Source organism: Chlorocebus sabaeus, chromosome 14, assembly GCF_047675955.1.
Source record: "Chlorocebus sabaeus isolate Y175 chromosome 14, mChlSab1.0.hap1, whole genome shotgun sequence".
NCBI classification, from domain to species: domain Eukaryota; kingdom Metazoa; phylum Chordata; class Mammalia; order Primates; family Cercopithecidae; genus Chlorocebus; species Chlorocebus sabaeus.
In genome coordinates this window covers 75,335,541-75,479,719 of record NC_132917.1, presented here as the reverse complement: position 1 = coordinate 75,479,719, position 144,179 = coordinate 75,335,541, and the positions used below count along the sequence as shown (strand labels likewise).

The 144,179-nt window shown below is 41.1% G+C and overlaps 1 protein-coding gene, 1 non-coding gene and 1 pseudogene across 10 annotated transcripts; 1 reads left to right on the top strand and 2 right to left on the bottom strand.

Annotated features, from left to right (window-relative positions):
* The first annotated feature begins 30,786 nt into the window (after positions 1-30,786).
* EVA1A (eva-1 homolog A, regulator of programmed cell death) lies at positions 30,787-98,838 on the top strand. Of its 9 annotated transcripts, none has more exons than XM_073023110.1 (5): positions 30,841-30,859; positions 31,197-31,436; positions 69,710-69,832; positions 73,923-74,072; positions 97,552-98,838. In XM_073023110.1, exons 4-5 carry the CDS (start codon positions 73,988-73,990, stop codon positions 97,923-97,925), a joined length of 459 nt encoding a protein of 152 aa, XP_072879211.1. In that variant the 5' UTR covers positions 30,841-30,859; positions 31,197-31,436; positions 69,710-69,832; positions 73,923-73,987; the 3' UTR covers positions 97,926-98,838. The 9 variants fall into 9 exon arrangements, with proteins under 9 accessions (XP_072879214.1, XP_007968285.3, XP_072879211.1 ...); XM_073023112.1 differs by lacking the exon at positions 30,841-30,859 and adding an exon at positions 38,495-38,700 and having other exon boundaries at positions 31,127-31,436; XM_073023111.1 differs by lacking the exon at positions 30,841-30,859 and adding an exon at positions 38,495-38,997 and having other exon boundaries at positions 31,127-31,436.
* Positions 98,839-101,444: 2,606 nt separating this feature from the next.
* Positions 101,445-101,580, bottom strand: LOC119627473 (small nucleolar RNA U109). The gene has a single exon (XR_005243662.1). It is a non-coding gene; the product is annotated as a small nucleolar RNA U109 (small nucleolar RNA).
* A 1,819-nt stretch (positions 101,581-103,399) lies between these two features.
* Positions 103,400-104,068, bottom strand: LOC103220009 (cytochrome c oxidase subunit 4 isoform 1, mitochondrial pseudogene; annotated as a pseudogene).
* Positions 104,069-144,179: the final 40,111 nt, after the last annotated feature.

Here is a 144,179-nt window from a genome sequence, read left to right as displayed (position 1 = left end):
CCCATCCTGGCTGGCTTATAAGCTGCATTGATCTATTGTGTCTGAATATAATTTGCATATTCATGTCTGAGTCAATTTTCAAGTTGCAACACTTCCATAGCTTTCATTCACTAATGATTCCTCTGGGAATAAAACTGTCCTTTAACAAACCTGGCTGTTAAGTGGAAACAAACAAGTCATAAATCACACAGAGCAGGTTTGGCTTGTGGCTTATGGCTCAGGGGCAGTATTTTTGTAAGTTGCTCATGCCCATGACAAATATGTGCCCTTGCAACGTCTCCTTGACGAGACCTTGCTGCATGGGGGTAGGGTAAATCCTGCTCATGGCTGTGGGCCTTGGCGAGCAGTACTTAATTTCTCCTTTGTCTTTTACTTACTGTGAGGGGGTCCAAGGTCTCTATTTTCTGATCCTGCCTATGAGAATGGGAAAAGATAAAAAATATTTACTCTATATCTTGGTCAATGTGTTATTTGATCCTGGGGTAATTTCTAGTGGGCTCCCCTTCTCCCTGATAATATATACAATACCTTGGAAAAACTTAGTTTACATGCCACAGGTGAGCCACACCAATTAAAAGAACTGGCATGTACTTTTATATCAACAAAGAATCTGAGCGACCCCAACTTCCATTGATCTTCTATTCAGGAATTTTCTCCTGTGAATGTTTATATCTATTTTCTCACATGGTTAGATAAGGCAAGCAAGACTGAATTTTTTTCAGGACTATACTTTCATCAGTGCTAACTTAAGGAATACTTCAATAACTTGAAGCAGAAAATAGAAGTTTATTTTATTTAATGTAGTCAGAGGAGGTTTACTTTGTTCTCAGATCCATGATTTCGGAAAATGAATATGCCCGAGAAACCTCATCCATCAGCCTACCAATGACTGAAAGAATTGTATATCTTTAATGGTGTGAAAAAACATCTGAACACATTAACCTTGAAATTATGAGGGAAAAGTAAAAAAGATCTCTAATTTTTTTCCGGCACAAAGACAGAATAGAAAGACCTCTAATTTATTGAAGGAAGTTAAGGTATTTAGATTCAAACTGGGTGTATTTTTCTTTATCAAACTGCCCTGAGTTCATTGGAAATACAGATTTGTAGAAATTGTAGATATTTCCTGGAAATGAAGCCACTGTAAAAGAGCATGCCAGAATTTTTTAAAACATGTATATGAATCATTCTTTAATTTTGTGTAGCTGCTTTTGGAATGGAAACCTCTGGATATTCAGAACTGCTGAACATTAACTTGAGCAGTGTGGATGTTTGCATTAGAAGTACTTTGTATGCACTCTACTATAAAAACACATGCACACATACGTTTATTGCAGCACTCTTCACAATAACAAAGGCTTGGAACCAACCCAAATGCCCATCAATGATAAACTGGATAAAGAAAATGTGGCACATATATGCCACGGAATACTATGCAGCCATAAAAAAGGATGAGTTCATGTCCTTTGCAGGTACATGGATGAAGTTGGAAACCTTCATTCTCAGCAAACTAACACAGGAACAGAAATCCAAACACTCCATGTTCTCACTCATAAGTGGGAGCTGAACAATGAGAACACGTGGACACAGGGAGGGGAACATCACACACTGGGGCCTGTTGGGGTGTAGGGAGCTAGGGGAGGGATAGCATTAGAAGAAATACTTAATGTAGATGACGGGTTGATGGGTGCAGCAAACCACCATGGCACGTGTATACCTATGTCACAAACCTGCACATTCTGCACATGTATCCCAGAACTTAAAGTGTGTATATATATATACTTTGTATGCACCAAGAGCATACACACACACACACACACACACACACACACACACACACACGTACTTTGTATGCACCGAGAGCTCACATGCCTGAAGTTTTGGGACAAGGATATAGATACTAGACTAAATTGTGAATATATTCCATAGTTTCGATAATGACTTGTTGATATCAGTTCTATAATTAACAACACCAAAGCTGAATTGAGACTGGTACCAGGCCTATGAATGTTTTGTAGAAGCAACATTTATTAAAATATGCTTTGATCTGCTTTGGTATTGGAGCTAACAAATTTATGTTTCTAGCTAGCACACAGACCTCAGTAAAACTTATGAACAGTACACATACACATATGGCCCATCACTGGAAAAACGAAATGCCCAACTGGATAGGGTATCTTTGAAAGGTTTCTGACTCATGGCTGATCTCTGCAGCCATATGAGGATTTCTAAATACCCAGGACCATTTGGAAGATGGGCACAGGTCCTGGTACCATTTGGCCATACCACCTTTTCCCTATCTAAATAAGATAATGCTCTTTCATCTGTGCATGAGGTTCTGTTTTCATCAGCATTCTCTAAGGAACCCTCATGGGGAGCGAATAACTGGTTCATTCAGGTAAAGCCTCTTCTGGATACAGTTGCAATCCTTGCATACTTTGTGTTCTGTTTTGCCTTTGACATTACAGCTCTCTGACTTGAATTTTCTCTGCTCTGTATTTGACCATTACATGAAGCATTTTTGGTGATGAGACATAAATCTTTATGCTGGATAAATGCCATCTGCCACTATATACTTTTCAGGTTGGATTATTGCCACGCTTCTTTTAGAATATTTGCCTGCCTGAGATATAATTTTGGTTTATTGTCCAAAGTCTGGAACAGATTCTAATCCTTCTCCCTCTGGTTTGTTTTCCATCTTTGTGTGTAGTACACTTATCTCTAGTTGAGATATCTTTGGCATCCTCCTCTATCTTGCCTCTTAAGTCATTGTGACTGCTTAGAAGCACCGAGAGTTTCTTTCCAGGACTAATAGATTTATCTGTATCCTATGTTCTTAAAAAAAATCATTCTGAGTTATTTTATGTTGTGCAATCTTAAGGCTTTCATTCTCAGCCTTTTAACGTTGTATAGTTAGTCAAAGTCTGGGGGAGAGAGGATAGGTTTTGACCTCTAACTATTTACATGATGAAACTAGCTCAAATACTTTTAAGGATTTTTTTTTTTTTTTGATTATCAAAGTAATATATGCTTGTTAGAGAAAACTAGAAAATACAGAAAAAGAAAAAAGAGAAAGAAACAAAATCCAGAGATAATACACATTATTTCTGAGTATCTTGTTTTCTTTTTCTTCCTTTCTTTCTTTCTTTTTTTTTTTTTTTTTTTTTTTTGAGGCGGAGTCTTACTCTGTGACCAGGTTGGAGTGCAGTGGTGCGATCTCAGCTCACTGCAACCTCCGCCTCCCGGGTTCAAGAGATTCTCGTGCCTCAGCCTCCTGCGAGCTGGGACTCCAGGCTCGTGCCACTAATTTTTGTATTTTTATTAGAGACGGGGTTTCACCATGTTGGCCAGGATGGTCTCCATCTCTTGACCTCATGATCCACCTAATCTTTTTTTTTTTCTATTCATTTAAGTAGTACAACAATTTGGGCTACATTCAGATTTGTATTCTGCTTTTAAATTTCATATTATATCATAATCATTTCCTCATGTTCATACCAACTTCATAAACATCTGTAATGGCTTTAAGACATTTAATCATAGAGATGTACCATGATATAACTACTCATATATTGTTGAACATTTTGCTTCCAAATTTTTACTAGTGTACATAATGATGTAACATCTTTGTATATATGGCTTTTTAAAATGTTTTAAAAATTAGTTTCCTAAGTTGGTGATTTGTTGACTAGAACTTGACTGGAAACTTCAGAAGTATCATCAACATAAAGTTCAAATATTTAAAAGATAAAAACAGAAAAATCTGAATAAATATATGACATAATCATGGCACATTTATCAAAACTAAGAAATTGACATTGGTACCATACACTGACTAAAGTAGAAACTTTTTTCAGATTTCCCAGTTTTTCCCTCATATCATTTTCTGCTCTTCTAGGATGCAATCCATTATACCATATTGCATTTAAGATTCAACTTTTACAGCCTGGTGACAAATAGTTTATTCAGAAAGGCTGCTGAGTTGTGCATTTTCTGTGTTTTTGCATAGCTAACAATGTCTTTCTCATACCTTATAAATGGCACCCATTTTGTGGGTGGATTCTTGAGTCACAATTTTCCCTCTGTGTTACGTTTTTAAATATTTTAACATCATAATCATGTTCCTTAAACCTTTATTTTTATTCAGTCTAATCATTCTGAGTCCCTTGGATTTTTTCTTTATGATTCAGTTCCTTATATAATCTGGCTCCTCCTGTGGCATTTGAAACCTTCACAAATCTGCTTGTGCCTGGTGGAACCTCACTGGTGGTTTGTTGCTGAGACCTGGATTCAACACTCTGGAAGTCTCACTAATACAGAGTACATGAGAATTCCCGCTACCTATTCAATACTTGACTTCCATCGTCAACACTTGGATTTTTGACACAACTCATGAGTATAGTACCTCCTTAGCAGCTGTATTTCTCTATTGACTCACACTGATGAGTGAAGAAACCTTAGACTTTACAATGGTTTGTGGCTCTCCAAAGCTCAGTCTTACTCAACAAAATCTTATTCCTTGGTATTTAATTTCTCTCAGGTAAAGAGTAAATTAAATTAAAATGTTCTCTTTAGGGGAAGTGATAATGAAAGTTATACAGTTACTGTCTTCCACAGAATACAGATTATCTCAGTCTGACAATATAATTCTATGGAGGTTTAAATGTTTATGTATCTTTATTATGAATTGATCTAAACCATCAATAAAAAATAAACATATTAAACAAAAGAGCACCTTGGTTATAAACAACTCGGCCACCCTTAAGACTGACATAGTGGTAGTGGCTTTGTATGATTATTCACAGACTGAAAGATTTCTCCTCACAAACAACAATATCATTCTGAGTATAAAAATGTGATATAATGAGAGATCTGCTAAGGCCTGCCTAATTTGAAAACTCACACACTTAACCACTTGGATAGTATCTCTCATTTACATTTCTATTTCCACATTCACTAATATGTTCTAGGCTCCATCTAATTGGCATATAATTACTGGGATTCACTTTTTCCTATTTGAAAATTTGGTTATTTTATCAATCTCTACTTTTTCTCAGGAATTACTGACTACTTCCTTAATCACATTCTGCAAGTTCCTTCAGCAAACTGGCATGGTATAGATTTGAGCCTGGACAATTAACTTCACTTAATTGATATCAGTTTACCACTGCCAGCACAATTATAGTTAGCACTTAGTATAGAAAGAATTTGGGAACCATCCAGATTAGGTAATTAAGTCCCTTGGGAGACTGAGCATTTACTGGAGAAATAAACCCCTCCTAACTAATCCTGACTCCGAGGGAATTCAGCCAGGTGGATGCATGCTCTAGTTTAGGAATTAGTATGGCTGCAAATTTTATGCACCACTGGGCTATTTCCTGTATGCAAACCTGGTCGGATTTTCCTAAATTTTGCCCATGGGTTGACCTAGACATGGTTAGCACGTGAGTTAGGAAGACTCTAAAGGAAGGAAGACTCTTAAGGAAAGAAGACTCCTTCAAGGCAGCTGATGAAGCGAGGGTGGCAGCATTTGACATTGCTCTTCTAGAGTGGAGGTGTTCTAACCAACTCAAGGCCACTAATTCCATCATGGCTGTTTTCTGAAACCCTGGGGCTTCTAGATGAGCTCAGCTTCAGTGTTTGGTGTTATTCTCTTTGACGCTTAGCACATCTCAGACATAAGAAAACATTAAAACATCTTTATGGTTTCATACATTTTGATAGAAAGGGAAATATCCCTTTGATTTCTTTCTTTTTTTTCTTTTTCTTTTTAATTTCTATTGGTACATATAAGATGTATATATTTAGGGGTAAGTGAGATATTTTAATACAAGTATACAATGCATAATAATCTCATCAGGATAAATGAGGTATCCATTACCTCAAGCATCTCTTTCTTTGTGTTACAAACATTCCAATTATACTCTTTTAGTTATTTTTAAATGTACAATACATTATTGTTGACTATAATCACCCTGTTGAGCTATCAAATACTAGATCTTGTCAATTCTATCTAACTATATTTTTGCACAGATTAACTATCCATACTTCCTCCCCAACCGCCACTACCTTTCCCAGCCTCTGATAACCATCATTATACTCTCTATCTCAAGGAGTTAAATTGTTTTCGTTTTTAGCTCCCGCAAAGGAGTGAGAACATGTGAAATTTGTCTTTCTGTTCCCAACTTATTTCACTTGATGTCCTCCCGTTCCATCCATGCGGTTGCAAATGACAAGATCTGATATTTATTATGGCTAATTAGCACACCATTGTGTATGCGTACCACATTTTCTTTATCTGTTCATCTGTTGATGGAGGTTTAGCTTGATTCCAAATCTTGGCTATTGCGAATAGTATTGCAATAACCATGGTAGTGCAGATATCTCTTTGATATAATAATTTTCTTTCTTTTGAGTATATACCTAGCAGCGGAATTGCTGAACCATATGGTAGTTCCATTTTTGAGGAATCTCCATAATGTTCTCCACAGTGGCTGTACCAATTACATTCCCACCAGCAGTGTATGAGTGTTCCTTCATCCACATTCTCAACAGCATTTGTTATTGCCAGTCTTTGCCATTGGCTTTTTGGATAAAAACCATTTTGACTGGGATGAAATGATATTTCATTGTAGTTTTGATTTGCATTCCTCTGATGATCAATGATGTTGAGCACATTTTCATATATCTGTTTGCCATGTGTATGTCTTCTTTTGAGAAATGTCTATTCAGATCTTTTGCCTATTTTTAATTGGATTATTAGACTTTTCTATAGAGTTGTTTAACTCCTTATATATTTTGGTTATTAAACACTTGTCAGACAGACAGTTTGCAAATATTTTCTCCCATGCTGTGCGTTACTTCTTCAATTTGTTGTTTTCTTTGCTGTGTGGAAGTGTTTAGACTTATGTGATCCCATTCGTTCATTTTTGATTTGCTTGCCTGTGCTTATGGGTTACTCAAGAAACCGTTGCCCAGACCAATGTCCTGGAGTATTGCCTCAGTGTTTTCTTTTAGCAGTTTTATTGTTTGAGCTCTTATATTTAAGTCTTTAATTCATTTTGATTTAATTTTTGCATATGACAAAATAGGAGTCTGGTTTTATTTTTCTGCATGGGATATCCAGTTTTCTAGCACCATTTATTGAAGTGATTATCTTTTCCCCAATGTATGTTCTTGAAACCTTTGTCAAAAATGACTTCACTGCAGACGTGTGGATTTATTTCTGAGTTTTCTGTCCTGATCCATTGGTCTATGTGTCTGTTTTTATGCCAGCACTATGCTGTTTCTGTTACATAGCTCTATAGCATTATTTGAAGTCTGGTAATGTGATTCCTTCAGTTTGTTCTTTTTGCTCAGGATGGCTTTGGCTATTCTGGGTCTTTCGTGGTTCCACATAAAAATTTTAGGATTACTTTTTCTATTTCTGGGAATAATGTGTTTGGCATTTTGATAGGGATTGCATTGAATCTGTAGATTGCTGTGAGTAGTATGGATATTTAAACAATATTGATTCTTCCAATCAATGCGTATTAATATATTTCCATTTTTTGTGTCCTCTTCTACTTCTTGTATCACCATTTCATAGTTTTCATTTTAGAACTATTTTACTTCTTTGGCTAAGTTTATTTCTAGGTATTTTATTTTATTTGCAGCTATTTTAAATGGGATTACTTTCTTGACTTATATTCAGATTGTTTGCTGTTGGCATATAGAAATGCGACTGATTTTTCTATGTTGATTTTGTATCCTGCAACTTTACTGAATTTTGTTTATCAGTTCTAATAGTTTTTTGGTGGAGTCTTCAGGTTTTTTCAAATATAAGATTGTATCATCTGTAAATAAGGATAATTTGGTTTCTTTCTTTTCAATTTGGATGCCCTTTATTTCTTTCTCTTGTCTGATTGCTCTAGCTAGGTCTTCCAGTATTATGTTGAATAACAGTGGTGAAAGTGGACATCTTGTCTTGTTCCAGGTCTTAGAGGAAAGGCTTTCAGTTTTTTCCCATTCAGTATGATACTAGCTATGGGTCTGTCATATACATCTTGTCTTGTATTGAGGTATGTTCTTTCTCTACCTATTTTTCGAGGGTTGGGTTTTTATCATAAAGGAATGTTGAATTTTATCAAATACCTTTTCAGCATCAATTGAAATGATCATATGATTTTTGTCCTTCATTCTGTTGATATGATGACGCTGATTGATTCACATATGTTGAACCTTCCTTGCATACCAGTGATAAATCCAACTTGATCATGATGAATGATCTTTTTAATGTGTTATTGAATTCAGTTTGTATTTTGTTAAGGATTTCTACATTCATGTTTATTAGGGATATTGGCCTGTATTTTTTTTTTTTATATGTCTTTGTCTGTTTTGATATCAGGGTAATGCTGGTCTTACAGAATGAGTTTGGAAGTATTCCCTCTTCCTCAGAATAGTTTGAGTCAAATTGATTAATTCTTTAAATGTTTAGTAAAATCCAGCTTTGAAATAATTGAATCCTAGGCTTTTCTTTGCTGGGAAACTTTTTATTATGGCTTGGATTTCATTACTTGCTATCAGTCTATTCAAGTTTTTGACTCCTTCACGGTTCAAGCTTGGTAGGTTGTATGTATCCAGGAATTTATCCATTTCTTCTAGGCTTTCCAATTTATTGGCATATAGTTGCGCATAATAGTCTTTAATGATCTTTTTAATTTCTGTGGTATCAGTTGTAATGTCTCCTTTTTCATCTCTGATTTTATTTATTTGGGTCTTCTTAGTCTGGTTAAAGGTTTGTTGATTTTGTTTATGTTTTGAAGAAACCAACTTTTTGTTTTGCTGCTCTTTTGTATTTTTTTATTTCAATTTCATTTATTTATGCTTTGATCTTTATTATTTCTTTTTATCTACTAATTTGGAGTTTGGTTTGCTCTTGCATTTCTACTTCTTTAGGATGCATCCATTATGTTGTTTGTTTGAAGTTTTTCTACTTTTTTTGATGTAGGTGATTATTGCTGTAAACTTTCTTCTTAGTACTGCTTTCATTGTATCACATAGGTTTTGTTATGTTGTGCTTCTGTTTTCATTTGTTTCAATAAATTTTTTAATTTCCTTCTTAATTTCTTCATTGACCCCCGGGTTATTCAGTAGCACATTGTATAATTTCCATGTGTTTATATAGTTTCCAAAATTCTTCTTGTGATTGATTTCTAATTTTATTTCATTATGGTCATATATGACTTCAATTTTTTGAATGTTTTAAGACTTGTTTTGTGGCCTAACATATGGACTGTCCTTGAGAATGATTCATGTGCTCAGGAGAAGAATGTGTTTTCTGTAGCCACTGGATGACATGTTCTGTAAATATCTGTTAAGTTCATTTGGTCTATAGTGCAGATAAAATCTGATGTTTCTTTGTTGATTTTCTGTCTAGATGATCCGTCCAGTGCTGAAACTAGGGTGTTGAAGTGTCCAACTATTAGTGTATTGGGGTGTGTGTCTCTCTTTAGCTCTAATAACATTTGTTTTATACATCTGCGTGGTCCAATGTTGAATGCGTATATATTTACAATTGTTCCTTTTTTTGCTAAATTGACCCCTTTATTATTATATAATGACCTTATTTGTCTCTTTTTATCACTTTTTTTTTCTTGAAACTTATTTTGTATGATGTAGGTATACCTATTCCTGCTTGTTTTGTTTCTATTTGCATAGAACGCCTTTTTCTGTTCCTTTATTTTCAGTCTACGTGTGTCTTTATCAGTGAAGTGTGTTTGTTGTAGACAACACATTGTTGGGTATTATTTTTATATCCTTTCAGTCACTCTATGATTTTTGATTGAAGAGTTTAGTCCATTTACATTCAATATGATTACTGATAAGTAGGGATTTACTCATGCCAGTTTATTATTTGTTTTTTTGTTTTTCTGTTGTCTTTTCTTTCCACCCATATTTCTTCCTTCCTGTCTTCCTTTTTGTGAAGGTGATTTTCTCTGGTGGTATGTTCTAATTTCTGCCTTTTAATTTTTTTGTGTATCTATTGTAGGTTTTTTGATTTCAGGTTATTACGGGGCTTGAAAATCACATTTTATAGCCCATTATTTTAAACTGATGACAATTTAACAAAGATTGAAAAACAAATTAAAAAGCAAAGAGAAAACTAATTTAAGAACTCTACACATTAACTTCATCCCCCCACTTTTAAATTTTTGTTTCTATTTGTATCTTATTATACTGTCTATGACTTGAAAAATTGTTGTAGCTATTATTTTTGATGTTAATCTTTTAGTCTTTCTACTCAAGATATGAGTAGTTTACACACCACAATTACAATGTTATAATATTTGGTGTTTGTCTGTGTACTTACTATTACCAGTGAGCGTTATACCTTCAGATGATTTCTTATTGCTCACTGATGTCATTTTCTTTCTGATTAAAGAACTCCCTTTAGCACTTCTTGCAGGACAGATCTGGTGCTGATGAAATCCCTTAGCTTTCATTTGTCTGAGGAAGTCTTTATTTCACCTTCATGTTTGAAAAATATTTTCTCTGGATATACTATTTTAGGATAAAAGTTTTTTTTTCCCCCTTCAGCACTTTAAATAGGTCATAACTCTGTCTCCTGGCCTGTAAAGTTTCCACTGAAAAGTCTACTGCCAGACTTATGGGAGCTCCACTGTATGCTGTTTGTTTCTTTTCTCTTGCTGATTTCAGAATCCTTTATTTATCCTTGACAGTTGGGAGTTTGATTATTAAGTGTCTTGAGGCAGTCTTATTTAGATTAAGTCTGTTAGGTGTTCTATAACCTTCTTATATTTGAATGCTGCTATTTTTCTCTAGGTTTGGAAAGTTGTTATCATCCCTTTGAATAAACTTTCTACCCCAATCTCTCTCTTTACCTCCTCTTTAAGACCAATAAGTCTTAGATTTGCCCCTTGGAGGCTATTTTCTAGACTTTGTAGGCATGCTTTAGTGTTTTTTTTTTTGTTGTTTTTCTTTTTTTTTTTTTGTTTTCTCTGATGGTGTATTTTCAATTAGTGTGTCTCCAAGCTGTCTAATTCTTTCCTCAATTTGATCAATTCTGTTGTTGAAAGACTTTGATGCATTCTTTTTTTTTTTTGACAGGGTCTCACTCTGTTGCCAGACTGGAGTGCAGTGGTGCAATTTCGGCTCACTGCAACCTCTGCCTCCTGGGTTGAAGCAATTCTCCTTCCTCAGCCTCCCGAGTTGCTGGGACTACAGATGCGTGCCACCATGCCTGGCTAACTTTTTGTATTTTTAGTAGAGACAGGGTTTCAACATGTTAGCCAGGATGGTCTCGATCTCCTGACCTCGTGATCCACCCGCCTCAGCCTCCCAAAGTGCTGGGATTACAGGTGTGAGCCACTGCACCTGGCCATGATGCACTCTTTAGTATATCAATTGAATTTTTCAGCTCTAGAATTTCTGCTTAACTTTTTTTTAAAAAAAATTTGTTTATTTGTTAAATTTATCTGATAGGATTATGCATTTCTTCTGTCTGTTATCTTGAATTTTATCGAGCTTGCTCAAAACAACAATTTTGAATCATCTGTCTGAAAAGTCACATAGTCACTTATCTCCGTCACTCTGGGATTGGTTACTGTTGCCTCACTGAGTTTGCTTGGTGAGGTCATGTTTTTCTGGATGATCTTGATGTTTGTGGATGTCACGAATGTCTGGGCATTCAAGAGTTAGGTATTTATTGTAGTTTTTAGTCTGGGCTTGTTTGTACCCTTCCTCTTTGTGAAGGCTTTCCAAGTATTCAAAGGGAATTGAGTGTTGTGATCTAAATCTTTGGTCACTGCAGCTATATCTGCATCGGGGAGCACCCCAAGTCCAGTAATGCTATGACTCTTGCAGATTCATAGGGGTACCATTTTGGTGGTCTTGGGTAAGATCTGTGAGAACTCCCTGGATTACCAGACAGAGACTCTTTTCTCTCCCAAATAGTCTTTGCCTCTATGATGAGCTGCCAGGAGCTTGGGGAGGTGTGACACAAGCACTCCTATAGCCACCACCACTGGGACTGTGCTAGGTCCTATCTGAAGCCATTACAACACTGGGTCTTGCCCAAGGCCTGTGGTGACAACTGCCTAGCTATCACTGATGTTCTCTTGAGGCCCAAGGGCTCTTCAGTCATAAGGTGGTAAATCCAGCCAAGCTTGTGTCTTCCTCTTCAAGGCAGTGAGATCCCCCCATCCCAGGGCAGGTCCAGAAATCCAAAAACCAGGCCTAGAGTTGGGAACCGTAGTAACCTACTCGGTTCTCTATTCTGCTGTGGCTGAGCTGATACCCAAGCCACAAGACAAAGTCCTTCCTACTCTTCCATATCATTTTCCCATGTAGGAGACATCTTTCTCTATGGTCACCAGTGTTCCAGGCCCACCATAAGTACTGCCACACTACTGCCAATGTTCACTCAAGTCCCAAGGGCTCTTCAGTCAGCTTATGGTAAATGCTGCCAGCCTGGGTTCTCCCCTCAGGGCAGGAGGCTCCTCTGTGGCTCAGGGTGGGTACAGAAATGGTATCCAGGAGCCAAGGTCTGCAACTGGGGACTCCAGGAGCATGCATGGTGCTCTACACCTTTGTGACTGCACTGGTGCCCAAGCTTCAAGAGAAAGTTCCCTTTACTCTTCCCTTAGCAGAAGGAGCCTCTCCCCTTAGCCACCACAGCCGAGAATGTTCTGGGACACTCCTGAAGCCAGCACATCTCTGAATCTTACCTATGGCCTGCAGTGAGTACTACCTACGTGCCACTGATGTTTATTAAAGGCCCAAGGGCTCTTTAGTCAGGAGTTAATGAGCCCTGTCAGGACTGGGTCCTTCCCTTCAAGGCAACAGTTTCCTTGGTGGCCAAGGGTGTGTCCAGAAATGTCCAGAAGCTTGGACTTGAATGAGGAACCTCAGGACTCTGCCTGATATCCTAGTCTACTGTGGCTGAGCTGGAATCCAAGTTGCAAGACAAAGTCCTCTTTACTATCCCCTCTCCTCTCCTCTAGTGGAAAGGAAGAGTCTCTCCTGGAGCTGTGAGATGTGCTTCTAGGGGTTGGGGGAGAGGTGACACAAGCACTCCCTTGGCTACTCAGGCTAGTGTCTGACTAGGTTGCATGCATCTCACATCCACTGGCTCTGGGCCCAGCACAGCCCAGCAATTATAGTCCCTGTGGCCTAGACTCCCTTTCAGGTTTATTTAGAACCCCAGAGTGCTTTAACCTGTGGTGCAGGACTGAGGCTCCAACTGCTGGAATGGACAACTTCCCTCTGGCTAGTCTTGGTCTAAGTGCTGCCTCCATGGCTTCTAGCTGAATTGTGGCCTATGTTGTTTTCTGCTGTGACAAGTCAGCACTGAGTTCCAATGCAAAGTCCCACAATCACTGCACTTTCCCTCCCCCAAGCACATAGATATTCTCTCTGCACCATGCAGCCACTGCTGGGGAATGGGGTTGGCAATTCAAGATTGTCTTTCCTGCCCTCTTCAGTGCCTCTCAGCTTACTATGATTTTAAAACTGGGTACCGTGATTGCTAGCCTGATTTTTGATTTTTACCAAGGTACTCTCTTGTGTGGATAGCTATTTCATTTGGTGTTCCTGTGGAGGGTGTGATCACTGGAGGATTCTATTTGGTCATCTTGTTCTGCCTCCCTCCCTGTGATTTTTTAATAGGAGAAAAATGTAAAATAATTACAAATAATAAAAATCAATATATTCAACTATCCTAGTTTGGGTTGCTATAACAAAATACCGTATACTGGGTGGCTTATAAAGAAAAGAAATCTATTTCTCACAGTTCTGGAGGCTGGGAAGGCCAAGATTATGGTGCCAGTAGATTCAGGCCTGGTGAACGCCCATTTTCTAGTTTTCACTGTGTCCTCACGTGGCAGAAGGGCCAAGGGAGCTCTCTGTGGTCTCTTTTTTCTTTTATTATTATTTTAATTAACATAATAATTGTACATATTTGTGAGATATGGTATGATATTTTAATACACAATATGTATTGATAAATCAGGGTAATTAACAAATCCATCACTTCAAATGTTTATTTCTTTGTATTGGGTAAATTCAAAATCCTCTCTTCTAACTCTCTGAATAGGAGTTACAATTGTGAATTATAATCACCCTATAGTGCTATACAACACTAAAACTTATTCTTTGTATCTAGCTGTGCTTTTGTTTCCATTAACTAACCTTTGGCTATCCTAGGGTTTCTCTTATAAGGATACTAATCCCACTCATGAAAGTTCTGCCCTCATTACCTAATCCACCTTCTAAGGTCCGTATCTCCCAATACTCTAACATTAGGGATTAGGTTTCAACATATGAATTCTGTGAAAACACAAACATTCAGACTATAACGTCAACTCCAAAAATAAATAAATGCTAGCATTTAATCATATTTGCTTATTTTTAAATAAAACATTGCAATAAAGTTGAATTCTCTTTTGCTCACCTCTCCAACTTCATTCACCTTCTACCTTCCCCAGTAGCAGCAGTATCATACATTTGTTATATAAAAGTATAAAAACATATAGTAGCCACAAAGAATATAAAATTATTGTTTTGTAAAATATACTTAAATGGTATGATATAGTACACAGTGTTAGGCAGCTTTTTCTACACAACATACTTTGTTGGAATTTATTTTCATTGCTCTATGCGAATTATAGTTCAGTCATCTGAATTGTCTTATGATAGTCTGTCATTGGTAATACAACAATACTATCTGCTTACTTATCTGGTTTCCTTCTGATGGACATTTGGGATGTTTCAAATATTTTGTGACTCTAAAAAGAGCTGAAATAAATACTACTCTGTCTTCTAGAGTACAGGTACAGGACTTTATCTGATGTGTTAACCTATAACTGAAATTACTGGATTGCCAAATCCTGGGTTCCAGTTATTATGGAACAGGTACCCAAGGTGACTGAACCAAATTATACTTCTATTTGCAGTGTTTGACAATTCTTGTTTGTTTTGTTTTTTATCCTGGCCAACAGGAATATGTCAGACTTTCAGCTTTTGTCCTATTGAGAAATTTTAAATGGAAGCTCAGTGTTGTTTTACATTTCATTTTCCTGTTACTTATATTTTTATACGCTAATCATCCATTTATGTTCTTTTGTGAACCTAAGGGACGCTTGCCCCTCTTTTTTTATTGCATTGCTTTTCTTTTTCTTATTTTGTAGACGCAAGTCTTACAGAATAAAAAGCAGAGTTTACTTAATTTTATTATTCCACTTTAGTAATTAAATATGTTGAAATTGTCTTCTATTGTGTCAATTTCTCTTTTTAAAAACACAAACTTTTAAAATAGTGGTCTTCTTGTACTGAACTTTTAGTGTTGATATAGTCAGATTAATTAAACCTTTACCATTTCTGCTTTTTTGTATCTTGTTTGTAAGTTCTTCTTTCCAAGGTCACATAGGTACAATTATTCTTGTAATAGTGTAAAGTGAAGATCTAATGGTATTTTCCAGCTATGGAAATTTCCATATGGAAATAAAGTTCTCCCAATTCCATTTATTAAACACTCTGTCTTTCCCCCAGTGATTTACACTGCCTCATCTACTTTATGCCAAAGACTTTTTTATACTTGGAGTTGTTTCTGGGTTTTTAATTTTGTTCCATTGAGTCACGTGTCTGTTGCTGGTCTGTTCCTGTCTTACTTGCTTACTGTCTTATTACTGTACTTCATAGTAAGCCTGTATCACTTGTAGGTAAAGTTCTTTTGTTTCTGTTCTTCTTTTTCAGAAATATCTTGGCTAGATCTTGGCTGTTTGATCTTCTATAAACAATTTAGAATCAATTTGCTCATTTCAATGAAAATGCCTATTGATGTTTTGGTCAGAATTGCATAGAATATATAAATTAATTTGATAATGATAGTGTGTCAAATAGCTTCCATGTCCTCCTTCAGATTCACACTTCTCTATCTTAATCTCTTTTCTAGAAGACTAAATTTTACTCAATAATTTTTCCGTACAGTTTCCTGATCTATAATGTGTGGATAATAAAAGTACTACTATAGAATTGATACCAGGAATTAATATGCCTAACACATAGTAAACACTACAAAATAGGCTATTAAATTAATGAACATAATATCCCAAAAGTTAAAAAGGACAGAATAATATCTTTTAAAAAGTACAAGGAATTGTGAAACAAAAACAATTTAGATATGAATCCTGGACATGAAAAATCCTGGCATAGAAAAAGAAAAAAAACAGAATCATCAATCTTGGAAATGTCAATATATCGTCTGAAATTTAAAATATAAATCAATACATGGGATAAAGTCTAGATTGGAAACTCTTTACAGATAATTGGTCAGCGGGGATATAGTATGTTAGGAATCACACAGAACTCTCTAGAGAGCTAAAAAGTTGTTTAAAAAGTGAATAAGGTGACATGGAAGGCAAGTAAAAGTTTTCAACACAAATTAAATAGGGAATTTAAAAGTACAAAATAAAAGAAATGACACATGGCAGAAAATTGATACTATAAGAAATCATAACAATATGTTAGAACTAAAGTAAAACATGAGCTTTATGAGTATAAGAACACATAGGGTGCTGGGCAGAATGAAATACACCCACAATCAGAAATATCAATTAGTTAATAGAACAAAAAGGGTAAAGAGAAATTCTTAAAAGTTAATAGAGATAAAGGAAAGAACAATTAAGCTAACAAAAGACATTTCATTAGTAACAACAGATGGTAGGAGATACAGAACAATATCTTCAAAGTTAAGAAAGAATATCACTGTCAACCTAGAATCTTATATCCAAATTATTTTACAAGAGGGGAAAAAATAAAGATATTTTCAGAAACATAAAAATTATTAGCATTTACCTTTTCAAACCCTTGAAGGAGTTACTAAAAGATGTACTTTAGCAAGAGGAGATGTAAATTCACAGGGAAGAAATGGGATGTACAACAAGGAGCAAAAATATCAGTAAAATATGTTGATAAGTCTAATAAAAAAATTTGGGGAGAGGGTTAAAAAGATGATGCTAATATAAGGAAGAGGTGGATTTCAGTGAGGAAATGATACACATAAGGCCTTTCTCTTTTTCAGACTAGGGATGGGTGACAATCACTTGGAATAAGGCCATAAGTATGCCATTTGAATAAGCCATAGCCCTAGCCGGTGGCCTTATCTTTTAGTAACCTTCTTTCCAGGACTGAGCTCCACTCTGATCATTTCTCAGGCACAGGGTGCTTTTAAATCCCATCACCCTTCAGGACTTGAACCACTTAAAGGGGTAGAATTCTAAGCATATCTCCCAAGTTTTGGATCTATAGCTTCATAGCTTCATCTCCTGTTCATTACTGTCTTGTTCATGGAAATGCTTTTTTCCATTTTCATATATACATTTATATATTTACAGTTTATTACTATTTTGGAGCAGAGGGAGAATTTCAAGCCAAAATGCATTGCACATACATGCTTCATTAGCTGGAAACTCCCCCAAGTCTGTGCTGGATTACCTGTGTTCAGCTTAGCATCACCACCACCTACTTCCATGGACTCCTTGCATCACCAATAAGAGGCCAGAAGTGACATTTCCTGGAATCTTTTGCTTCTTGTGATCATAAGTTGATGTCAGTCAATGGGAGGTATTTGTCTGAAAGGGGAAGGCAGAGGAGTGAGAAAGGCCACACTTCTATATGTAGAAAGCATATATAAGGTTCTTAGCAGCTCATTCAGGATACTCTCTTGTGAATGACCCTCTTAGGTGCTGTGGGAACCTGAGATAGCCCAGTGGTGCCCTCTAGAGAATCTCTCACTTCTGAGCTGCTGGCTGAGATAGATGGTAGGAGTGTCCTAAAATGTTCTAATATTTGAAACAGCTTTCAAATGATTGCTTCAGAATTTCTTATGTTGGTAATGCAGTCTGGGGTCATCCCAAGTGACATCTTTAACCTTTGTTCCTTAGCCCTACAGACACATATAAAAGCCTCAACTGTCCTGCTTTAAAGCCAAAGTACTTGGGATAGAGAAGTATGGTTGCCAGTCTCTAAGATGGCCCCTAATGATTGCTTTCTCCTTGTATTCACGATTTTGTGGAGTCCCCTCCCACACTGAATCAGAGATGACCCTAGATAATCCATAGAATAAGGTGGTAGGGTTGATGTGTAACTTCTGAGGTTACATTCTAAAAGGCACTGTGGCTTCTGCCTTTTGGAAAACTTGCTTGCGGGGAAGCCAGTTGTCAAGCCATGAAGACACTCAAATAACCCTCTGGAGAGGCCCACCTGATGAAGAACTGGGACCTCCCACAAACAACAGGCACCAACCTGCCAGCTGAAGATGTGAGCTGCCTTGGAGTGGACCCTCAATTCCAGGCAAGTCATCAGATGGCTTAAACCCCAGCCAACAACAGACTACAACTCCCTGAGAGACCCCAAGCTAAGAGCTTCCTAGTTGAGCCACTCCTAAATTCTGATCCATCAAAACCATGAGAGATAATAAGTGATCATTGTTACAAGCTACTGTTTTTGTTTTTGTGGGGGTGATTATACAGAAATAGGTAACTGATACAAGTGGCTTCTATTTTCCTAAATAAACTCATCATTTTTATTCAAATTGTCTTACATACCTATACAGTCACTGAACAACGAGAGTTAAAACTCTTGCCATTGTTTTGCATGGAATTATTTGACAAGCCCAGGCAGCTTGTGGTTTTTCAAACTGGTTGACAATTTGCAGCTGGAGAGTTGTTTGTATCTGTCAAGATTATCAGTATGCCCATTGCTTATTCACCTTGTAGAAACAAGATGGCAGATTTGAGAGTGTTCAGAATATAACTGCTTTGAATCTCATCTCTACTATTTTCTGGCTGTAAAATCTTGAGCAAATTTCCAAACCTTTCTAAATTTTAGTTTACTTGACTATTAAATATGAATAATAGTACCTACTTACTCGGTGTATAAGCAGGTTAAGTTTTAAAAGTTATAAAAGCTTACCTCATAGTGTCTGGCATTTAGTGATCATTTGCTAATAGTTTCTATGATTACAGTGATGAATTTAGACTATGGTGTTTGATGTTCAATGCTTCCCACAAGTCCTTTCCTGTGTCAGTTATCTAGTGTTGTATAATATACCACTGCCAAATTTGTATCTAAGAGCAGGTGACATTTTATTATCTCTCAAATTCCGTGGGTTTACTGGAATCAGTTGGGTGGTTCTTCTGCTCCAAATGGGACTTCAGTCATCTGGGGGATTGATCAGGTTGGAATATACAAGATGGGTCACTCACATGATTGTTCTTATTATTGTCGGTTGGCTGGGAGCTCAGCTGGGCTTTTGATTGAAGAGTCACACGTGGCTTTTCCATTTGGTTTGGGTTTTTCACAGCATGATGGCCAGATTCTAAGAGGCAGTGTCTACAGAGCAGAAGTAGCCAGAAACAGGAAGCAAAAGCTACTGATTCTCTCCAAGGCTAGGTCTGAAACTGGCACAGCACCATTCCTGCCACGTCCTATTTGTTAAGCAGCCACTGAATCTGCCCAGATTCAAGCAGAGACATAGACTCTATCTGTCAATGGGGAGAGTGATGGAGAATTTTTCATCATCTTTAACTCACCAGACTTCCCAATTTCCTTTCCAGATATCTCCCCAAAATCCCTTAAGGTGTACCTACTTAAGTCAAATAAGTCTATTGCCTTTTCCTAGCTGTTCCTTGCTGCTCTGTCCAGAGCAAGCCCAGCCCTCGCCACAAAGCTTTACTTAGCTATCTCAATTCTCTGGGGGATTCCTAAGACAGACTGTCAGGACTGGCCATTGATCAGTGTCTCATGTGCAGTTTTATGACATCACATTTGTCTGTTATTTGATACTTTTCAGGCTTGAATCTTCATTTCGAATGTCATTTCTTATTGAGTGGGTTTTATACTTGGCTTCCTGCATAAGCCTGCTATAAGTCTTTCCATGAATCAGTGCTTAGTAAGTGTTTTCTGATTTGAATGATGCTATGGGGAGGCAGTGGTGGAAGGGAATTGACATTTGAACACTCAGAGTCAAGCATGATCCTAAATGTTTACATCCATCATCTCATATATTCTTCATGACCATCCTGTAAGAGATGTATTATTATTCCCATGTGACAGATGAGAACACTGAGTACTTAACTTGTCATACTTAGTACAACTGGTAAGTGGGAGAACCAAAACTGAATGCAAGTCTATCTGATGGCATGGCTTTCATCTGTCATTGGCATTGCCCTGCCTGCAACTCCCTGGGAATAAAACTATCTGGGAAAAGAAGGGGAAACTATGTGAGTAACTAAGGACTGTGGTTTCTAGAGCACTTGAGCCATAAACTCCCCGTGGTGAGGGCATGCTCTTGTCAGCCTCACTGTGTGCAGGCATTTATTTTGCTTGGGACCAAAGCTAAACATTAACCCACTTGAGCTTTGCCTTTCCTTTCCCATTTTCAAACTCCCATGGCTCCCAGTGGCTTTAGTCAGGTATACCCTATCTATTATTATTCCCTTTTAAACTGCTTCTGGGCATGATGACTGCATGTTTGGAAACACCGTGGCATATTTGTGGTAATTAAACTTCACGCCGATGTCTGGATCCGGGGCTTCCACAGGCCTCAGGGCTCCAGCATTGCCTGGGAGCCCCTTCATACGCCTTCATTTAAGGAATCTCAAGTGAGTGCTTGTGGCTTCTTCTCCCCAGCCTCAGAGGGGAGAAAAATTGCTGGCCAGGCATTTCCAGAGGGCTTCAAGAGGATCAAAGACAGAAAAGCAAACACTGAGGGAAAATGTGCTATTTATTCTTGGAACAAAGTTACATTGGCAGCTTTCTCCTCTCCAGTAATACTTGTTTTCCTGAAAGGATTACACTCGCGTTCGCTTCCTCCCACAGGATTTAGCTGCCACTCAGCTCATGACCTGTAACTTCTATCTCCCGCCCCCTCCCAACCACGCTTTCAGTTTTCTCACAGGCTGGGCAAAAATTAAAGAGATTAAAATCATCCATGAGAAAAAGTGGGTTAGTGCAGCAGCTGCAAATACCCTGCGTCAGCAGCCCAAGTCAGCAGCTCAAATAAACTTGGCCATGTGAGTAGTGTTCCCGGGCCACAGACAGGGAATCCCAGGCATTTTAGGGCTTCCTCCTCAGGGAAGGAATGAGAAGGAGGATTAGGCCGAGTGGTGAGGGCTGCCAGGTAGAGGTGTCTTTCTTTGGGAGAGCAATTCCATTTGTGTTTTTCATGGCCATTTATGCTTTTAATTAAGTAATTAAAGAAATTCATGAGTAGTTATATGGCAGAGTAATTTATTGAGATATTTACCTGTGTCTTAGTTTCTTTACTGAGGGTACTCTTTGCCTCAAAAAGGTAGCAAGACCCCGTCATGCCCTTGTCTTTGAGAGCTGTTTCATTGCAGGGCTGAAAACAGATTTTCCAGTAGGAGACATCCCTATTTCTGTGTTTGTTTCAGCTCCCTATGCACCTTGAGGAGAATCGTGCTGCTCTGTGATGGGCAGGAGTGGGAGCTTTGTATTTCTGAAGGTGTGCACCCTGACTGGAGACTAAGGGAGTCTCTGAAAATGAGAGAAAGAATAGAGTCACTGGGGTGCCCTTGAAGTATGATCATCTGGACCTTGATTTCCAACAGCACCAACAATGAGGGCAGCTGAGGGGCTGAAGGTGTCACTGGGGTAGAAATAACTAAACATTAAGGTCTGTGACCTTGAGAACTTCTGTGAAAAGAATCCCCAAGGCCCAAGCCTTAGAAGAACTTGCCTCGGGGCTCCATGGTGTTTTGGAAAACAAGCCTGGATGTGGTGACTAGGTAGAGTCTCTTTGCATGCTCCGCGTCATGCACCTCTACCTGATTCTGGACTTCCATCTGACTCTGGGGAGGGGACATGCCCCAGTAAAAACTGAAATGAAGACTTTCTATGAAATGAACAGGAAGCTCAGGGCAAATTATATTAAATTAGAGAAGTAAAAGAAGCATGCATTTCTTGCCCACTAATCATGTGGTAGGTGCAGTGTGCAAACTTGAGACAGAGAGATGAACAAGAACCTATTGCCCTCACAGGACTCGGATCCGGGAGACGTAACAGGATGCAGAGCTCTACAGTGAAAATGTGTCACAGATGCCCAGGACCCAGGTGGGTTTGCTGCCTCTGTTTGGGGACAGACAAAGCTTCCCAGAATTGCTCACCTTTGTCCTCAGTCTTAAAAGATGAGCTGGAATTCCTTAGTGGAGGACGGGGGTGGAGTCAAGAACATTCTGTACAAAGGTACAGAAGTATGAAATAGCATAACCTGTTTGTGAAACTGCAAAAAGGTTGCCATGGCTGAAGCAGAAGATGGGTTGGTACTGAATGGTTGGGAGAGATATGTAGGGGCTGACCCTGAAGGATGTTGCATTCCATGCTAAGGAGACCTGATTTTATCTTGTAAGAGGTGGGCAACCCCTGAAGCATTTTAGTGAAGCAAACAGATGTGTCTGTTACCAAGCAAAGCCAGTTAAAGAAGGGCACAGAGGAGGAATGATCACAAAGGTAGGAGGGGATCTAGGAAATGGAGAAGCACAGAAGTGAAAGGAGGAGGGGGTGTGGCTACAGCGGCAAGTACTGCAGGGAGATGAGGAACATTAGCAGGAGGCAGCCGTGGGGAGCTTTAACAAGGGCAGTTTCAGTGGCGTGTTGGGGACAAAAACCAGACTACCATGAGCTGAGGATTGAAGGGGATTAAGAAAGTGAGGCGAGTGAATACCATTTGTTTAAGAAGTTTGGTTATGAAAAAAATTAAGTAAAGAAAAATATCTAGAAATAATTAAAAATTATTAAAATATTAAATTATAATTAAATAATTAAAAAGTCAAAAAACAATATATGTTGTCATGGATGTGATGAAAAGGGAACACTTTTACACTGCTGTTGGGAATGTAAATTCATACAACCACTATGGAAAACAGTATGGAGATTCCTTACAGTTCTAAAAGTAGAACTACCATTCGATCCAGCAGTCCCACTACTGGGTATCTACCCAAAGGAAAAGAAGTCATTATGTGAAAAAGACACATGCAATGCAGGTTTATAGCAGCGAAATTTGCAATTGCAAGCTATGGTCCCATATCTTTGCATATTTAAGTGCTCATCAACCGACCAGCGGATAAAGAAAATGTGGTGTATATACACCATGGAATACTACTCAGCCATTAAAAAGGAACAGAATAATGTCTTTTGCAGCAACTCGAATGGAGCTGGAGGCCATTATTCTAAGTGAAGTAACTCAGGAATGGAAAACCAAATATTGTATGCTCTCACTTATGAATGAGAGCCAAACTATGAGGATGCAAAGGCATAGAATGATATAATAAACTTTGGGGACTTGAAGGGGAAGGTCCGAAGGGAGGAGAGGGATAAAAGACTACACATTGAGTACAGTGTCTACTGCCCGGGTGACAGGTGCACTAACATCTCAGAAATCACCACTGAAGAATTTACCTATGTAATCAAAAATCACCTATAACCTCAAAATAATAAAATTAAATTAAAATTAAAAAAGAACAATATCTAGAAATGGGTCCAGAATCTTGAAGGTTTATTTAATAATTATTTATTATCTAATAATTATAATTTAATATTAATATTAAATATCATTTAATTATTAAATTTTACTTAATCATTTAATAAGTATTGGTAACAATGATTTATTATTGATTAATAATAATACATTATTAATGTAAACATGGGTGAGCTTCATGTATGTTCAAGGCAGAGGAAGGAGGCAGTGGGAAGATTAAAGAGAAGGAGAGAGGAAATAAGGATGAGGAGGAAAGGTCTGGCAAGCAGGGGCTTTGGCACAGAGAAAAGCCCCCTAGACCAAACTTCCCACCTGCCCAGGGAGTTTGAAGTCATAGGAAGCTCTGTTGCCCTGCATATCTCATTATAAGTAAATCTTATGCTTCTGGGAAGTATAGCAAGTCATTTAAAATAAATCAAGAGTATTGTATTGTTAATACATTAATCAAACCTGCTAATTTAACAGATTCCCAGTGTGGACTAAAAATGAAGCAAGTGAATCAACCTTTCATTTATTAGCTCTTCTTCTGTTAGGATCAAAATCTTAGATTCCTCATTTACACCTACAGTAGATCTCAAACTCCATCAGATGCGTTCAGACACAGGAGACTAACTGGTTGCTGGTCGCAGACACTGGTTTAAGCAATGGAAATCACTCCAATTTGGGCACTGGGGACATGAACACATTGCCATCCAGTTGGTTTGATTAGATCTAGCATACCTGTGCATAAGGATACAGTGTTCTAGAATTTGCAACCATGAAATCTATGAATCGAAGAATGGATTAAAAGCATGCACTATGGGGGGTTTCAGAAGTTTGGGATCCTCTCAATAATCTATTCTGGTTAGTGTACACTCTTCAGGGAGATTAAGAGCTTGGTATGATTTGTTGTCTGTCCTGTGTTTTGCCCATTTATCTTTCAAACCAAATTACTCTTAATTTCTCAAGTTGACACCTTTCACAGAGTTACAGAAAATAAGTCTTTGAGGAATTTGGAAGAGTTGCAGGCAGCCTTATAACGGAACCCTAACATAGAACTCAGTGTCCAGTTCAGGCATGCTATGAGGTTGAGCTATTTTAACTAAAAACTTATACTTTATTCCAAACTCTTATGTATCCTTTTTCTCTAAAAAATGTATAATTTTCTAGACATGCAGGATAATTTTTCAAACAGGTCATGAGATTAAAATGTAGGATATCTCAATTTTATAATGAAAGTCAATGGTATTTACAACATAAAAATAGACAGATTTATCTTATTTTAAAAATATTTATCTTATTGACAACTTTTTGGGGCCTATGTATATTGTGACTTGGGATCTAACTTGAATTTTCTTAAAGAACAACTATTAGCATTTTCTCTAGGCATGTTTCATAGTTCCATTGTCTCATTTTTTATAATTGAAATCTCTCCCATTTTTACAGTGGCTTCCTGTTGGTTAGAAAGACAGTGTTGTGTATGGATGATTTGTTTAAGTTCTGTTTATGCTTATTTAACCTTGTTCGCCAAGATGAAAAATGTAGAGGAGGTGTCAACCTGGGCATAAGAATTTCCCTATAGAAAATGGAAAAAAAAAAAAAATAAAGAAGCAAACTGTATACTAAGCTATGTTTATGGTTGAAACAGTGAATATGTTTTGATTAAAAATCTATCATTAATCAGAAGAAATGCTGTATTGGGCAGCAGCAACTGGCTAGAGAAATATTTTGATTTCTACTCTATTACACCAAGCGAGATAAAGTGTTTGATCCAAGAGTATTTAAATCTCTATTCTCCTGACTAGGGCCTGTGAGGAAATAATTCAACGAGATAAACCCCCACTCCACAATAGAACAGATAAAGAGGATACTTAATTGATGATTTTTACTCAATATTTCATCCTTTTCGGGCACATTACACATTTGAAAAGGTGATTTCAGAGAGAGAAGTGATTAGAGCATATGGAAACTTAGCTGTGTGGCTTATATTCCCTGGAGGTTTTAGTTCCATGAAAAGTTCTTTTGAACAACTGACTTGTGCTCCTGGCATCCTCTCATATTCCTTTGTACAGGTAAAACTTTGCTTTCTGAAAAAAAAGACAAGGCCTGGAGAACGTGGGTTTTTATAATTTGGTTGCCTATATCTGGAATCTAGGATTGCAGAGGGGGTGTAACTGTCAACATTGATTTATTTGGCAATTAAATGCATCCATTAGACCTTATAAAAAGTTGGCAAAAGGTTGTACTATAAATAAGGCATACTGCATTCTTTGACCTTTGGTGTCTAGGCGATGTTAGTAGCTAATACTATCAAACGACTTGTTTCATTTTAGCAGGCAGTCGTGGAATGAACGAATGAATGTAAATGCCACTTGGTTAATGACTATCCATGAACCTTAACAGAAGTCCCATTACTTTGCTAGGAAATGTAATAGCAAAAGTGAGACAACAGGAGAAAGAGAGAGATAGAGAGAGAGAAAAAGAAAGAGAGAAAGAGAAAGGTTGTCCTCATTTCCCCAAACTAACATTTTAAACAAGTGTATAGTTTCTTTTCAAGTTCACTTTTGTTAAGATGAATGGATAGGAAATGACCATAGGGCAAAGCATGAAAAAAAAATTTTCGGCCTCCTGATTTTCCTAAAGTGACATCATTAATGGTGACACATTGGTGTCCCTGTCTGCACATCCATTAGCCTCTCATCAGGCCATGAGGCAATTTCCTTTGTCTTTCATTATTCGCTTTACATGCCTGCCTTGCTCCATCACTCCTGGAGATCATTTACTACTTCTGGAATTAATAAGAGCTGGAAGTTTGAAGCCTTCTTGTAAATAGCAGTGCCATAGTGGAAGCAGGCAAGGATTCTGGTTTCAATCATTTGTACTTTCTTGGGACAAAACCAGATTTCCTACCTTGTGGGATAGGAAAATCCCCACATCCTACCACATGGGGATGATTTCACTCACTTATGGCAGAGAAGAGTCCAGGGATTTTTGTCCATTTGGCATTGTCTTAATACTCTGCACACAGCAGAGCAGTTTTGATGTTCTCCTTCTCCTGGTGACGTTTGAAGATCATTCATTTACTAGACTGAGCTCCTTACTGTTTGCAATTTGTCTCTGCATTTCCTACAGAAGTGGCTTTCAATGCTAATGGCACATTGTAATCATCTGGAAAGGTTTTTTAAAAAAGCCCGACTCCTAGAGATTCTGATTCAATTGGTCTGGTCTGGAGCCCAGCTTGTGATTTCAGAACATGCCCCAGGTGAGAGCTGAGTATATCGTGCAGCAAGGTTGCCTATGGTGTCTAGGACAGTTCTCTGTGCAGGGCAGGCAGTCTCCAGGAAATGACAGGTAAGCTGAACTGCATTGATAGACACATGGGTTACACAGTGCCAGATGATTTTGGGTGAAGACATATCTGGACATATTCTCACTGCAAGCATCTTGTGGTGCCTTTAGCAGCTCATCATTTTTGGGTAAACCATAGGAGTCTAAGGGTTTCACCTTCGCTCAACTGGTAACTCAGTTTGTTTTTGTTTTTGGCTGCCTTTGGGTGTTGTGCCTTTGTTCATCAGTAAAATGGGGGTAATCAAAGTCTGAGGTTGTATTTCTGTTTGAAGCAAAAACTAGTAAATATTTGCCACAATGAGCTTTGTGTAAAATCATCAAATTACTGCTATGCAAATGCAGATGGAGTTTTGGAACAGAAGCAAGAGGAATGTGGCTAGAGTCTTGTCTAACAGTAGCTGATGGATAGGGCTCAGTGGTGACATGGGTGGAATATGATCCTCCTATCAAATCTTGTCGTCACGACATTTGTGCCACTGAGGGAATGCCACAGCCTCCACTCACTGAGCGTTAAAACTATCACATCTTCTTTGTATTAGCTGAAGGGGCCCTGGCTTCTAGACTCTTTCCACGAACTGGATGTGCTGTTGGCCACAACACCAGGGTGGGGGGATTGTGGTTCCCTGCTCTGACCACCAGCACCGTGGGAGCCCTGTGCACTCTGCTGGCATTACCTGCCCACATCTGCAAAAGCTGCTCACACTGCGAGCCCCAGCTCTCAGCCTTGGGCCTGCAACCAGGCATGAAGTGGTTACTTGAGATCCTGAGCTGCAGATCCTAGTTTCCTGGGATGACCCCTTTTCTTCCTCTAATTCTTCATCTCTGGTTAGAACTGGAGCTGTACGCTGTGCTTGTGCGCATGGACTCCCTACTCCTCTGCCCTTCCTGTATCAGCCTGTGCACTCCAACCTCTCCTGTGTTCCCTGACCACCTCCACCCTGAAGGCCTATCCAGCAGACCCTATGAGACCAGGATAGGCAGCTTCAAAAGGTAGCCATTGAGAATCTGCCTTAGTCTAGCAGAGGTTTAATGCCCCTTTCTCACATCTGACCTAAAGTCTTAATTGATATTTGGCACTGTTCCATAAATATGTCTCCCTAGAAATGGAAAATAGCTATTTCTCTATTTTATAATAATTTTGCCATTAATGAAGCAATGGGCCCTCTCATCTTGGAATAAATCAACCCAGTGTTTTCAGTTTCTGTTAACAGTCTATGGGCTATCTCCCCTCATTGCCTCTCAGCCTAGAGTGTGAAGCCACACACAGTACCTTCAGAAAACAGCAACCAAAGACAATTTATTTTGTGGGTAGGAAAATGAGGCACAGAGAGTTTCAAAGACTTGTAACCATAACAAGTGAATGGGACTTGAAATGAAGATTCTCACCTTCATAGAATGGGGGTAGGCAGAGGTGGTGGACATGAACAACGATGCAATAGAATGTACACTTAAGAAACTTGGGCTACAGAGATGAACAGATCTTCATGTTGTTCCAGTTTTCTTATTTATAAAATAAGAGAACAAGAATACTTAGCCAATCAAGATGCTGTGCTGATTAAAAGAAATGTATGTGGAAAGGACTGGCATAGCGTTTGGTATCTAAGAGGTTCTCATTAAAAGCATACACACACACATGAACACACATGTGCATGCAAGCATGAAGTTAGTAGCTTTGAGGGGTTTCTTTCCAAGGTGCAGCCATAACCCATAGGTTCCCTGACATAGCTCCTGGTAGAATCTGCCTCTGCAGGATCCTTAAGTCGTTATTTATCTCAATGTTGGCCTTCATGCAGGGATGGATGTTCTGGAGAATGACCCGCAGGAACCCCAAGAGGGGCTCTCAGGCTAGCAATGGATGCACTTCTGTCCTGCTGCACAACCAGAGGCAGGAGATAATCTAGATGGCAGCTCTACTCTTTCCATACCTGTGATTCCTGAAATCTGTTGAAGTGTAGGGGGTTCAACAGTATCTGCTTCATTTTGATAAAATGAGGCAATGTTTATAAGTGAGACACAGCCCAGTGACTGGCACGTACTAAGTACCAACACATATTAGCAGTTCTTAGTAGTGGTAGTATTTTTAAATCCAAAGCTAGATTGGGTCAGAGTGCTTCCAGTTGTCCTTTCTCCAGCCTGGGGGGCAAATGAATAGGCTCAAGATTAGGGCCCATCTAAAGAAAGTCTATGCATTTGTCTTTGCATTTCCTACAGAAGTGGCTTTCAGTCCTAATGGCATGTACTAAGTACCAACACTTGGAGGTCTTGGAGGTCTGCTTTCAAATCTGGGCTCGTCCCAGCAGGGGCATCTGTGCCCTATTTATTTCTTTACTAATTAGTTCATTCAACATACATTTAGTGAGCACTGATTGTTTGTGTGCTCCTGTGCTCGGCACACAAACCTCTGATCTCTGGTATTCATACAGGGCTGTGCCCTTGGCTAACACACATAGTATTATATCAGGAAACCCCACTTCTCAACACAGCCTCTCCATATGCCTGCTAGAAAGCTGGAGAGTTAGGGGGAGCTCTGACGATGGCACCTTGCATGCCAGAGTGTGGAATTCGGAGTCAGGCAAGTGTGTATTGTTTTTACAGATAAGGAAACAGAGGTCGGAGAGGGGAGTACTTTGTCAAGTTCAGAGAGTAATTTAGTGCTGTCTGAGGCTACAACCTTGTTCCCTGATTAGTTTAGGAAACAAGGGCCCTTTCTATCAGACCACTTGCCTCTGCACTAGAGTGGGATAACCTGTCTTTACATTGTCATCTACAGATAGGCGTTGTTTTCCTTTCTGAACAGCAGCATTTCAAGGTAAAATGAAGTAGCTCTTGAGTAAGTCTAAAACAGTGGCTCTCATCTCTGGCTGTATGAGATCATCTTGAGAGAATTTGAAAAAAAACCGATGTGGGAGCTCCACCCCAGACAATTAAAGAAATATTTGTGAGGGTGGAGCTGGGGCCTCCTATTGGTTTTTAAAGCTCCCCAGGTGTTTCTAATATACACCCAGGGCTCCATAGTCTAATATACAGTCAGTCTAATATACAATATAATATACAGTCAGTGGTCTAGTGGGCAGTGCTTCCAAATTCTAATGCACATTTGAATCATCTAGGGATCTTGTTAAGCTGCAGATACTAATCCAGTGGTTCAAGTGCAGCCCAAGGGTCTTCATTTCCATCAAGCTTCCATGTGGTGTTAGTACTGCCAGTCTGTGGACCACACTTGGAGTAGCAGCTCCAGAAAGTACTCTGAGGTTCTAGTTATCCACTTGGTCACTGGCTACTCTAGCCAGAGACCTGGGAGTTATCGCTCTCCTTCATCCTCTCCTCATCTTCTCCCTTTCAAGCCCTTGGGTTTCAGATCTTATCAGTTCCATCCCACTGCTTCTAGCAGCTCCTCTCCTTTCCTAAGGGACTGGCACAACATCCCCCCTGCCTCCCGTTCCCCACCATCACTCACTGCCCTGGCCGTGTTCTTTGCTAGACCGCCTCCTGAGGGCTTTCTTATTCCGTCTGCCCTCTGTCCATGCTTTTATTCTGATTCTGTAGAAGACTCTCTCACTCCGTGACCCATCTCTTAAGAGACCACGGCATCCTGGGACCTACTCTCTCCCTGCAGTCACCCCCTATGACGATTGTCTAGGAACAGGGTGTCCCTCTGGTTGTTTCTGCGTTTCCATCGCGCAGTTCAGCGCCTATCATTCTCAATAAATACTTGTTGATTTTAACAAACAAGACCCTAACCCTGAAAGAGAAAGGCCAAACACAGGCCTCAGCTGCATTTCTTCCGATAAAAATGAACATTCCTTCGAGATTATGCATCAGGCTTTAACTTCCCACTCAGGAAAAAAAAAGAAAAAGTTGATCAAATTTAACAAAGTAAGTGGTTATTTCCTGTCTGAGTTCAGTGGCTGAATACAGGCTCAAAGCAGGCGACGGGACAGGAATGAGAGGATGGATGCTGGCAGGGGCTTGGAGGTCTGCTTTCAAATCTGGGCTCGTCCCAGCAGGAGGAAAGGCTGGAGGACCGGGGTAGGGTGGGGACTGACGATGGGGAACCTCCCCAGCCCTGCAGACAGTCGGCAGCGCGGGGAGGCAGGCGGGAGTTGGGAGCGTGAACTAACTTGGCGCGGAGGGAGGTGCCGCACGCTACAGCCGTTCAGGTTTCGCGTCTTGCGGGCGCCCACATGGGCCGCTGGCTTGCAGAAGGGGGCGGGGGAGAGGGAGGGCAGGTCCGGAGCCAAGCGGGTGGAGGAGGGGGGAGATCGAAGGAAATGAGACAACCTTTTCCTCCCACTGACTCGGGCTCCTCCAGCTTCTGCGGGGCTTGGCGCCGCCGCCCGTGAGCACCCAGGCCGGGACCCCACGTCCCCAGGCCAGCCCTGACCCCGGCGGCCCCTCCGGCAGGATTCCTTTCCGAGGTGCTGGTGCCGGCCGAAGCCCCGGGCAGCGCTTTGTCGCGTCCGCCCCTCGGTGATCAGCTCCGGGTCCCCCTGCTCGGCCCCACGCGCCCCGAGCGCAGTCCCCGGAAGTGCGCGCCGGGGCCCCAGCGAAGGTAAGCGGCGCCCAAGAGCGCACCCTGGGCTCTGGGGCGCCCGGCATCCCCAGCGGGCTCCGGCTTCTCCGGAGCGCCCTCTTTTCGGAAACACCCAGAGCACTTCTGACCTGAAGCCGCTGCTTTGTTCCTAAGCCCCTGCCCAGGTGTTGCAGGCTGGGTTCCACAAGGAACTCTGCTTCCCAGCGCTTTCCTTTTTGCCTCGTCTTCCTCCCACTTTCCTGTTTCTTCTCTCGCCCCACTGCTTCTTTCTGGATAGAACAACTCTCAGCTCCCTGCCTCTGCAGCCCAGCTTCGGAGAGCAGGTCGTTCCCAAATCTGGCGCTTCTCTCCTGCGCCTGTGGGAGCTGGGCTGAGCCTGACTGCCTTCGATCCCAAACCTGCGGGGGGTGGACCTGCAGAAAGTGCTGCACCGTGGACTATTTACCTGATTTGTTTCGGGGGCAGCCAACTCGCCACGCGCATTTGGCGACCCCCAGGACCCCGAAAGCGGAGTGAATTAGGGAGTGAAAGGCTGTTGGCGCCCCCTAAAGTCCCAGTGGGACGCTCTGCTGGTGGAGGGGGGCGCGCAGACAGTCCACGCCGCTCTATCTGGGGGGTCTGCGTGAGGGTCCCCACCCCTACTATTGAGGAGTAAGGGGAGATGTTGGCACGCAATACAGAGCGCGTTGGGGCACAGAGGAAATAAGGATGTCCTGGAAGGAGAGGAGTGCCAACCACATCGTGCTGGCTTGCCATGTTGCTTTTATTAACTGCCTGAGTTCTCATAACAAGCCTATGCATAGGGACTCTTACCTCTATTTTACAAACAGGCAAAATGAGATGGGGCCACACAGCTAGCTAGGAAAGGGCCCAGCCAGGATTTGGGTCCTAGCTGGTCTATACCACACACACACTTCAAGTCCAGCCCTACAGAAGATTCCTTTCTTCAGTCTGAGCAAGAACAGTCCCCCCAACCCCCCACCTCCTTGCTCATAGTACAAGGGACCAGATTTTTTTTCCGTTTTGCCCTAATACACCTTGATTCTATTCAAACCCAATCTACTTATTTAGTATCTACTGTCCTCTGAGTTCAGCGGCAAGCACTGAGGTTTCACCTTTGAACCTTATTAATTCATCCCCTTCTTGGCATCCGGTCTGTCACAAAATGTGTAATACTGTTCAGAAGGCTGGCTTGAATCTCCTTTCCATAAAGGCAGTCAAGCACAGTAGCTCAGAGCCCAGGCCCTGGAGTGAGACCACCAGCTTGAATCCTGGCTGGGGCCTTTCTATACCTTTCTATAGCTGGATTTCCTCATCTGTAAAGCAGGGATGCTAGGGCTTATTAAAGTAATGGTTTTCAACTGGAATTTTGATTTTACTTCCCAAGTGACATCTAGCAATGTCTGGAGACATATTTGGCTGTCATCATGTAAGTAGAAGAGGATCTCATTCATCTGGTGGGTAGAGGCCAGGGATGCTGCCAAATATCCTTTATTGCACAAGACATCTTCCCTCTCCCCCACTCTGCTTCCAGGGTTTAAGAATCATCTAGCCTAAAATGTTAACAGTGCTGAGGTTGAGAAGCCCAGGTTTAATGTGTCACTTCATGAAGAGTGCCATTATTTCCAGCTCTCATCCTTTTATCTGCTCTAGCTTGGCTGATTATACCAGTCTTTGTCCCTGTCTTTCCCTCCATTCCAGTGCCAGAATTCTGTTGCCAAATCCACAGCAGGTCATGCTGCTATATTGCCTTAATACCGTTGTTGGTTCCCCATTGCTAACAGAAGGGATGGGAATTGGGAATCTGCAGGTGTTTTACAAGCACTGAAGGTAATTCCTCTGCATCTTAAAGTTTGACAATCACTGTCTTTACAGAATAAAATGTAAACCCCGACCTTGTACACATGGCTCTTCACAATTGACCTCACCTTATGCCACTTCCTTTATGTTTCTGACATTCCCTCAACCCACTATTCTTTTGGTATTCTAGGTCCTGACTTTTTGGAATGCCCTTCTTCCTCCTTGGCTGGCAATCAGTCTTTGAGACTAGAAGTCAAGTTTCCTTTTGGGTGAAGCATCATTCTTCAGTTCCTACAGACAATTTTGTTGCTCTCTGCCCTGCCCCAGGTTGCGGGGAAGCCTCAGCCTCAGCGTCCCCTCTCCCCTCCCCTGTCCCGCCTTTTTTTTAAAAAAAAAAAAAATATATATATATATATATCTTGTAGTATTTTGTTTATCTCTCCCCTGGTCTTATGTACTTAGAATCTAACTCAGTACCATTCATGCTCATGATGATGGCTAAGCTTTCAGGCTTTGGAGTCAGGCTTCTTGAGTTCAAATCTCAGTTCTGCCACTTATTAACTCTGTTAAAAGTTAATTACTTGACCTTGGTCAGGTTGACTCAGTCTCGCAAAGCCTTCTTGGTGAGAAGAAATAGCATACCTTCTCTGCAGACTAGTATGACTAACTAATGGAATAATAATCATTCATCTTAACACTGAGTGCCTACCTAATTGCAGGACATGGTTCAAGTTTAGCATTTTATACGTTTTTACTCATTTAAACCCTGTAATGTCCTTTACAGTTACTACTGGTATTGCCCTATTTTCCAGACAAATAAACAGAGGCACAGAGAGGCTAAGCAGTTTGCCCAGAGTGATGGAGCGAATGAGTGGTAGGGCCAAGATTCACACAGACATCTGGATTTCAAAACACATACTCTTCACACTATGCAGGTAAAGGGCTTAGCCCAGTGCTTGGCGTATAGTAAGTGCTCAGTTAATGTGAGATAAGAGAGCCTAAGTCCACTGGGTTTTCCACCTGCATCATGCTTGTGATTTAAGACTATGCCATCATTTTTACAACTCTTGTTCCTTTCCTTGCCTCCTTGCTTTGCCCCAAGCCACAGAGGGGCAGGACATTGGGGTTACTTCCCAGCACCACTGATCTTTATGCTAAATTGAGCCTAAGTGTACATAGTCAGGGCTAGAAGAGCATTAACTTTTTTTGGGATGGGGGGATGGAGTCAACACACACCTGCCTGGAGGACAGAGGTGCACACTTGGGGTCAAAAACTCTGTGACCCCAGCTTTGTCCTTACCAAGCATGTGCCCTTTGCAGTGTGCACCTAGCATGTAAATATTGGTGAAACCAATTGATGAATGAGGGATGGATGAATAAATGCCACCAGCTCAATCTCCCACATTATACTTGATCAGATGCAAAGTACACCTTCTCTCCATGTATTGTAAGGCTCATTTATCTATTGAAGGTAAAACTGGCTAAGGGAATTTAATAACCCATATTATTAAATATTAAATTCTCTGTTGGAGAAGCAGATTTGGAGAAGTAGAAAACATTCACTGACCCTCTGGGTAAGCTGTGTTTTACACTGGATACTTGGTTACAACTGATCACTAAACTAACTTGGAATCTTTTATTGCTCTTAATGCAGCCTTGGCTTTTAAAGCCGAGCCCACTCCTTGCTAGTCCCTGGGCCACTTGCTCTGTGGGCTAGACTGCCTTACACAAAGACCTGCACATTTGTGTACTCTGGCTTCCTCCACAGCTGTCCTGCACAGCTGTAATCCCCCTGAGTTTGCTTGTTTTGGCAGGTCGTCTCCAAAACTTCAGTGGGATGAGGTCACCTGGCGCGTGTAAAGCCTTGTGGTTTTTTTAGGGGCCAGGGAAACACTCTAGTAAGTGCTGCTTTTGAAGGTTGAGTAGGGTGAGAACTTTCCTGTCCATTGACATCCAAGACTCTTCAGATCCCCACGGCGGGGTCCTCAAACCCTTGGCTGGTCCCTGGCCTGTTAGGAACAGGCCATTGCCTGAGCTCCACCTGCTGTCAGATCAGCAGCTGCATTAGATTCTCTAGGAGTGTGAACCCTATTGCAAACTGCATGTGTGAAGGATCTAGGTTGTGCACTCCTTATGAGAATCTAATGTTTGATGATCTGAGGTGGAACAGTTTCATCCTGAAACCATCTCCCCCTATCCGTGGAAAAATTGTCTTCTAGGAAACTGGTCCCTGGAACCAAAAAGGTTGGGAACCACTGCCCTATAGCACTGCCTTCCCCTTCCCACACCAGACTCATACTGTCTCCTGGCATCATCCCCTCTCCTAGGTCACTAGCTGACTGACCTGAGAAACAAATTTCTTTAGGATATGAATGACTTGAGTAAAAGTGCGACCCAAGATGTTTGGGCATCCCTTGTATTTATACTGAGGCTTTTATAGCTTGGCACGGAAGATAAACTAGCCCAGGGTAGAAATGTCAGGCTTGGTGCCAGGTCTTGAGGCCTCTGATGTCACATCTTGTTGGCTGCCACTTTGGGTAGCACCTCTTAACTGACCTGCGGCAGACTTTCTGATGAAGCTGGCCCCTGCTTTATGTGTCTAGTTCTAGGGAGATACACTTTCCCCTATTTACGCTGTATTCTCTGTGAAATGCACTGTGTTGTTTGACTCTGCGTGAAACTCTGTTTAGTGCTGTAAAGGGCATTTGGTGTCAGACTAGAGTGGTGGCAGAATCTTGAGGTATTAGTGTGGTCTTGGAATACATGTGCAATAAGTAGCTCTGTGCAGGTGCTAGAGACACAAAGATGAAAAAGATCTGGTTTGTACCATCAAGATTGCAGTCCATGACATATGTTGGTCATGTGAATAGATCATCAGAGTGTGTTATATAGAATAATTCTATATATTCTCTATATTCTCTGAGCAGAGAATTGGGAGCTCAAAGGAACCAGCACCATCTCTGCTAGAAGAGTCAGGAAAGGCATCAGAAAGAAGATGTTTGAGCTCGGCCTTAACATGTAAGCGGGAGCTTGGTGGGTTTGAAGGGACTGGTGATTAAAGAGCATTACAAATAGGAAACAGCATGTGTAAGAGTCAAGAAAGGGCCTGGAAGACATGTAGGCATATGGTGGGGGCTGGAGGGCAGAGATGGGCCTGGGGAAGTGACTTTGACATTTGACCAGTCCAGGAGTCTGTCTCTGTACTGTTTTGAGACAATGGAGTGAGCATTTAAAGCTCAGGTGTGCTGAGCTCTTTGAATAGTGGCTCTGCCTCCTCTTATCTCTGCTGGCCTTGTTTCGTCCTGGGGCAGTGGGACCAGAGCCCATGGGTCAGGGAGGGACACTGTCTCTAGTAAGCAAAGAAATCACATCAAAAATAAAGCTGAGCTGGGAGGTCGTGGATAGTTGTTTTGTTTTCTTTTCAAAGCCCTAGCTGATGAGCTATGTGAGTGGCCCCTCCAGAGTCTGGGTTTTACCTTTAGAGCATTCAAAAGTCTGTATGAATTGCTAAGCAATTGCTAAATTTCTCCAGACTTAGAAAGGGATGGGGAAACAGAGGGAAGGAAGGGGGGAGGCAGTGGGGACAGAGAGAGAGAGAGATTGAGTTTTGATGCTAAAGTTTGTTTCATATAAAATCCAACCTGGGATCCAGCAGATCAACAGCTATTAGGATTGACACATTTCCTGGGAATTGCATTCCCATTTGCAGTCTTTCTTTGAGCCCAAAGCCTTTTGCATGTGCTGATTGCATTGTACTCCCCACAGAGGACAAGTGCATATGCTTATTGATGAGACAATTGATATAGGTCCTTTTATAGGTCATCCCCAGGCTTTACTCATTTATTCACCACTTAGTGACCCCCTGGCACATAGGAGGCACTTAGTAAGTGATAGATGAGTGAATGAATACTCTAGCATGGAATTCCCATTCCTGGACCTCAAGATGCTCGTGGTCTGCAGGAAGAGATAGACAAGGAAACAGACAACACGTATGGTGGATTAGTGCCATGACAGAGAAGATGTAAGTACAGAAGAAGACTCACTCCAGCCAGTGATCAGGGATTAGAGACAGGGAGAAGAATGCTGTCTTCTAGGACCAGGGAAGTGGTCCCAGGAGTGGTTCCTAGAGATCAGTTATAACCTGGGGTGGGTGCCAGGCACTGTGCTAGGGACTTTAGCTGCCTTTATTGCATGGATCCTGACAAACACCCTCTGAGGTCTGTATTAGAGGAGGAATCAGGGTCACACCCACAACTAAAAGGCAGAGCCAGGATCAGGTCCAGGGCACCAAACTCTGAGCCCTTTATCCCGCTCCAGATAGTCTCCAGAGAGCTGTTATCATCAAAGATACTTTTAGAAAATCTGTTTTCGAAAAAGGAGGTGAAAGAGTATGGGCCACTGTGGTTGGGATAGGAATGGCCATTTCCTCCCCACTTTTCCCCCTTTCCTTCTCCCCAGCCTGGCATCTGAGGCTGTGCCTGGGGGAAGTGAGACGCTCTTTGTTCTGGGGTTCACAAACTCTCTTCCTCCTCTTGCCCTGTCTTTGATCACTAAGGCAGCCTGCACTTTGCCCTCCATGGTGAGAGGAGGGGGAAATGCTGCTTAGTAGAGAAGCAACCATAAACTTGCAAGGAAAAGAAGACTTTTTACAAAACACCTGCTGTAATTTAAGCCTCTCCCCTTTTGCCCTGCCCCCTCCTGCCCGTGTCATTCAGATGGGGCTGGCGGTAGCTGCAGGGAACAGACTTCAGGGGATCTTGTTTCTGCAAGGGGACTTCGATCAAAAGGGCTGCCTAAAGCTGTCTTTCTCTGGGCACCTCCACAAACATGCTCATCTTGTCAAGACAAGACAGGCCATGGCAGCCCATGGGAGGAGGCGGACAGGTCCTCTTACTGGAAGAAGGGTGCATTTCTTTCCTGAGTTCCCCCATCCTGAGTGCCACTTGGCCGAGCAACCTCTGACAGTGGCATCCTTCTTTGCTGCACCGAGATGTGGCTGTGAACCTGAGAGCAGGCAGAATGAGCACTGGAAGAGAGTCAGCAATGCCATTTACTTGCTGTGAGGCCTCGGTCCTTTAATCTCCTAGTGGGTCAGTCACACAGGGCAGGAATGGTTAGCCTGGACATTCGCCAGTGTTAGACCCTGCTGCATGTCAAACGCAGGGTGCACTGTAGGATCTCGTGGAACTTCAGAAGACAATGACTCAGACATTTAGTCTGAAAAAGACACACATGAAAGTAAAAGTGTCCCTTTGGGTGTGCTCATGTGTTCACAGAGACAGCTTGGTGACCTTGGTGTGTCTGCTCAGCTCAAGCTGCCAGCACTTACTGACACCCTCGTGTGCCAGGCACAGTTCCAGGCCTTGGAAGCAGAGATGAACAAGATACTTTTTGTGCCCAAGGAGCTCAGCAATCCAGTGTGGAGACAGACAAGGGAATCAGAGATAGTAATGCAATGTTTTGCTGTCCATCTCTCGTTACAGTAAGTTCTCTGGAAGCAGGACATATGTCTTGTTGATTCCCAAATCACCAGAGCCTACTGTAAACTCTGGCATATGGTAGATGCTCAGTCGATGAATGTTGTACTACCTTAAAGTGCCATCCTAGAGGCAATCACAGGGTGCTACACGCACCCACAGGAGGGACACCTAAACTCAGCTTGGAGAGCAGGTGAGTCCAAGACAAGATGCATCGAAGAGGCTGAGATGGAGCATCCAGACTGATGAGAGGAGAAGTGGAGCCTAGGCAGATGGGCCGGTGAGAAGTCCAGCATGTCCAGGTGAGCAGGCCAGGGCTGTTTCAAGAAGGGAAGGCAGATAAGCATGGCTGGGGACAAAGGAAGTCAGTCTGTGAAGGGGCAAGGTAACCACATCTGAATTTACTAGAGAATTGGAATTTTACTTTGAAGATAGTGGGGAGCTACTGCAGGATTTCACACGGAGGAGAGACTGGGTCAAAGTTTTGTTCTAATACTGTTCTGGCAATAGAGTAAATATTGGAGAATAATAATATGGGTGGCAAGAAGACCAGTTAGCATGTTATTGCAGTTTAGGGGATGAAAAGGCCTGGGATTTGGAGTCAGATACATCTCAGCCTTCTTCCCAGCCACACTCCCTGTAACTTGGGCTATTTAGCAAATGTCTCTGAGCCTCTGTCTTATCTGAAAACAGCAGACTCTACTTCCTCCCTTATGGGTGACATGCATAGTAGTCAGGGTTACACACAATGAAGTATGTGAAATGTCTACTACAGTGGTTTATTTGTAATTGGCATGTCATACTAGTGGCCAGTATTATTTTTAATATTATGTTTTAATATTGTGACTTACTACCATCTAGGTGAGAAATAATGAGGTCCTAATAAGACACTGGTAATTAGGGTGGAGAATTGGACAGACTTAAGAAAGCCTTTGGCAATAAAGTTGGCATGACTTGGTGACTGACTGAACGGGGGAGTAAGGGAGGAGCAGGAGTCTAGGATGATTCTGACATTTTGGCCTGGCAGCCAGTGGGAAGGATAGTGGGGCTATTCATTAGGAGAGAGAAGGGACGGGGAGGAGGGAGCAGCATTTATAGGAAGGATGATGAACTCAGTTTCAGATATGCTGAGTTTGAAGTATTATGATAGTCTGGGAGAGATGGCTAGTGGGCAGATGTTTTCTAGGTTTGACATTCAGGAGAAAAGTCTTCAAGATTTACAAGAAAGCTCACTTTTTTTTTTAAGAGACAGAGTCTCACTTTGTGACCAGGCCAGCATGCAGCAACACAATCATAGCTCACTGCAGTCTTGAACTTGAACCCGTGGGCTCAGGCAATCCTCCTGATTCAGCCTCCTGAGTAGCTGGTACTACAGTCATATGCCACCATGTCCAGCTAATTTGTAAAACTTTTTGTAAAGCAGGGTCTCACTATGTTGACCAGGCTGATTTTGAACTCCTGGCCTCAAGCGATCCTCCTGCCTCAGTCCCCCAAAGTGCCAGAATTACAGGTGTAAGCTACTGTGCCTGGCCCACAAGCAAACTTTAACCAAAGGTAGTGAAGTCATGGTGTGGATCAGTTGGTTACGGAGGGTTATGGAGTATGGGAAGAGGAATTATAATAGCTTATGTTTATTGAGTGTGTACTGTATGTTCTAAACACTTTATGTGTATTAATCCTCTCAACAACCATTGTTAGGAAGTACTACTATTAGTTTGCCTATATTACAGCTGAATAAACCTAGGCACAGAGATGGTAAATAATTTGCCCAAGGTCACATAGCTATAAGTCATGGACCTAAGATTTTAAGTCAGCTATCAGGATGCCAGACCTGTGCCAGATTGCTTCTGAGAATGGCAGCACTAGGGCACAACATTGACCTCAGGGAAGGAAGGAGAGGATCCAGTGAAGTCAACAGGGAAGGGGATGTGCAGAAAGGCAGGAGGAAATGGGAGACTGGGATGTGGAAGAGGAGAGTTTCCAGGAGAGGGGGATCAGCAGCTTCAAATGATATGGAAGAACAAGAGATCTGAAATGCCCATGGATTTGGAAATTCCGAAGCTATTGATGACTTGGTGAGGGGAGTCTAACAGATGAGGGGAGCTGATGAACAAATGTGAGGTGAGGAAGCAGACATACCAAACTTTAGCAATTATATTTAGAAGTTTGGCTATAAAAGTAACAAGAGAGAAAAGACAGCAGCTAGAGGTATTAGGTAAAGACAGTGTTTTAAAGATGGAAAAGACCAGCACTTTTTTTTTTTTTTGAGACAGACTCTTGCTCTGCCACCCAGGCTGGAGTGCAGTGGCACAATCTTGACTCATTGCAACCTCTGCCTCCTGGGTTCAAGTGATTCTCCTGCCTCAGCATCCCAAGTAGCTGGGATTACAGACACACGCTACTATGCCTGGCTAATATTTTGTATTTTTAGTAAAGACAGGGTTTCACCATGCTGGTCAGGCTGGTCTTGAACTCCTGACCTCGTGATCTGCGCACCTCGGCCTCCCAAAGTTCTGGGATAACCGGCGTGAGCCACCGCACCTGTATGACCTGCACATGTTATAGAGTGGCCACAAATGGACTATGCATGCTGGGAGAGGTGTCTCTATCTTCGCTTCTCTTTTCCACACAGATTTCTAATATTTCTCTTCATATTCTGGATGGCTTCCATGTTGATAGTTGGACATCATTATAGAAATTCTGGATAGGTGTTTCAGGTCTTCAGCTTTTATTAGGTGGAGCAGAGAAAATTTCTTTCACAATGCCCACTGGTGAGCATTAACAACTCACTTATTGTTAAGTCCAGACCATGTCAAATTCAGGTGCATTCAGTATATCATCCACTGAATTTGCCTCAACGTGTTCTCCAAGAGAGCATGATGTGCTGAAGCTCCACTTCAGGCATGGGGAATTGGCATCTGCTGTGTAGATACCTGGAGGTAAGGATGGCAGCAGCACCAAGGTTTCAGGAGGAAGGAAGAGGACCTAGAGCATAGTGGGGTTGTGGGGAGGAGACACCAGCTTTGGACTGGAGAAGAGACACCTGCTTCTCTGAGCAACGGGAAAGGTAGTTGGGGATGAAGACAAATATATAAGAGGAGACAGAGTTGTTTAGATCTTGTAGGAAATGAAAGGCCCGTTATGAGATTTACCGGAGTGACAACCCTCTGCTTGGAATGACCCTAGAGGATTTGACCACTGCCATTTAAGGTCTTAATAATGGAAAAATACGGGCATTTCCTATAAATTCTTTGTTACCAGGCTTAGAGGTTGCATCCCAGAGCCTCCCAGAAGCTATCCCAGAAGATATTTTTATCTAGAGGCAAAGACAATCTCTTGTTTTCATACCTAAGATTCTTTTGTTCAGACCAGAGGCAGATACCATAGAGGGTTAAAAGTCTGACTTAAACAAGAAATTCAGCTTTGCCTTGGTTCATGTTCATGGTGCTGACATCCCTGAGGCTCAAAGCTGGAATTAGGGTTTGGCTGCCAACTTCATATATTTGCCTTGGTTGAAATGGCATCTTTGCTCTTCTTGGAAACATCTCAGTGAAATGCACACACTTTCACAGAGGGCCTTTATGGAAAGGGCTCTCCCAAAGGGCACCATCCTGAATCCAAAAGGTCACACGGGAAATGGCCTTGGGATATTTTTCTTTCCCCACACAAAGCAGCAGCTCAGCTGAATTATTTGCTTGATCTTGAGCCTTCAGGTGTCAGGAAAAGTAAACAGTGCATCATTCAAGAGTCACATTTCCAGCTTGAACGTTCCCTGGAGGACAGCTTGAAGGTACTGGAGGACACTGTAGGAGGCAAGGAAGGCTCATACCTGCCAGACCCCTCCCCACTCTCCTCCCAGCCAGGTCTCTCACCTGGATGTGGGCATGTGCAGAGTCCCTTTGGCTGGGTGTGGGTGTGATGGACACACAGGGCACTCTCCTTAGGGACCTCCTTCTTCCCTTGGAGAGAAGAAGCTGCAGGTGTTCTGCCCCACTTTTCCTCAGTAGACAAGGAGTGGCGGAAGTGCTTCTCCAGGAAGGTGTAGCTGGGATGCTGTATGACTCCACACAAATGTGGTTCAGTGAAGTTACATAATCCCATACTTGGCTTTATTCCTATTCCACAGGGTCAGAATTTTCTGTCATGAAAAAGGCCTATGTACACATTCCACACTGATTCCCACAAATGAGTGCACAGGACTGTATACATGCGTCAGATATCTATATCTAAGCTATCAGTGGTGCTTCTGCCCATCCAATCTTCTGGATTGTGGCAGGGTACAAAAGGGTTTGGGAGGCAGTACCCTGTGTGCCCATAAAGCAACAGCTATGGTACCTTAGATTCTCTTTCACTTGTATTTGATTTATTAGTTAAAAAAATATGTACATATATTTATATATACATAGTTTGCGTTTAGCCAATCATCAGTTCATTTAATAATTTGAACAACTACGTGGCTGGCTTCAGGCTAGGTGATGGTAAAGTGATGGTGATTCTGTCAGTCTTAGTTCCTGCCTTCTCGGGGCTCACAGTTATTAGGGGTGGGCATTTAAGACATAAATAGATAAATAAAATACATGATGATTACAAACTGGTAACTGCTATCCTGGACCAGAACAGTGTGCTCCAGGAGGAAATGAGAGAGGCTTAGGTTGGGGGTGTCCAGCGAAGGAGAAAGATCTGTAGACCCATATTCACTCTCTACAACATGCTGTCTATTGAAGGGATGTCACAGCGTGCTAAGGGACCTCTAAGGAAGGAGTGCCTGACCCTTGAATAGGGCTGGAAGGCTTCAGAAGGAAGGGACATTTAAAAATAATCTTGAAGAATATGTGAAATTTTTTCATGCGGAAAGGGAGTAGAGATGTTACAGGTGGAAGCAACACGCAGTGTTTGGGGGGACTCTTAATCAGCAAGAGTGGGACATAGGGGAGTGGCAAGAAATGAGCCAGGAGGCCAGGCAGGGTGACTCATGCCTATAATCTCAGCACTGTGGGAGGTCGAGGCAGGCAGATAGCGTGAGCCCAGGAGTTCAACACCAGCCAGGCCAACATGGCAAAACCTCATCTCTACTAAAAATACAAAAAAATTAGCCAGGCATGGTGGTGTGAGCCTGTAATTCTAGCTGTTTGGGAGGCTGAAGTGGGGGAATTGCTTGAGCACAGGAAGTGGAGCTGGCGGTGAGCCAAGATGGTACCTCTGCATTGTAGCCTGAGCGACAGAATGAGACCCTGTCTCAAAAAATAAATAAAAGAGAAATGAGCTGGGAAGGACAGGCAAGGGCCAACTACTCAATGTAGGTTTTGTATAAGAAGCAAGTCACTGAAGGGAATGGCAAGTTACCAAGGGCCTGGCACACTTTTTCTGTAAAGGATCAGATAGTCGGTATTCTAAGCTTTGTGGACCTACAATGTGTCAGAGCTACTCAGCTCTGCCACTATAGTGCAAAAGCAGCCACAGACAATATGCAAATGAGTGTGGCTATGTGATAATAAAACTTTATAAACAAAAACACGCAGTGGGCTGGCTTTACCCATGAGCTGTAGTTTACCAGCCCCTGCTCTAGAGTGATAATTCTGGTGGGTGACTCTGTGAATGCTGCACTGGAGGATGGGGAGAGAATGGAGGTAGGGAGCCAGTTAGGAGCTATTGCTTTAATTCAGGGAACTTAAGGAAGGGACGATGGGGAGAAATGGTTTGTGGTGTGCTCCAAAGTAAAAATGACAGGACTGCAGACCAATTTGATGAGAACATGTCTAGTTGTTTCTTTTATGCTCAGTGGACTGATTCTTCCAGAGAAGGAAAAAAAAAATCTTGGGTATTCTGGGTGTGTGACTCAGAATCATGCGCACATCTGGGAGGTCACCTGCTGGTCACTAGACATCATGCTTGGTGCATTACATAGATTATCTCCTTGTTAAGCATAATTCTTAAGAATTCTTTATAATGTTAAGTTGTATTTCCTATTTCAAACTGAAGTTTGAAAATTGCAAGTCATTCGCCTAAAGCCATATAGCTGGTAAATGGAGCTAAGATTTAACCCAGGTCTGGTGTCAAAGCCTGTACCATTCCTGAGATGCAGAATCTTTTTCCCTCACCCAGTGGGTGGCAAGAAGCCCCATCCATGAGCCTGTGCAGCTCCCTTCTTTTCCCTCTGTTCCTTCTAAGACCCATCCAGTAAGGAGGACGAGTGAATGCACGTAGGGAAGACAAATACGAAAGTCGACTGCAAGTGTTAATCTGTTTTAACTGCCGACCTATATGCATTTCCTAGTGTTCCTATAATAAAATATCACAAAGTGGGTGGCTTAGAATAATAGAAATGTATCGTCTCATGATTCTGGAGGCCAGAAGGCCAAAATCAAGATGTCAGCAGGGCCATGCCCTCTCTGAAGGCTCTAGAGAAAGATCTGTCTGAGGCTTCTCCCATGGTTTCTGGTAGCCTTAAGTGTTTTTTTGCCTATTGATGGCTGTCTTCTGTGTCTTTTCACATCATCTTTGCTGTTTGTGTGTCTGTGATCAAATTTCCTTTTTGTAAGAACACCAGTTCTATTGGGTTGAGGCCTGCCTTAATGCCTTTGTCTTAATTTGATTAAATCTGTAAAGAACCTATTTCCAAATAAGGACACATTTTGAGGTGTTGGAAGTTAGGAGTTCCCCATATTTTTAGGGGGAAAGACACAATTCTACCCCTAACATAACCCTTTCCCAAGAAGAATTCAGGAGCTTCCTCTGACCAAGGTCCCTGAGTGGATCTCAATCCAGTTCCTTCTCCAAGGTATCTTCATCTGTGGTCAGTTTTTCCATCCACTTCCTGTATACACTGCTTGGCACATGAAGATTTTGTCTATATTTACATATACTTTTATTACTACATTTCAGATTTCCTTAGCCTGTGTATTTGACAGTGTTCTCTCATCTTCACTCACTGCATTTCCCCCCCCACCCAGCCTCCTCTTTCCCTACTTAGCACTTTGCTCATTCATTCATTAGTTCATATAACAATAAGTGCTAAGTTCCTGTTGCATTCTGGGGACTATGCTAAGCTCCAAGGACATAAAGGTGAAAAGATGAAAAACTAGTTCCTGCTCTTGGCCAATGCTTATGGGAGGCAACACAAGCAAATAGCGTGGAGAAATTGAATAGGGAAATGTGAGTGTAGCTTCCCAGCTTAGCATCCTCAGTGGCTCCCTACTGCTGCTAGGAGAGAGTCTGAGCTGCCTTGCAGAACACACCAGGCCTCCCATGACCTGGCCCCAGCCCCCTCAACAGTTTCCTCTCTCATTTTCCCTTCCTTTCACTTTGTGCCTCACTCATTTTCGTCCACTTGCTCTTCCCCAGCTATACAATTCTCTCTCTCAAATTGTGTCTTTCTCCAGGAATGCTCTTTGAGTTGAGAGGTGCTCCTCCTCCCCCATTCTCAGCTATTATCTGCTTGATTACCTCCTGCTTCTGCTTTGAGACTGACCTCTGGGGGTACCTCTTCCAGGAAGCTATGACCTCTTCCTCTGCCATCCTTGTAGCTCGTTGGGCTTCTCCTTGGTAACAACCTCTCCTCCCCCTAGGAGACACTGACTGAGGCTTATTCATGTTTGTAACTGCAGTGTCCAATCAAATGCCTGTATTAATAGGAGCTTCATCAATTAATGAGTGAATGAATGATTTCTGTGTCCTGTGCTTTGCTTCTGCCCTCCAGGCCGCACTTTCCCTTTAACCTCCTTCCCCAGAATCACATGTCTGGTCACCACTTTTTCTCTACCACAAGTCCAGAAACCTCACTGCTCAAGGCCTCCTTTCCATTGTGCTGACACCTCAGTTATGCTGGCCCTAATGATCAGTGGCTACACATGGCTCCCCACTGACCATCATCTCTTTGGTCTGCCCTGCTTCCCACAGAGAAGCCTTCTTATTTGCCTATAGGAAGATGGTTCTCATTGAGAAAGCAAAACTTCCTCTACGACCTTCTCTGTTTCTCCAGTCCCAAAGTTTCCCCTCTCCCAATTCCAGGAGCAAGGGACACACTATTTCTGCTTCATTGATTAATTCAAAAAGCATTTTTTTAAATTATTAAGCCTGTATCTGGAGTTGTGGTTGAATTACCCTCACCCTTTTCTACTTCTGCTCTTCTAACCAAAAAGATCTGTTTCTTACATCTTTTCCTGCTTCATATTTTGGGTTTTTCCTATATATTAAATGTTACAGTGATTTTTGGAAACTTTTCAGCGTTAAAACTCTTCAATGAAATCTTATGTGGAATATCAATGAGTATAACAGAGCAAACCAACATTTTGTTATTTATATTAGTTTGATAAATTTAGTTTTTAACATACAGTTAATGAAAACAATGAGAATGTTATGAAAATTTGAAATTGAGGTTTTGGGATGAACATTGCAGCCTCATGAGATTCTCACTATCAAGTACACCCCTGTATTTTATATTGGTTGTACAACATGCAACAACTAGATATTGGAAATTATAGCACTTTTAAACAGGATACCTTACAGATTCAGGCTATTCTGATTTCAATGATCTAGAAACATGAAACATATAGGAATTGGTTTTAATGTTGACTCACTAACACTATTTAACAATTGTTTAATTATAAGAGGTCTAATGCAAAGGAACAGATTCTTTCACTTAGATTCACCAATTTATATCTTTGGCAGAAAATTCTTCCCAAAATTGTGTCGTATCATCATGAGAAGTTAATTATGTTATTAATTTTTTTTTTCAGAAACTCCAGTGTTTGTTTCTCTGTAGTAATCACTTAAAGCCTTTAACACAGCAAAACATGTTTAATCTGGCATTTTGAGCTCAAACTTCAGTTGTCAGTTTCATCATTGACACTATCGGCCACAAGAGAAGCAGTAATAGAATGGCCCTGCATTGCTGTTGGTCTTGTTCAGATTTTTAAATGTCTGCCAATCAGTCTAAGATCAGTCTAAGATCAAAATAAGCATGCTACTGGTAATACTAATAATAATGCTACTGGCAATACTTACCATGGTACAACATGTTATGTGGTCACATATTACTGTATAGTTTAGTATTATGTCTTTATAAGAGCATACATTCCAAGGAAGTCCCTGAGTCCTTCCTGGCCTTTAATCGAGCATGGCGTTAGGGGGCCGGGGTGATGGTAGTATACTTGCTCATACAATTTTACAGCATCAGAATACTTCCATGGATCTGAACTGTTGAAAGATCTTTTTGGAACTACAGCTTTCCCAATTAATGACACATCTACATGTGTTCCAACATATTCATGGTTTTGGCAGAAGAACCTTTATTCTGAAGCGGGCATGAGTATATTATAGCCTGTGGCTCATGTGAACCACTGGGGTTCACATGATTGTTCACATTTGGTATCACACACTTGTCTATGTTTACCATTTTAAAAATATTTTTAAAATATAGTTTGAATCAAACATTTCTAGAACCCTTGAAATGAATAAGTTGACTGCCGTTGTATTAGAGTAAGGTGTAAGAAAATTGTGGTCTCAGGTGGGACCTTTATCAGGGCTGGCTTGGGAAGACCTCCCTGTTTTGATCAGGTAAACATCTGCTGAGGTCAGGACTTTCACCTCCAGGGAGCTCAGCAGTTTGTCTGTGCTGAATTAAATTGAACTGACGCAGGGTAAGTCCTATGTGGTTGTGGGACTAGTTCCCCTGGCGAGGAATGATTAGGAAGGTCTCAGGTAGAAGCCCCCACTTCCCTAAGAAGCCACACAGGTCCCACCCAGGGAGGCTGGCACACTTCCCACTCAGAACTTCTCTCCCCTCCAGCTCCTTGCGGGGTAGGGAAGGGGTGCTGCTCTGGGCTTCCAGGCTTCCAGGTCAAGGTTTTTGTTTTGTTTTGTTTTGTTTTGCCACTCACTTCCTGCTGACTTTCTCAGGGTCCCTGTGCTTGTTCTCTCGTTTTAATAATTGTAATGACCTTAGAAGTCACTTTTGGGACTGGGAAGCCAACACAGAAACAAATCAGATGACCAGGAATGCTCCTTGTTCCCATTTGTGTGTTCCTTGGTCAGGCCTTACTTCTGCGAGTTCTCCACATTTGTAGATGCCTCCAGTGTACTGGGCTCGGGAGGCCCACTGATTAGGAATAGAATGTTGGCAAGTGATTGCCTTTTAAAATACCCTGAATTAAGGATCCACAAGTCTGTCAGCATGGTCTTCCCTATTTGCAATTCTAGAGAAAAAGGCCATACATAATTCGGTCAGAATTATTCGGTCAGAATTATTCAAGTGCATGTATTGTGGTTGACCAACAGGGCTGAAATTCTTTTTATGCCCAATGTGGTGTGGATGTTGTGATTGACTTCCATTCTATACAGCCATTTCCTGCCAGTCTCTATGATTTTTTTTATTTTCCAGTGGACACTTGCAGGCTAGTGTTTCCTGTGGTTCCAGGGATGGGCACTTTCCTTTCACATTTGATATTTTTTCTCAGGACTGCCTCATCTAGCTTCATACTTCTGCAGATGACTCCCAAGCACTTTTAACTATTACCCTGAAATCACAATATGATTCCAACCTACCTTTCCAAAATTATCCCCCCAAACTTTGTTACATTTCCTATAAACCAGCCAAACTCAAAGTTCTTGGGTCTCCCTACGTCTTCTCCATGAAGGGTGAATCTGATGTAAGACCCTTATTTTCAAAGAGCTTATCACCCAATGGAAACATATGAAAAGCACATACTTTTACTCAATGCGAAAGAGTGGCACACAGGGTTGCAGGAGTCCAAAAGAGGGAGTGATTATGCATGTAGGAGAGGATCAGAGAATGTTCTTGCAGGTGGTGATGTGACATGAACTTTGAAGGGTGGGTAAGACTCGGAAATGCAGTGATGCAGGAAAACACATGCCAAGCAGAGCTAAACCCAGAAGTAGAACCAAGTGGGAAATGAACAGAGAAGAGAGTGGTTCTGTTTGCCTGATGTTGGGCTGTGATGGAAAGGTAGGTTGGTAAGAACTCGTGAAGCGCTTTGATTTACAGACTCACGTTTGAATTTCACTCTAGGCAGTGTGGATCCTTTGGCAATTTTGGAACAGATGAGTGGCATTGTTAGAACACTGTTTCCAAATGCTCAGCCTGGCACCATGTATTAGTCCGTTTTCACACTGTTGATAAAGACATACTAGAGACTGGGCAATTTACAAAAGGAAGAAGTTCATTGGACTTACAGTTCCATGTGGCTGGGGAGGCCTCACAGTCATGGCAGAAGGCAAGGAGGAGCAAGTCACATCTTACGTGGATGGCAGCAGGCAAAGAGTGGGCTTGTGCAGAGAAACTCCCATTTTTAAAATCATCAGATCTCGTGAGACCCATTCACTATTGCAAGAACAGCATGGGAAAGACCCACCCATGGGTCTTTCAATCATCTCCCACCGGGTCCCTCCCATAACACATGGGGATTATGGGAAATACAAGATGAGATTTGGGTAGGGACACAGAGCCGAATCATATCACACCACTATATGAGATGGAGTGGAGGGGGGAAGAAAGGAGAGAAATTTCTGAATTAAGGGAGTGACAGTGGGGATGGAGGGTTAGAAAGGATAGGAGGTAGGATTTTCAGGGCAAGGGAGAGGAAGGTTCCAGGATGATCCTCAGGTTTGAGCCTGTGTGACTGGAATCCTCAGGATACTATGAACACTGTACAGAAAAGAGGAGGCAGGTGAGCTGGGGGAATGAACTTGGAACATGTTGAACTGGAGCAATCTCTGGGAAGCGCAAGTGGAGATTCCTCCCCCAATAACCTCAGTGTTCTGGACTCCAGGTCAGCACAGTCTAGCTTCCTCCTCCACTCCTCCTAGCTAAGACCAGCCCACCTTGATGCCCAGACTTATCTTACTTGAGGCAGTAAATAACTCAGCAGGTCTCCCTGACCGCCGTGAGGGCATAGAGATTAGGGCATCAATTCTATGGACTGATCATGAGAACCTCCTTGCCCATCTCCGTCTCCTATGTCTTACCTCACAGGACTAGCTTTTGATTATCTCTGAAAATTAGTGGTCCCTTTCTGAGGTTCCAACTCGTATAGTCCCTCTTGGGATAGAAACCTCTCCCCCCAGGCTGGTGCTAGGGCCCTAATATTTATGAACAGAACCTAGAGTCTGAAAACCAGTCTTTAAAAATAACTTCTGAGTTTTCTATCTGTTCCATCAGCCAAGGGGACATTTTGTGGCTGCTAGTTGTTGACAGTTTTAAAACCCTGCAGGTTGGCTCAGCTCTACTGTATGCAAGGCCCAGTCCATCCCCATGCCTGTGTTGTCCTCAGGGAGGGGTCCTGGCCCTCTCTGCACTTCCAGATGCTACCTCACGTTCAACATCACACCATGCCAGTGACTCCCAGAAAGTATGAGATGTCCATCAGGTACACAACACACTCTGCATCTTGTACTCACTCGGGACCTTTGATGAAAGCATCTTGCATGCTGCTTCCCAGGTTTTGGACAGTCCTGTGGATTCTCACCTTTCTGTCCCTACCTTGGTTGTAGGAACCATGAATAGACACCCGCCTTTATGTTACACTGGAGTTCTCTGGACTGCAGGTGTTGGTGTCTTCTGTTTTTACTGCTAGCTGCATCTTGATTCTTACAGTGCCATCATCTGATTCCATGGGAGCTTCCTTTGTATTTATAGTTTGGGGACTGCAGAAATAAACCAAGGTTGGAGAGAGTCTTAGAGCATCCACAGCCTCCATGACTGACTTAGTTAAACATCTTCAATCACTTTCTTCTCATTCTGAAGACTTCACATAATTAAAACCATGCCCAGCCAAACGCTAAATAAATTTAGCACATGCTGCTTGAATTACTGTGCAAGCTTACCCCAGTGTGGCTTTCTCCGAGATTAATATTTCATGAAAACTATTCCTCTGGGTAGGCTGAAGCCAGCAGCTGTGGAAACTCAACATTTGCTTTATACAATGAAACTTTAGGACAGGCCTGCTTTTCACATTTCTCAGATGTGCTGCTCATTTGGAAAAAATAAGTACTCTTGGCAAAGTCTACATGGCATGAGCCCCAGCTTGTGCTTCCGTCTATTCAGATATGAAATGATGAGAAAATGTGGCTCTAAATGTCATCATGCGACATTGGCACTGAAAAATAATAATTGCCATTTCTTGAGCACCTATTACTCTGTGTCAGGTATCTTACAAGCCCTGCATCCTCACAAACACCCTGTGAGTGGGCCACACCTAGGTGTGTCTAGCTTCTGATTCCTGCTCTGCCCTTGATAGCAGGGGCTGACCTGGAAGGCTGCCTTCCCCAGGCTCCATATCTATGGCTTCCTGCTAAAGGAAAGTTGCTGAACCCTTGGAAGTTTGCAAGGTAGTGAAAAGAGGAAACCAGATAATTTCTTCCCTCTCTCCCGTCTTAAATCATCCTTGCCAGCAGTGTCTGCATCTCCTCTATGACTCCAGCTCCCACTATTTGTGTCCTCCATGGTTCCTGATTCTTCCTGGTGACCCTGGCTCCTGGGCTCTGGCAACATTGCCTCCTACCTTTATGCCTTCAATTATGCACTGCTTACTATTGCTAATATCTGATTTTTTTCATGACCCCATCCCAAGACCTTACTCCAACTAATTTTATCTTTTTAAAGTCAAACTTAATTTTTTTTATTTTTCATTTTTTAAAATTGTTTAATTTTTTACTTTTCACATTTTGCCTGATCCTTAGTAAGTATGCAAGGTTATATGAACTTAAGAAGATCTTTATACTCTTGACTGTTACCTATCGCAATAATCTTCAAATCTCAGCTTTTCTATCACCTATAACCTATATTTCTATCTTCACCACTGCCACCAATTCCCTGCATTAAATTCCTTCTGTTGGAAATACTGAAGCAGTGTCTATTTCTTTACTTAGATGCTGATTGATGGATTGAGGTGGGAATCATTAGCCTTGTTTTAAAGATGAGGAAATGGGAGGTCGGGGAGGTTAACTAACTTGTCTAGTCTTAAAAATAGGGCATGGTGGAGCTTAGGTTTAAACCCATGCTTGGTTAATCCTGAAGCTTGTGCATTTTCTTGTACGTCAGCCTGTGTTCTGTTTACTGGCAGCACACCAAGTTTAATTTCATGTGTATAATCCCTTCATATTCTGGAAAAAGAAAACTCTCATAATTTTCTTTAGGATTTCCCAAGATAAAACATTTTCTGTCCCTTTAGCTGTTCCTCATGAGAAAAAGGATATTTCCCCTAATATACTGGTTGAACTTTTAGATCAATATTTCTCAATATTTAATGGCAGATTATGATTCAGGAGGATGGTTATGCATTAAAATGTATTTTTAATTAGACTTTTTTTGGAGATAATTTTAAATTTATACATAGTCACAAGAAATAATGCAGAGCTCCCATGTTCCATTTAACTAGTTTCCCCAATGATGACATCATGCAAAACTGTAGTACAATATCACAACCATGATGTTGACATTGATAGAGTCAAGATACAGAACATTTGCATCATCACAAGGATTTCTCATGTTGCTATTTTTTAGCTACGATAACTTTCTTTCTCACCCCAGTCCTTAACCTCTGAAAACTACTAATTTATTCCCTATTTCTGTAATTTTGTCATTTCAAGAATATTGTATAAATGAAATCATACAATATGCAACCTTTTGGGATTGGGTTTTTAAATTCAGAATAATCCTCTGGAATTCATCCAGGTTGCCCTGTTTATCAACAGTTTGTTCTTTTTTTGTTGCTGAGTAGTATTACATGGTATAGAGGTACTACAGTTTGTTTAAACATTTACTCTTTGAGGGACATATGAATTGTTTCCAGTTTGGGGCTATTGCGAATACAGCTACTATAAATATTCATGTACCCAATCCCAAAAGGTTGCATATTGTGATCTCATTTCTACAACATGGCTGTCATTGACCAAAACTTCATTAATGTGATGCAGGACTGTATTTCATTCTTTAAGCAACAGTAAATGGTGTTATATTTTTTAACTTTATTGTTCACTCTTAGTATATGGAAATATAGTTGATTTTTTATAAGTTTGTGTTGCCTGCAACCTTGCTGAACTCACTAGTTTTATTTTATTTTAAATTTTTTTGTGGGGGATTGAGTCTCGCTCTGTCACCCAGGCTGGAGTGCAGTGGTGCGATCTTGGCTCCCAGTGGTGTGATCTTGGCTCCCAGTGGTGCAACCTCCACCTCCCAGGTTCAAGTAGTTCTCCTGTCTCAGCCTCCAGAGGAACTGGGACTACAGGCACATGCCACCATGCCCAACTAACTTTCACATTTTTAGTAGAGACAGGGGTTCACCATATTGGTCAGGCTGGTCTCGAACTCCTGACCTTAGGTGATCCACCTGCCTCAGTCTCCTGAAGTGCTGGGATTACAGGTGTGAGCCACCATGCCCCACTGAACTCACTAGTTTTAAGAGGTGTATTAGTCTGTTTTGCAGAAGGAACATCTGAGGCTAGGTAATATAAAGAAAAGATGTTTATTTGGCTCATCATTCTGCAGACTGTACAAGCATAGCATCAGCATCTGCTTGGCTTCTAGTGAGGCCTCAGGAAGCTTTTACTCATAGCAGAAGACTAAGGGACAGCAGTCATGTTATATCATAAGAAGGAGCAAGAGAGATGCTAGGCTATTTTCAACAGTCAGCTCTTGCATAAACTAATAGAATGAGAACTCACTCATTACCACAAGGGCAACACCAAGCCATTCATGAGGGATCCATCTCCATGATCCAAACACTTCCCACTAGGTCCCACCTGTAACATTGGAGAACACATTTTAACATGACATTTGGAAGGAAAAATGTCCAGGTCATACCTGGAGGTTTTTTGGGTAGATTCCTTGGGATCTCTATAGACAGCCATATCACTTGCAAATGGGGACAGTTTTATTTATTTCTTTCTCATCTGTGTGTCTTTTAGTTCCTTTTATTGCCTCAATGTAATGGTTAGAACTTACAGTGCTATGTTGATTTAAGAGTGGGGAGGGTGGGCATCTTTACCTAATTTCTGATCTTGATGAGTAAACATTGAGTATCTCATCATGAAGTATAATGTTAGCTATAGGTCTTTTGTAGATGCTCTTTATCAAGTTGAGGCAATTCTCCTCTATTCATAGTTTTCTGAGAATTTTTTAAAAATCATGAATGGGTGTTGAATTTTTGAAATACTTTTCTGCATCAAGTAACGTGACTTTTCTTCTTTAGCCTATTACTAATGGCAGATTACATCAATTGATTTTTGAATAAGCCTTGCATTTTTGAAATAAGCCCCATATAGTCATGTCATAAAAAGTCACTACAAAAAAATCCTTTTTATACGTTGCTGAATTCTATTTGCTAATATTGTGCTAAGGATTTTTTTATTGTATCTATGTTCCTGATGGTTTTGAGTTTTCTTTTTTTGCACTATCTTTATCTGGAGTTGGTATCTCTGTAATGCTAGCTTCATGAAATGCATTGGGAAGTATCCCCCTCTTCTCTGATTTTCTGGAAGAGATTGTGTAGAAGTCGTGTTAATTCTTCTTTAAACATTTGTTAGAATTTTCTAGTGAAACCATCTAGGCCTGAAGTTTTTTTGGGGGGGGTATAAGTTTTAAAATTACGAATTCAATTCTTTAATAGCTGTGGGGCTATTCAAATTATCTCTGTCATATTGGATGAGTTGTGGTACTTTGTGTTTTTCAAGGAACTGGTTCATTTTGTCTGAATTGTCAAACTTAAATGTGTAGGAGTTGTTCCTAGTATTTCTTTACTATTTTGTTATCTGCAGGGTCTGTTAGTGATATCTACTGTTTTGTTTTTGACATTGGTAATTTGTAACTTCTTTCTTTTTTGGTCAGTCTTGCTAAAGGTTTGTCGATTTTATAGATTTTTTTTTTTCAAAGACCCTCTGGTAATTTTCTTTGTTCTAAAGTCTGTTTCATAAACTTAATACACATCAATTTAGACTCGTTTTCTTTTGGTTAATGGTTGCGTAATATAAGATTTTGATCCCTTTTCTTTAAACCTGACAATATTGTTTTTGTGTTTTGTTTTATTTTGGGGGGGGGCGTTTTTTTTTTTGCTTTGTTTTGTTTTTAAGACAGGGTCTTGCTCTGTTGCTAGGCTAGAGTGCAGTGGCATGCTCTCAGCTCATTGCAACCTCTGCCACCTGGGCTCAAGCCATCCTCCCTGCTCAGCCTCCTGAGTAGCTGGGACTACAGATGTGCATTACCATGCCTGGCTAATTTTTGTATTTTTTGTAGAGACAGGGTTTCGCCATGTTGCCCAGGCTGGTCTCTAACTCCTGGGCTCAAGCAATCTGCCCGCCTTGGCTATAAAAACCATGTCCCAACTATACACTGTAAGAAACTGACTTCATATATAACAATACTGGCAGTGGCTGGGTGTGGTGCCAGTAATCCTAGCACTGAGAAAATAATCAAAGAAAGGTTTTTCATAATTTCTTATAGTGTATAGTTGGGACATCGTTTTAAAAAACATTTTATTTCAATAGCTTTAGAGGTACAAGTATCTTTTGGTTACATGGATGAATCATACAGTGGTAAAGTCTAGGATTTTAGTGTATCCATCACCTGAATAGTGTGTGTTGTACCCAATGGTAGGTTTTCATCTCTCACTCCCTCTACCCTTCCCCATCCTGAGTCTCCACTGTCTATTATACCACTGTATGCCTTTGTGTACCCATAGCTTAGTTCCTACTTGTAAGTGAGAACACATGGTATTTGGTTTTCCATTCTTGAGTTATTTCACTTAGAATAATGGCCTCCAGTTCTATCCAAGTTACTGCAAAAGACATTATTTTATTCTTTTTATGGCATTCAACTGATGAATGAATTACATACCCACCACACTTTATTTATTCATTGGTTGATGGTACTTAGGTTGATTCCATATCTTGCAATTGTGAATTGTGCTGCAGTAAACATATGTGTGCAAGTGTCTTTTTATATAATGATCTCTTTTCCTCCGGGTAGATACCCAGTAGTGGGATTGCTTCATCAAATGGTAGATCTACTTTTAGTTATTTGAGAAAACTCCATATGGTTTTCCATAGAGGTTGTTCTAATTTACCCTCCCATCAGCAGTGTATAAACAAGTTTCCTTTTTTTTTTTTTTTTTTTTTTTTTTTGCCATATCTATGCCATCTATTGCTTCTTGACTTTTTAATAATGGCCATTCCAGTGAGGATAAGTGATATCTCATTGTGAGTTTAATTTGCATTTCTCTGATGACAAGTGATGTTGAGCATTTTTTCATATATTTGTTGGCCATTTGTATATCCTCTTTTGAGAAATTTCTATTTATATCATTTGCCCACTTTGTAATGGGATTTTTTTTCTTGCTGATTTGTTTGACTTGGAGATTCTGGACTGATCTTTGACAAGGCACACAAAAATATAAACTAGGGAAAGAATACCCTATTCAGTGGATGGTGCTGGGAAAATTGGATAGTCACATGTAAAAGAATTACACTAGATCCCTATCTCTCACCATATACAAAAATTAAGTCAAGATGGATTAAAGACTTAAATATAGTATCTGAAACCATAAGAATGCTAGAAGAAAACCTAGGAAAACTCTTTCAGACATTGACTGAGGCAAAGAATCTGTGACTAAGACCCCCAAAGCAGATGCAACAGAAACAAAAGAAATAAATGGGACCCAATTAAACTAAAAAGCTTCCGCAGAGCAAAAGAAGTATTAACAGAGTAACAAACAACCTACAGAATGAGAGAAAATATTTGCAAACTATGCATCCGACAAAGGGTCATTTTTAAAATCCACTTTGCCAATAGCTATCTTTAATTGGTGTGTTCAGATTATTTACACTTAATGTCAGTATTGAGATGTTAGGGCTGACGTCTGCCATTTTGTCTTTTGTCTTCTGTTTTTTGTTTGTTTCTCTGTTTTCTTTTTTTTAGTTACTTGAACATTGTTTTAGAATCCCATTTTGATTTGTTTGTAGTATTTTTAAAAATATTTCTTCATACAGTTTTTCTAGTGGTTGTTATATATATGTGTGTGTGTGTATATATATATATGGCTATTTACCGTCTGCTGGTGCCATTTCACCAGTTTGAGTGAAACATAAAAACCTTACCCTGCTTTGCTTCCCTTTGCCCTACTCCAAAGTGTGTCTTAAATATTTCCTTTACATACATTAATTTTTCATTTTAACTTAATTTTATTTTATTTTTGAGACAAGGTCTCTCTCTGCTGCCCAAACTGGAGTGCAGTGGCACAATCATAGCTCACTGCAGGCTCGATTCCTGGGCTTAAGCAATCACTGTCTCGGAGTAGCTGAGACTGTAGGCATTTGCTACCATGCCCTGCTAAGTATTTTTTTAAATTATTGGGAGGCCGAGGCGGGCGGATCACGAGGTCAGGAGATGGAGACCATCGTGGCTAGCACGGTGAAACCCCGTCTCTGCTAAAAATACAAAAATATTAGCCGGGCGTGGTGGCGGGCGCCTATAGTCCCAGCTACTCAGAAGGCTGAGGCAGGAGAATGGCGTGAACCCGGGAGGCGGAGCTTGCAGTGAGCCGAGATCGCTCCACTGCACTCAAGCCTGGGCAACAGAGTGAGACTCCCGTCTCAAAAATAAATAAAATAAAATAAAATAATAATAATAATTTTTTTAGAGATTGGGGTCTCATCATGTTGCCCAGGCTGGTCGAAATTCCTGGTATCAAGTGACCCTCCTGCCTCTGCCTCCCGAATCGCTGCGATTACAGGTGTGAGTAACTGTGCCTGGCCGCCTTTACATACATTCAGAACCACATCAGAAAGTGTCAACATTTTTGCTTCAACTGTTAAATGCAATTTAGAAAACTCATGAGGAAAAAGAAAGCCTACTGTATTTACCTATATTTGTGCTTTCTTCTTGATATTTCATGATATCTTTAAAAAATTCTTTCTGTTTAGAGGACTTTAGTAATTCTTTTTGGGTAGGTCTGCTGGTGACAAATTCTCTTAGTTTTCCTTCATTGGAGAATGTCTGGTTTCCCCTACATCTTGAAGGGGAGTTTTGCTGGGTATTGACTCTGGATTCACAGTTCATTTCTTTCAGCCCCTGAAATATATATTGTGCTACTTACTGCCTTTTGACTTCCATGGTTTCCAATGAGAAACCCTCTGTGTTCTGAATTGTTTTTTCCCTGTAGCTAAGACGTCATTTTTCTCAGGCAGCTTTTAATTTTTTTTTTTTTTTTTTTTGTCTTTGGTTTTCTTTTCTTCTTCCTCTTCCTCTTCCTCTTCCTCTCCTTCTCCTTCTCCTTCTCCTTCTCCTTCTCCTTCTTCTCCTTCTCCTTCTCCTTCTTCTTCTTCTTCTCAGGGTCTCACTTTGTGTCACTCAGGCTATAGTGCAGTGGGGCAATCTCGGTTTACTGCAGTCTCGACCTCTGAGGCTCAAGTGATCCTCCCACATCAGCCTCCTGAGTAGCTGGGACCCACAGGTGCATGCCACCATACCCAGCTAATTTTTGTATTTTTAGTAAAGATGGGGTTTTGCCATATTACGTAGGCTGGTCTGAAACACCTGAGCTCAAGTAACCTGCCCACCCTGGCTTCCCAAAGTGCTGGGATTATACGCTTGAGCCACCACACCCAGCCTCTTTAGTCTTTAGTTTTCAAAAGTTAAATTACAGTGTGTCTTCACATGGATTTCTTTGGATTTATTCCATTTGAGATTTGCTCAGCTTTTTGAATCTATAAGTTTATGTTTCTTGACAAATTTGGTTTTTTAAAAGTCATTATTTCTTTGATTACTTTCTCAGTTCCTCTTCATCCTTTTTTCATTCTGGAGCTCCAATGACACAAATGTTAGGTCTTTTGTAATAATCTCACAGATCCCTAAGACTCTGTTCATTTTTTTTTCCAGTCTGTTTTCTCTCTGTAGTTCAACTAAGTAATTTCTATTATTCTGTCTTTCAGATCACTTATTGTTTCCTCTGCCTCCTCCATTTACCATCGAGCCCATCTATTTATTTTGAGCCTTTTATTTTGGTTATTGTAGTTTTTTAGTGTGTGGAATGTACTTAATAAATGTTGGCTTTTATTATTGTTGTTAATAAAAATAAACATGACCTTTTCTTTTAATTACCAGACCTACAATACCAAGTTTTACTCACATAAACACTGGCTGTGTTACAAGTATCTCCTTATTGGGTTCCTTTATTTCTTTAGTTCTTTTCATATGCCAGGTGTCCTATCCTTTCTTTATTTAAACATTTTTTTTATTTCAATAGTTTTTGGGGAACAGGTGCTGTTTAATTACACGGATAAGCTCTTTTTTTCTTTTTCTTTTTTTTTTTTTTTTTTTTTTTTTTTTGAGACGGAGTCTCGCTCTGTCACCCAGACAGGAGTGCAGCCGCTTGATCTCGGCTCACTGCAAGCTCTGCCTCCTGGGTTCACGCTATTCTCCTGCCTCAGCCTCCCGAGTAGCTGGGACTACAGGCGCCCGCCACCACGGCCAGCTAATATTTTTGTATTTTTAGTAGAGACGGGGTTTCACCGTGTTAGCCAGGATGTTCGCGATCTTGTGACCTCGTGATCTGCCCGCCTCGGCCTCCCAAAGTGCTGGGATTACAGGCGTGAGCTACCATATGCGGCCATTACATGAATAAGTTTTAGTTTTTTAATGGTAATTTCTGAGATTTTGGTGAAAGTATCACCCAAGCAGTGTACACTGTACCCAATGTATAGTCTTTTACCCCTTACCCTCCTCCCAGCCTTCCCTGAAGTCCCCAAACTGCACTGTATTATTCTTATGCCTTTGCATCCTCATAAGCTTAGCTCCCACTTAAAAGTGAGAACATATAATGTGTGGTTTTCTATTCCTGAGTTACTTCACTTAGAATAATGGTCTCCAACTCGATCTAGGTTGCTAAGAATGTCATTATTTCTTTATGGCTGAATAGTATTCCATCATATATGGAATACTATTTATATATTTTTATATATATAGCGTGTATATGTGTGTGTGTGTGTGTGTGTGTGTGTGTGTGTATACAACTACATATTCTTTATCCACTCGTTGATTGATGAGCATTTGGGCTGGTTCCATATTTTTGCAGTTACGAATTTTGCTGCTACAAACATTCATGTGCAAGTGTCTTTTCCATATAATGATTTATTTTCCACTGGGTGGATACTCAGTAGTGAGACTGCTGGATCAAATGGCAGATCTGCTTTTCATTCTTTAAAGAATCTGTACTGTCGTATAGTGGTTGTACTGGTTTACATTCCCACCAGTAGTGTATAAATGTTCTCTTTTCACCACATCCATGCCAACATCTATTAGTTTTTGATTTTTAAATTATGGCTATTCTTGCAGGAGTAAGGTGAATATTCCTTGTTTAGGTATATTCCTAAGTACTTTATTTTTGTTTTTGCACTATTGTAAAGTTGGTTGAGTTCTTGATTTCTCAGCTTAGTCACTGTTGGTGTATAGCAGTGTTATTGATTTGTATACATTGATTTTGTATCCGGAAACCTTACTGAATTCATTTATCAGTTCTAGGATCTTTTTGGATGAGTCCTGAGGGTTTTCCAGGTATTTATCATATACCTTTATCATATATACCTAAATACATATACCTAAATGTATTTATACATTTATCATCAAACAGTGACCATTTGACTTCCTCTTTACCAATTTGAATGACCTTTATTTCTTTCTCTTGTCTGATTGCCCTGACTAGGACTTCCAGTACTATGCTTAATTGAAGTGGTGAAAGCGGGCATTTTTGTCTTGTTTCAGTTCTCGGGGGAATGCTTTCAACTTTTCCCCATTCAGTATAATATTGGCTGAGGGTTTGTCATAGATGGCTTTTATTACCTTAAGGTATGTCCCTACCATGCTGATTTTCCTCAGGGTTTTAATCATAAAGGGATGCTAGATTTTGTCAGATATTTTTTTCTGCATCTATTGAGATGATCATATAATTCCTGTTTTTCATTCTGTTTATATGATGTTTCACATTTATTGACTTGTGTATGTTAAACTATCCCTGCATCCCTGGTATAAAACTCACTTGATCATGGTGTATTATTATTATTATTTTTGATATGCTGTTGGATTCAGTTAGGTAGTATTTTGTTGAGGGTTTTTGCATCTGTGTTCTTCAGGCATATTGGTCTGTAGTTTTCTATTTTGTTATGCCTTTTCCTGGTTTTGGTATTAGGCTGATAGTAGCTTCATAGAATGATTTCAGAAGGATTCTCTCTTTCTCTATCTTTTGGAATAGTTTTAGCAATATTGGTACCAATTCTTCTTTGAACACCTGGTAGAATTCAGCTGCGAATCCATCTGGTCCTGGATTTTTTTTTTTTTTTTTTATTGGCAACTTTTTTGTTTCTATTTCAATCTTGCTACTTGTTATTGATCTATTCAGAGTTTCTATTTCTACCTGGTTTAATCCAGGAGGGCTGTATATTTCCAGGAATTTACCCATCCCCTCTAGATTTTCTAGTCTGTGCGCATAAAAGTGTTCATTGTGGCCTTGAATGATCCTTTGTATTTCTGTTGTATCAGTTGTAATATCTTCTGTTTCTTTTCCAATTGAGTTTATGTGGATTGTCTCTCTTTTCTTGGTTAATCTCATGAATGGTCTAACAATTTTGTTTATCTTTTCAAATAACCAGCTTTTTGTTTCCTTTATATTTTGTATTGTTTTTTGTTTATTTCAATTTCATTTAGTTCTATTGCAATCCTTGTTATTTATTTTCATCTCCTATGTTTTGGGTTTAGTTTGTTCTTGTTTCTCTAGTTCCTTGAGGTGTGACCTTAGATGGTCTATTTGAGCTCTTTCAGATTTTTTGATGTAGGCATTTAATGCTGTGAAATTTCCTGTTAGCACCACTTTTGCTGTATCCCAGAGGTTGTGATAGATTGTTTCGTTATTATTCAGTTCAGACAATTTTTAAATTTCCACCTTTATTTCATTGTCGACCCAAAGATCATTTAGGAGCTGATTACTTAATTTCCATATACTTGCATGGTTTTGAGGGTTCCTTTTGGAGTTGATTTCCAGTTTTATTCCACTGTGGTCTGAGAGAGTAGTCAATATAATTTTGATTTTCTTAAATTAATTGAGACTTGTTTTGTGGTCTAGTCTATCTTGGAGAATGTTCTGTGTGCTGATGAATAGAATGTATATTCTGCTGTTGTTGGGCAGAATATTCTGTAAATATCTGTTAAGTTCATTTGTTCTAGGGTATAGTTTAAGCCCATTGTTTCTTTGTTAATATTCTGTCTTGATGACCTGTCTAGTGCCGTCAGTGGGGTATTGAAGTTCCCCACTATTATTATGTTGCTGTCTATCTCATTTCTTAGGTCAAGTGGTAATTGTTTTATAAATTTGGGATCTCCAGTGTTAGGTGCATATATATTTAAGGTTAGGACTAGGGTTAAGGTTTGCTGAGCTGCCGGGCTCCAGGCTGGTACCGGGAAGTGTCTGCAAAGAGTTCTGTGATGCGATCTATCTTCAGGTCTGTCAGCCATGGATACCAGCACCTGTTCTGGTGGAGGTAGCAGGAGAATGAAGTGGATTCTGTGAGAGTCCTTGGTTATTGTTTTGTTTAGTGCATTGGTTTTCTTAAATACTGGTTATGCTTATAACGAAGTTGTCACATAGACAGATTCAAGACCTCTGGTTAGCCAGGATATTACGGATAGTGAAATTAGCTGTTGTTTTCTCCTTTCTTGGAGCAGGGTGGTTCCGTAATGAGTTGCTGTAATGGCTTGAGTTGGTTGTCCTCCAGCCAGGAGGTGACACTTTCAAGAGAGCATCAGCTGTGGTAATATTGGGGGATGCAAGCTTGCCCTAAGGTCAGTGGGATAACTATTCAGGTTTCTCAGGCACTGGTGGAGGTGGGGGGGCTATAGAGCTCCTGCAAGTTTATGTCTTTTGTCTTCAGCTACCAAGGTGGGTAGAAAAAGACCATCACGTGGGAGTAGGGCTAGGTGTGCCTGAGCTAGACTCTTCTTGGGTGGTGCCTGCAGAGATCCCTTGAGGGGATGGGGCAGTGGTTCTCAGGCCAATGGAGTTGTGTTCCAAGGAGGATTATGGCTGCTTCTGGTGCTTCGTACAGATTGCCAGGGAAATGGGGGAAAGCTCGCAGTGACAGACCTTACCCAGCTCCCACACAGCCAGCAAGGCCAGTCTTAGTCCTGCCAACAACCAACAGAGCTGAATTTGTTTACAGGCCTCTGGTGCACAGGGCTGAGATCTTGCCCCAGGCTGCAAGCCTCCCTGCTGAGAAAGCAAGCAGGGCATTCAGGCCTTACCCGTCCCTGACTGCAGCAGCTTCTGTGCTCATATCTGCACTTCCTATTCGCCCCCACCCCTCAGATTCTGCCTAGGAAAATCCATACTTGATCAAAATTATTATAGAGTTCAGCCGGAAGTCTCCTTCTTCCTGTGGCCCTTCCCCAGTTCCACTGGCTGCCCTTCCCAAGGAACCCTATGAGGTAAAGTCAGAAATGGCTTCGCTGGGCTTCCCTGGGGACCAGGAGTGCCTACAGGGCACTTCCCATGGCTTCTTCTACTTTTGTATTTTGCTCAGCTATCTAAATTCATTTCAGCTCTAGGTAAAGTTAAATCCTTCTTCCATGATCTAGAGTTCCAGGTTCCCCAGTGAGGATGTATGTTCAGAGGCAGACTTTCCTCCTCTTACACTTTGGGCACTGGCTGTTTTTTTGGCTGTTTCTTGGAGTTTGCAGTAGCAAGCCACTCCTTTCAAAGGGTCTGTGAATTCTTTCAGTTTCCCTGGTATGTTCCTGTGGTGGTTCTTGGAGCAAAAGTTCACAATGTGAGTCTCCTGCTGCTGCTCATTATTGTATTTTTTTAATTGTAAAATTCTGTTTCTTTATATCTTCTCTTTATTTGCAGAGATTTTTTATTTCTTTGCTGAGGCTTTTAATTTCTTTATTTGTTTTAAGCATGTGAATAATTGCTTGTTGAAGTATTTTTAAAATCATGGTGTTTAAAAATCTTTACCAGATAATTCTATTATCCTTATCATCTTAGTGTTCGCATCAATTGATTGGCTCCTCATTACTGCTGGATGGGGATGGGAGTTCTGGATCCCATGTGGTCTCCATTGATGTGGGGCTTATAACCACTGGTAGTGATGAGAGTCCTGAGTAGGCTGCCTCTGATACCCCAGTGGAGAAGGGGAGGAGTATCTAGTTATTTCTAGGAGGGGGCAGATGTCCAGGCTTCCCATGTAGTCCTTACTGATATTGCCAGGGAAGGTAGCTCACTAGCTATCTCAGATGAAAGTCTCATCTCTCCCCTTGGGTCTTCTCTGACATCACTCTGGCAAGGGTGTTGGAGTTTCTTGCTATAGTGTCTTAAGGGTGAAAGTCTAGGCTATCTACTCAGGCTTTGCTGGTATGGGTGTGGGTGTGGATGAGGCCATGGGTTTTTTGTTTTTTAAAATGATGTTTGGCTGAAGTAGAGTGGCTATTGTCCAAGAGTTTTCTGTCATGCTAGAACACTCCTTTCCTGGTCCTCTAGCTAGAGAGAGCAGGCATTTTTTGGGAGTCTGTTTTTTGTGCACCAGTTGTGTTGGGTTTCTGGGTTGCTGGCTTCTTCAGCTACTTTATCTCCTTGGTTTTTGGTGTGCATCATCCTTTACCTGGGCTACTGAGTTAGACCCCCAATAAGTCTTTCAGACCATCTCTGGCTTCTCCAACACATCCTCCACACTTCTGCCAGTGTTTTCTTCCTACAAAGCAGAACTGACCATGTCATTCTCCTGTTCATATTATTTACTGTCCATAAAATAAAGCTCAACTTCTGCAAGGCACTGCAGATCTACCAAAATGCAATTCCAACTTTGCCTTTGCAGCTTTGACTTCTGTTCAGTTTCTCTGCCTATCCCTTTGCTCCCATGCTAAAGATGTGCCATGTACTTTAGCTCCTGCTCTTCCCTCTGTCTCTAGTGCTTTTCTTTACTCTAGCAAAGTTAAGACCACTGGAGTTGGACTGTTTAAATTTGAACTTCATCATTTTCTAGCTAGGTGATCTTGGGCAACTTTACCTCTCCATAGCTCAGTTTTCCCATCTGAAAAATGAGGATAATAGCATCTACCTCATGGGACTGTTATGAAACTTAAATTAAATAGCACTTTGCAAATTGTCGGGTTGAAGAGAAAGGTCTCAATAAATGTGAGCTATTAGTATAATTCATTATTAAATTAATACTCAGTAGTTAAATTAATATGCAGTAGCTCAACATTCAATTTGAATGTTACCTCTCTATGAAGTCTTTATGGGTCCTCTGCACTGCTACCTTATTATTGAAATTAATTATTCTTTTCCCAACTGTCCACTTAATTTACATTGCATTTATACTTGATTCTGTTTGCAGTGTAGGTAGGTAGATTGCTGACCACATTTGCTCACTTCTGGACTTAGTCATTCAAAGGAAGCCCTGTGAGTCAATCACTGGGCATGGAGGTGAGTAACATGTGGACCTTCAGAGAATTCTCAGTTCCTTAATAGCTGCAGCTTGCTTGCTAAATAAATGGTTCTCGTGGGGCTTAATAAATATTTATTAATTTAAGACAAGCAAGCTCTGCCTTGGGATAGGAAGGTAGGCAGCCTCCAGGCTAAACAGTATCACAGTGTGTTAAAGTTAGAAACATTTTGTGAACCACCCTTGGTAGTGACCTCTGCATAGTGCTAAGTGAAGGCCTCGGGCTCTGTGTTAGAGCCCTGATGTAACAGCATTGGTGTTCCTGCGGTCTGTGGCCACCACCAAGTGAGTCTTGTCTAGGACTATATCATTTCTTAACCCTGGTTCTCTTAGGTTCAAATCAAGACTAAGATTTTTCTTGAGGTCTCAGGAGTAATGTCAGTGTCATTGAGGACATTGTTCATTCTGTTTTAAGGCCCATGTCTGACAATCTTAGCCCCACACACCTTGACTCCCATCACTGAGACAGAAATTTGTTTTAAAGCACTTAAGTGCCAGGAATTGTGTTAGCTACCACAAATGCAGAAGGATAGGACACAAGAGCCCCCTCGACATCCAGGAGCTCATAGTCTCCATGCTGGAGCAATCATTAGAAGCACAGACTTGATTGTTTCACTGTGGCCACCTTACCAACAATGCTTTGGTAGATAGGCTGGATATGAAGCCAGATATTTTAGGCCAAGGATGGACTGATGGAAGAAATGGAAAGAAGAAATACAAGTTCCTATGAAGATGTATGTCTATGAAGGGAAGTAGAATGGGTGATAAGAAACTACAACAGAGGCTGAGCAAAGGGAAGATTGTTTAAAGGTGGGGGAAATTACGTAAGTTTATAGTAGATAAAAAGAGATAAGGGCAGTAGATCAAAAGATAGATTGAGAGAGTGGTAGGGAAAGAATGAGCAAATATTTGAGAAAAAACAATAGATATTCATATACACATACATATATACATGCATGCATACATACATATACACATTGTATATTTATATATGTATGTATATAAGTATAGAATGTATATATGTATGTGTGTTTATATATATGTATTTATATATGGGACAGGAAGGTGAAGAGAAAGTGAAAGACTAAAATTTTGAGAAAGAGAATTATACAAATATATATATTCACTCTATATACATATTATCTATTTATCTACCTACCTGTCTGTCTATCAATCCATCTATCTGCCTACCCATTTATATAGAGAGATGGAGATCAACCAGAAAAGGGAAAGTCAAAGAAGAATCATTCATTAATGGAACCATGTCCTGTAGGAAGAAGGAGGAAATAATTTGAAAGCACAGGTGAAAACTCCTTAGAGACAGAAGGAAGGAAGGTCAGAATGAGATGGAAGGGAGGAAAGTTAGAGTTCATGTAGGGTGTCCTCAATTTCTCTGGAAAGTTGAGAAGATTGAATGAGAAGATTGAAGAATGAGAAAGTGAGAAAGTAAGATGTCAGGGACATACATTCTGACTTTCCTCGCAGCACTGGGGGCCTCAACTGATTTTGTAAATTCAGCATTTGCAATGCTGCAAATATGAATGATTATACTTTTTCAGAAGCACTAGCCTGTAGGGAGGAGAGAAGGCAGGTGAGGGTTGGAGTGCTTTGGAAGTTAGGCCTGAGGTTGAGGGCAGCAGAAGGGTTCTGGTGAGAGTAGCATGTAGTGTAGTTGTAGTAGCCAGGCTGTGCAGAGGAAAGATGAATCTAGGATGAGAGTGATAAACTGAGTGAGCAGGGAGGGAATGACAAGATAGAAGCCTCAGAGAGCTTGGGGAGCATGTTTACTTTGATTCAGGTATGGAGAGTGCATAGCAGTATTCTCATACTGCTAATAAAGATATACCCTTGACTGGGTAATTTATAAAGGAAAGAGGTTTAATTGACTCACAGCTTTGTGTGGCTGGGGAGGCCTTAGGAAACTTACAATCATGGAGAAGTACTGAGCAAAAGGGGGAAACGCCCCTTATAAAACCAACAGATCTCGTGAGAACTCACTCACTACTAGGAGAACAGAAGCATGGGGGTAACTGCCCCATGATTCAATTACCCCCCTCACTGGGTCCCTCCTACAACACTTGGGGATTGTGGGAACTATATTTCAAGATGAGATTTCAGTGGGGACACAGCCAAACCATATCAGAGAGGTAGGATAGAGGTTCTGATTGGAGAGTGAGATTTCTCAGTGTGAGCCATTTATCCAGCAAACAGTCCCTGAGCACTAGCTCTGTGAACTTATTGTTGGAAACTCTGAGAACAAAGATAAGAATTAAGGCATGGTCCTTGCCCTTAAGGAGTTCACAGCCCAGTATTCAGAGGTAAAACCTTTCCAGGTGATGACAAGGTCCAGGATATGTCTCTGGAAATGATTCCTTGTGATGGTTGGGAGGGGAAGATTGATGGGGCAATGGAAACCAAATGGCTGGCAGACTGGCATGTTAGATGTATCATCCCCAGGTGCTTATCTGCCCTACAAATAAAATCGGGGTTTCTCTCAGCTCAGTTATTTCTCTGGGGCCATGTGTATCCTCTCCGCAGCTGGTGATATGAGGACTGTTTTTCCATTTGAGCTTTTGCTCTTCAGACAACATGTGACTGTCCTAGGGTCAGTGCCTGATGGTTTTCACAAGTGTAGAGTGGAAGGTCAATGGGCTTCAAAGACCTACTTCTGCACTTTGGTACATGAGTCTGTAAACAGTTACCGATCTCATGCTTCCAGTTTTCTTTTCTTTCTTGCCCTTATTTTCTTGACCTGTAAAATTAACATAGGATGGTGCCACCAATCCTTTTTGGGGAAGAAGCAGCTGAGATGTGTCTCTATAAAGTCATCAATAAGCAGAAGTCGGAAGCTGCAGTAGTTGGCAGGGTGCGATGATAATGAACGAATGAGTGTGCACATGTGAAGTGGGGACAGCTTAGTGCTCAGAGCTCCATGAATGATTTCATTCTTCCTGAAAGCTTCTAAGGGAAGCTGGACACAGAGAGGAGATTTCCTACCTGGGCTGAGTAGAGGCCTTGACACTTCAGCATGGAAGGCAAAGGGTGTAGGAATCTACATATCAGCATTTCCAGGATTCTAGTGCCTACAGAGCTGTGTGAGACTTCATTTCATGGCCCATCTGGGCATTGCTAGAAGGGAACAGAATTCCCTCCCTTCCTGTTCCAGAGAGGCTAGCCTGCAAACTTCACTGATGAGAGGCCAGATTGGCACATCCCACACTAGCTGTTTTGTGGATTTTGGCTGACAGGAGTGGAGAGGAAGCATGTTTCTTTGATCTTTTACCTCTTGCATCCTTTCTGCTATGACCTTGGGAGATTGGTTTATCTGGCTGTCTAGTTCAAATTGCAGATTAACCTCTGTCAGTGGGTTTTCTCCTCTCTGGGGATGCTATTCATCCTTCCAAGGATCCAGACCCTAGCCACCAAAGCTTCTCTGCTGGGTTCACACACACACCAGGTCTAAGGTATGATGTGATCTCCTGGGTATGTGATGATTTTTGTGCTGCTGCTTTTTTCTTTCAGAGTCTGAGAACCCAACTGGGGCCAAGCAAGTTTTAGAACCTCTACTAGCTGATGCCAACATCGTCAGAGATGAACTGTTCTTACCAGAAACTTCTCTGCTCCTGACAGCACACCTCTCCCCAGGTAGCTAAAGGGATAATCACCCCCTGAACACTATGTAATGACACAGTCACCTGTATGGGGGTGACATACCGGGGGACACTCAGTTCCAATTGCAATATCATAGGCACAATATTAGAAGAATATCTAGACACTCTTATAGGCAAAGAAAGGCATTTGGAAGATTCGTGGGGGTCTTTCCTTTACTTAAATCATGAATTTTTATTAAATTTTACACAAATGCATTTTTCCATCTATTCATATGATCTTTTTCCTGTTAATCTATAAATATGATAGATTACACTTATTTACAATCCGATTTTTAAAAATAAGTGCAATAACATCTCTTACTTAAAATTAAGCCATATTCATATTGTGATATGAATTAGAATTTTATTGACTTCAAATTTAATACCACTAAAAGGTAACTCTGCCATCATTCTTATTAACTTAAAACCAAAATTTGATTGCAAGATTCTTTAAATAAAGTAACCTTCAAAATTCACTGTTTTACCTCACCAACACAATTTTTAAATTGTGATAAAATACATATAACAAAAATCATTATCTTAAATTACTGTTAAGGGTATAGTTCAGTGGCATTAAGTATATTTACATTACTGTGCAATCATCACTGTCATCCTTCCCCAGAACTCTTTTCATCTTGCAAAACAGAAACTTTGTACCCTGTATCCTGTTCAATAATTGTCTTTTCCCTGCCTCTGCTCCTGACAACCACTACTCTACTTTCTGTCTCTGTGAATATGACCACTGTTGGTGCTTCATACGTGTGGAATCATATAATATCTGTCCTTTTTGACTGGCTTATTTCACTTAGCCTAATGTCCTCAAGTTTCATCCATGTTTATGCCTTCCTTTTTAAGGCTATGAGTAATATTGTGTTGTATGTGTGGACAACATTTTATTTATTCATCCATCTGTGGATGGACATTTGGGTTACTTCCACCTTTTGGCTGTTGTGAATAATGCAACTCTGAACATTGGTGTACAAATTCTGTTCAAGTCTCTGCTTTAAAATCCTTTGAGTATATACCCAGAGGTGGAATTGCTGGGTCATAGGATAATTCTATTTAAACATTTTTTAAGGAATAGTCGTCCTATTTTCCATAGTGGCTGCACAATTTTCCCATCAACAGTGTACAAGTTCCAATACTTATTTTCTGATTTTTGATAGTAGTCATCCTAATGGTATGAGATGATATTTCACTGTGGTTTTGATTTTGATTTCATTAATGCTTGGTTAGGTGGAGCATCTTTTCATGTGCCTATTGACTACTTGTGTATCTTTGGAGAAATATTGCTTCAAGTCTGTTGCCCATTTTTAAATTGAGCTCTTTGTTTTTAGTTGTTGAGTTGTAGGAGTCCTGATATTAGGAATTAGGATAGGTAGCAGTCTGGATATTAACCCTTTATCAGATATATTATTTGCAAATATTTTCTCCCATTGTGTGGGTTGCCTTTTCACTCTGTTGTACCCTGGGATGTACAGAAGTTTTTAACTTTAATAGAGTCCATTTCTTTTTTTGCTTTTGTTGCCTGTGCTTTTGGTGTCACATCCAAGAAATCATTGTCAACCCCAATGTCATGAATCTTTACCCCTATGTTTTCTTCTAACAGTCTTCTAAAATTTTCTTCTAAAATTTTTAGCTGTTACATTTAGGTCTTTGATACATTTTGAGTTAATTTTTTATATAGTATAAGGTAAGGGTCCAACTTCATCCTTTTGCACGTGGACATCCAGTTTTTCCAACACTGTTTGCTGAAAAGGCAGTCTTTTCCCATTGAATGGTCTTGGCATGCTCACAAAAATAATTTGAACATGTATGTAAGGGTTTATTTTTGGATGTTCTATTCTATTCCATTATGCTACATGTCTGTTTTTATATGCTAGGCCTATGCTGTTTTGATTACTATAGATTTATAATAGGTTTTGAAATCAGGAAGGGTGAGATGTCTAACTTTGTTAATTTTCAAGATTGTTTTGACTATTTGGGGTCCCCTGAGATTCCATATGAATTTCACTATGGATTTTTTTATTTCTGCAGAAAACGTCATTGAGATTTTGGGACTGCCATAAAACTTCTGAATTATTTCTTATAGGAAACATTTGCCAGACAGATGAAGAGAAGGGGGGCATTTAGGCAAAAGGAAGACTGTGACCAAAAGCATGAAGAGAGGAAAGGGCTTGCTCTACTTGGGGAAACTAAAAGTAATCTAGTATTGTTGAAACTCTAAGCATTCTTATTATCTGTGTGTATATATGTGTGTGACTGTCAGCTTGTATAGGAGACACATTAGGAGATAAGGAAGGGGTCAGATATTGTGAAAGTGGATGTGTATTGTGTTAAGAAGGTCAATGGAAATTCATTAGAGTTGGGTGGTGGAGTGATGTGATCCTATTTGTACTATGGAAAAATGAGCCTGTTAATAAGCATGGGTGCTATGCTGAGAAGGAAGGAGGTACCAGCAGAAAGACCAGATAGGAGATTGTTGCAAAACTCCCAGAAATAAGATGATAAGACTTGCACCCTGGTAGCATTATTGGAGACAGGAAGGAGGGAATGGATTTGAAATAGACGTGGCTCACTACACACTCAGACATGTTCCAGTAGCTTCACTCTTTTCCTGGGTCTTGAAGTTCTTAGATCTGGAGAACAGCCTCTGAACTCGGGGTGATGATGTCATCCAGTTGTCACCTTTTAGGAACACAAATGACTGTTGAAAGAGGCGCTGTGTTCTGACTCAGAGGCTCAGGGGTCCCTTAACAGCAGCCAGTCTCTTTTCAAAGCCCCTGGAGCTCCCACTCCTTGTGCTGTCACTCTCAGAGCCTCTGGCTGCTCCAAGGACTTTGTGGTTGTTTCTTTGTACCTGTGAGTTGGTTGGTGTTTTCTTGTTTTGGTTTTTCCTGAAGCCTGTTGAAATCTACCAGCCTGAGAATGTTCTGTTGTAGCCCATTCTATTTACCTCATAGAACTGCCACTCTCCAGGCCTTTTAATTGTGGCCCATGTTACATCTGTGACCCACTGAGAACCCAGGTTCATTCCCCAAGCCTGACACCCCTCTCCACTCTGTGACTCAATTCCCTGCCTTCAATTCATAGCAGTGTCGAATGAGCCATTGGGTCTTTGCCACCTCTCTCCCACTTCATGCTCAGGAGCTCTCTGTAAAGTCTTCGCTGAGTAACTGGATAATGCTAATGCCAGGCTTGAGCTGCAGCAGCTGGGGAGTGGATGTGCTCTTCCAGCCAGAGGCTGAGCACGGAGATCCCAAGTCCCTGTTCTGATCTCTGGAGGGATGGTTCTATGGATGGGCAGTCTGGGCCATGTGTGTGTTCTACTTGCCGATCACAGTCACAGGTGGAGTCATGGAGCTCCCGCTCTCAAATTCCTGTAGGTATTTTAGAATGGGAACTGCTTTGGCGGTTCTGGGATAGCCAGCTTTGAACCACTGCCAAAGGCACACATTTAGTGACCTGAGGGATGAGGCAAACTGATCAAGGTGCACAAGTGTCATCACTGCAGGCTCCTGGGAAAGCACAGCAGGAGAGGAGAGGGCTGTGGCTTGTAGTTAAAATGCAGTGATGACTGTAATGATGATTTGAACCTGATGGGCTATGCCTCAAAGGTGAACCAGGGAGAATGAAATAAAGAGTTCCAGAAGAGGTAAGGGGGGATTTTAGTGGGAATTAGGAAGATACAGGGAAGAGAAAGGAGAAAGGTCAGGAAAATCAGGGATGTAAGGAGTTTCTACTTCCTTGAAAGCCAGGAAGCTCACTTGAACAAAGAGCACAAGACCCCAAATCTTTGTGACATCCCTGGCTTGGAGAGCTTGCTAGTCTTTCTTTAGGAGCCTGGCTAGTTTTCGCAAGCATAGTTTTCACAAGCAATTGAAGGATAATTTCCGTAGATCTATAGTGAAGCTATCCCGCAAATAAAGTGGGGCTTGCCAGAGAGGGTCTGTAGTTTCCAAAGCCGCAAAGGACACCTGCAAATCAGCTGTTGCAAAAATATGTCTTTAGGAGCCCAGGCTACCTGGAACACGGCCTCAGGACAGCAGAATGTGCCTTATCACTCACTTTGTGTTCCCAAACAGAAGAGAAGGAGAGTGGCCACGTTGATTCAGCCAAGCACCTCCAGGAGGTCCCCTCTGGATGTCCCATGAGGCTGCCCCTCAGCCACAACCCAGAGCACGTGGAGATGGCTTTGCTCAGCAACATCCTAGCGGCCTATTCTTTTGTCTCAGGTAGGTGCCTGGTCTCCGCTGGGCCAGTACTGAGGTCTGGGACTGGGTCCAAGGTTGTCTCCTGGTTGGCCATCTCTGGCCTTATTCTCAGGAAAGACACACTACATAATCATAGCTACTGCTCGGCTATGCTGAGTTTTGAGATGAAAGGTCTCCTGGTTGGGAATTAAGCTTGTCATTCTCTAATTTGAAAAATGAAGGGTTCTAAGAGCTTTGTCTTGCAGAAAATGTTTAGCTGCTCAAGTGAGTGATTGAAGTGGCCCGGGGCTACTGTTGACTTCTGTCACTATGCATTAACTCTGACCAAGGCGGGGGCTGATGGAGTACCTCAGCCTGATTATTCTATGCAGTTAACCTCACACAGGCTGCCTCTGTATGAGACTGTGTTTGTGGGAGAGAGAGTATGTGTTTTTATGTTCTGTGTTGGAGGCCTTTCTGAGGTATTTGATGAAGCTGTAGAAGAGATGAAGACAGAAGGCATCTGGAGTATGGAAGAGTCTGATATTTGTCCCTTCGTTGGTTCAAAGTTGTACTCTTTAGTAAGATGGTTGATTTTCTCCTCAAGATCATTTCTTGAAAACAGATGTTGTTCATATAAAAGGAGTCATTTTAAAATACATGAAAATGCTCACTGGTTTGAATGACTAAACTGTACCTCTGCTGCTTGAATGAGTTTTTAATTTCTTGATACTTTGCTTTTGTTTTTGTTTTGTTTTGTTTTGCCTGATGTCTCTGGATATATTGTATAAAAAGGAAGGGACTAGGGTTTCAATTAGATTTCCTTTGGGCAAGGACTGGTTTTACTTTCTAATTCTCTAGGCAGGGTTGACACATGGTGGTCTAAGAGTTGAAATGCAAACCTGACATTATGATTTACAGTGACAAATCTGAGCCAAGTGGAGAGTTCCATGAGCCAAGGAAGTTCATGGCTTCTCTTTGTGAGAGGATCTTGGATGACGCGCAACCTGATTTCAAAAAAAAAAGGACTGCTCAGGACCTTGTGCTGGGCGAGCTGCAGCATGTAGTCTGCTTGTGCCTCAAGTCCAGGGCTCTGCCTTCTTGCATCAGTGAAGGCCTAGGTCACCAGTCAGCTCCTCTTTCCCCTTAAGGAAGTCCAGGGCCCCCTTCTCTAGGCACTCACCATTAGAGGAATCTCATCTTCGCTCTTGCTTCAAGGCAACATTGGAGAAAAAGGACACAAGGGCGGAAAAGAGCTTTGAAATTCAGGCATTGTTTTCACAAGCAATTTAAGGATAATTTCCTTAGCTCTATAGTGAAGCTATCCCCTAAATGAAGTGGGGCTCGTGGAGAGTGTCTGTAGTTTCCGAAGACCCAAAGGATACCTGTGAATCAGCTGTTGCAAAAATATGTCTCGCGTGAGAGCAAACAGAGCACTGCACTTTGGACCTCTGCTCAGCACAGGAGGTACTGGCAATTTTCCATTTCAGTCGACATGACCCTGAATTATGACCATTGAAAGTGGTAACTCATTGAATAGTCCTGTGTTTACCAATGAGTCTTGTGATCTTGTCAAGGCTGAAAAGTACATGGCCCTGTTTTTCTTTCCCCTCCAAACTTCCTCCTTCCTGCCCCATACTCTTGAATTAAATACTACTTGGGATGCAGGAAGACAATGCTTCTTTATGTAAGTATAGGCTGAGATAAAAAGAAAACGCAAGGAAACGGAAAAGCAGTGTGGCTAAAATAAAATTTGGATCCAGTGTGTAGACTCAATGACTGAAAATCAATTCTGAAATGGGGAACATTCCCTGATTATAAGTGAAATTAATAAACAAAATTTAAAATATGTAGGTGAATATTCAAGATACAAATAACCATTGTTTTTAGTGAAGAAAATCAAATAATTGAATTAGAAGCAATGATGAAAAGTATGATGGAAGAAAATTGTGGAAAATGTCCTAATCTTGTAGCTGTCTCATGTCCTCATTCTGCTCTACCAGATCTTCAACCCCACAGGGCCCCAGCCCTTCCTATTTTCTCCCAGTACATCTGTTGCCTCCTCTCCTATCCACGTGGTGCCTTATTTCAGCAACACATTTGCTAATACACATAACTTCCATATTCCTTTATGTAGCTTCTGAGTAAACCAGTAGGTGAAACCCCAACTGAGTGAATCCTGCTCACTTTCTCTCTGTGTGTGTGTGTGTGTGTGTGTGTGTGTGTGTGTTCTTTGTTAGGTGGGTGTCTAAGGTGTTTGGTAACCTTGTGGGAGAGTTGGAGACAGAAGAAGGCATGTGAGTTGGGAAAGTCTGATATTCACCCCTTTTTTGGTTCAAAGTTGTACCCTTTAGGAAGACAGCTGACTTTCTCCTCAAGATCATTTCTTGGAAACAGATACTGTTTATATAAAAGGAGCCATTTAAAATTACATGAAAATGCTCAGTGGTTTGAATGACCAAACTGCTCCTCTGCTGGTTAAGTGAGTTTGAAAATATTTGATATTTTGTTTTTGTTTTGCCTGATGGTCTCTGGATATTACATTAAAAGAAAGGGACTGAGGTTCTGATTGGATTTCTCTTCAGGCAAGGGCTGGTTTTACTTTCAAGTTCCAATCTAGGCAGAGTTCATATTAGATGACTTAGGAAAAGCGACCCTTTCTCACTCCACACAAGTTATCAAACACTAGTACAATTTGCCATTTGAAGTCACTAGAAATTCATAGTCTCCAATCTCAGCTGAGCTTTTCACATCATACTTTAATCTCCCTATTTATTTCTGGACACATCTTGTGCCCATTCTTCCCAACAAACATTTCAAACCTTGGCCATTCCAATAATTGTAAATATCTGCTTACCACAATGGGCCCTACAAGTAAATGACAAGTGTCAAACTAGGGGAAAATGAAACATTAATGAAGAAGAGTTAAAGTTTATAACAAATGAAGAGCTCTTACAAATCAATAAAAGCGTCCCAAAAGGAAAGTGGCCAAAAAACAAGAATCAACAGTTTGCAAAAGAAGAAATACAAATTGTCAATAAAACATGAACAGCTCAAATTCTGGCAGAAAAATACAAAATGGAAACTGCAGTGAGATTAGCATTTTTATTTTATACATTTCTCAAAGACTTGACTGATTAAGTATATAATTTTAGTCTTGGAGAAAGTCTGGGGAGATGAGTACTTGCACATTGTGCTGATGGGATTGTGAATTTGCTACAACCTCTCTAAAAAATAATTTGGCAATATCCATCAAAGCCCTTAAAAACACATACGCTAGCCAGAAATCCCACTTCTGGAAGTGTCTCCTAAGGAAATAATTAGGGATATAGACAGAAATTTTACTATGAGGATGATTCATCTCAGAATTATTTATAATACATGTAGTAAAAATATTAGGGAAAATTTGTAAGTGTTAATTGAAGTAGAAAGATGTTTATGATATGCTACTAGGTAAATGAAGCCTGTTACCACACATCATATACATTATAATCCCATTTATGTATGTATATTCATATGTATAGGTAACCACATTTTACCACAAATTATAACCAGGTGCCAGAATTGTGTGGGCACAGGTATATGTATTTTTAATTTTATTTTGCTTAGCTGTATTTTTATTAACAATTCATTGATATTCATAATAAGTAATGTTATTTTATTAAAATATTAAGTTTTGAATTATACCATACATATATTAGACAATTATCATGCCTCTGTCTTTTCTAACTTCCTGAGCTTCTTATCTAAGTGTCCTGAAAATAGCTATTTGGTTGTGCTATAAGCATTTCGAATTCACTCCAGCCTAGAATAGAATATTGTCCTTCTCTTTAAATATGCTATTTCTTTTATGTACCTATCTAGGGCATCATCTAATGTAGAAATAGGAGTTTTAACCTTTGATGCATCTTCTTCACTGCCCGTATCCAACTTGTTTTGGTCGATTCATTTTGCCTGTTAAAATGTGTGGCATCCACTTTAGTCCCACCATCGTTGATTGACTGGCTCCAAGCGCCATCATGGTTTTGTCTGCCTTATCATAATGGTATTTGCCATGGTCTTGCCTCTACAATCTTGTTTCACAGTCTGTATTTTGTAGCAAAATGATGTTTCCAAAATGCAGATGTGATGATGCAATTCTTTTTATTTTTTAGCATCCCTCAGTGGATTCTCATTATCTCTGGGATAAAATCCAAACAAGTTTGTGTGGTTTAAGAGTCAGGACTGTTTTCAACTGCAAAAAATGAAAACCTCAACTTGGTGGCCTAAATACATAGACGTTATCTTACCCACATAATAAGAAGTCTGGAGGTAGGTGGTTGCTAGCATTGGCTCATTAGCACAAACACCATGTAGAGGCCTGTCTTTTTCTTTCTCTGTCTGGCTTATTTTACTCAGTATAATATATTCCAGCTTTGTCCATGTTGTCACAAGTGGCAGTATCTTCTTCTTTGTTAAGGCTGAATAATATTTCGTTTTGTAAATACACCACAGTTTTTAAAATCTATTCATCCATTGAGGGACGCTTTGGTTGTTTTTATATCTTGACTATTATGAATAGGGCTACAATAAGTATGGGGTGCAGATATCTCTATAGATGCTGATTTCATTTTCTTTGGATATATACCCAGTCAGAGACAGAAATAAAAATGCTCTATGATCTCACTTACACATAAAACCTAAAAAAAAAGTTGAATATATAGAAACAGAGAGTAGAATAGTAGTTATTGGGGCATGGAGGATGAAATGAGAAGTATGTCCAAAGATACAAACTTGCAGTGTTGTGGGATGAATAAGTCTAGAGTTCTAATGTATAGCATGAGGATGATAGTTAAAAATATATGAATACTGAAAATGTGCTAAGAGAATAGATTTTAGGTGCTTTTACCACACAAAAAATGAAAAGAAGGTGATGAACGTGTTTATTCACTTGAGTAATCATTTAGCAATGTGTATGTATAGAAAAACATCAGGTTTTACACCTTAAATATATACAATAAAAAATGTAGGGGCCAATATCTCTGTGATTCTCAAAGTCTTTTTTCTATGTTTGTCATCTCATGGCTGCCAAATGGCTGCTGTTGTTCAGGCTGATTCAAGATCAAAAAGGGCAGAAAATGGAAGGAGGTTCCAGTAGATCTCCTCTCAGATTTCATTGGCCAGGACTGTGTCACATGGTCATTTCTAGCTGCAAGGGAGGCTGAAAAAATGAGAATTTTAGCTTTTTCAATCTTTAGATCAGTGGTTCATATCAGGTGTGATTGTGCTCTACAAGGGGACTTCTGGCAATGTCTGGAGATATTTTTGAGTGTCACAGCTTAGAAGTGCAGGCTGCTACTGGCATCTAATGGGTGGAGAAACATCCTACAATGCACAGGACAATCTCCTGCAACAAAGAATTACTGGGGCAAGACATCAACAGTTCTGAGGTTGAGAAAGTGTGCCCTAGAGCAGAGGCAGGCAAGGAAGAAAGGACTTGATGATAGTTTGGGGCATCCCACTCTGAAAGTCCTTCTGTGGCTTACCAGAGCTTTTAATGTCAACCTTTACTACTCCATGCTTTAATTTAGTCACTACCCTCCCTGACCAAGACCTCTGCTCCAGTTATTCTAAACCACTTGCCAGGTTTTTTCTTACCTCATTTCTTTGGCACAGTCTTTTCCTTTTCCAAGAATTCTCCCTTTTAATCCTGGACAGGCTGACTACCTCCCAGTCTCCTGAACTCTCTTAGGGTCATCTCTCCTCAACCTACCCCACCTCGAATCAGTGGGCTTAGGCACCCACCCACACTCTCCCACACATGTTTTATTTCCCTCTCTATTAGCACTTGGATTAGAGGACTTAACATTTCTTTTTTAATTGTATGTAAAGAACTCACTGGGACCATAATATGATAGTTTATAATGAAGATAATCTCATTAATAATACTGACCTCATTAATAACTCCTAACAAGGTTGTTAGAAAGAGTAAATGGAATGATTACTCATTTAATTTAATGATTTGAATGTTTAGTATATTTGCCTGGCTCACTCTTCTATTTCCTTTAAGTTTTCTTTGTTTCTCAAAAGTCACCTTTGGGTACCCCATAAATATGTATAGCTTCTATGTACCCATAAAATTTTAAAATAAGCAAATAAGTAAATCACCTTCTCAGTAAATTTTGCTCATCACTATCCACTTCTTGCCATAACACAGATTCAGCACTTCGTATCCTTCTTCCTTTTGTTCCCATTTTTTCCTCCTTATCACCTTACCATCATCCACCATACTATATATTGTATTTGTTTAGTATCATCTCCCCTGCTGGAACATAAGCTCCTAGGAGAAGAGAGATTTTTGTTTCTTTCATTGACTGCTATGTCCTGCGCATGTAGAATAGTGCCTGGCACCCATCAGATGCTCAGTTAATCAGTGAATGAATATGACTTAATAACCAAATAATTATAAAAAGACATGTAGCGAGGCATCTTACCCAAGAGCTGCTTCCTCCATCCAGTTCCCAAACTTGACCCATCATCAGGCCTCTATGCATCCTTCCAGAGTTCTTTATGCAGATATTAAGAAAATACAAGGATACAGTTTTCTCCTCCTCCATTTTATGCACAGGTAGCACACCATGCATACTGTTTTGCCCTTCACGATTTTCACTGAATGATATATTATGGAGATATTTTAGATCAGCATGTGGAGACCTTCCTCATTCTTTTAGACAACTACATATTATTCCATTATATAGATGGACATCCATAGTTTAACCAGTCCAGTGAAAATGGTTTAAATCTTTCCAAACTGAGCAACAAACAGGGCTGCAATAAATAACTATGACATGTATGTTCAAGTGCTCTTGTAGAATAAGTGCCCCAAAGAAAAACTGTGGGAACAAAGTATGTGTAAATTATCAACTGAGAAAAATATTAATAAATTATCATTTAAATAATTTTACCAATTTGCTCTTAAAAGATATATGAGAAGCCCCTGCAACAGTGTTTTCGAACTTTTGAACTTTGACAATCTCATAGATGAAGAACAATATCTAAATGCTATTTAATTTCTGCTTCTCTAGATCAGAGGTCAGGAAGCTTTTTCTTTAAAGGGTGAGACAGTAAATATTTTCAGCTTTGTGACCCAGTCTCTGCTGTTAACAACTCAACTCTGCATTGTCGCACGAAAGGAGACATAGACAATGCACAAATGAATGGACATCATTGTGTTCAATAAAATTTTATTTACAAAAACTTATGGCTGGGCAGACTTGGCTTGTGAGCCATAGTGTGCCAGTCCCCATTTTTCATATGTTAAAGAGCCATTTGTGTTTCTTTTTCTGTGAACTGTCCATATTTCTCTTTCATTTTTTATTGATCTTTTTCTTAATACTCTTTCTAGGCACTTTTCCTATATTAGTCCTTTGTGTCTGTTACATATTATGGATATTTTTCCTAATTTGTCACTTGTCTTTTGACTTTGCTTATAGTAATATTTTTCAGAGCAGGAGTTTTGGGTGATTATTTTTCCCTGTTTAACCAATATTCGTTGAATGTGTAACTGCAAGTACAATTATGCTGACTATTTAGTATTTAACCAGAATTTGAATCACATTTCCCATGACATTGGTATGAGGGAGGCAGTCTCTCAGGAGTGAGGGAGCCTCACCCTCCGCAACTGATAGTCACAAATTTGGGCATTTGAGAAGGTATTGTAGTTCTGGGTTTTCTCATTCCCCTTTATACTGTGAATCCTGTGAGGGCTGAGGGTCTTTGTGTCCTTAGCCTTTAAGCTATGCCCAAGGCATTGAAGACTTGCAGTAAATGTTTATAGAATGAATATAAGTAATCATGTATTAATATATATAATTTGTAAATTTTTTAATATTTAAATTTTTATTGATTTATAACATGCATACAGAAACATATGCACAAAACATTTATGGAAAGCTGATGAATTATTACAAAATAAACTTGTGAAACCAAGAAATAGAATCAGACTTGCTCATTCCCCTGATAATCACATTCTCCTTCTCCTTCCAAAGGTAACCAAAATCTTAAGAACTAAGTATAGATCAAGTCTGTCATTTCATGTGTTTTATTACAGAACATTAAAAACATATACAAAATACCAAAAAATATAATAGACCTGTCACCCAGCTTTAACATCTATTAGTCATATGTTGTTTTTGTTTAATCTATACTTCAAACCATTTCCCACCCCCACTTCATTAGGTTTTCGATTATTTTTTTAGATAAAATGCCTACATATTGAAAGGTACAATTTTAATTGTACCTTTTTAACAAATCAGTGTACCCATGTAAACTTCCCCTCTTTTAAGAATTGAATTACCCCCCCTTAAAAATCATTAATGTGCATAGAAATTACCTCAAAGTATTATTTAAAATCCAGATTTTTATAAAATAGGTGTGAGTTTTGACTGAGAATTTGTATTTTTAAAGAGTGCAGATCTGCAGAGTACATGGTAACTACAATGTTTCTTTTATCTATAGTAAATACAATTTGATGAATAAAATTAAAGAAAATTGACCTAGAGTAAAAGGATGAATCAAAACATCTGTACAATATGCTATCTATAGGAGCATTTGGTTAACAATAACATAAACTAACCAAACAATTTGATCATTTTAATAACCAAAATTAGCCACAATCTTACTCTTGTTTTCATAGAAGTGCTCCCTCAGAATAAAAAAAATTTAGTAACATGAGAGGGTATTGGTTAATTGGTTAACTGGTTAACAGCAAATATTTGAAAGTAAATGTCTGATAAAATTAAGTAATGGATATCTTTTCAAGCCCATCAATGATCTTACATAGTTACCCAAAATTCTGTCATTTATAGCAAGTGCGGATAATTTTCATAGCTTCCTATTAAAATTATATTGTAATGCCCTTATGCATTTTAACTCAGTTTTCTTATAAAATTCAGCAACTTAAATTTTTATATGACATATGATAAGTTCCCCTTAAATTCAATTTAAATTTACTGAATTTTATTAGGCAGTGTCTGTGCATCCACCACCCCGTATTATTTGGGGTTCCTCCATTTGCACAGGCATCACAGCTAGGGAAACAGGAATTCACAAGACACGACACAGGCTGTCCTCTGCATCTCTTTCTTCCTCAGGGCATCCGTTCATCAGTCAGTCAAGTCATGTGAGAGTAGAGGTTATATATTTTGTGGCACAGAGGGTATCATTCCTCCCCTCAGAGGAGGAAAAGACCAGAAGGTCCTCTTAGGGGGACACTTACTGGGAGGGCTGACCTCCCTAAAGTGTGAGGCCCTGATCAGCAGGTATAGACTTTTCAGGAGGGGGGATGAGGCAGCCATTCTGAACCTGCAGCTTTACTGTCTCTTGTCCCATCTCAAGACAATTCTGAAGGGCTGTTCTGGGCTGTCTGGATGGTAGAGGTTGAGGAACAGTTTGGGCTTTGATGTGGCTCAGATGAGGTGTGTCATAGGGGGCCCCTATACTCAGTATCTGGGCTGGTGCCTTTGAGGTCAGTAGGTTGCCTTTTTGTGTCCAACTCCATTTTCACTAGGGAGGAGGCTGGAGAGTCTAAATGGCTTCCAGAGGCCCCCTCTGATTATTTTTGGAGGATGGGCACTGAAAGGGGCAAAGTCATTATCTTTGGAAATTCTCGAAAGTCTAGTTGGAAACCTGGGAAGACCTCTTGCCTGGTGCCTGAATACTCAGTTGGCAGTCCTAGCCACATAGATGGTTGATAGGCATAGAGCTGAGTTTGCATTTATATTAGCACAACCTTGCGTCGGGTTTGAAGAAGTGGCCAGGATTACTGTCTTGGTTACAGGCTGGAGAACATAATGAAAGCAAACTTCAGACCTGCTGCTGACTTTCATCTTGGCAATGATTGTTGGGTCCTAGGCAAAGTGCTTGAATGTAGCATGAGGCCAATCCATAGATTCACCTCCACACAGCAGCTGTCCATAAGGTAAGAGGGAGCCCAGTTTATGTCTTGATGGGAGGCTCTGCCAGGTAGAAGAATCACATCTCAGGTTTCCTGATAGCTGGCTGACGTGTTGAAAACAGATCCAGGACAGATCTGCTTTTGGATGTGTGGACAGGCATTAGCCTTTCAGTTTTGCTGATGCTTCAGTTGAAGTCTCCTAGGAAACTTCTGTGCTAGTTTCTTCCTCTGCAGTTCTTGCCTTGCCTTTGCCTTTGTTCTTCCTGTGAGTCTTGGTAAAGGGCTATCGAGTCTGGAGTTGCTGGGGCTTCCTCAGTCCCAGGTTCTACTTTTCCTTCTTATTTGGCCCAAGGGTTGTGGGACAGGGCCCCACCCCAGCACGTCACTGGGCACCTTCTGGTCCTGGCCATGTGTCCTAAGACTTGATAGTTCTTACACGTTCTCGTGGAAATGATTAAATTTGTTTCTTCCAAATCTCACCGTAAAATTGCTGCTCCAGAAAGATGTATCATGGACATTCTGCTGTTGTGCATCCTCCCTGCATAGGATTGAAGCTGTGCCTACTCTGGTTTCAGAAGCATGCAGTAGAGTACTAAAAGTTAATCTAAAAATGGTTTCAGACACTCATCAGGGAGCTTCCTGCATGGGCTGAGAAATGCCAGGACCCCAGGCCTCCAGTACTACCCCTAAGGAGGGGCTCACAATTTGTAACATTTTTTAACAGTTGGAATATCCTCCGCTAAAGAGGGTTTGGTGAAAGTAGTACTTTCGTACACAGATGATAGCAAGATAAATTAGTGTACCACTTTTCAAAACTCACTTGGCAATGTGTATCAAGAGCTATAATAATATGTATCCTGTTTGACACAGAGATTCCTTTCCTGAGAATCCATTGCAAGGCAATAAACAACAAGCAAAAAAGGAAGTAGCATTAAGCACAAAAATATTTCTTCTATTATTATTTTTCAAAATATTTCCTCATAACAACCTAAATATCCAAAGGCAGGAAGCAGTTTTTGTAAACTGGCACTTTCACTGGGAAGAATACTATGTAGCCATTATTAGGCATGATGGAGGGAGACCATGGAGCAATACTGAACAGTGTTATATGCTGTGTACATGTGAAGTGTACATGTACAGTGTATGCAAAGGAAAAGATATGAATTATATATACATGTCTGTATAGATACTCTGGCCATAAGCAGGTAAATATGAATAAATATGTGCATGTTTATATGATAGAGAAAGAACAAAGGAAAATTCACTATACTACACACTGTATAGTTATATTCAGGTTGTGAAATTATGGTGATTTTATAATTTAAAAAATTCCGTACTCTTTTTTTTTTTTTTTTTTTTTTTGAGGCAGAGTCTTGCTCTGTCACTCAGACTGGAGTGCAGTGGTGCAATCTCGGCTTACTGCAACCTCTGCCTTCCAGGTTCAAGTGATTCTCCTGCCTCAGCCTCCCGAATAGCTGGGATTACAGATGCATGCCACCATGCCCGGCTAATTCTTTTCGTATTTTTAGTAGAGACAGGGTTTCACTATGTTGGCCAGGTTGGTATTGAACTCCTGACCTCATGATCCACCTGCCTCAGTCTCCCAAAATTTTCCTACTCTTTTAATGTTATACTGGCACATATTTATACACATACCCACATATATACGCATACATATGTATCTACATATAACAAATTTATTAGCTGAACTTTTGGAAATGGTGTCTTCATAATTTAGTTCAATGAATATTGTGAGATATGCACCATGAGCAACACACTGTGCTGAATGCCCAGAGAATCCAAAGCGAATCAATCATATGGATTCTGCCTTCAGAATCCTCACTGTCATGCGGGAAAGATAATGGTTATGTAACTAATTATAACGCAACCACATAAAGTGCTGCCCAGACTGGAGGGGCTAATTAATCACACCCTTCTTCTAAACTCAAGGATCCAGAAAAGCATTCACATTTTGAAGTTGACCTCATCAGTGTCAATTTCAGCAGTGGTAATGCTGGACAGAATAATGTGTCAGGGCCTTCGACCTAGTCCGTTGAGTTCTAGGGCAGCTATGGGATTGTAGGTCTTTCCCTTGCAGGGGAAGAAAAATGAGCCAGTGGATTGGGAGGAGGGGCAGGGCAATGGATGCTTCCTTGTGGGGTGTCTATTGCCTGTGGGAGGGGATGAAATGAGTGAATTTTTTCTTTTTTTTAAATTTAACTTTAAGTTCTGGGATACGTGTGCAGAACGTGCAGGTTTGTTACATAGGTATACATGTGCCATGGTGGTTTGCTGCACCAAGCAACCTGTCATCTAGGTTTCAAGCCCCGCATGCATTAGGTATTTGTTCTAATGCTCTTCCTCCCCTTGCCCCCCACCCACTGATAGGCTCTGTGTGATGTTCCCCTCCCTGTGTCCATGTGTTCTCATTGTTCCACTCCCAGTTATGAGTGAGAACATGTGGTGTTTGGTTTTCTGTTGCTGTGTTAGTTTGCTGAGAATGATGGCTTCCAGCTTCATCTATGTCCCTGCGAAGGACATGAACTGAAATCAGTGAATTCAAAGGAGAACACGTCAGAGCCAGACAGGTAGGAACAGAGATTTCTCAATACTCCTTCCTGGGGAAGAACAAGTCAGAGATGGAAGGAAAAGGAAGGAAGCTTCCTCCAGCATTTTAGAGAGGCAGTAGTGTTAGTGGAGGTCTTTCCTTTTCTATGGGGTGGGGCCGAATACCATAAAGAGATGTTCTTTTTTTTTTTTTTTTTTTGGCAGAGTCTCACCCTGTTGCCCAGACTGGAGTACAATGGCATGATCTCGGCTCACTGCAACCTCTGCCTCCTGGGTTCAAACGATTCTCCTGCCTTAGCCTCCCAAGTAGCTGGGATTACAGGCACCCACCACCACGCCCTGCTAATTTTTATATTTTTAGTAGAGATGCGGTTTCACCATGTAGGCCAGGCTGGTCTCCAACTCCTGACCTCATGATCTGCCCGCCTCGACCTCCCAAAGTGCTGGGATTACAGGCATGAGCCACCGTGCCTGGCAAGAGATGTTCTTACAGCGCCTAAAGAGTTTGGAGAGGAGATTTTGCTGAGCACTCCCTGACTACCCACAAACCCCATGATTCTCTTTAATACCCACTTTTTTATTTTATTATTTTGAGGGGTTAAGATTGTGTTTTATTAGTACAAATTTATGGGGCACATGTGAAATTTTGTTACATGTATATAATGTGTAGTGATCTAGTCAGGGCATTTAGGGTGTCTATCAACCCAAGTACAGTACATTTGTATTAAGTATAGTCACCCTGCTCTGTTGTCAAACATTGAATTTATTCCTTCTATTTAACTGTATGTTTGTACCGTGTAACCTGCTTCTCTTCATCCTCCCTGCTAACCTCTACTCACTTTTCCCAGCCTGTTATCTCTCTTTCCACTTTCTATCTGCATATGATCAAATTTTTTAGCTCTCACATTTAAGTGAAAACATGCAATATTTGTCAAAACCAATTTTAAAAGCCTTTCCTCTTCACTCAAGGAATCGGAAGCTTCAGGGCCAAGAAGAAAGCCCAGGCAGAGAGAAGGTTGCAGTTGCATGAGATCAGCTGGCCTGGTCTGGGCTGGCTGCTGCTGCCCTCTCCTGCAAGGAGTCTCTTGGGCATGATCTGACCTCTGAAGGTGCAAATGAGATTACCTTCAGGACCTCTACATAGGGCCTCTTCCTGCCCGTGAAAACAATGACCTGCAGGAAACAAGATACAGCAATACATTTATTTTTATTTATCAAGGGAAAACAACTGACAATAGCCCTCCCCACTCTGCTTCCTGGGTAATTAACAGCTGTCTGGATCTAGTCAAGACCAGGGTGGATCATTGGCGAAGAGGAAGTGACCTGGAGCAGAAAGTATTAGAGGAGAGAAAAAACAATCACCTTAGAGCTTCAGTTTTGAATTTTGTGGGAAAAGGATGAAGAGGCTTGACATTAATTGTATCAGCTGTGAAAATCAGACCTGAGTCACCAACTTGGGATCCAGTGAACTCCCTTACCCAGTCTGGTTGCTCTTACTGGGCTTGTCCAGGAATCCACATCTGGATGCTAGAGACAAAGGGGATGTTTTCTGATCTGGGAGACAGGACAAGGTGGACTCATTAAGCTACAGAGGGAGCACAGTGGGTTCCAAGATGGAGTTCAGAAACTATCTTTGATGTTAGGCCTATGTAATAGGTGGGGTGAGGGCAGTATGTGAAAGCTAGAATTACTTGTTTTTCTGCCTTTAATTTCGTTTTCTGTTTTGGTCAAAGCGTGAACTTTTGAGTATCAGGCAGAATTACATTTGACACCCTCATCTCGGCCTCAGCTTTTAAACAAGAGTAACCCTACTTACCCTGCTGAACAGTGGTAATGGTTGAAGGTATTGCAGATGATCAGCATAAAGGAATTATTCCAGATCTTGGCAAAGAGAAGCATTCAGTGAATGATAGCTCTGTCACTCACTCTATGTATGTATGCATGTATGTATGTATCTATCATCTATCTAATGTCTTCTTCCCTCTTTCCCTCTTTTCCTCTTGCCTTTCTTTCTGTTCTCATCTCTCCCTTTCTTCCCCATGAGTGCATATCTACGTCTCTTTGTGTATGCATGTATGCAATATGTATATCTGTACATAACCTAATATTTTTAAGCATTCTTAGATTCCAGAATAGGTAAAAGGGTGCATGTAGAGGTGCCACTTGTGAAGGGACTGGGAAGTAGAAGGAGTATAACTCAAGCTCTGCTATATCTGTTCAGCATTTATAGGTTTCTCTTGACTTGTATTTCACTGGATTATGTGGCCATTGTTACTATGTTAGAAATCTTCATGGTCTGAAAACCCCTGTAGGGAATATAGGAGTCTCCAAGAAATGGAGATAGATTTATGGAGCTCCAGATTCATACTCCAGGGAGGACAGGGTTATGTTTGCTGCCTTAGTGGATACATGAGCTATCTAGAGGCTTTAAAAGACAGCTTATCCCAAATTTATTTCTAACCTACCAACATGGATTGGTTAAATTAAGTTCTTTTAATGCTACACACTTAAACTAACAGAAGAGAGGTTGAGTTATTGCATAAGTTGGGCAATAAAGCAAGTGTAACTGATGTACTCTTTCTCTGTCATGTCCTCTTTCTCTCACTCTGGGATCCAGGCAGATTTTCTCTTGGTTGGGGAATTGTCTTCTTTGGGTTGAGGAAACTGAGGGAAGATGCAGTGTTGGTATCTCCTTCTGAATCATGGCTTACCTAGGCAGGTTCTCTTCAAGGCTTCATGGTGTAGGAGACAGAGGACAAGACTTTGGTCTGAAGGATCATCCACAGAAAATGGATGTACAGTGCCAATCACAGGAGCTTTGCCTGCTGATTCCCACTTACTCTGCCTGCAAGGTCCCTTCCTTTACCCATGAGAGCAGAGCCAGCTTCCCATTGTGTGGCTTCTTCAAGGGCATTATAGCAGAAGTGGGCCAGTCCCTCTCTTTGGCTCATTTCATTCTAGCTCAGAAAAGCTGTGGTGTAACTATAATTGGCTCAATTTCTTTCACTTGATTAAAGAGGCGAAGCCAAAGGCCGGCCAGAAATGAAAACCTTTTTTGGTGCCAGGGCATGCTAAGCAGTATAAACTCATTTCTAATTTATATACTCAAAGCCATACCTCCTAAACCAAAGTATATGCAGGATTACTTTAAATTCTTCTTTTCCTAAGGGGAGAATTTTCACAATAACCTTATGTAGAATTTTTATTTCACACTCATAATAAAGTGACCTTTAATAGAACTCTAAGAAAACTCCTTTAGAATGTTTCATACTGTCAAAAGAAGGAATTAAACGTTTGTGAAGTTCAAGGCATGTCACTTGAGCACTACATCAATGTAAGAAAGACTCAGTTTTACTGAAGGTTAATTATCTATTGGAAAAAATTCACTAAGGGGTCCACACTCTGGCATTCCAGCAGTCAGGGATAAACAGGAAGAGGAGGGTGTGTTTGTGGGTCAAGAGTGGACAATGAAGTCTTTGGCTTGTCTGGACTAAAGGCTCCTGTGGAAGAGTTTGCGGGGATATGATTGAAAGGGAGATTGGAACCAGATTTTTGACAGCCTTGAGTGTCCTCTTTTTTTTTGTAAAAGTAATAAGGCAAATAATAGGAGTCAGATTTTAAAGTGTTGCTTTGACATCCATGTGCAAAATGAATTGAAGGTGGAAGGAAATGGAATCCAGAGTTAGAAAACTTGCAGGTGTGGGGAAATGGCAGTGAGTAGGCAAGAGATGGAAGAGACATGAGAATGGCTGAGATTAATTAATTTATGGCTAGAAGCCAAAGAGTGAGTCAAAAAGATGACTCTGGGCATTGTGCACAGATGACTGAAGGGAGCCTCAGGCAGAAAGGGGAAGGTTAAAAAGGGGAGGGAGGGAGGAAGGGAGAGAGGGAAAGAAAAGAATAGAGAGAGAGGTAAGAGAGATAACTAGATGTTTGAGATAAAAAGAGGATGAGATCAATGTGAGTTACATTCTGTATGAAGTTGGAAGGTACATGGGAGTTTTTAAACATAAAAATTCAAAAAACATACAAATGAAAATTCACAGGAAATGTATCTCTTAAAGAGATGGATGAGTTTCCTCCTTTCCCCTCAATTTGTTTATGTATTTATGTATTCATGAATAAATATCACTTATTGCCAGAAGGAGGCATGATTCAGTGACAGTTCTATTTCTGATTTTTATTTGTATAGTTATGGGTGTTGAGAAAGTTTGTTCATATAAACATGCAGACAAAAACAAAAGAAGTTTTGTTATAATTAAGTCAGTCCAGTCTTTGAATTAAGTTTTCATCATATGCCAAAAATCAGAGTGATCCATCATCAAGTTATTTTGATTTATCAGCTGACAACCTAATTAGGCCTTCCTTCAGTTTTGTTGAAAACCAAGAATTGGAAACTGACTGGGAAAAGGATGTGTTACCAGTTGTTAGGGGCTTTTGCCTCCTGTCATTGACATCAATATTTCAATATTTGGAACTGTTATTTTGCTTGGTGGCCATTTTTGCACTCTGGGCAGCGCACCATAGTAAGATGGGATGTAGGGGAAAGGTCTGACTTAAGTTTAGTGAAATGGGGGAAGCAGTGGGTGGTGGGTGGTGTAGAGCAGGTGAGCCTGTGCTTTCCACCACAGGCACCTTCTCAGGCAGATCCAATATAGGAAAGAATAAAGAAAATGGCTGTGTAAGGTCTAGAAATAGATTTCCTTAAAACCAGCTGTGCCTGTTCACCTCTTAGGCACATGTTCCCACTGTGAAGACTGCTTATCTTGAGTAAGGCTGAGCGGTGAGATGAAACTCAGGCCCTTTTAGACCGACAGGGACTAAGGCATAGTCAGTGGCCTGATGGCTTCATGAGTTTGTGGGCAGAGGCAGCACCTTGGGCTAGCTAACCAGCCGTCACCCTGAGTAGAATGACCTTATTCCTACCTGATGCAACTAGTGGCAGAAAATCAATTCTGTTAGCAATTGGGAGCAGATTTCTGAGACAGAGTCAAGGCTCTTTCAGAGGAAAAGGGCTCCTAGGGAACTCTGGACAAAGTAGACAGGTCCAAGACCTGACCCTTGGGAGATATTTTATCTTGATAAACAGCAGAACCCATTTCTCCAGCAAATGGGTTTCATTTTGCTTTATCCCAGTGATTTTGACTTTTGAATTATCACTAGAACTAGGTTTTGTAAAGACCACTCTGGACTGACCCTTTATGGCTTTTTGGTTTTCCATTTCCTGTGCCCACTGACTTTTCTCCAATTCTGTACTCTCTGAGACTGCCCCAGTGGTATCTCATGCCCACTTCCACTATTTCACTCGGTTGTGCTCAATTCCAATTATGTTTATTGCATGTCCGTTTCTCCTGTCAGGCTTGAAGGTCCAGTGAGGTTGTGATTGGCTCAAGGTCACTTAACTAATAAATGACGATGCCTTCCTCCCACTTTACAAAAGAAAGGCAAATTATTGGATTTAACCCAATCCAGGGAGGCCAAGTCCAGGGCTTTTATTTGCCCCAAGACATGTTCTCTCTATCTGAGGGCTTAAGAATTTTCTAAGTTGCTCTAGAATCTAGATAAGACTTACGCCCATTCCAGCCTGTCATCAGATAGCATGTTTTTGTACACATTGTGCATGTTAATTATAATCAGGCAGACATGAGCAAATCACAAATAAATGCAGATTGGTGTGGAGTTCATGGACTGTTCTGGTCATTATTTCCTCCGGGAAAAAATCAATCCTAAGATAAAGGTGGGGCCTTTGATGTGATCCCATAGCGCCTGGCATAGGAATATGCTATTTGTAAGCAAATGAGTTCTGAGAAGACCATCTTTAAAAAAAAAAAAAAAAAGTGTGTGTGGTGCACTCAGTAGTGCTACAACTAGATGTACAGATACATTGACAACTTAACATTTGGTTCACTTTTAAAAGTAAACAGCATCTCCATCTAATGGTGAGACATTAAGCTAATTGTTAAATAATATCTAAAACAGATCTTTTCCTGAAACAGTGTTGCTAGATTTTAAAAAAAATACACATTGTATACAGCTGTTTTGAATTAACATAAAAATTGAAGAGGTAGCACAGAAGGTTCTCATATCCCGTCCTTATTGGATTTTTTTTTTTTTTTTAACTTTTATTTTAGGTTTGGGGTTACCTGTGCAGTTTTGTTACATGGGTAAATTGCATGTCACTGAGGTTTGGTGTACGAATGATCCCATCACTTAGGTGGTGAGCATAGTACCCGATAGGTAGTTTTCCAACCCATTACCCCACCCCACCCTCCCCCTCTAATAGTCCCTAATGTCTATTGTTCCCTTCTTTATGTCCATGTTTACCCAGCTTTTAGCTCCCACTTATAAGTGACAACATGCAGTATTTGATTTTCTATTCCTGTGTTAATTTGCTTAAGATAATAGCCTTCAGCTGCATCCATGTTGCTGCAAAACACATGATTTTATTCCTTTTATGGCTGCTTAGTATTCCATGGTGTATATGTACCACATTTCCTTTATCCAATCCTCTGTTGATGGGCACCTAGGTTGATTCCATGTCTTTGTTATTGTGAATAGTGCTAGTGCTGCAATAAACATACAAGTGCAGGTATCTTTTTTGTAGAAAGATTTATTTTCCTTTCGATATACACCCAGTAGTGGGATTGCTAGGTCAAATCATAGTACTGTTTTAAGTTCTTTGAGAAATCTCCATGCTGCTTTCCACAGGGGCTGAATAATTTATAATTCCTACTTTATTCATTTATTTTTTTCTGAGACAGGATCTCACTTTTTCACCCAGACTGGATTACAGTGGTACAATCTTGACTCACTGCAGCCTCTACTTCCCTGGCTCAAGTGATCCTCCTGCCTCAACCCCAGAAGTAGCTGGGACTACAGGTGTGCACCAGCATGCCTGGCTCATTTTTGTGTTTTTTGTAATGATGAGTTTTCCACCATGTTGCCCAGGCTGGTCTCAGGCTCCCTGAACTCAAGTGATCTGCCTGCCTCAGCCCCCAAAGAGTTGAGATTATAGGTGTGAGCTACCATGCCCAGCCTGGTGTTCCCTTTTATGCACAACTTTGTCAACATGGTATTTTTTTACTTTTAGTAATAGCCATTTTGACTGATGCAAGATGGTATCTTATTGTGGTTTTGATATTGATTTTGATTTCTCTGATGATTAGTGATGTTAAGCATTTTTTCATATATTTGTTGGCTGAATGTATGTCTTCTTTGCAAAGTGTCTTTTCATGTCCTGTACTCATTTTTAATGGAGTTGTTTATTTTTGGCTTACTCAATTGTTTAAGTTTTTAAAATAGATTCTAGATATTAGGACTTTGTCAGATGCATAGTTTAGGAATAGTTTCTCCCATTCTGTAGGTTGTCTGTTTACTCTGTAGATAGTTTATTTTGCTGTGAAGAGGCTCTTTAGTTTAGTTAGATCCCACTTGTCAGTTTTTCTTTTTGTCACAATTGCATTTGTAGACTTGGCCATAAATTCTTTGCCAAGGCCAGTGTCCAGAAGGGTATTTCCTACGTTTTCTTCTAGAGATTTTATAGTTTTAGGTCTTACACTTAAGTATTTAATCCTTCTTGAGTTAATTTTTGTATATGGTAAAAAGAACGAGTCCAGGTTCAATCTTCTGCATATAACTAGCCAGTTATCCTAGAACCATTTATTAAATAGACAGTCTTTTCCCCTTTGCTGTTATTGTTGACTTTGTCAGAGATCAGATGGCTATAGGTGTGCATCTTTATTTCTGGGTTCTTTATCCTGTTCCATTGGTCCATGTGTTGGTTTTTGTACCACTACCATACTGTTTGCTTACTGTAACCTTACAATACAGCTTGAAGTTGGGTAGTGTGATGCCTCTGGCTTTTCTGTCCCCCCCCCCCCCGCCCCCCCGCTTAGGATTGCTTTGGCTATTTGAACCCTCTTTTGGTTCCATATGAATTTTAGAATGATTTTTTTTTTCTAATTCTGTGAAAAATGATGTTGGTAGTTTGATAGGAATAGCACTGAATCTGTAAATTGCTTTGGGCAGTATGGCCATTTTAACAATGTTGATTCTTCCAATCCATGAGCACGGAGTATTTTTCTATTTGTTTGTGACATTTCTAATTTCTTTCAACAGTGTTTTGTAATTCTTGTTGTAGAGATCCTTCACCTTGGGTAGCTATTTTTTAGGTATTTTATTATTTTTATGGCAATTATAAATGAAATTACCTTTTAATTTGGCTCTCAGCTTGGACATTGTTGGTGCATAGAAATGCTACTGATTTTTGTATTGATTTTGCATCCTGAAACTTTACTGAAGTCAGTTATCTGTTTGAGGAACCTTTTGGCAAAGTTTTTAGGGTTTTCTGGGTATAGAATTGTATTGTCTGCAAAGAGTGATAGTTTGACTTCCTCTCTTGCTATCTGGATGCCTTTTATTTTTTTCTCTTGCTTGATTGCTCTAGCTAGATCTTACAAGACCACCTTTTATTTACCCAGAAAGGGACGTTTACCAAGCACTTTCACATGCATTATCTACACTGATCCTCCCAACAGCCTTGTGTAATATATGGCCCCTCAGCATTGGCACCGATGCCATGGAAGCACTAGGAAATGATGAGAAGGGAATAGGCTTTGAAACTGGACAGACTTGGGTTTATTTGCTTGGGCCTTTCTACCTGGTCATGTGGCCTAGGGATGTAACAGTACCTCTTTTTACTTCTGTATTTTATTTCATAAAAGACAACCAACAAAGGAGGAAAGGAGGAGAAGAAAGAAATAAGTGGGCTATTTTAAAGATTGAGGCTGATGATGTAATGGATTTCATGAAATTTTAGGAACACATTTGGACAATAGTTTTTTCTTTTCTTTTTATTTCAATAGTTTTGGGGGTACAGGTGGTTTGTGGTTACCTGGATAAGTTCTTCAGTGGTGATTTCTGAGATTTTGATGTACCCATCACCAGAGCAGTGTACACTGTATCCAATGTGTAGTCAGAGAGATTAATTTAGATGACGACATCAAGATTATAAAAAATCTTAACAATCTGGAACCAGGGTGAAACGAAATGAAGTTTTTGTATTTGAATTGAAAAGAATCCTAATAAGTAGCACACAGAAATAGAAAACACAACTTAATGCCGTTACCTTTGTGAACGTGACCGGGAACAAGCCACTAGACCAGCATGTAGGTTAGTATTGACTTGCCATATAAGGGGGAACACATTGGTCTTCAGTAGGCTTGAATTTACCTAATCATCCTAGCATTTGGTCCAAGTGTCTCCATCTCATCCTCATGCTCACAAAATGCCCCCATGACTCCCTCTCTCCTAGGGCTGGTTGCCCCCACAATGTGCTTCCATCATTAACAGCCCATTATTTTATTTTCTGTCCATTGCTTTCATCTGCCCAGTAGACTAGGTGCATTCTGAGAGCAAGAACTGAATCTTATTTAAGTCTTTGAATCTCCAGAACCTACAAAAATTGTCCAAATATACGCAAAGGCATAAGAATAATATAATAGACGCTGGGGACTCAGGGGAAATGGGTGGGAGGCAGGTGAGGGATAAAAGACTACCCATTGGGTACAGTGTCCTCAAGGCCAGGCCTGTTCCTTTGTCCTGGTAGGTACCTAGAAATGAAAGTTGTTCACCTAAAGACTCCCATTCTGTTAAGCACATCTTACAGGGGTCACAACTGGGCCCACTAAGCATACTGATCATCAACAGAATGACTGTTATCTTCTCTCACCAAGGAAAGAGCTCAAATTTCTCCTCCCCTATCAGTTAACCTGCTGAGGCCACTCCTAATTACCTATACTGGCTTTCAATGTGTGACTGATTGCAACTATTGCTTTTTACAAAACTACCCCAAAACTTAGTGGCTGAAACCACAACACATTTATTATCTCCCAGTTTCTGCAGATCAGAAATAGAGTGTGGCTTAGCTGGGATCCTTGGTTCAAGGTTTCTCAAATGCTGCTGCAAGGCCGGGACTGTGGTCCCCTCAAGACTAGATGGAGGGATGATTCACTTCCAAGCTCATTCACACGGCTGTTGGCGCCATTCAGTTCCTCAAAGGGTGTTGGCCAGAGGTCACCCTTAGTTCCTTGTCACTGGGATTTCTCCATAAGGCAGCTCACACATGGCAGCTGGCTTCATCAGAACCAGCAAGTAAGAAGAGCCCCAGAGAGGGAGAGAGCAAGAGAACAAGACAAAATCACAGTCTTATGTAACCTAATCTTAGAATCACCCATTGCTTTTGCCATATCCTACAGTCGACCCTTGGTATATGCAGGGGATTGGTTCCAGCATCCCTGTGCATACCCCAATCCGTGCATGCATACTGAAGTTCTACAGTTGACCCTGCAGAAGCCACATATTTGAAAAGCTGACACTCCTTATGTGTGGATTTCTCATCTCGCAAATAACGTATTTTCGATCCACATGTTTGTTTGAAAAAAATCCGTGTATAAGTGTCCTGTGCAGTTCAAACCCATGTTGTTCAAGGGTCAACTGTATTTCTTAGAAGTAAGTCACTAGATCCACCCCGTAAGAGGAGAGGATTTCACAAAGGTGTGAATACTAGGAGATGGGGTTCATCTCAGAAGCTGTCTGCGACTGTGATGAAAGGGGAATTCAGTTGGGGTGCATGAGCAAATTCACAAGTAAAGATGTTTTGGTCTAGGTGAAAAGAGGCTTTAGATAAGGTACATCTCTTAAACAAATGATACCTAAGCAAAGCTGCTTGTGTACAGTAGGTGCTAAATAATTACTGTTTTTCTTTCTTTTACTTTTTCATTTGGGAAGAATCTTTAAATAAAAGTTGCAAGAAGAGTGAAAGAATCTCATATACTTTTACGGATTCACCATTTGTTAATTATATTTTGAATACATTATAAAATATGTCACATGGGAGGACAATATTTGTAACCATCAAAACTTTGGAGCCTGGTGAGAGGTGTAGGCTGGAGTCATATTGGATCTCTGCATGTGGAGTTGTCATCTCTCAAATGCTTGCTTTTCCTCTTCTTCCTCCAGAAAATCCTGAGCGAGCAGCTCTGTACTTTGTTTCTGGCGTATGCATCGGGCTGGTGCTGACCCTGGTTGCTTTGGTGATAAGGATCTCTTGCCACACAGACTGCAGGCGGCGTCCCAAGAAGAAGTTCCTGCAGGACAGAGAGAGCAGCAGCGACAGCAGCGACAGTGAGGACGGTAGTGAGGACACCGCGTCCGATCTCTCCGTGCGGAGACACCGCCGCTTCGAGAGAACTTTGAACAAGAACGTGTTCACCTCCGCGGAGGAGCTGGAGCGCGCCCAGCGGCTGGAGGAGCGCGAGCGCATCATCAGGGAGATCTGGATGAATGGCCAGCCTGAGGTGCCCGGGACCAGGAGCCTGAACCGCTACTATTAGGGAGCAGTAGGACCCCCGGACACCACTGGAGGCCGCCTGGAAGGGAGAGGATCTGCAGGGACAGTGGGCACAAGGAACTGAACCCAGCTCTGCTAATACTGTGATTTCAGAGAAAAACCAGGACATGCCCCTTTTCTAGCCAGGGGGATTGCTCCTTTTTACCCAAATGTATGGAGAAGTAGAAAAATCAAAGCAGTTCATCAATCTTCCAGGTCTTGGAATGGTGCTGAAAAACCCTCTCCAACACTGTGGATGGAGATCAGAGAAACGCGACTTTGGTTTCTCTTGATTTCTGAGGATCTCAGAAGTTTCTGCAGACTTCCTTGCTATGTGTTATTCCTTTGCAAAAGGAAAGATCATTATAGCATGAGGGCTTGGAATAGCGGGGTGAACTTAACCCAATAAATGCAATTTCCTAAATGACTCCATGCTATGGAGGTGATTCGGATTCAAATAGCGTGATCCATGCTTATTATTTAAGGCTGATTTTTAAAATCTCGTTTTGCAAGGGCAACGCCGTCCATTTTAACTGGCACCTCAGGGATTAAAATCCTATTTTTTAGTATAGTTCCCATCTCATTCATGAAAAATGAATAGAACTATTGTATTATGGGAGATGTGTCAGTGAACTAGAAAATGTCAACCTCAAAGGATGAAGGGTTTTTATTTTAAATAGTTTATAAAATATATATTGACATGCATATTTGAAAATGCTGCATAAAAATAAAAGTGGTGTGTTTTCCCCCTCTTTGGAGACAAGAAAATTTTATTATGATTCTAGATAATTGTGATTTTAAACACTTTGTTTTTTTAAAAAAAGTTTGAATTTCAAAGAAAAGAATGGAAATGAGAGGTAAGGATTAAAGACAAAGTTAGGATGGGAATTAAAAAAATAAACATTACATAAAACCTTTTTGGTTTCATGTCTGTCTCTGTGGTTACCCTTACCTTAAATGACAGCTCTTTTATATACATGGGTATGGGCTTTTGCCAGGCCCCCTCCAGGATTAGAGTGGGGAGATGGTTCCTGTGTGATAATGGGCTTTTCACTTTTTGTAGGTTATATGGATGATTGCTATAGTTGTTAAGCAGATAGAGGAATAGAAGACTTACCTAAAGCTAGAAATAAGATGGTAGCCCTTATATTAAAAGAAGTTGGTAGGGAAGGAAGAGAAGCCAGGCTCTGCCATATTTAGAAATAGGTTACAGAGGACAAAACATCCCCTAGGCTGGTAAACAGGAAGAGTGAGACCTGTCTCTCTGTTTACTCCCTTCTTTTGCTGTGGAGTGGGTTCCTAGTCAGTCTATCTGGGTGCTCCAGGGCCTTCCTGCTGCGAGGGTCTCCCCTGTTCATTGACTTTGTCACCATACTTAAGAGGATGGTCAGGAGACTTCCTCCGGTGAGGTCTCTACTGCTTTAGCAACCCACTTTTTGTTGTAAGGACTCTTGGAGGGCTGTCTTAAGAACTGAATAATCATAATCATAATCTCTGCTTGCCAAGGGGGCAATAAAGTTCACCTGAAACACTCAGTCGCTGGCCCGATTATATAATTTTGGGTGGCTGGCAACATTGGCTGGCTAGTTACAAGTGCCAAAAATCTTGCTGAGTCAGCATCTCTGAATCTGGATCCTTGCCCTTGTGGTTTCAGTCCCTTAGCAACAATTGCAGGAATCATCCGATTCCTCTGGGCTTTAGATTAATGTCATCTATCCTTGTCTCCACCTCTTGGAAAAATGGAACAATTGGGAGCTGATTTCCATCACCAGGGAGCATCAAAGCTGATTATGGGGGGGGATTATGAGCCTTATTGGGTAGGGAATGCAGTAGCTGAGGTGTTTGGGAGGGCTCCGGGGTATATGCCTGTCTCAGTTCTCACTCCCATATCCTTTTGACCAAGTCCATAATGTTCTTGTAATTATGGTGGTGGGGACATTGTCTGAGGCATAAAATACACTAGGTAGCAGCTGCTTCACTTTCATATAACAAGGATTACAGCTTTTCAACCTTCCCTATCTTGATTCAACCAATTCCACATTTTAGGGTTATCGCTTCACACCTGGTTTTAGTTTCTGTAATAGAACACTTGCATTTGCAACAGAAAGATACTCCACTTAAGAGCATTTATTGATCCACACAACTGGAAGGTCATGGCTGGATCTGAGGCTTCAGAGATGACTGGATCCAGGATCTTCAATGCTACCAAAAAGTTGCTCTTTCTCAGCTCTCCATTTTGCTTCCTTCTGCCGCTGGTTTCATTGTCTTCTACTGCAGATGAAACTGTAACACACTTGTGCAATATAGTGTGTTCGGGTGCTTGCTTCTGATCAAGCCCCACACACAGCTCACCCACTATGTATGTGCATATTTGGCACAGGTTCATGGCTTGTTTAGCTCAGAAGTCAGAAGCAAGACACAATGTGGAAGGGATGCTTTTTTGGTGCAGGTTTCCTGGTCTTTGGAAATTTCACAAAGAAGCACTAGTGGACAAAATTCTGAGATAACTTTTGAAGTAAAGATGACTTAGGAGCCCAATAAATCCTCTTCAGGCATTAATGCTCCCACCAACTTCCCTTAAGAGCCTCTTCCTGATCTGCAAGGGACAGGTGGTCATTTTCAACTCATGGCATCTCTAAACGCACTCAGATGAACCTTTGCCATGTGGCAGGGAGCACACCATAGGGACTTCGGGATTTACATAGTTTCAAATAAGGACAGAAGAGAAAAGAAACACCTTATTCTGTGGCTTAACATATAAAATCACAGGAAGGACTCTATGGCTTGGCTTGTGTAGGTCGATGGATGAAATCACCAGTCATTGTGGTCAAGAGACTGAGCTTCTCTAAGAGGAACGTGGAGAAAGGATGCTAGGCAGGCACTCGCAATAGCCACTGCACCACTCCTTTCTGTCTTTCTTGGTTTTCCTACTCTCTCTCACAGTTTTTCTTTTTTATTTTTCTTAATGCTTTATCTTCTTTTCTTCAGCCCCTTCAATATAGGTCCATCCTTCTCACCTTGAAGCGCGGGTCTTCTCACCCTACATCCTGAGACATCTCATATATTGCAGTGACTCTAAAGACCACCTGCACACTGATGACTTGAAAAATCTCTTTCCAGTCCTGGCTAAGTTTCAGACTCATATACCCCACTGACCTCAACCACAGGAGACAATTGTCCCACAGGATAAATTTGGCAGTGTCAGGGAGACATTTTGGTTGTTACTGCTGGGTGGGTGGGATGCTATTTGTATCTAGTGGCTAGAGGCTAGGAATGCTGCTAGACATTCGATAGTGCCAAAGCCAGCCTTTCAGTCCTCTCCACCAATGCCCCAGCAGTGAGTGAAGAAATCTCCAAGTTATTCCAGCCCCCAGCCATATGATTCTTTCCAACCAAAGCCTTAGACATTGTAGAATAGAGATAAATCACCCCTGCTGAGCCCTGTCCAACTTCCTAGTCCACAGAATCCATGAACACAGTAAATTGGTGATATTTTTATGCCACTAAGTTTATATTCCCACTTTTATGAAGGAGAAATATACTACCATACAACCTCTACCCTAAGGTTGGCCACCCTGAGGAGTCCTTTTTACATGTAGCATTGTTATGAATGTATTACTGTTCCCAAAGGATAGAGGAACAAACATTTCTACATGCAGTATGCCCCTAAGTTTACAATAGATAGCTGGACAACTTCCCAAAACTGCACTCATCTTCCCCCTACACCTATGTCTCTACCTATATTTTCTGTCAGTTAATGATATGGTTTGGATCTGTGCCCCTGCCCAAATCTCATGTCAATTTGTAATCTCTAATGTTGGAGGGCGGGCCTGGTCGGAGGTGATTGTATCACAGGGGCGAGTTTGCCTCTTTCTGTTCTTATGATAGTGAGAGAGTTCTCATGAGATCTTGCTGTTTAAAAGTCTGCAGCACCCACCCCTTCTCTCTCTTCCTCCTGCTTCTGCCATGTAGGATGTGCCTGCTTCTCCTTCACCTTCTGCTCTCATTGTAAGTTTCCTGAGGCCTCACAACCATGCTTCCAATATAGCCTGTGGAATGATGAGCCAATTATTCCTCTTTTCTTTATAAACTACCCAGTCTCAGGTAGTTCTTATAGCAATGTGAGAATGGACTAATACAGTTAATGACAAGGCAAGTTACAAGGTTACCCAAATTAGAAGCCTGGGACCATTCCAGTTTCCTTCTTGTCCTTGAAGTTTCACGTATAACAATTAACAATCTTCCCAATTTTAAGTCATTAATATTTCTTACATTGATTCTTCCTGTACAGCTTAGTTTAAGCCCTTATCATCTCCTGCCTAAACAATTGGAAAAGGCTCCAAACTGTTACCTAAGTCTTGCCACCGGCAAAGCCATACTGAATACAGCTACCAAGGTGACCTCTATTAAATGCATGGCTGCTCATATACCAATCTCTCTTTTAAATCTCCCATTTTTTCCCCATTGCTTATTAAAAATGTGCAAATACTTCTACATAACATACCAGGCTCTCCATAGAAGGCTCCTGCAGCTTCATCACCTGTCCTCCTTGCTCATTCCTTTACATTCTGATAATATCGCATGGCTTATAGCTCTCTTCCACACTTTTTATCTCAATTGTTGCGTCTGTCTAAAATACCTTCCCCTCTTTCTCCCACTTTTCTACCTATCCTCAAGACTCAGCACAAGTGTTTCCTCTACAGGAAGCCTTCCAAGACTTCTCCAGGCTGCGCTAAGTATTGTCCTCTAAGTTTCCACATATACTGTGCTTGTTATGCCCCTTGTTCCTACCATACTGTTGTGAAATTGTTCACTTGTACCTCAAAGGCAGGGAGTCGCCTTGTTATTAGGTCCCAGCAGGATGCACACATCACATGCTTTCAGCAGATATTTGTTGAACTGTGGTAAAGACTATATTGTATTCACCAAACCCTGTTCTCTCTGCTTTCTGGACACATAGATGGACTATATTTCCAAGACACTATTTTGGGTAGATGTGGCTGTGTGACAGTTTTGCCAATGGAATGTGGCAGGCCTACCTAATTGACATTTGCCATTTCGACGTTGGTTGGCTCATATGATCTTCTATCCTCTCTGCTGGCTAGATGCAGAAGATTCAGCAAAGAATTCTGAGGCTCTAGAAGATGGTGAAGTCACAAAATGGAAGAAGCCTGGGTTTCTGAATGACCACACAGTGGGCCACTCACTGTCCAGGAACATCCACATTGTATTTTGTATTAGGAGAGAGAGGCTGATGAAATACAACCCTGAATTGAAGGCTGGAAGGGCTCTTGAAGTCTTTGCTTCCAACTCTATCTTCGACAGGCTTATTCCTAACTCATTCTTCATGAGTAAAATTGATCCTAAAACTTCAAAGGGAATTCTATAGAGCAGAGTAACCCTCTTATTTAGGTAACCATTTCCCTTTACTACTTTTAACTTTTTTTTTTTTTCAGGTAAACTGATCATTGATTAGCAGTAGTGCTGTTTGGCATAACAGGTTTCCAGTAAATAGGCACGAAGTTGCATGGAGGTGACAGAGGCAGGCACAGGCCAGCTTCACTCACTTCTTCCACTCGTTCTTTTCGTAGTCCCACTTGGAAGCTAAGCCCTGGATGGGGTTCACCTTCATGTCCAGCATCCTCTTGGTCTGCATGGCCACCCACTCTTTGTCAAAGGTTTGCGGGAGGGGGCCGTACACATAGAGCTTCTGCCACATGATAATGAGCGCGGTGGAGCCGATGAAGAACATGGCAGTGCCCACAACCGTTTTCCACTCATTCGAGCCCCTGTTCATCTCAGCAAAGCTCTCCTTGAACTTAATGCGATACAACTCGACTTTCATCCATGGAGAGGCTGCTCCAGGACGCCTTCTCTTTCTCCTTCAAGGCCTTCTGGCTGGCGGACAGGTGCTTGACATGGACCACATCCGGCAAGGGATCGTCACGCTGATCCACGTAAGCTGGGAGCGAAAAGTCTTCGCTCTTCACAACACTTTCATGTGCTCGTACACACACAGAGGTGGAAATTGCTCGCTTGCCAACTAGGCTAAATACCCTGGTAGCCAACATTCTGCCGCCACTGCCCGCGGCGACCGCCCTCTACGCCCGGTGTCCCGCAACCGGAAGAGACTACTTTTAACTTCTTATGCTTCAGTTGGAGTTACCTTATGTTCACAAAGGATATTCATTCATTCCCCCTTATAATAATTCACGGTAATGAACATTCAAAGTTAACGTGTTTCTTGCCTTTTTGCTCCTTGTGCTGAATAGTTTCTAATTTATTTATATGCTTTTAATGGTACTTCTCCCTTTTTATTCTAATATTTTATTTACATATATACATACATTCTACTTTGTTGAAGTAAAGTGAGTCAGGCAATAGCTTCCATCTATGATCATAGTTGTCACAAAAGCTTCAGTATCATGTTTATCAGAATAACAGTTCTGATAAAGGCAGCTAAACTCACTATTCTAATCAGCTTTGAGCAGAGCAAAATTAGCCTCATTTCCCATGTTTCCTTATCTTCTCCACCAATGTTGAGATTGCACAAATTATAAAATGAACTCTTCTGAAAAACTGTGATCAAATATGGGGTGTCAATCTTTTAATTGTTTGCCAACCTGTATTAAAAGAAGTACCCTAAATATCCTAAAAAGAAATACCTGAGACTGGATAATTTATAAAGGAAAGAGGTTTAAGTGACTCAGAGTTCCACATGGCTGGGGAAGCTTCAGAAAACTTACAATCGTGGTAGAAGGGGAAGCAGGCACATCTTACATGACAGCAGGTGAGAGAGTGAATGTGACCTTTGCTGCAGTTTGCAATAAATTCCTTATCTCCATGTGAGCCCATCTAAGCCTGGATTTCATTATCCACATGACTATCAGCATTTTGGCCAAAACCATTCAGCAAATCTTTAGGAAGGGCCAAACATTCCTACATCTTCCTATATTCTTCCGAGCTCTCCAAACTATTCCAACCTCTGCCCATTACTCAGTTCCAAAGTCACTTTCACATTTTCTAGTATCTTCATAGCAGTGCCCCACTCCTGTTACCAATTTACTGTATTAGTCCATTTTCACACTGCTATAAAGAGATACCCAAGAATGGGTAATTTGTGAAGGAAAGAGGCTTAATTGACTCATAGTTCTGTATGGCTGGGGAGGTCCCAGGGAACTTACAATCATGGCAGAAGGGGAAGCAGGCAGGTGGCAGATGAGAGAGAGCATGTGTCAGCACAGGAAAAACTACCATTTACAAAGCCGTCAGATCTCGTGACTATCAGCTCACTATCTTGAGAACAGTATGTGAGGAACTGCCCCCATAATCCAATCACTTCTCTCCCTTGACACATGGGGATTACAGGTACCTCCCTTGACAGGTAGGGATTCCAATTCAAGATGAGATTTGGGTGGGGACACACAGCCATACCATATCACAGCCCAAATCGGTGTACATCAGGATACATTCCTTGTCCTAAATATTAAACTTAACATTAAAAATAGCACCAAAATATCAGCCTTCGAAGTGATAGTCTTCCTATGTCAACAGCAAATTTGAAAACTCATGGCTTTTTTTGTAAATTTTAAAGATATGAATTTCTTTTTCACCCTGGAACCAGAATATCCTTCTTTCTTTTTCCAGATAGAGTCAATTCTTCCTTTGCATCCCCACTGCTCCTTGCACACACACACTGTATGTGATTTTTTGGTACCTGTCTTTGTCCTCTAATCTCTAAGCCCCTGACAGCTATACTGTCTCTCACCTCTGATTTCTCAGTGCACATGCAGGACCTGTTTCATAGCAATGTCTCCTCAAATGTTTTTTGAGTTAATAAAGTAATGCATAAAGTCTCAGAGAATTTGAAATACAGCCCGTTGCAGCATGCTGTTCCACAGATTCCCAAGGCATTGATTGTTTGTGATGAAGATAATTTTCTTAAGTGTGTGAAGCTCTGTTTTACCTGATTTCATTTATTCTTTCCTCTACCATTAATCATTTCCTCGTCTCTTTCAATTTTAGAGTCTCTCCCATATCTCCTACATTAACTTAGATGTGGCTGTGTGATAGAGCTTGCAGTGCATTTTTTCAAGTTGGATTTAGCATCAGAATGTTACCAAATTCTTACAGGTTTTGAAGGCCTTGGCGTTTCTTCTTGAACTGCAATGGCCATTCTTAACTTCATAAAATACAGGTTCTCAGTCCCTCAAGGGTTGAACAAATAAAGGTAAACTTCTAAAACTTAAACATTGGAAGTATGCCTCTTGTGTCTGCAAAATAGTCACATCATATATTCCATTATTTCTGCTTTCAAGACCATCTCAGTCTCACTCATATCATCTAGACACTTGACCTTCAGACACACTTTATCTCCTGTCTATGGGAAAAACCATCATTTAGTTACTGAGATAGGGAAGTAATATACAAAAATGTCTTGGCTACGGTGGCTCATGCTTGTAACTCAGCACTTAGGGAGACTCACTTGTGGCCAGGAGATGAGCCTGGGAAACATAGCAAGACCCTGTCTCTACAAAAAAAGTATAAAATTAGCCAGGTGTTATGACGCATGCGTGTAGTCCTAGCGACTCAGGAGGCTGAGGTGGGAGGATTACTTTAGCCCAGGAGTTTGAGGCTGCAGTAAGTTATGATCACACCACTGTACTCCAGTGTAGGCAACACAGCAAGACTCTGTCTCAAAAAGAAAAAAAAAAAAATTCAATTAAAAATAAAATAGAAGGAAAAAAAGGAAACTCTCTTCTCCTAACCATTTATTACCTTTTCATTTTCTTTCTTTCAGTGGTAGGTAGAGATGAGCCTACTGGTGGTGACAGTGAAATTAAAAATAACTTCACTTCTAGCTGTTATTTGAAGAACACAATGAACCGCTGAGGCTCTCAGAAGAAAGGTTTATCTGGGCCTGAGGCCAGGGGCCATATTAGGGATTCCATTCAGAACCAGAATCACGCAACTAGCTCCACATTATCAAAAAAGACAAGATGATTAACTAAAAATTTTCCTCTAAAGTCCTGAAAATTTGCGTTTTTAGCCAGTCTCTAGTCTTTTTATGGAAAGTTTCTGAGGCCTTATACCCTGTTATAACACTAAATCTGGCAGATATTTTAGAATAGAAAAACGTGGACATTCAGGGCGATATCTGGGTATTTCCAGGTGAATTTCTCGAATGAGAAAAGTGCATTTCTGAATCAGGAACTTTTTATAGAAAGCTGATACATAAACAAAAATACATTTTCTCCTTATGATGTTACTGTTACTCTGTAGGGTTGGATTTTCGCATATCTGGAACTCAAGAGACTGTTTCTACCTTGTTAGATACTTCTTCCAGTGGCTAATTCATCCTCAATGTGTATTGAAGGGTGACTAGGATATACATAAGTGACAAAGGTAAGATAAAACATGAGAGATTTATCTGAATGGCATGAGCTTCTAAGAAAGTATTTTACCAAAGATTGCAGAGCAGAATTTAGCAAACTACAGTCCATGGGCCAAATCTCTCCACCACATGTTTGTGTACCACTTGCAAGCCAAGAATGGTTTTTCCATTTTTAAATAGTTACATTTTAAATAGTTATGTAAGCACCTATATTATATCCCAGATTTTGCCTCTTGGCCCACACAGCCTAAAATTATTTACCATATGACCTTTTGTGGAAAAAGTTTGCTGATGCCTATTGTAGAGAAATGATCAGGAGATATCAATAGGCAAAAGGACCAATGCAGAACACAATCTCCCCCTTCCCAACTGTGGTAGAGTTGGCTGCATAATCCCCCCCACCATCTGTCCAAATCCTAACCTCTGGAGCCTGTGAATGTGTTACCTTATATGGCAAAAGGAACTTTACGAATATAATTGAGTTAAGTATCTTGAGATGGAAGACGATCCTGAGTTACCTGGTTAAGCCTGATGTAATCACAGTCCTTATAAGAGGGAGGCGGGAGGGTCAGAGTCACAGAGAAGGAGGTGTGATGGCAGAAGCGGAGTTTGGCGTAATGCTGCCACGAGCCAAGGAATACAAGCAGCTTCTGAAAAAGCAAGAAATAGGATTCTCCCGTAGTGTTTCCAGATGTAACACAGCCCTGAGGACATCTTTCTTTAAGCCCCATCAGATTCATTTCAAACCCCGGCCTCCAGAACTGTAAGACTGACATTGATGTCGTTTTGGGCCACTAAATTTATGGTAATTTGTTGCAGCAGATAATAGATAACAACTTTTTCAGCCCTACACTCCCAGGGTTGTAGAAGAATCACAGGGCTCACCATAATCTCACGATGTATAATGAATTCCCATAGGACAGCTGGGTAAGAGGAGAGGTAGAGTTTTAAGAGGAAGTTCAGAGTGTAGAACACACAGATAATCATAGCATTCCAGTTTTAGAGAGCACTTTGAAAAGATACCCGAGGAAGAGCTCAGTTGTAAGGTCAGTTGTAAAGAGAAGAACTGCAAAGTGGAATATAGCTAGAAGTCAAGGGGGAGAAGATGATTGCAGGATGTGGGAGAAGAGACATGGTTGTATTAGCTGGCTGCAGGTTCTGTGTGGCCTCTGCCCAGCTGCATAGCTGAAACTAAATGATATCCCCATTGGCAGAAGAGCAGAAAGAAAAGAGCCCTAAAAATTAAAAAGATGTGTTTTTATGTCAGCCATAAAACCATGTGACTTTCTGTCCAATTAGAATCTTTAGCTCCACCTACCTCTTAAATTCAGATGAGCAGAACCAAGAATCCATCTGCTCATTATAATTTCTGTAATTTGCACACCGTGGCATTCTTGGCAACCACTTATTTATGACAGATACAGCATTTAGAGTTCAAAATTACATCCTTTTCCCAGAAACTGTTCATTAAAAAAACCCGTATCTCTTAAGATAACATTTCTCAAATTATGTTCACCAGTGACCACCCCTTGGAACTAAGGAGTTATAGAGCAAACTTCGGGAAGTGCCTCCTTAAAGCATTTAAATTGAGTGCAGAGCACAAATTTGGAGAGAGTTTCTGCTTGTGTTCCTGGCCTTGAAAGAGACACCAGTACAGAGAATTCCTGAGGCTTTCTCAGAAATTTGGGTCCACAATGGTACAGGGCTTACAATTAAAAATTATTTGTGAATAACATGAACATAAAAGTGTGAAAATCCAAAGCTAGCTTTGGAAGTTCTCTCCAAATCCCTGAGCAGTTTCTGAACTTTCTGAACCAACTTACATGTATATGCAATGATCCACAATGTTCCTTTACCCAGGATGTCTTCAACCACCATCACCAGCTCCCTTTAGGTGATGGGGACCACAGATAAGACTTCTTTAGGGACTAGCAAGGGCAGCAGGTGTTGCTAAAGACCTCCTTGACATACAGAATGCCCACTTCTGCTCCTTTGCCTAACGCTGAAAGCATTCAAGAATGCTGGTGTTTCCTGGGTGGAAATAAAACAGAACCCTGAGAACCAAACTGAATCAATCTTGATAGCCTGCAAATGAAAGAGGCAGGCAGTTCATTAACTGAATTTCACTGCTCTTATGCACCCAGTACTTAGAGGTTATTTAGTCACGTAATTCCTCATTTGTCTATCCACACTAGTAGATTCTAAGTTTTATGAGGTCAATAAATTTTGTCTTAATATTCTTCATGTGTCTGGAATTGGTGAGTTCTTGGTCTCGCTGACTTCAAGAATGAACTGCGGACCCTTGCGGTGTTATAGTTCTTAAAGATGGTGTGTCTGGAGTTTGTTCTTTCCAGTGTTCAGATGTGTCTGGAGTTTCTTCCTTCCAGTGGATTCACGGTCTTGTTGACTTCAGGAGTGAAGATGCAGACCTTCAGGGTAAGTGTTACAGCTGTTAAAGGCAGCGCATCTGGAGTTGTTTGTTCCTCCCGGTGGGTTCATGGTCTTGCTGGCTTCAGGAGTAAAGCTGCAGATCTTCACGGTGAGTGTCACAGCTCATAAAGGCAGTGTGGACCCAAAGAGTGAGCAGCAGCAAGATTTATTGTAAAGAGCAACAGAACAAAGCTTTCACAGCATGGAAAGTGACCTGACCAACACTGCTGGCCCCAGCCTCCTGCTTTGCTCTCGCTCTGGCCTCCTGCTTTTATTCCCTTATTTGACCCCACCCACATCCTGCTGATTGGTCCATTTTACAGAGAGCTGATTGGCCCATTTTACAGAGAGCTGATTGGCCCATTTTACAGAGAGTTGATTGGTCCATTTTGACAGGGTGCTCATTGGTGCGTTTACAAACCTTGAGCTAGACACAGAGTGCTGATTGGTGCATTTACAATCCTTTAGCTAGACGCAAAAGTTCTCCAAGGCCTCACCAGATTAGCTAGACACAGAGCACTGATTGGTGCCTTTACAATCTTTTAGCTAGACAAGGAGTGTTGATTGGTGCATTTATAAACCTCTAGCTAGATCACAGAGTGCTGATTGGTGCATTTACAATCCTTTAGCTAGACATAAAAGTTCTCCAAGTCCCCACCTAACTCAGGAGCCCGGCTGACTTTGCCTAGTGGATCCTGCACCAGGGCCACGGGTGGAGCTGCCCGACAGTCCCACACCACACGCCCGCACTCCTTAGCCCCTGGGCAGTCGATGGGACTCGGCGCTGCAGAGCAGGGGGCAGTGCCTGCCAGGGAGGTTCAGGCCATGCAGGAGCCTACCAGTCAGGGAGCTCGAGCATGGTGGCGCTGCAGGTCCCGAGCCCTGCCCTGTGGGGAGGCAGCTGAGGCATGGCAAGAATTTGAGTGCGGCATGGGTGGGCCAGCAGTGCTGGGGGACCAGGCACACCCTCTGCAGCTGCTGGAGTGGGTGCTTAGCCCCTCACTGCCTGGGGCTGGCAGTGCCAGCTGGCCACTCCAAGTGTGGGGCCTGCCAAGCCTGCACCCAGCCGGAACTCACGCTGGCCTGCGAGCACCACACACAGCCCCAGTTCCCACCCCTGCCTCTCCCTCCACACCTCCCCACAAGTAGAAGGAGCCGGCTGCAGCCTCAGCCAGCCCAGAGAGGGGCTCCCACAGTGCAGTGGTGGGCTGAAGGGCTCTTCGAGTGAGCCGAGGCTGGGGAGGCACTGAGAGTAAGGGAGGGCTGCTGGCACATTGTCACCTCTCAATCCCCCCTCTAAACAGGACACCCCAACTGCTGTTGCGAATTTGGCTGATGACCATTCTAACTACTTCCTGCTGGATGGGGTGAAGAAGGGGCCCTGCAGTTGTAGTGTCCTCCAGATGGGAGCTCTCTGGGCCAGTGAAAGTGCCAGTGGGTCCATCCAGGGGTCCTTGGTAGAAGTTGTTAATTGAACTCATTTGGGGTTCCATTTGTAAGACCATCTATAGCTTAATGGCCTCAATTCTAGAGGAAGCAAATTTAACAAGGAGGTTAAAAATAGAGGGTCCAAAGGCGAGTAACAGCAAGATGGCTGCCATGGGACCTAGAAAGGGGAGAAGCCATGTTGCCCAACTCCTGAGGTTGGTATAAGAATTTGAAAGGCATTACCTGATTTCAGAAGCCTTTCCCTGTAAATGCCAGGTGGCATCTCGTACTATCCCTGACTGGTTAGTGTAAAAACAACACTCTTCCCCTAAGAAGGTACAGAGTCCTCCTTTCTCAGCAGTGAGGAGGTCTAGGCTTTGGCAGTTTTGGAGAGTCACTGCTGCCAAAGAGTGTATTTGGGATCGTAGAGTAAGGATAGATTTCGTTATCTCTTGCAAACTGTCTGAGAAATCCTTTGAGAGTGTGTAGTAGTAGGATAATGAAGTAGATAAACTGGTTATTCTGGTTCCTGTAGCAGTAGCCATTCCTAACCCTATAAGTAGGGGTATTAGTTGAATGGCTCTGCACTGACCGACTTGAGCTTTGAGGGGTACTGATAAAGTCTGATGTCCTGGGGCAATGTTAATGTTAGGACTTAGAAAGACTAAGGTGCAGGTGCCTATCTAGTTAGTGGGAAGACAGATATAGGTTGACGCTCCACATAAGAAGAATATACCTTGGCTGGGTAGACAGAACTTTACCCTGGCTTTTAAAAGAATAGGGTACACTGTTTTTTCTTTACTGTTTATATCTCTCTCTTTCTTTCTCTTCGACTTCTTCTTTGTCTCTCTCTTTCTCTTTCTCTCTGACTCCCTCTTTTTCTCTTCCTCTCTTTCCTTCTTTGACTTTCTGTCTGTTTCTTCCTGTCTCCTCTTTGTCTCTGTTTCTTCCTCTCTCTTTCTTTCTCTGACTTCCTGTCTCTTTCTCTCTTTCTTTACTGCTGCCTCTGCCAGCAGCTTATGCTGCTGTTTTCCCTTCTCCTTCCCCTTTTGATGGTTTCGGCAGTGTAAGATTGCCACCTCTTTGGGTATTTGCACTGTGTGCAATAACTCCATGGTTTCCTTGTGATATTTAATGGGAGTTCTCCCCCGAGGTTAGAAACTCCCTTTTTTTCCATGTTGCAGCAAGGGCATGTAGGATTAGATAAGCATACTTTCTATCTGTATACACATTTATTCTTTTTCCCTTTCCCAGTTCTAAGGCTTGAGTAAGTGCCACTAGTTCTGCTAACTGGGTGCTGGTCCCTGGGGGAAGAGGCTTACTTTCAAGGATGGTTACATCACTAACTATGGCATAACCTGCCCTTCGTATCCCATTTTCCACAAATGAAATTCCATCAGTATATAGGTTAAGGTCAGGATTAGCTAAAGGGACTTCTAAGAGATCATCTTGGGCGGCATAAGTCTGGACTGCAATTTGTTGGCAGTCATGCTCGATTGGTTCCCCGTCCTCTGGGAGAAAAGTGGCAGGGTTAGGGCCACGCAAGTATGTATTTGAAGCACTGGTCCCTCAAGGAGTGGTGCCTGGTATCTAAGTAGGTGGTTGTCTCATTGCCATAAACTTCTTTGGCACGTAGTATGCCATTTACATCATGAGTAGTCCAGACAGTGAGATCCTTTCCTTGTATTATTTTGATAGCCTCTGACACTAAGACAGCCACCACCGCAACTACCCATAAACAGTGAAGCCAGGCTTTTGCTACTACATCAATTTCCTTACTTAGGTATGCCACTGGTTGTGGGCTTGTCCCACAAGTCTGAGTAAGGACTCCAAGAGCTATCCCTGCTCTCTCTCTGATATATAAAGATAAGGTTTTTTCCTATCGGAAGGCTTAAAGCTGGAGCTTGTACTAGGGCCTGCTTTAAGGTTGTGAAGGCTGTTTCTGCCCCTTGTTCCCATTCTACTAGATGAGTATTTGCCCTCTGGGTCTCCTTGATAAGAGTATAGAGGGGCCTGGCTATCTCGCTGTATCTGGGGATCCATAGTCAGCAAAAGCCAGTGATTCCAAGGAACCCCCACAACTGTTTTAATGTCTTAGGGTGAGGATAAGCCAGTATAGGCGGTATTCATTCCTTGCTGAGGGCCCTGGTCCCTCTGGCTGAGATTAGGCCTAGATATTTGACCTGCTGTAGGCAAAACTAGGCCATCAACCTAGACACCTTATACCCTTGATTAGCAAGAAAGTTCAAGAGATCTAGAGTAGCCTGCTGGCATGAGGCTTCCGAACTGGTAGCCAAAAGTAAATCATCCACATACTTAAGGACCAGAGTGCCTGGACATAAGAAGTAGCCTTGATCTTGGGCCAGTGCCTGACCAAACAGGTGACGGCTATCCCTAAACCCTTGGGACAAGACCATCCATGTAAGTTGGGACATGTGGTCTGTGGGATCCTCAAAGCAGGCAAAGAGAAACTGGGAGTCAGAGTGCAGGGGAATACAGAAGAAGGCATCCTTGTGGTCCAGAACTGTGAACCATTCTGCTTCCTCTGGTATTTGAGAGAGCAGGGTATAGGGGTTGCGTACAACTGGATATGGAGGAATTACTGCCTCATTGATGAGTCTAAGATCTTGCACTAGTCTCCACTGACCATTTGGTTTTTGTACTCCTAGAATTGGGGTGTTGCAGGGACGGCTGCATTTCCTTACTAAGCCTTGAGCTTTTAAATGTTTAACAATATCCTGTAATCCTTTATGAGCTTCAGGCCTTAAGGGATATTGCCTTTGATAAGGAAAAATGGTGGGGTCTTTTAGCCTGATTTGGACTGGGTGGGCATTTTCTGCCCTACCAAATTGTCCTTCTAATGCCCAGACTTCAGGGTTGATTCCCTCCTCAAGTAGGGGACAACAAATGGGTAACTTGTTCCCCATATTCATGTAGATAATAGCTCCAGCTTTGGCTAATATATCCCTCCCTAATAAGAGTGTGGGACTTTCAGGCATAACAAAAAAGCTTGTGAAAAGAGCAAAGTCTCCCAATTACAACTGAGGAGGTGGGAGAAATACCTGGTTACAGGTTGTCCCAGGATTCCTCGGATGGTAACGGACCTTAAGGACAGTCATCCAGGACAGGATATTAACACTGAGAAGGCCGTGCCAGGGTCCAGGAGGAAGTCAATTTCCTGGACCTCAATGGTTAAGCATACCCGGGGCTCAGTGAGGGTGATGACATGAGCTGGCACTTGCCCCAGCCACCCTCAGTCCTGTTGTTGGATCATCTGGTTGGGGGCTTCTGACCCAGAGAACCTTTGTCCTCTGGAGCAGTGCACCTTCCAGTGATTGCCTCAGCATAGTGGACATGGACAAGAGGGTGGCTTGTTTCTCATTAGACAATCTTTTCTAAAGTATCCTTGTAAACCACACTGATAACAAGCCCTACTGGGTGATTGGCCTGCTCCATTTTCTGTCCTCTCTGAACCACCAAGGTTTGTCTATCTGAGGGCCATGACTAAGGCTGCAGTCTTTCTCTGATCTCACTTTTCCTTTTGGGCCTGTTCCTCTTGGTCCCTATTATAGAACACTGAGGTTGCCAGGTTTAATAATGCCTCCAAATTTTGTTCAGAGCCCAGGGATTGCTTTTGGAGCTCTCTCCTGATATCTGCGGCTGATTGGGTAATAAACTTATCTTTTAGAATCAATTGACCCTCGAGTGATTCAGGTTACAGGGGAGTATATTTTCTTAAGGCCTCCCATAGCCGCTCGAGGAAGGTAGATGGATTTTCTTCCTTTCCTTGAGTTATGGTGGACATCATTGAATAATTCATGGGCTTTTCCTAATTCTCCCTAGTCCTTCTAGAACACAAGTCAACAGATGTTTACGACTCCAGTCCCCATGATCTGAGTCAAGGTCCCAGTGGAGATCCATGCTGGGGACGGCTTGCTGACCAGTAGGTAATTTATCCCTTTCTTTGACTGTCATTCTATCATTTACTTGACTAAGATAACAGGTATCTCCAAACTCTCGGGCTGCAGCTAAAGTCACATTCATTTCATTAAAGGCCACGGTTTGATCTAACAGTAGCATGACATCTCTCTAAGTGAGGTCAAAGGTTTGCCCTAGACCCTGTAGGACAACTATGTACCTATCAGGATCATCTGAAAACTTTCCAGGTCTGCCTTGATCTGCTTTAAATCAGAGAGGGATAAAGGGACATGTACCGAGGTTGGGCCACATTCTCTTCCCCCTACAGCTTGAAGGGGACATAACCGATAGCCTAGGAATTTTTGTGGTCCTTTGGAGATTTCTTTGCTTATTTCCTTCTGAGCAGCAGAGATTAGAGGAGGATTATCATTAATAAGAAGGGGAGCTATAGGGAGGCTAGGATATAGGCTAAGAGGTCCTCCTGTGGGATGTAAATTGCAAGCTTTACATAATTGTGTATTCTCCTTCAATGAAAAGAAAGCTTGGACATAAGGTATTTCACTCCGTTTGCCTTCCCTCTTACAGAAAAGGTCAAGCTGCAGGATAGTATTGTAATTTATACTTCCCTTAGGTGGCCATTTTTCCCCATCAGAGAGAGAATATTGGGGCCAAGCAATAGTGCAGAAAAAAATAAGCTGCCTCTTTTTCAGAGTCTATGGGTCAAATTGGTCCCAATGGCTTAGGATACATTTCAAGAGTGAGCCTGTTAATGCCTGAGTGTTTCCCATCTGAAAGACAAAAGTGCCCACAGTTTTGGTTTGTTTGTTTCTACCCCTGCCCAAGAACACACAACAGTCCCTGGACCCTGCTGATCGGAATAGTTGCGCTAACCATTGCAGCAGCAGAAACGCCAGTTTTTCTCTTAGACAACAAAGAGGACCGAGGAAGGTTGGATTTAGTGGCCCTTACCGATGCATTCTTGAAAACTTGTTAGAGTCCCAAGCATTCTCTTGTTAGAATTGGGACCTTACCCATGTCCTATAAAGATGTTATGCCCCAAAAATGAAGTGGAGGGCCATACCCTAAGGTGGGGGAAGGGATCTCCAGAGTTGGATGCCTTTTGTCCTCACTTATATGAATAGGAAGGATACAATTTCTGAGGCTCCCCATATCCTAGCTTTAGGAATAGCTTTTGTTAGGCCTGCTTGTCTGAGGAGGGATCCTAAAATTCCAGGTAGTACCCCCTACAATGGGGCTTTGGGCATAAAGTATGTCTTTCTGATTGGTGAGCCCGGGTGCCTAAAGAAGGTATCAGAGTCCTGGAGTTTATACTAGAAATCATTCTTATAGGAGAAACTAGAAAAGCATCAGAGACAGGGAGTGACTTTTAGAACCAGAACTAGCCTCAAAGAAGAGAGATGAGAGGAAGTTTGTCTGACAGGCATTAGGACCCAGGAGGCAAGGGTCAGGATAGATACGCATGTCTGGCTTGGGTGACATGCCTTTGAGAGTTCTGCTCATGGCTGCAGTGTCAACCAACTTGTTGTCAGGACCCTGGAGCTCAATGGCTTTCCTTTCTGTTGACCCTTGGCTCAGCCCAGAAGTACAGGAAGAGTGGAAGCTGATTCCAAGCAAACCAACACTCCCAACTCCGAAGAGTCAGGGGTTGTTAGAGAGTCCTTTCCCAGAAAGCCTGACACCCGTGTCTTTAGTCTGGCAGCCACGCTAGTCACTTTTAACTGGCTGATAGGTCCCGGTATTTAGCCCCCAAATTCTAAGGAAAAATAGGACAATGCGTGCACTGCGTGGCAACAGGTGAAAGTCCCAACAGAGTCACCAAAATGTGTCTGGAATTGGTGGGTTCTTGGTCTACCCGACTTCAAGAATGAAGCCGCAGACCTTCACGGTGAGTGTTACAGTTCTTAAAGATGGTGTGTCCGGAGTTTGTTCCTCCTGGTGTTCAGATGTGTCTGGAGTTTCTTCCTTCTGGTGGGTTTGTGGTCTCACTGACTTCAGGAGTGAAGCTGCAGACCTTTGCGATGAGTGTTACAGCTCTTAAAAGCAGTGCATCTGGAGTTGTTTGTTCCTCCCAGTCGGAGTTGTTCTTTCTTCCCGGTGGGTTCATGGTCTTGTTGGCTTCAGGAGTGAAGTTGCAGACCTTCGCAGCGAGTGTTACAGCTCATAAAGGCGGTGTGGACCCAAAGAGTGACCAGCAGCAAGATTTATTGTAAAGAGCAAAAGAACAAAGCTTCCACAGTGTGGAAAGCGACTGGAGCAGGTTTCCGCGGCTAGCTTGGGCCTTCTGCTTTTATTCCCTTATTTGATCCCACCCACATCCTGCTGATTGGTCCATTTCACAGAGCACTGATTGTCCCATTTTACAGATAGCTGATTGACCCATTTTACAGAGAGTTGATTGGTCCACTTTGACAGGGTGCTCATTGGTGCATTTACAAACCTTGAGCTAGACACAGAGTGCTGATTGGTGCATTTACAATCCTTTAGCTAGAAACAAAAGTTCTCCAAGTCCCCACCCCACCTTTAGCTAGACAAAACAGTTCTCCAAGTCCCCACCAGATTAGCTAGACATAGAGCACTGATTGGTGCATTAACAAACCTTTAGCTAGACACAGAGTGCTGATTGGGGCATTTACCATCCTTTAGCTAGACATAAAACTTCTCCAAGTCCCCACCCAACTCAGGAGCCCAACTGGCTTCCTAGTGGATTCTGCACCAGGGCTACCGGAGGAGCTGCCCGCCAGTCCTGTGCCACATGCCCACACTCCCCAGCCCTTGGGCAGTCGATGGGACTGGTCGCCGTGGAGTAGGGGGCAGCAACCCTCTGGGAGGCTCAGGCCATGCAGGAGCCCACCAGTGGGGGTGCTCAGGCCATGCAGGAGCCCACCAGTGGGGGTGCTCAGGCATGGCGGGCTGTGGGTCCGGAGCCCTGTCCCACAGGGTGGCGGTCGAGGCACCGTGAGAATTCGAGCATTGTGCAGGCAGGCCAGCAGTGCTGGAGGACCCAGCGCACTCTCTGCAGCTGCTGGCCTGGGTGCTAAGCCCCTCACTGCCCAGGGCCAGAAGTGCTGTCCAGCCGCTCGGAGTGCGGGGCCTGCCGAGCAGGCGCCCACCCAGAACTCGCACTGGCCTGCAAGCACCATGTGCAGCCCCGGTTCCCACCTGCGCCTCTCCCTCCACATCTCCTGGCAAGTACAGGGAGCGGGCTCTGGCCTCAGCCAGCCCAGAGAGGGGCTCCCACAGTGCAACGGCAGGCTGAAGTGCTCCTCAAGTGCGTCAAAGCTGAGGAGGTGCCGAGAGCGAGGGCTGCTAGCACATTGTCACCTCTCACTAGCACAATGCCATACCTTAGAATGTGCTCAGTAAACATGTGCTGCATGACCAACAGAATGTTAAGTTTTCGCATCCAGAAGCTTTTCTTGAAATGCAGAGGAAATTTTGGTGTTGTTGCAATTGTTGTACAAAGTGGTAATACTAATTGTATTATTTTGAGTTCTTTTCTGCAAAGCTATTTGAAGTTGCCAAAAGAGAATAAAATGTCTTCTTTTGGTGAAAAATGAACAAATAAATACAATAACTCTTGGTTATGTCTGAAACTTTCTATTATTTAATATGAAAAAAATCTGTGAAAGGTTAGAATGTTTGTAAATCACAGCTTTTTTTTTTTTTTTTTTTTTTTTTTTTTTTTTTTTAACCCACCAAGATCCCTTGACATAGATGCTGGAGTTTCTACTGGCACATCAACAAGTGTTTACTGAATAATTACTATGTTCAGAACATCAAAAGGATTATGTCCCCTGCCTCAGTCTGCCAGAGAAGATAAAAAAGAGCATAATGGCTATTTAGCAAAGGATAATGTGGTACGAATGAGACTGAAAGATAACGAAGTGTTAGGACTTCCGAGAATAAAGATAAAACTGGCAGCTGGAGAACACAGCCGTGGAGCTGCCTCCATTTCCCTGAAATGTTCAGTTTTGGTGAGAATGAAGACTCAGTACACAAAGAAAGCCAAATAAATACACATTAAAAGTAAACATGTATCCATTAGCCATCTTTCCTCAAAGCTGAACACTTACACTTCCTATGTCAGTTGGCAAACAGCAGGTGGTGAACAGCAGATACTCACCGTATTTGCCTTCTTTTCTCAGAAGGGCGGCCTTATCAGTACATTTGAGTTACCAGCACACTAGATTATTTCTTGTTTACCAAAGCCCTTTGTGGGTAAATAACATATTCTCATATATAAAAGAATATTCCAAGACTAGAATCTATCATCCTAGATTAATAGAAAATGTCTGTCTGATCCAGGATTTCAGTCCATTTGAAATCATCTTAAATTACTATGTCACTATACCTTTCTGAAATATCCACAGGGATCCTAAAGTTGGGCCCAAAATGTGATGAGAACGCTGACGGAAAAGTGGGGAGTGATGTATTTCATCTCTAGGAAACAGCCAGAGAAAGTTTCAGAGATCGAGTAATTTACAGTCAGTGAGTAGTTCCTGTTGGCTACAGTCAGAGGGCATATTAAGGGGAACGGTGGAGAGTACATCTGGCAAGCTAAGTTGGATCTAGTTCCTGGACTTTGAGAACTAATTGGCTGATATGATTGGCTATTTGTCCTTAGGCAATGGAGAGTATGTAAGGTTTATGAGCCAAAATATTATCAGCACTGTGCTTTAAGAAAAGTTAATCTAGATTGGAAAGGGTAGAGGTTAGAGTCTGGTTGTAAGGGATTTTCCAATACTGAAATAGTTTGGTTGCTGAATTAAGAAGCTCTGATAACTGATTAAATGTTGATGAGAGAGGAGGGTGCAGCCAAAGATGGCTCCAAGAGTTCAAGCCTGCATTATGTAAACTTTCAATATTATTAAAATGATACCAGTAGAGGTTGGGCGCTGTGGCTCATGCCTGTAATCCCAGAACTTTGGGAGGCCGAAGTGGGAGGGTCACCTGAGGTTAGGAGTTCAAGACCAGCCTGGCCAACATGGTGAAACCCTGCCTCTACTAAAAATGCAAAACATTAGCAGGGCGTGGCGGCAGGCGCCTGTAATCCCAGTTATTCAGGAGGCTGAGGTAGGAGAAATGCTTGAACCTGGGAGGTAGAGGTTTCAGTGAGCCGAGATTGCACCATTGAACTCCAGCCTGGGCAACGAGAGTGAAAAAAAATTATACCAGTAGAATTAATAACATTTGAGGAATACTGTTACATTTACATAATGTTTTTACATGCATTATCTTGTTTAACAGAAATAATGGAGTTGATGGGGGGTTTTTGGGGGCAGTGGGTTATAGCTGACATCTGTTGCTTTTGCCTACTTAGCATAGTTTTTGCTTTTACTCATTTTTTTCTATAGATAACTAAGTCTCCCTACTCTGAGTTTATGTGATTGAAGCTTATCGATAACTCCCAAAATCTTATACTTTAATACAGCTTATTTCCACATTTGAGTCATGTGATTGGTTACAGGATGGCCAGTGTCCTAGGTTAGCCCAGTGAAATTCAATTGTAGGATTTTTGATGAAACTATTAGGAAAGACAAGTTCTCCCTTTCTATAGGTTTACTAAGCCAGTGAAGGAAAGCCTGGTGCTTATGGGAGCTATAATATGGAGACCCTGAGCTAGAAAGTCAGTGAGCACACACACATACACACACACACGCATACACACACACGTGAGAGAGAGAGAGGGTGGTGGGAGGGAGTGAGAGAAGAGGTGAGGAGAGCAGACTCAATTTCTGATAATACCGTTTGAGTTCCTGGATGTAGCTCAGGAGTCTTTTGGTTGCACAGGAAAATGTATTCCTCTTTTTTCCAGTATAAGCCAGTTTAAGTTGTATTTCCATCATTTGCAATCAGAAGGATGCTAGTAAATACAGTGATCATGTGTGTGACTTGAACATACAGAATTTCAGGTCCCAGAATAATATTCCAGTGCACTATAACTCAGAAGAGAAGTTGTAAGCAGGAATACACATTTGAGACTGAGCTGCATGAAAGTAATATCAAATATCTGAGAGTGACTGAAGATCCACAAGAGAAAGAATGCAGAGAAAGATGGAAGAGAACGAAGAACAAGATAATACATAACAACAGGAACTGAGAAAGGCAACTGGAGTAAAGCAGGAAATGGTCCTCAGGACTAAGTAGAAATCAAGTAGAATAAAGATTGCCACTGGATTGGCAACTGTAGGTCATTGGTGATCACTGAGGTTGTGATTTGTAGAGTCATGTATCTTAAAACTGTTATAAGAGGATAAGATATGACTTTCCCCTGTATGTAATATTTTATTTTATTCTCCACTGGCATTTATACAAGACTGAGTAAGACACTATGTCTTATTCATCCTTAATACTCTGTGTCTGACACCTAATAGGTACTCACTAAATGAAAGGATAAAAAGAAAATTGAGAGATGTATGTGTAGAGTGTTCTTATTTATGAAAATGGATTTCGTTAAGGAAAACATGCTACTTACAACACGCTTCAAGTTGAAATCTAAGAATACGCCTATGGCATGACAGCATCCACAATTTAAAGCTGATAGTTAGGACTAATAAAGTTAGGTAGCTGCACAGTCCCATGACTATGAGAGGGCCATAAACCACTAAAGAGTTGAGTTATATACTCAGACATACAAAGTAATCATCACAAAAGGACAAAAACATCTTTTTGACAAGAGAAGAGGAGATGATATGGTTTGGCTGTCTCCCCACCCAAATCTCATCTGGAATTATAGCTCCCATAATTCCCACATGTTGTGGGAGGGATCTGGTGGGAGATAATTGAATCATGGGGACAGTTTCCTCCCATACTCTTCTCATGGTAGTGAATAGTATCACAAAATCTGATAATTTTATAAGGGCTTTCCCCTTTCACTTGGCTCTCACTCTCTCTTGCCGCCACTATGTAAGAAGTGGCTTTCACCTTTCACCATGATTATGAGGCCTCCCCAGCCACATGGAAGTGTGAGTCCATGAAACTTATTTTTCTTTATAAATTACCCAGTCTCAGGTATGTCTTTATCAGCAGCGTGAAAACAGACTCATACAGGAGATAATCCTACATTATTAAGCTCTTAAATAATGATGGGTAAAATCTTGTCCCTAGATTCATTCTCTATTTTAAATTTTCCTCCTTATTTTAGAAAAGAAATGCATTTTTGGAGTAGAATGGAAAATAGGCCCAGTCATGCACGTCAATACCAACCAAATGGCAGTGATGGCCTGGAGTACTGAGTGGAGGACTGTACAGCTCCATGAAAAAGAAATGATGGCGCTGGTTGATTACTGATGTCTGCCATGGTCAAGGGAATTGGAAAGGATCTCTCATTTCATTCAGGTCTCTGCCCAAATAATACCTCATCAAAGGGGTCTTTCCTGGTCATTTTACCCAAAGTTATCTTGTTTTTATTTATAACACTTAACATAATTCAATATTACATCACTTATGTATGCTTTGATGTCTGTCTTCTCTTCACTGGAATACAAGCTCCACCAAAAGTTCACTGCTGTATCCCCAGCTCCTAAAACAGAGACTATATTAGTCTGTTTTCATGCTGCTGATAAAGACATACCCAAGACTGGGTAATTTATACAGGAAAAGGGGTTTAATGGACATACTGTTCCACGTAGCTGGGGAGGTCTTACAATCAGGGAGGAAGGTAAGGAGGAGCAAGGCATGTCTTACATGAATGGCAGCAAGCAAAGAGAGAGCTTATGCAGGGAAACTTCCATTTTTAAAACCATTACATCTCTTGAGACTTATTTACTGTCACCAGAACAGCATGAGAAAGACTCACCCCCATGATTCAATTAGCTCCCACTGGGTGGGAATTCAAGATGAGATTTGGGTGGGGATGCAGCCAAACCATGTCACAGCCTGCCTAACATTTGTTGAATGAATGAATGATATTCATCATCTGTATTAGCCAAACTGGGCTAAGCTAAAGTTCATCTTTAAGACTGTGGGCATTAGCCCATTTTCACACTGCTATAAAGACTGGGTAATTTATACAGGAAAGAGGTTTAATTGACTCACAGTTCTGTATGGCTGGGGAAGCCTCAGGAAACTTACAATCGTAATGAAATGCGAAGGGGCAGCAAGCATCTTCTAACTCTTTGAGAGAAGGAGAGAGAGAAAGAGAGAAGGAGGAAGAGTTAAACACATATAAAACCATCAGATCTTGTGATAACTCGCTCACTATCGCAAGAACAGCATGGAGGAAACAGCCCCCATAACCCAAACACCTCCCACAGGTCCCTCCCTTGACATACGGGGATTATGAGGATTACAATTCGAGGTGAGATTTGGGTGGGGACACAGAGCCAAACCATATCACTGTAGAACTCAGATGGTGTAGAACACGAACAGTTGTACCTCCCTCAAAAATTTTAAACTATCTATCTTTTACCAGTACTGACTTGCACTGAAAATTAAGTTTTAGGAGCAGACAAACAAGCATGCTTTCCTTTTCTCAGAGGCTATATTTGGAACAAAATAGCGGGACCACCCACAGAGCCGGGGACTGGGGAAGATATATGTGTGTGTTCTGTGTTGGCTCTTTCACCTTAATGGAAGAGCTGTTTAAAAGAAACAACCACAATCTTGAGAAAGAGTGAGAGCAATGAATCATAACATTGTTGTGACGCTAATTTAAGATTCAAAGGGTTTAGGAGGCACAACTGTCAAACAGCAGGATGAGCAATGCTGGGCGGATAAGCCTTCATTATGAATGAGTGAGCACACATTTACCAAGCAGCAGGGCAGAAATGCACAAAGGAAGACCTTGGTTAAGTTTATTTCATTGCTCAGGATTTGGGGGCAGGGTGTAAGAATCTCTGAACTAATTCAGTTTAGTCCCCCATAACTGAATGCTCAATTTCCCTAGGGGAATCTGTTGTGGAAAGAAAGACACTAATTCTCTAGGGGAATGGGTGTTATGTTTGCCAACCTCTAGGAGATAGGGGATGCATCAGAATTAGGGAAGAACAATGCACACTAAATGTTAGGGGTCAGGAAACCACAAGCAAGGCCAGTAGGTGGAAATCAAGGAGAAAAATGAAGAGAATGGGGAGGTCTGGCAGGTGTGTTTGTGCCTGTAGTGAATAATAAAAAAGATTATTATGGAGATTGGGGAAAGACCATAAGAAGAGGTGATTCCACTGCAATGTGACTGCAGTCAGGGAGGGGTAAAGGATTGGTGAGTGGGAGAAAATGGACACATGTGTTTCATTTCACCATAATTTATATCTGCATAAATGTCCAAAAAAGTTAAGACAGCATTCAAGAATAGAAACAAATTGTAGTGCAGCTGTTAAAACAGAAAAAAAAAAATATATTAAAACAGGAGGGAACAGGAAACAAATTGACTCAATGCCTAGGAATATCTGGTTATTTTAACTAGGCATTGACTTTAGCTCTGACTTTCCTAGTAGCAGAAGGAAAAAAGAAGACAATTTTAATAGCTGGTGGTCCAAGAAAAGCTAGACTGCATACAAACCCACCCTCATTTTTACTTTCTGGCTTTTACTGCTTGCTACTCTGGGTGAGGTCACACGTATTGGGAAAGTTTTGCATCTCCTGCTGACATTGAAACACAAATCATTTCAGACTTTTGTCCTTCACTCCCCATGCCATGGATGGTATAGAGCCCCTCTATATACTGTTTCATCCCTCCTTGTATCCCATGACTAGAACTCAATCTGTCTCTCATCTTCGCCTTTCTCTGGGAGGCTGAATGGGCTCCCACATGTATATACTAGGACCCAGGGGGTACCATCTGCAGCTGAACCATAAAGGTAGGGGAGACACACTTTCCCCCCCTCTTTCGTGACCTCCTGAGTCACATTAACAAATTCTGATATTATTCTTGCCACAGTTTATTGTAATGCTCTTTATGCTTTATTATGATTGCTTGTTTAGTCTGCCAACGTTTCTACTATTCCCCTTCCCCTCCCCAAATACCAGAAGCCCTAAACTGAGAAGGCCAGCCTGTGCCTATCTGGTTTGCTGTGGCATCCCCAGCACTCAGCCTGGACTTACATTCTCAGGGGTTTTGATAAGTAAACAACTAAAGGTCATGGAGGTAATAAAAAAAATTAATTAAGATGTAAGGAGGGGGGGCAAGACATTCCAATAGAGGTTCCCAAAGTAGAACGTGCCTGGGAGTGTGCTGGGGAACTTGATAAACACGCAGCACCTGGGCAGGGCCTCTCTCCTGTGGGTGGTCCTCAGACCACACTTGGAGAAACGCTGCACTCAAACCTGCCTGGGCTCCTGATGGGGAAAGCTTGAGAGAATATTGATGAATTGGGTCAGGTTTTACATTAAGGTAAAATAAAAAGGTGACCTATGGAACAGATAAAAAATCAAGCTACGGAACAGATAAAAAAAGAAAAGAAAAGAAAAGCAGGTAAGGCTGTCATTTATCACAAGCAAAAAGACGCTGACTGCTTTCTGTTTAAATAGTCACCAGAACTCCTGCGCTGAGGCCAAAACTTGAACCACACCACCCACCCTGCTGATATAAATTCGTGGGTATCAGACCAGGCTAGGGGAGGACCAAGAAAAAGGTCCTGTGCCATACTTTATTGAGAGACCAGGGTGTGCTTACCAGTTTCTGGCTCAAATCTTCAGCTTTCTACTGTCACATGTATGACAGTGGGGAGAGGGCAATCTGTTTTCCTGCTGTTCATTCTTTGGAGCTTGAGGCACATGATGGATGGCCTAAAGGCACCATTTTCCCCAGGCTTTTTCTACCCCACACAACTTCTGTGCTTCCCTCTCACCCACCTTGCAACTTGTGGAAAGAACATACATGGAAAATCAGGGGAGAAAAACTCATTTGGCCCTAGTTAGCACCCGCCCACCTCAGCCTCTGAAGATCACACACCAACACCCTCAAACCTCAGCCTAACTAGCCAGGGAGTGCCTGTGCTTGAGTCCTGTGGGATCTGTAGGGTGAGCACCCCACACTCCATGCCTCGAATACTGATAATGCAAGCCTACTTGGTGCCCATTCCTCTCCTGGCCTCCCTATCCCATATACTTTTTGCTTTCCCTATACTTTTTGCCTCCCATATACTTTTTGCTTTCTTTCCTCTCTCACTTCCAAGCTGCTATGGTTTAAATGCGTCTGCTCCAAAATTCAGGTGTTGCCAATGTGATCGTATCAAGTAGTGGGGCCTTTAAGAGGTGATTAGACTATGAGGACTCCTTCCTCATTAATGATATTAAGGTTTTTATAAAAGAGGCTTCACCCAGCATTTTACTGGCTGCCTGGCCCTTTCTCTTTTCACCAAGTTGAGGACAGAGCACTCCTCCTCTCTGGAGGATTTGGCCCTCCCCAGACAACCAAACTTTCCGGTGCGTTGATCTTGGATTTCTTAGTCTCCAAAACTATGAGAAAACAAGTTCTGTTCTTTAAAAATTACGTAGTCTCAGCCAGGTGCGGTGACTCACACCTGTAACGCCAGCACTCTGGGATGCTGAGGGCGGCGGGGGTGGATCACCTGAGATCAGGAGTTCGAAACCAGCCTGGGCAATATCGCGAATCCCCGTCTCTACTAAAAATACAAAACATTAGCTGGGCACGGTGATGGGTGCCTGTAATCCCAGCTACTCAGGAGGCTGAAGCAGGAGAATCGCTTAAACACGGGAGGCGGAGGTTGCAGTGAGCCAAGATCATGCCATTGCACTCCAACCTGGGTGACACAGAAAGACTCTGTCTCAAAAAAAACAAAAACAAAAACAAAAAAACAAAAAACAAAAACACCTAGTCTAGGGTAGTTATCATAGCAGCACGAATGGACTAAGACATAAGGCTTTCTATTAAGCGCTATGTATGCCCCACTATAAGGTAAGAAACAATTACTCACTTCTTTCCTGGGAGTTTACTCAACATCTTGTTGTAATGGAAATCTGACTAGGGTGGAGCTTCTCCTTGCAACCCTGTGGGTTGGAGGCTGCCCATTCCCCACGTTACACAAAGCACAGGACCTGGTGAGATCTGCATTCTACAAGCCCCTCATTGCTGCTTTAAAACCACTCTCCGTCCTAGTATAAAAGCCCCATTTTTGTTGAGATGTACACCATCTGGCTATGTACTGGTCTGGAGAAGCCCAGTTGCTTATCTTCTTTGTCTCAATATATACAGGTCACTGATTGAAAACAAAAATCACCCAAATGTGCAGATTGGTGCTTCTACAAATCCCTACTCTCCAGTGCTGCTGCCAACAATATTTTTAACCATTGCTGGCTAGGTCTCTCACCCTCCCCATCTCACCCTTCAGTCATCCCCTTCATTCTCATTATTTCAAGTGTTTACCAGGTTGGGCAACCTGCCTCCCTTTACTCTGAGTGGATGAGTTCATGCTCTACTGCTAAGACTGACACAGGGCCCTGGGGTCTAGCAAGAGCCTGATGAGCTCAGAAATCAGGAGCTGCCTGGGTGTGAACTTGGGTCTGAACTTCTCGGCTGTGCCACTGTGGGGATTTTTCCCCTTCTCTGTGTTTCAGCTTCCTCCTGTAAAGTGGGGGTGATAACATTTATTTTGTACTGCTTTTATGAGAATCAAATGAGTTAATGCATGGGAAAATAGAAACAGTCTAGCATGTAATACAAACTCAAGGAATATTGTTTGTCTCTATCAGTACTTCCAGGACTCCTTTTCTCTCAGGAGTGTGGCCTTCCAAACACAGAAGCCTCAAAGTGGAGGACACAGATGGGCTATATTTGAAACAAGGAAGCTGTATCAATTTCTGCACTTATCACGGGATCAGGCCATGTGATATCCAGCTCAAAGGAAATTTACATAAAAGTTTAGTTAGTTTACCCCATTGCCTAATCTCCTCCTAGTTCAGTCTTTTTCTATCATTCTAACAACTCAGATCCTTTAAGTGGAAGGAGCATTTTTAGGAAAATGAAAATGAGTCTACAAATGCATGATTTTGCCTGTTTCATAATTATTCACCCTGCAGGGTTTAATTTTGACATTTTGTAGCATAAAGAACCTGTTTGTGAGCCCTGGGAAATCCACCAGGTTGATCTAGGGGATTCGAACTTCTCCATACCAAGAAGATTCCTTTCCCAATTCCCAGAAGATACCAATATTAGACAAATATATCCAATTCACAAGAGATGATGTGAATAAGCGAATAAGATCTCATAAAGGCTTTATTCTAAAGGGCAGAAGGCTGTATTCCAAGGCAGGTGTGAGCTGTCTACTGCATGAGCTTCACCTCTAGATTTGGATACCTTGCGTAGCTCACCTTCATCCCAAGTACTTTTGCATTGTATATAAATCTACCTACCATTGGTACAATTAAAAAATCAGGCATCCTCTTATATACACCCAAATGTCCTTTACACTGAAGTGCAGTAAGTTCCACACAGTCCAGCTTGGCTTCAGGGAAGACCAAAGTGACTCAGACTAAGGTGCCCAGGCATGGCAACAGTGCCGACTCTACCACATAAACAAGCTGATGTTCCCACTAGCTGCCTGCACAGGACATTATAGGATGTAACACCTGGAAAAAGACAAAAGCTGGCTCTCCCAAGAGGAGGAACACCTGGGTGGATGGGAGCCGGGTGGGGAGGGGCAAAGCATCTGATACTGTAAGGGGTGTCACTAATCTGTTTATAAGGAATAAGAAAAAAATAGAATAAGAAAAATTGACTAATAGGAGAGTGTTGTTTGTGAAATCCCTCCTTATCACCTTTCTTTTCATGTGAGCTCAAGGGTTTTGCCATTGGTCTCTGGTTGCAAGCAGTAGAGCCACTTTCTCTTTTCCATCTTCTTAGGGCAGGTTTGTTGCATCTTCTAACATCTTGCTCATATCATTTTGTTAGGTTACAGTTAACAGTATCAGAAGGTTCCAGGTAACAGTTCTCTTTCCCATCAACAATAGATATGAATCCCATTAGTGAGAGAGATTGGCAAGGTCTATACACTGGGTGCAGAGCCCAGAGATTTGTCCCCATTAGGGTGCAGTAAGACACAGCCAGGAAACAATGGTCCTAATGGGAGTCTCACCTCCATTGTGGGTGATTAACTCATCCTGATTTGGGCAGGATTTGTCTAGCTTTCGAAGTGAAACTCCTCAGTTTCAGGCATACTGAATGTTTAGTCACCCTATGCCTGGGAACTTTATAGAAGCAACAGCAAACCACTGATGTCCAGACCCCCTCTCCAGGCATTATATTTTAATGATGCTGGGTGCGGGTGGAACATTAATGTTCTCCTGGGGAAACTTTCAGACATCATCTGATATTCAATGAAGGCTGAAAATTACACATGTAGGAGATCGACAATCAGCTTGATCAGGCCGGTGACAAAGGATTCTCCTAGGACACAATAAGATATACTTCTGATAGATTTCTGGCCTGACCTCAATTCTCAGAGGTCTTTGGGAGATGAAGGTATTTATGGTTTAACACTCTCACTATCCCCAAAACCCTCCCCCCACAAAAGAGAGTTAAACAAGGGAATGAGAAAATCCAATTAGATGAAATATCTAAAAATTATTACCGAGATATGTCTAACTTTATACTTAGACTATTTCCCAGACGATTTGATGAGAACAATGTCTAGGAGCTCATGTATCTTACACAATATTACCTGGATCCTCAAGAATCCAGTGCCAATGAATTAAAAATTCAAACTGGGCCAGGCACGGTGGCTCATGCCTATAATCCCAGCACTTTGGGAGGCTGAGGTGGGTGGATCACGAGGTCAGGAGATCAAGACCATCCTGGCTAACAGGGTGAAACCTCATCTCTGCTAAAAACGCAAAAAAATTAGCCAGGCATAGTGCCACGCACCTGTAGTCCCAGCTACTCAGGAGACTGAGGCAGGAGAATCGCTTGAACCTGGGAGGTGGAGGTTACAGTGAGCCGAGACCACGCCACTGCACCCAGCCTGGGCGACAGAGGAAAAGAAAAAAAAAAATTCTAACTGGCAAGGCCATTACCCAAACTTAGCTAGTGCTCAGTGGTGTATACTCTTTATTGCTGGCTGCAACACACCCAGCCAGTCACATTCTCATTGTATACAGATATATTTTTCAGTATATTAAAAAGTAAATCCAGCAACCCCTGGCCAAATCCAAAGATGCTTTTCCAGGAGAGAAAAAAAAATGAAACTAAATAAAGAACAACTAAAACCAAACCAAACAAAAAAATTAAGAGCAGGAAATGCAAAACATTATTCTTTAGCATTTCTCAGTAAGTTTTACTACAGCTTGAGACAATTTTCTTTCTCTAATTTTCGGCCCACCCTCTTAGACAAAAACCCAATGGGAATCAGCATGAGACTTCAGAAAAGGAAGTTCATTTTGGCATGCCTCCTCCAGAAAGCAGGAACCCACTGGCATCTGTTTTATCCACTAACTAACCAAGACTAGAGTTTCTCATGAGGGTGTGGGATCAGCACAATAACTGAACACTCCTTGGTCTGGCATTGTCTTCTATGTCCTTATGGCTGCTAGAAGGGACCATGACAAGCCTGTCCAGATTCTGGGTCCCAGCCTTCTCTTGATCTTAGTCACAGACACCCATCCACTTTCACCCAGCCAAGAGAAAGATTCACTGCAAGCTGTGAATAATGAGGCTAGAAAATCATTAAGGCAAGAGATGAAGACAGGTTACTTCAGGTATATGAGGATTTAAATTTAATGTAAAAAGACTTTAGTTCCCCATAATAAGTTGCTATTTAAAATAGCACAACTGCAAGAGCTCTGGTATTTATTACAAAATTCCATGGATCTGTGAACTAGAGTAACTTGTAGAGTTTTAAAAATATATGGGTTCTGTGGCCACAACTCTACAGATTTCCAATCAATAATCTGGTGTTGGGACCCAAGAATCTCTGTCTTTCAAGGCTCCCCAGGTGATTTTTGTCCACAGCCAGGTCTGTGATCTTAATTCTGCAATTCTTTTTACTCTATCAGGTGTCTCTGAGAAGATGAGAAGATCGCAGACCTGTGTTCTAAACTGGCATAGTTCTAAAAGAAAAGGTGAGACCCCTGAAGTCTTCGGTTTTCAGATAAAAGATCAGTTGAAGACTGGCTACTATCTATATTCTTTTTAACTTCTCCCCAGTATAGCTCTTTATTCATCTAATGAGCTCTCTAATGAGCTTGTCTCCTACCAGACAAGCACCTGAATCTGACACTCATAGCCCGCCACATCAGTCACAGTGCTTTATCATTCAGGAGACCGTATCATTGATCTTCCAAAGTGAGCCACCTTTGAAAGGGAAAGGGACAGCGATTAATAATCACACCAGGCAACATACATGAACCAGGACTGTCTGGGGCAAATTAGGATGTGTTGATCTCATTATAAGTGTCAATCACCTCAGGGCAGCTCCTTATTTGTTGAATCTATTGGTTAGTGACAAAATCTGTCTGAAACTTTCTCCACCCCTGTTCACTACTAAAGCTTTGGACATTCTGGTATGTGATCAAAAACTTGTGACCTCATATCTAACTCTATTCTTTTTTCAAATCCTCTTTATTACAACAGTTTACTCATACTAAAAAATACACAGAATTACATTACAAAGAAAACTCAACCCTATTAGATGTCTAACAGATATAGACAGGACACCTTTCCTATCCCTCCTTCTTTCATCAGAGAACCAATCATCATCCTGAATTTTTGCTGAATTTATCATTCTTTTGCATGCTTTTACTTTAGCACATATGCACACATCCCTAAACAATGTCTGGCATTATTATTCCTGTTTTAAAACTGCATGTGTCATTCTGCAATTTGCCTTTTCTCAGTAACATTATGTTTTTAGATGTTTGTCTGTACTAATACATGTCACTCCAATTCACTCAGTTCAAAAAGTCCTTTCTAATAGACCACAATTTATTCATTCTCCCTTTCATGCACGTTTATGTTTATCTATTTTTTTTTTCTGTTACAAACTGTTCTGCCATGAAAATTCTTCTATACATCTTCTTTTGGAACATGTATGAGAATTTATCTAGGATATTTATCTAGGATATTTCAGAAGTCGAATTTGAGGCTGTAGGTTTGTGCCTCTTCAACTTTAACAAGTATTGCTAAATTTCTGTCTGAAATGGTTACACCAGCTTACACTCTCAGCATCTGCATAGAAGGGTTGCCTTGTCTCCCAACCTTCGACAACACATGGTATTATCAGCTGTTTTAAAATAGTCACAATCTGGTATATGACTTGGTATCTTGTTATTTGAACTCACATTTCCCTGATATTAATGATGTTAAACGTCTTTCCCTGTATTTATTGGGTTTTTAGCTGTAAGTGCCTCTTCTATGAGTTACCCATTCCTATTGTTTTCCCTTTCTCCCCACTGGGTATTTTTGTTTGTTTGTTTGTTTCTACTATTTGTGGTAATTCTTTACAAATTCTAGCTACAATCTTTTATTGGTTATATACTTTGTAAATCTCCTGCTTGAATTTTAATTATGTTTGTGATGTTTCTTATTTAACATAAATACGTTTTTATTTTAGAGGAATCAGATTTATAAGTCCTTTCCCTTATAATTTATGCTTTCTGTGTCTTATTTAAGAATCTTACCTTATTCTGAAACCAAAAATATATTTTCTTCTGAAAGTTTCATAATTATATTCTTCATACTTTATTTATCCTATAATTCATTTTTATTGATGAAGTGAATTAGGGATCTATGTTCATTTCTTATTTAGAGATAACCAGTTGCCCCAGTATCATGGATTGAGTAGTCCATCATCTCTTACATGATTGTTTTATTCCATTGACCTATTTGTCTATCCCTGCATCATTATACAATCTTAATTAACATAGCTTTATGATGAGTTTTGAGATCTGGTAGATAAATCTCCTTTATTCTTCTTCAGAACAGTCTCAGTCATTCTTGGTCCTGGCCTTTTTTCTTATGTAGTACACTGAGAGGAAATAGGAGTGAAGGTGCCTCTACCAGTTCCTCCACATTGTAGAATTTCCTCGTGTGTTGCTTGTGATCGATGATCGCTGACACACAGACCCAGTGAAGGAGCCAATGTCAATTTATGTGAGATTTATAAAACTTCATTTTCTTCTTGCTTTTTATTGACTAATAATTGTATAGAAAGCAGTTCTACTATTTTCTTCCCATACTTTAGTGGCTATATCTATACTTCCCCAGAGTGCAAACCACGTTTGAAGACCTCTTGCCTAAATCAATGAGCTGCTTTTAAAATAATAGATTCCTCACCTAACCACATGACTGAATCAGAATTTCTGGAGGTGGAGCCTAAAAATTTGTATTTCTAACAAGCACCCTGGATAATTCTGTTGTATTTCCATGGTTGGGAACCACAGAAATGATTTGGCTTTCCAAAACGGTTATCCTGGGAGTTACATTAGATTTTCTGGCCTGTAGATGGCGCTCAGGCTTCTTCCTCCCCATCTGTCACCTCCTCCTTCCTGATTTTCATGAAGGGCAAAGGTACGTGCACCATGGCTCCAGAGCCAAATCATGCCTGCCTGTCTTTGTACAGCCCATGAGCTGAAAATAGTTTTGTAACAGATCAAAATTTTTGTAACATATCAAAAATCAAATTAAATGGTTGAAACAAATCAAAAGAAGAATAATGTTTTCTAAAACATGAAATTATATGAAACTCAAATTTCAATGTTCATAAATAAAGTTTTCTTGGAACATAGTCATGCCTATCCATTTATGTATTAGCTGTACATGCTTTAGCACTACAATGACAGAGCTGAGTGATTGCCATAGAGCCTGAATGGTCTGCAAAGCCTACTGGACATTTGCAGAAATAGTTTGCCAACCCTTGGTCTAGAGTGGTCAGCAAGAATGTTATTGGCCTGTGGAGCAAGTGATGGTGCTTGCACGGAGGCCCTGAGTCTGAGCAGAGAGTTCACTCTTGTGACTCTCCAGCACCTTTTTCTCAGGGTCTCCAACCAAGCTCTTGCAGCTCTGAGGACCTGGCTTCAGAGCTACTTTAAAACCTTCACAGGACCTAGCCTCTCCTACTTTACTACATCAAACTTTACTAAAATGTACTACATTGCAAATAAATGTAATTTATATGTAACTGTAAGAGTTGAGTTGGAGGACAGTTTTCTGGTTGACAGAATGCTACATTTTTTAGACATTTAAATGAAAGATGCACTTATTTAGAGAAATGTCAAAATTCTGGACCTCTCCTGGCTTAATGATCCAGAATCGAGGACTCAGGAAGCAGACCCTTGGGTTCCAATCTTGACCCTGTCATTTACTAGCAAAATAACTACTTCGTGACTCAGTGTCTTCAACTGTAACATGAAGATGGAAATGACAGTACCACAGGGATGCTGAAGAGCAAATGAGTCAGTATAAGAGAAGCTCTCAGAATAGAGCCTACGGCATAGCAAGTACAATATAGGCATTTGCCAATATTACTACTTTTATTTGTAGTTTTCATTTCATGTGTTAGACACTATCCAATTTTTGGTTTAGTTCTGAAACACTTTCTTTAAATAAGACTATGAAAAGTCCATCTGTGCTGCAGTGTGGTGGCACCTAGTGGCTTGGACAAGCTCTGCCCTATGTTCAGGGAGCAGTGATTTCCCTGCTATTTTGAAGGTATGTTTTCCATGGGCTTACTCTTTGTTTGGCTCACCTGTATTGGTCATCAGAGAAGCATGGCACCTAATGGTTGCATTAGAGTTTTATCTTTTGAGGGAAAGAACTAGGAAAGCCACTGCCTTGTTTTGCTGTAAACTTTGGTTTGGAACTCCCTGATGTGAGCCTAATTATCAGGAGACTATGTTAAAGAAGTCACATGACTGGAGCAGTAAAGAGCTTGTATTTGCTTGGCCTGTTCTTCATATTGAATTTGGGGTTCTGTAGGTTGTGTAGGTTCAGAATCCTGGGATCTAGTTGAGATGTTATCAGTCAAAATGTTTATTCACAGGATCACTTGTTATCACTCAAAATGCTTATTCACAGACTGTATTCTATAGCAAAATAATGTGATTAACCATCTCCATCTTGGAAGGTAGAAATTTTCTATATCTCACTACCTTAAGCGCTCAGGATGGAGACCCCGAGTTTTTCACTAGACCTTCCATGCTCAGACTGGGATATATATTAATATCTTTCTATAAACCAGGCAGTCTGGACCAAAGAGAACTTTGTAATGATCTCCAAGAGTTTAATTACTATGATCTATTTTCCTTTTCTGTTTGTCACCTTAGGTAGATTTCAAGTCACCAATAACCCTCCTTTGAAGGGGTCAAATTCTCTTCTGTTCCTGCCAGCTGTTTCAATCACTTACAGATCTACCTCTTCCCTACAGGCTTTTAAGATTATAACCCTTTATGTCAGGATAAAGTCTAGACTCAGCATACAATCTATTCAACGTGTACCCAGCTCACCTCTCCATATAGTTTCTTCTGCATCCCATTATCATGCCAATAACCCTTGGCATGATTTTATTTCAAACAGTTTTCAAGTTTTTGAAATCTTTTTTTATTTTTCCTGCACATTTGAGCAAGACTGTGTATTGAATGTTATTTTTGTAAGCAGGTGAGAGACCTCCCTCTACTGGGCAGATACATAACTACTGCTCATACTTAGAACGAAGAAAACTAGTTTTTACATTCTATGTTGAAAAAAAGGTAATTTACGTCTTCAATATTTTAAAGTGGCTTTGTAATACATCTTATCTTGCCCTAGGATGAGTTGCCACCAAGTCTCTGCCTCTTCTCTGTTTTCCTGTATCTTTTGACAAAGCAGTCAGTTGGATAAGTGTTGCCATGACACCTCATGTTGATGACCAACACAACACTAGGCCGTTGTCAGCTTTTTCATTGCAGTGATGTGAAAAACTGATGCAAAGACAGCAGGCAAGGCTATAGTGCCCATAACTTGGTTACCTAATGGAGAAGTGTATTCTAAACCGAATCCAGTGGTAGATTCAGGCTATGCATGGGGGTTCTGCACAGATAGGTGCTAATTTCTGTGGCTTCCTAATGCAGGGTTGCCATTCTAATGCCTTGTCTGAGGAGAAATTTTGTAGCCTTTTTACCTTTCTATAGCTTGCTCTCCTTTCCCATGTTTTTAAATCCATAAATCAGGTGTTGACCATGCAGGGGAAATGAATGTTCATGGGTTGAAAGATAGGAAAAAGCAGGGTATATTATGACTATTTTCTATTCAGAGTAACTAGAATAATGGGATGCAGTAGAAACTATGCTGGAGAGGTGAGCTGGGTACACACCGAATAAGTTTTATGCTAGGTCTAGACTTTATCCTGACATAAAGGGTCAAAAATCTTCAAAGCCTCCAGGGAACAGGTGGATCTGTAAGTGGGAAGCTGGTGGGAACAGAAGAGACGCTGACCCATTCAAAGGAGGCAACCACAATTTTACTTAAAATATTTGAATTGGAAGAAACTTGAAGCAGAGAGATCAATTAGGAGGTTGTTGCAGGATTCCAGGAGAGAGTTGACAGTGGCTGGAAATAGGACAGTGGCACTGTGGCTAAATAGAACTACATAGACATGAAGGGTTCTTAATAGATAAGAGCCCACATCCCGCCTTGCTTACACACACCCCTCAGGAATTGATTAAATGCTGCAGTGGCAATGGTGGGTGAAGAGGAAATCAGGGATGACGCTTACATGTGGGTAACACTGGGCACCTACAGACAAGAAATGCATAAGTCGATGCAGGTTGGGGGTGGGGAGATGATTTAGGAAGTTGAGTTTAGATATTTTGGGTACTTCTAAAGGAAAGTATCCAATATGCAGTCTATCTTAAATTAAAAGAGCAATCTGTCCTAGAGATACAGATTTTGGAGACATCAGTATTTTGATGATAATTGACGCGATATGAGTGGATGGACAAAGTATTTGAGCAGATGCTCTGTCATCTGTAGATTACCTGTCAAGGTGGACAGGTAATCCAAATGTTGGCTAAGGTGAATGACATAAAGTGCACACTTTTGTGTAAAATAATAAAACATTTTGTTAAAATATAAATATATTCACATGACAATCTTTAATATCAAAATATGGCTTTTACAACTTAGGTCTTATGACTGGAGTTCTACATGGCCTTTATTGCTTAGGTCATACTTAGAATACATTATCTGTGATTTCTAGATTTCATTTCCATAAAGTAGAATGAGAACCAAAGTTGTTGCAAAAAGCGATCTGAACATATATTCCATCTAGATGTTTACTTTTCCTTTGGTCATTTTTAGCTGTCTCATCAACCTAATTCATTTTTTAAAAGTAATTTGTCTTTATTAAGTCTTTCTAAAGCATTCAACTCTTTTTGCAATCACATTGTTCAGATTGTGGAATATTTAAGTACAGCGGCATAAAATAACAGTAGAGTTGAATGAGGAGCAAATATTCTTGGTAATTAAGTACACAACTCAATGTGGGGCGGGGACGGGGGGCGGTGCCAAGGACCAGGGTGTTCTATAGAGCAAACAAACAGCTGCAGCATGGGTCAGGATTCTTACAGAGAGGATCAGAAAGAATATTGGCTTATCTTCTGATTAGCTGAGACTGCTTAAGAGAACTTCTACTGCAAAGTAAATTTTATGTATATACATGTAATGATATTTCTTTTTAAATCCTAAATTCTGTTTTATAAAATCAAGCTTTAAAATAAAACATACTTACCTCTCAGTTTATCAGAATTTCTATTCTTATCTTTTTGCTTATTCCAGGGGCAGGAAGGCATGTATAAGCCTATTTTTCTCATTTTTCAAATAAAAAAAAGAATTCTATTAAAATGGGACTCTTCATGTAACACCAAGCCTTTGTGACTGAGAGCAAATCTCATAAAGGGACCTTTGCCTTTCTCACTGTTTCTAAAATGTTTTTGCACGTATCCCAAGCTGAACCTCACACACAGATGGTAATTAGATTGCTAAGTTTCTTAGTCATCCCTTGGAACACGGCACCATCAGCCTTTCGGCAGTTTTCCCTCAGCCTGTGGGCCGCTCACCAGCGGTGGCTTCCCCTCTATCTCACTTTGGCTGCCTCCAAGTATTTCAGATGAGAAAAACTCATTTCCCAGTCTTCTGAAAATCCCCCAGAATTCCTTCATTTCTTCTACATAAACCGAAAGAGAAAAACAAAAAAAGATATGCAGGACATTGCTATGTTGACAAAACAAAATTTGTATTCTAGTGACAGGCCTCCTCACTGATCTGTTTTGCTTTCTTGATAGAGGAAACAACTTCCCTCTTGAATTCAATATTTCTCATCCCCATCTCACTCCTTGTTCCTCCTTCTGTTTTCCTTCTTGTTCCTTGACCCCATCACTTCACCATGCACTTGTGATCCCAAACCATAAATATGAGCTGCATCCTGATCTCTTCTTTCAACCCCATGCCCAATTAGTTACCATGTATTATCATTTTTCCCTTCTAAATTTATCTTCTCAACTTTGCCCTCATTGCTATTCAAGTCTCTCACTCCATCCTGTTGTTCATCCCCTTCAGGACAAAGTCTTAGCTTGTTGTCTTGCTCCTCGTTACCTCTTTGGCCCCCTCTGCACAGTATGAGACTCCTTTGAGTTCTCCCAAATCCACTGTACCGTCCAGTGCCTTGCATTGTGCATGTCCCTCACTCTAGACAGCTCTTCCTTGCTTAGAAGCATGCCAAACAACTTCCCATCCTTTGAAACCCACATGCCACTTTCTGTAAGCAGTGCCCTGTCTTGCTGCTGCCCTTCACTCTTTCCCCAGTGCCATTTCTGAATATGGATCTGCCTCCAGTGTAGAGATATTTATTGAAAAGTCAGCTTCCCTTATGTGACTGTATTTTTTTGACCACTGTTCTGTTTCACTTACCTTGGTTTCCTGGCACTGAAGGAAATAAAACTGTATTAATTGTTGTTGTATAAATTAATAAATATATGAAGATATTCAAACATGTGAATGAATTAATAAATATATGATAGTATAGCTCTCTTTTTTTCTTGTATTAGTGGGGGAAAGTGAAGTCCTGAATAAATGAGATATTCATAACATTTAGCCCTAGTGGAATCAGGGATTAGATAAATATAATAAATTTCCATAAGGAATAAAATGAACTTGTTGGATACCCCAGATATTATTTGTCATTTCTGGGGAAAAATGCGGCATTACTGATCATTGAGGAAATTTAAATTAAAACTATAATGAGTTATCACTTCATGCCTGTTATAATAACTATTATCAAAAAGATGAAAGGTAAGTGTTGGTGATGATAGAGAGAAAAGAGAACTCTTGAACATTATTGATGGGAGTGTAAACTAATACAACCATTATGAAAAAGGTATTGAAGGTTCCTCTAAAAACTAAAAATAGAACTACTATATGAACCCACAATCCCACTTCTTGGTATATGTGTAAGGGAACTCAAATCAATATATTAAAAGGATATCTGCACTCTCATATTCATTGCAGCACTATTTGCAATAGCTTAGAGAAGGAAACAATCTGTGTCCATCAGTAGATGAATGGATTAAGAAAATGTGGTGTCTATACACAGTGGAATACTATTCAGCCCTAAAAAAGGAAGGGAAATCCTGTCATTTGTAACAACATGGATGAATTTTGAGGACACTATGCTAAGTGAAATATAACCCAGGTACAGAAAGACAAATACCACATGATCTCACTTAAATGTGGAACCTGAAAGAGTTGAAGTCATAGAAGTTGAGAGTAGAACAGTGGTTATCAGAGGCTGGGGAGGTGGGGGCTGGTGAAGAGGGAAGGAATGGGAGTTGTTGATCAAATAGTGCGCAGTTTCAGATAGACAGGAGGAATAAGTTTTGAGACCTATTGCACAGCAGAGTGACTATAATCCATAATAATGTGTATTTCAAAATAACTAAGACTAAATTTGAAATATCTCACCATAAAAATGATAGGTAAGTGAGGTGATGGATATGTTAATGAGCTTGATTTAATCATTCCACATTGTATACATATATCAAAACACTATGTTATACCCCATACATGCGTACAATTATGATTGGTCCATCAAAAATAATATTAATAAGTTTGAAAAACATACAAGGAAGAAACACTAGTTTCTGGCTATGCTACACCTCCCTTATCCCCACCCCTACCATGGAAGGAAACTTCACTAGCAAACTAGTAGCATGGGTCTTCTCCTGGCATGCTTTGTGTAAACTATCCTATAAGGTCAGCTAAACTGTGTATAACAATAAATATCACTTGAAATTCTTTCGATTTAATGAGCACTCTGTGTTATGTGACAACCATAGGGAGAGAGACTGCTTGGCAAGTGTTAGAACTTAGTGGGTCAGGAGTTTGGAATGTATGTTTTAGTATCCATGTGGTAAAATCTATAAATGCTGAGGTGGCATTATCTGTAAAGTCCACTCACTGTTATGCTTGTAAAGAGGAAAGCTACCCTCCAGCTCTAGAATAACTAATACAAAATTGAACCAGTGATTGCTTACTACATTCATTAGGATTCTGAATTGCTAATGAACCAGCCTGGCTAAACTAGCTTTAAGCACAAAAGGGAAGTTACTGTAAGAGTATAAGATTGTGTCATGGAACCCAAGAATGAAACTATCACTGCCCTGAAATAGCTGGATCCAGCAGACTTGGGGTCATCTTTCATATTTTCTTGCTTCTCAACTGTTTTAATCTTCTCTATCTTCTATCTTTTGTAAATCAGCCATCTCTGATTTCATCATCTGCTTTCTCTTTAGAGGTATGTTTTAAAATATAATTTTAAATCATTTTAAAAATTATTAATTAAACTAAAGAGCTTCTGCACAGCAAAAGAAACTACCATCAGAGTGAACAGGCAACCTACAGAATGGGAGAAAATTTTTGCAATCTACTCATCTGGCAAAGGGCTAATATCCAGAACCTACAAAGAACTCAAACAAATTTACAAGAAAAAAACAAACAACCCCATCAAAAAGTGGGCAGGGATATGAACAGACATTTCTCAAAAGAAGACATGCATACAGCCAACAGACACATGAAAAAGTGCTCATCATCACTGGCCATCAGAGAAATGCAAATCAAAAACACAATGAGACACCATCTCATACCATTTAGAATGGCAATCATTAAAAAGTCAGGAAACAACAGGTGCTGGAGAGGATGTGGAGAAATAGGAACACTTTTACACTGTTGGTGGGATTGTAAACTAGTTCAACCATTATGGAAAACAGTATGGCGATTCCTCAAGGATCTAGAACTAGAAGTACCCTATGACCCAGCCATCCCATTACTGGGTATATACCCAAAGGATTATAAATCATGCTGCTATAAAGACACATGCACACGTATGTTCATTGTGGCACTATTCACAATAGCAAAGACTTGGAATCAACCCAAATGTCCGTCAGTGACAGACTGGATTAAGAAAATGTGGCACATATACACCAGGGAATACTGTGCAGCCATAAAAAAGGATGAGTTTATGTCCTTTATAGGGACATGGATGCAGCTGGAAACCATCATTCTCAGCAGACTATCGCAAGAACAGAAAACCAAACGTCGCATGTTCTCACTCATAGGTGGGAACTGAACAATGAGATCACTTCGACTCGGGAAGGGGAACATCACACACCAGGGCCTATTATGGGGAGGGGGGAGGGGGGAGGGATTGCACTGGGAGTTATACCTGATGTAAATGACGAGTTGATGGGTGCTGACGAGTTGATGGGTGCAGCACACCAACATGGCACAAGTATACATATGTAGCAAACCTGCACGTTGTGCACATGTACCCTAGAACTTAAAGTATAATAATAATAAAAAAAGAAAAAATTATTAAACAATAAAATTGACTTTTTTCTTTGAAAAAAGTTTGTGAATTTTAATACATGTATAGATTTGTGTAACTACCACTATGATAAGGATATGAGCAGTTTCAGAGCCACTAAAACTGCCTCCTGCTGTCCCATCATAGTAACACTGTTACCCCTCTTGCACCCATTAATATTCCATCACTAAGGTTTTTATTTTTGAGAATGTAAGCTATGCATTGTAACCTTTTGAAAGTGGCTTCTCTCCATCAGCATAGTGTCTTTGAAATTAATATAATTTGATATATGTATCGATAGTGTCTTCATTTTTACAGCTGTGTGGTTTTCCATTGTGTGGACATACTAGGGTTTGTTAATCAATTCACCTACTGAAAGAGGGGGTAGAATCTTAATGTTTACCTTTCTTATTGCCAGAAAAAGATAAAATGATATTCTTAGTTTCAAATCCAGAAACCTTGGTGAGGCACTCAGAGGCTCAACATGTATTATATCACCACCCCTGGAGAAATAATTCCCTGGATGTGCGGATGAGGTGTTAGAATTGGTCCACCATGAGTCTGTGCCCAACCCAGGTGCACCATCTGACCAGGAGTACAGACTCATATGAGAATAGGGCAGCTGCTACTGAAACTCTAAGAATGAAGAAGGAGAAGAGTTTGAGATGGAAAAATAATGTGTTTCTTACCTACTCTCCCATGAACCTGCTCCTCATCAGACCTCTTCCCAGACTGACTAGTCTAAAAGGTATGGTTTCCCCACTTGAATTCATAAACTCCTAAAGCTGTTCTGCAAACTGGATTTTGTAGGAGCAATTACACCCCTTCATTGTCTGAGTGGTAACAGGCAGGGGAAAGTGATTGTCTGTGGGAAGGGTAGCCAGTCCATTTGCCTTTGCTGAACTGGCCCTGCTCCCTCAGACTTGCTTAGGTATCCTTAGCGAATGACTTGGATTCAAACAGAAAATCAAAGAAGTATTTCAAGCCTAACCTGGCGCAGACATTTTGCTTGCAAGTCACGTTCTCATCTCTCATTTGTCTTTTCTTTCCTTGAAAGCGAAAAGGCTTCTTTTTTTTGCTTTCCACCTTTTTGTTTGTTTTGCCATCTAAAGTATCTTTGTAATCAGTGCTATATTGCCTTCACTGTGAGTTCATTCTAGCTAATGCATAATAATAGCTGTGATTGACTAAGGATAGAAGCCAGGCTTCCACTCAGTTTTATCTGTCACCTACATATTACATGCATCAAACAGAGCTGCCTCTGCTGAAATCCCAAAAGCTAACAAAAGAGAAAAGAAAACGCAAAATAATTGTTGATCTCACCCTTGGAAGTACCTTGGCCTTTGTTCCTAGGGAAGGGGGAAGATGAGGGAAGAGCACAACCTCAGGCGTGAGTGGAGCAGGTGGGACTCAGAGCCTCCTAGCTCTTTCCCAGACAGTGCTCCAGTGATCTCTACCATATACAGAGCATCCACTTAGATTTTATTTGAAGAAAGAATTCCAATGCTGAAAAAAAAATCCTGCAACCACTGCCCTAGTTAAACATACAGAGATAGAAATTCCTACCCCTTAATACATGCCAGTGGCTAGTCTTACTCCTGTTTCATCTGTTTTGTTTTTATTTTGAGAACTTTTCTTATTCAAAAGCTATTTATCCAGGATATGCCTTATACATAATCAAGTTATCTCTTTTTAGTGTGTTCAGGAAGATTTTTTTTTTAATTTTTAAGTTTTTAAAAATTTAAGTAATTGATGTTCCTTGTAGAAAAATTATAAAATGAGTAAAAAATAGGTAACTAAAAATCAACCTACAATTTCACCACCAGAGACAAATGTTTTTAATTCAACACTGCATCCTATTATTGTCCCTACTATATATATAGAACATTTATCCACTTTATTCTGTTCCCAATTCCCCTACCTTAGCACAAGTCTCTAAACTGGTCTCCCTTTTCCACTCTTGTTCCCTGCCAGCCTATTTGCCTTCCAGTAACCAGATTAATCTGTGAAAAATAGAAGTTCACTTAATCACTGCCCTGGTTAGAACCTCTCAATGGCTCCAACAGTCAAGTAAAACACCCTTTCTGTCAGCCACAGGGGCTGCATGCTCTGGCCCTGGGAGCTTCTTTTGCCATATCCTTACAGTCTAGGTTCTATCTGAGGCTGTTTCAGCCCCCAGTGGTTCTTTCTGCACAACACGTCTGAAAAATTCCTCCAGGCGTCTGACATGTGTTGGTACTCATCCCTGGGTTCCAGTGTTAATACGGATAATTTCCTCTTTGGT

Bases quoted from the DNA above. Each gene is read 5' to 3' on its own strand.
- EVA1A (XM_073023113.1), top strand. From the start codon at position 73,988: ATGAGGCTGCCCCTCAGCCACAACCCAGAGCACGTGGAGATGGCTTTG. The intron at 74,073-97,551 runs GTAGGTGCCTGG...TTCTTCCTCCAG, and splicing joins GGCCTATTCTTTTGTCTCAG to AAAATCCTGAGCGAGCAGCT.